The sequence below is a fragment of the Barbus barbus genome (assembly GCF_936440315.1).
Source record: "Barbus barbus genome assembly, chromosome: 43".
Taxonomy (NCBI): Eukaryota; Metazoa; Chordata; class Actinopteri; order Cypriniformes; family Cyprinidae; genus Barbus; species Barbus barbus.
Window position 1 is genome coordinate 78,910 of NC_136721.1, and position 102,642 is coordinate 181,551.

Below are 102,642 nucleotides of genomic sequence, written 5' to 3' on the forward strand. Positions count from 1 at the left end.
GACAATGCATTAATAGGTCATATTTTATTAATAAGAATATTTTTTGCATAAAATCTAAAGTACAGTGCTCAGTAAACACCGTACAACAGTTTCATATACATTGTGGCTATTAAAATGGTTTAATTTGCATAAAAATGCAACGCAGCACATGTGCTGCAAATGGACCAATATTCAACCTAAATATGACCAAAACTCAACATATATTTTGTTCATAATCCTGGAAATTTTTATGCTATCATTAAATGCTTAACATTAATAAAAAGCTCATATTTTGTAATACCAGATATGCAATAAAATAATAAAATATGACTTATTAATGCATTCCAACATAAGAAAGTGACACCTGTAACTTATTTGACGGGGCCTCCACAGGCTTTCCGTGGACAATGCATTAATAGGTCATATTTTATTAATAAGAATATTTTTTGCATAAAATCTAAAGTACAGTGCTCAGTAAACACCGTACAACAGTTTCATATACATTGTGGCTATTAAAATGGTTTAATTTGCATAAAAATGCAACGCAGCACATGTGCTGCAAATGGACCAATATTCAACCTAAATATGACCAAAACTCAACATAAATTTTGTTCATAATCCTGGAAATTTTTATGCTATCATTAAATGCTTAACATTAATAAAAAGCTCATATTTTGTAATACCAGATATGCAATAAAATAATAAAATATGACTTATTAATGCATTCCAACATAAGAAAGTGACACCTGTAACTTATTTGACGGGGCCTCCACAGGCTTTCCGTGGACAATGCATTAATAGGTCATATTTTATTAATAAGATTATTTTTTTGCATAAAATCTAAAGTACAGTGCTCAGTAAACACCGTACAACAGTTTCATATACATTGTGGCTATTAAAATGGCTTAATTTGCATAAAAATGCAACGCAGCACATGTGCTGCAAATGGACCAATATTCAACCTAAATATGACCAAATCGCAACATATATTTTGTTCATAATCCTGGAAATTTTTATGCTATCATTAAATGATTAACATTAATAAAAAGCTCATATTTTTTTAATACCAGATATGCAATAAAATAATAAAATATGACTTATTAATGCATTCCAACATAAGAAAGTGACACCTGTAACTTATTTGACGGGGCCTCCACAGGCTTTCCGTGGACAATGCATTAATAGGTCATATTTTATTAATAAGATAATTTTTTTGCATAAAATCTAAAGTACAGTGCTCAGTAAACACCGTACAACAGTTTCATATACATTGTGGCTATTAAAATGGCTTAATTTGCATAAAAATGCAACGCAGCACATGTGCTGCAAATGGACCAATATTCAACCTAAATATGACCAAATCGCAACATAAATTTTGTTCATAATCCTGGAAATTTTTATGCTATCATTAAATGCTTAACATTAATAAAAAGCTCATATTTTGTAATACCAGATATGCAATAAAATAATAAAATATGACTTATTAATGCATTCCAACATAAGAAAGTGACACCTGTAACTTATTTGACGGGGCCTCCACAGGCTTTCCGTGGACAATGCATTAATAGGTCATATTTTATTAATAAGATAATTTTTTTGCATAAAATCTAAAGTACAGTGCTCAGTAAACACCGTACAACAGTTTCATATACATTGTGGCTATTAAAATGGCTTAATTTGCATAAAAATGCAACGCAGCACATGTGCTGCAAATGGACCAATATTCAACCTAAATATGACCAAATCGCAACATAAATTTTGTTCATAATCCTGGAAATTTTTATGCTATCATTAAATGCTTAACATTAATAAAAAGCTCATATTTTGTAATACCAGATATGCAATAAAATAATAAAATATGACTTATTAATGCATTCCAACATAAGAAAGTGACACCTGTAACTTATTTGACGGGGCCTCCACAGGCTTTCCGTGGACAATGCATTTATAGGTCATATTTTATTAATAAGATTATTTTTTGCATAAAATCTAAAGTACAGTGCTCAGTAAACACCGTACAACAGTTTCATATACATTGTGGCTATTAAAATATTTTAATTTGCATAAAAATGCAACGCAGCACATGTGCTGCAAATGGACCAATATTCAACCTAAATATGACCAAATCGCAACATATATTTTGTTCATAATCCTGGAAATTTTTATGCTATCATTAAATGCTTAACATTAATAAAAAGCTCATATTTTGTAATACCAGATATGCAATAAAATAATAAAATATGACTTATTAATGCATTCCAACATAAGAAAGTGACACCTGTAACTTCTTTGATGGGGCCTCCACAGGCTTTCCGTGGACAATGCATTAATAGGTCATATTTTATTAATAAGATTATTTTTTTGCATAAAATCTAAAGTACAGTGCTCAGTAAACACCGTACAACTGTTTCATGTACATTGTAGCTAATAAAATGGCTTAATTTGCATACAATTTGACCTGTGCTTTCTCCATTTCTAAACAGGCTATACCAACATATAATATATATTTGGAAAGCTTAGATAATGACCTTTACATTGATGGTAACCTTTTAAAAATACCATAAAGATTTCCTGAAATATTAACAAAAAGCTACTGTCAAATTTCAGCACTGCATTCAATAAAAACAGCTCTATTTGACCTGTGCTTTCTCCATTTCTAAATAGGCTATACACACATATCATATATTTTTGGAAAGCTTAGATAATGAGCTTTACATTGATGGTAACCTTTTAAAAATACCATAAAGATTTCCTGAAATATTAACAAAAAGCTACTGTCAAATTTCAGCACTGCATTCAATAAAAACAGCTCTATTTGACCTGTGCTTTCTCCATTTCTAAATAGGCTATACCAACATGTCATATATTTTTGGAAAGCTTAGATAATGACCTTTACATTGATGGTAACCTTTTAAAAATACCATAAAGATTTCCTGAAATATTAACAAAAAGCTACTGTCAAATTTCAGCACTGCATTCAATAAAAACAGCTCTATGTGACCTGTGCTTTCTCCATTTCTAAATAGGCTATACACACATATCATATATTTTTGGAAAGCTTAGATAATGACCTTTACATTGATGGTAACCTTTTAAAAATACCATAAAGATTTCCTGAAATATTAACAAAAAGCTACTGTCAAATTTCAGCACTGCATTCAATAAAAACAGCTCTATGTGACCTGTGCTTTCTCCATTTCTAAATAGGCTATACCAACATGTCATATATTTTTGGAAAGCTTAGATAATGACCTTTACATTGATGGTAACCTTTTAAAAATACCATAAAGATTTCCTGAAATATTAACAAAAAGCTACTGTTAAATTTCAGCACTGCATTCAATAAAAACAGCTCTATTTGACCTGTGCTTTCTCCATTTCTAAATAGGCTATACCAACATGTCATATATTTTTGGAAAGCTTAGATAATGACCTTTACATTGATGGTAACCTTTTAAAAATACCATAAAGATTTCCTGAAATATTAACAAAAAGCTACTGTCAAATTTCAGCACTGCATTCAATAAAAACAGCTCTATTTGACCTGTGCTTTCTCCATTTCTAAATAGGCTATACCAACATGTCATATATTTTTGGAAAGCTTAGATAATGACCTTTACATTGATGGTAACCTTTTAAAAATACCATAAAGATTTCCTGAAATATTAACAAAAAGCTACTGTCAAATTTCAGCACTGCATTCAATAAAAACAGCTCTATGTGACCTGTGCTTTCTCCATTTCTAAATAGGCTATACCAACATGTCATATATTTTTGGAAAGCTTAGATAATGACCTTTACATTGATGGTAACCTTTTAAAAATACCATAAAGATTTCCTGAAATATTAACAAAAAGCTACTGTCAAATTTCAGCACTGCATTCAATAAAAACAGCTCTATTTGACCTGTGCTTTCTCCATTTCTAAATAGGCTATACCAACATGTCATATATATTTGGAAAGCTTAGATAATGACCTTTACATTGATGGTAACCTTTTAAAATTACCATAAAGATTTGCTGAAATATTAACAAAAAGCTACTGTCAAATTTCAGCACTGCATTCAATAAAAACAGCTCTATGTGACCTGTGCTTTCTCCATTTCTAAATAGGCTATACCAACATGTCATATATTTTTGGAAAGCTTAGATAATGACCTTTACATTGATGGTAACCTTTTAAAAATACCATAAAGATTTGCTGAAATATTAACAAAAAGCTACTGTCAAATTTCAGCACTGCATTCAATAAAAACAGCTCTATGTGACCTGTGCTTTCTCCATTTCTAAATAGGCTATACCAACATGTCATATATTTTTGGAAAGCTTAGATAATGACCTTTACATTGATGGTAACCTTTTAAAAATACCATAAAGATTTCCTGAAATATTAACAAAAAGCTACTGTCAAATTTCAGCACTGCATTCAATAAAAACAGCTCTATTTGACCTGTGCTTTCTCCATTTCTAAATAGGCTATACCAACATGTCATATATTTTTGGAAAGCTTAGATAATGACCTTTACATTGATGGTAACCTTTGAAAAATACCATAAAGATTTCCTGAAATATTAACAAAAAGCTACTGTCAAATTTCAGCACTGCATTCAATAAAAACAGCTCTATTTGACCTGTGCTTTCTCCATTTCTAAATAGGCTATACACACATATCATATATTTTTGGAAAGCTTAGATAATGAGCTTTACATTGATGGTAACCTTTTAAAAATACCATAAAGATTTCCTGAAATATTAACAAAAAGCTACTGTCAAATTTCAGCACTGCATTCAATAAAAACAGCTCTATTTGACCTGTGCCTTCTCCATTTCTAAATAGGCTATACACATATATCATATATTTTTGGAAAGCTTAGATAATGACCTTTACATTGATGGTAACCTTTTAAAAATACCATAAAGATTTCCTGAAATATTAACAAAAAGCTACTGTCAAATTTCAGCACTGCATTCAATAAAAACAGCTCTATTTGACCTGTGCTTTCTCCATTTCTAAATAGGCTATACCAACATGTCATATATTTATGGAAAGCTTAGATAATGACCTTTACATTGATGGTAACCTTTTAAAAATACCATAAAGATTTCCTGAAATATTAACAAAAAGCTACTGTTAAATTTAAGCACTGCATTCAATAAAAACAGCTCTATGTGACCTGTGCTTTCTCCATTTCTAAATAGGCTATACCAACATGTCATTTATTTTTGGAAAGCTTAGATAATGTGCTTTACATTGATGGTAACCTTTTAAAAATACCATAAAGATTTCCTGAAATATTAACAAAAAGCTACTGTCAAATTTCAGCACTGCATTCAATAAAAACAGCTCTATGTGACCTGTGCTTTCTCCATTTCTAAATAGGCTATACACACATATCATATATTTTTGGAAAGCTTAGATAATGACCTTTACATTGATGGTAACCTTTTAAAAATACCATAAAGATTTCCTGAAATATTAACAAAAAGCTACTGTCAAATTTCAGCACTGCATTCAATAAAAACAGCTCTATGTGACCTGTGCTTTCTCCATTTCTAAATAGGCTATACCAACATGTCATATATTTTTGGAAAGCTTAGATAATGACCTTTACATTGATGGTAACCTTTTAAAAATACCATAAAGATTTCCTGAAATATTAACAAAAAGCTACTGTTAAATTTAAGCACTGCATACAATAAAAAAAGCTCTATGTGACCTGTGCTTTCTCCATTTCTAAATAGGCTATACCAACATGTCATATGTTTTTGGAAAGCTTAGATAATGACCTTTACATTGATGGTAACCTTTTAAAAATACCATAAAGATTTCCTGAAATATTAACAAAAAGCTACTGTCAAATTTCAGCACTGCATTCAATAAAAACAGCTCTATTTGACCTGTGCTTTCTCCATTTCTAAATAGGCTATACCAACATGTCATATATATTTGGAAAGCTTAGATAATGACCTTTACATTGATGGTAACCTTTTAAAAATACCATAAAGATTTCCTGAAATATTAACAAAAAGCTACTGTCAAATTTCAGCACTGCATTCAATAAAAACAGCTCTATTTGACCTGTGCTTTCTCCATTTCTAAATAGGCTATACCAACATGTCATATATTTTTGGAAAGCTTAGATAATGACCTTTACATTGATGGTAACCTTTGAAAAATACCATAAAGATTTCCTGAAATATTAACAAAAAGCTACTGTCAAATTTCAGCACTGCATTCAATAAAAACAGCTCTATTTGACCTGTGCTTTCTCCATTTCTAAATAGGCTATACACACATATCATATATTTTTGGAAAGCTTAGATAATGAGCTTTACATTGATGGTAACCTTTTAAAAATACCATAAAGATTTCCTGAAATATTAAAAAAAAGCTACTGTCAAATTTCAGCACTGCATTCAATAAAAACAGCTCTATTTGACCTGTGCCTTCTCCATTTCTAAATAGGCTATACACATATATCATATATTTTTGGAAAGCTTAGATAATGACCTTTACATTGATGGTAACCTTTTAAAAATACCATAAAGATTTCCTGAAATATTAACAAAAAGCTACTGTCAAATTTCAGCACTGCATTCAATAAAAACAGCTCTATTTGACCTGTGCTTTCTCCATTTCTAAATAGGCTATACCAACATGTCATATATTTATGGAAAGCTTAGATAATGACCTTTACATTGATGGTAACCTTTTAAAAATACCATAAAGATTTCCTGAAATATTAACAAAAAGCTACTGTTAAATTTAAGCACTGCATTCAATAAAAACAGCTCTATGTGACCTGTGCTTTCTCCATTTCTAAATAGGCTATACCAACATGTCATTTATTTTTGGAAAGCTTAGATAATGTGCTTTACATTGATGGTAACCTTTTAAAATTACCATAAAGATGTCCTGAAATATTAACAAAAAGCTGTTGTCAAATTTAAGCACTGCATTCAATAAAAACAGCTCTATGTGACCTGTGCTTTCTCCATTTCTAAATAGGCTATACCAACATGTCATTTATTTTTGGAAAGCTTAGATAATGAGCTTTACATTGATGGTAACCTTTTAAAAATACCATAAAGATTTCCTGAAATATTAACAAAAAGCTGCTGTCAAATTTAAGCACGGCATTCAATAAAAACAGCACTATGTGACCTGTGCTTTCTCCATTTCTAAATAGGCTATACCAACATGTCATATATTTTTGGAAAGCTTAGATAATGAGCTTTACATTGATGGTAACCTTTTAAAAATACCATAAAGATTTCCTGAAATATTAACAAGAAGCTACTGTCAAATTTCAGCACTGCATTCAATAAAAACAGCTCTATGTGACCTGTGCTTTCTCCATTTCTAAATAAGCTATACCAACATGTCATATATTTTTGGAAAGCTTAGATAATGTGCTTTACATTGATGGTAACCTTTTAAAATTACCATAAAGATGTCCTGAAATATTAACAAAAAGCTGTTGTCAAATTTAAGCACTGCATTCAATAAAAACAGCTCTATGTGACCTGTGCTTTCTCCATTTCTAAATAGGCTATACCAACATGTCATTTATTTTTGGAAAGCTTAGATAATGAGCTTTACATTGATGGTAACCTTTTAAAAATACCATAAAGATTTCCTGAAATATTAACAAAAAGCTGCTGTCAAATTTAAGCACGGCATTCAATAAAAACAGCACTATGTGACCTGTGCTTTCTCCATTTCTAAATAGGCTATACCAACATGTCATATATTTTTGGAAAGCTTAGATAATGAGCTTTACATTGATGGTAACCTTTTAAAAATACCATAAAGATTTCCTGAAATATTAACAAGAAGCTACTGTCAAATTTCAGCACTGCATTCAATAAAAACAGCTCTATGTGACCTGTGCTTTCTCCATTTCTAAATAAGCTATACCAACATGTCATATATTTTTGGAAAGCTTAGATAATGAGCTTTACATTGATGGTAACCTTTTAAAAATACCATAAAGATTTCCTGAAATATTAACAAGAAGCTACTGTCAAATTTCAGCACTGCATTCAATAAAAACAGCTCTATGTGACCTGTGCTTTCTCCATTTCTAAATAGGCTATACACACATATCATATATTTTTGGAAAGCTTAGATAATGTGCTTTCCATTGATGGTAACCTTTTAAAAATACCATAAAGATTTCCTGAAATATTAACAAAAAGCTACTGTTAAATTTAAGCACTGCATTCAATAAAAACAGCTCTATGTGACCTGTGCTTTCTCCATTTCTAAATAGGCTATACACACATATCATATATTTTTGGAAAGCTTAGATAATGTGCTTTCCATTGATGGTAACCTTTTAAAAATACCATAAAGATTTCCTGAAATATTAACAAAAAGCTACTGTTAAATTTAAGCACTGCATTCAATAAAAACAGCTCTATTTGACCTGTGCTTTCTCCATTTCTAAATAGGCTATACCAACATGTCATATATTTTTGGAAAGCTTAGATAATGTGCTTTACATTGATGGTAACCTTTTAAAATTACCATAAAGATGTCCTGAAATATTAACAAAAAGCTGTTGTCAAATTTAAGCACTGCATTCAATAAAAACAGCTCTATGTGACCTGTGCTTTCTCCATTTCTAAATAGGCTATACCAACATGTCATTTATTTTTGGAAAGCTTAGATAATGATCTTTACATTGATGGTAACCTTTTAAAATTACCATAAAGATTTCCTGAAATATTAACAAAAAGCTACTGTCAAATTTAAGCACTGCATACAATAAAAAAAGCTCTATTTGACCTGTGCTTTCTCCATTTCTAAATAGGCTATACCAACATGTCATTTATTTTTGGAAAGCTTAGATAATGAGCTTTACATTGATGGTAACCTTTTAAAAATACCATAAAGATTTCCTGAAATATTAACAAGAAGCTACTGTCAAATTTCAGCACTGCATTCAATAAAAACAGCTCTATGTGACCTGTGCTTTCTCCATTTCTAAATAGGCTATACCAACATGTCATATATTTTTGGAAAGCTTAGATAATGAGCTTTACATTGATGGTAACCTTTTAAAAATACCATAAAGATTTCCTGAAATATTAACAAGAAGCTACTGTCAAATTTCAGCACTGCATTCAATAAAAACAGCTCTATGTGACCTGTGCTTTCTCCATTTCTAAATAAGCTATACCAACATGTCATATATTTTTGGAAAGCTTAGATAATGAGCTTTACATTGATGGTAACCTTTTAAAAATACCATAAAGATTTCCTGAAATATTAACAAGAAGCTACTGTCAAATTTCAGCACTGCATTCAATAAAAACAGCTCTATGTGACCTGTGCTTTCTCCATTTCTAAATAGGCTATACCAACATGTCATATATTTTTGGAAAGCTTAGATAATGACCTTTACATTGATGGTAACCTTTTAAAAATACCATAAAGATTTCCTGAAATATTAACAAAAAGCTACTGTTAAATTTAAGCACTGCATTCAATAAAAACAGCTATATGTGACCTGTGCTTTCTCCATTTCTAAATAGGCTATACCAACATGTCATATATTTTTGGAAAGCTTAGATAATGAGCTTTACATTGATGGTAACCTTTTAAAAATACCATAAAGATTTCCTGAAATATTAACAAAAAGCTACTGTCAAATTTCAGCACTGCATTCAATAAAAACAGCTCTATGTGACCTGTGCTTTCTCCATTTCTAAATAGGCTATACACACATATCATCTATTTTTGGAAAGCTTAGATAATGACCTTTACATTGATGGTAACCTTTTAAAAATACCATAAAGATTTCCTGAAATATTAACAAAAAGCTACTGTTAAATTTAAGCACTGCATTCAATAAAAACAGCTATATGTGACCTGTGCTTTCTCCATTTCTAAATAGGCTATACACACATATCATATATTTTTGGAAAGCTTAGATAATGACCTTTACATTGATGGTAACCTTTTAAAAATACCATAAAGATTTCCTGACATATTAACAAAAAGCTACTGTCAAATTTCAGCACTGCATTCAATAAAAACAGCTCTATGTGACCTGTGCTTTCTCCATTTCTAAATAGGCTATACCAACATATCATATATTTTTGGAAAGCTTAGATAATGAGCTTTACATTGATGGTAACCTTTTAAAAATACCATAAAGATTTCCTGAAATATTAACAAAAAGCTACTGTCAAATTTCAGCACTGCATTCAATAAAAACAGCTATATGTGACCTGTGCTTTCTCCATGTCTAAATAGGCTATACCAACATGTCATTTATTTTTGGAAAGCTTAGATAATGAGCTTTACATTGATGGTAACCTTTTAAAATTACCATAAAGATTTCCTGAAATATTAACAAAAAGCTACTGTTAAATTTAAGCACTGCATTCAATAAAAACAGCTCTATGTGACCTGTGCTTTCTCCATTTCTAAATAGGCTATACCAACATGTCATTTATTTTTGGAAAGCTTAGATAATGAGCTTTACATTGATGGTAACCTTTTAAAATTACCATAAAGATTTCCTGAAATATTAACAAAAAGCTGCTGTCAAATTTCAGCACTGCATTCAATAAAAACAGCTATATGTGACCTGTGCTTTCTCCATGTCTAAATAGGCTATACCAACATGTCATTTATTTTTGGAAAGCTTAGATAATGAGCTTTACATTGATGGTAACCTTTTAAAATTACCATAAAGATTTCCTGAAATATTAACAAAAAGCTACTGTTAAATTTAAGCACTGCATTCAATAAAAACAGCTCTATGTGACCTGTGCTTTCTCCATTTCTAAATAGGCTATACCAACATGTCATTTATTTTTGGAAAGCTTAGATAATGAGCTTTACATTGATGGTAACCTTTTAAAATTACCATAAAGATTTCCTGAAATATTAACAAAAAGCTGCTGTCAAATTTCAGCACTGCATTCAATAAAAACAGCTCTATGTGACCTGTGCTTTCTCCATTTCTAAATAAGCTTTACCAACATGTCATATATTTTTGGAAAGCTTAGATAATGAGCTTTACATTGATGGTAACCTTTTAAAATTACCATAAAGATTTCCTGAAATATTAACAAAAAGCTACTGTTAAATTTAAGCACTGCATTCAATAAAAACAGCTCTATGTGACCTGTGCTTTCTCCATTTCTAAATAGGCTATACCAACATGTCATTTATTTTTGGAAAGCTTAGATAATGAGCTTTACATTGATGGTAACCTTTTAAAATTACCATAAAGATTTCCTGAAATATTAACAAAAAGCTGCTGTCAAATTTCAGCACTGCATTCAATAAAAACAGCTCTATGTGACCTGTGCTTTCTCCATTTCTAAATAGGCTATACCAACATGTCATATATTTTTGGAAAGCTTAGATAATGAGCTTTACATTGATGGTAACCTTTTAAAATTACCATAAAGATTTCCTGAAATATTAACAAAAAGCTGCTGTCAAATTTAAGCACGGCATTCAATAAAAACAGCTCTATGTGACCTGTGCTTTCTCCATTTCTAAATAAGCTATACCAACATGTCATATATTTTTGGAAAGCTTAGATAATGAGCTTTACATTGATGGTAACCTTTTAAAAATACCATAAAGATTTCCTGAAATATTAACAAGAAGCTACTGTCAAATTTCAGCACTGCATTCAATAAAAACAGCTCTATGTGACCTGTGCTTTCTCCATTTCTAAATAAGCTATACCAACATGTCATATATTTTTGGAAAGCTTAGATAATGAGCTTTACATTGATGGTAACCTTTTAAAATTACCATAAAGATTTCCTGAAATATTAACAAAAAGCTGCTGTCAAATTTAAGCACGGCATTCAATAAAAACAGCTCTATGTGACCTGTGCTTTCTCCATTTCTAAATAGGCTATACCAACATGTCATATATTTTTGGAAAGCTTAGATAATGAGCTTTACATTGATGGTAACCTTTTAAAAATACCATAAAGATTTCCTGAAATATTAACAAAAAGCTGCTGTCAAATTTCAGCACTGCATTCAATAAAAACAGCTCTATGTGACCTGTGCTTTCTCCATTTCTAAATAAGCTATACCAACATGTCATATATTTTTGGAAAGCTTAGATAATGACCTTTCCATTGATGGTAACCTTTTAAAAATACCATAAAGATTTCCTGAAATATTAACAAAAAGCTGCTGTCAAATTTCAGCACTGCATTCAATAAAAACAGCTCTATGTGACCTGTGCTTTCTCCATTTCTAAATAGGCTATACCAACATATCATATATCTTTGGAAAGCTTAGATAATGAGCTTTACATTGATGGTAACCTTTTAAAAATACCATAAAGATTTCTTGAAATATTAACAAAAAGCTACTGTCAAATTTAAGCACTGCATTCAATAAAAACAGCTCTATTTGACCTGTGCTTTCTCCATTTCTAAATAGGCTATACCAACATATCATATATCTCTGGAAAGCTTAGATAATGAGCTTTACATTGATGGTAACCAATAAAATAATAAAATATGACTTATTAATGCATTCCAACATAAGAAAGTGACACCTGTAACTTATTTGACGGGGCCTCCACAAGCTTTCCGTGGACAATGCATTAATAGGTCATGTTTTATAAATAAGATTATTTTTTTGCATAAAATCTAAAGTACAGTGCTCAGTAAACACCGTACAACAGTTTCATATACATTGTGACTATAAAAATGGCTTAATTTGCATAAAAATGCAACGCAGCACATGTGCTGCAAATGGACCAATATTCAACCTAAATATGACCAAATCGCAACATAAATTTTGTTCATAATGCTGGAAATTTTTATGCTATCATTAAATGCTTAACATTAATAAAAAGCTCATATTTTTTAATACCAGATATGCAATAAAATAATAAAATATGACTTTTTAATGCATTCCAACATAAGAAAGTGACACCTGTAACTTATTTGACGGGGCCTCCACAGGCTTTCCGTGGACAATGCATTAATAGGTAATATTTTATTAATAAGATAATTTTTTTGCATAAAATCTAAAGTACTGTGCTCAGTAAACACTGTACAACTGTTTCGTGTACATTGTAAGTATTAAAATGGCTTAATTTGCATAAAAATGCAACGCAGCACATGTGCTGCAAATGGACCAATATTCAACCTAAATATGACCAAATCACAACATATATTTTGTTCATAATCCTGGAAATTTTTATGCTATCATTAAATGCTTAACATTAATAAAAAGCTCATATTTTTTTTAATACCAGATATGCAATAAAATAATTTTATTAATAAAATATGACTTATTAATGCATTCCAATATAAGAAAGTGACACCTGTAACTTATTTGGCGGGGCCTCCACAGGCTTTCCGTGGACAATGCATTAATAGGTCATATTTTATTAATAAGATAAATTACATGTCCATTGACGTACATGTCCATTTCGGGGCGATCTGACCCGAGTCGGGGGCCCCTAAGCTACCACCGTACCGAATTTCGAGGTCCTGTGACCTTTTGACCCCTGTATACCCAACATCCCACTTGCAACTTATTTCAATGGAAACTTCATAGGTGGTTTGCGGTCAAGGGGGTCTTTTTCGGCCGATCGAGGCAGATACGGACACGGAACTCCGGACACTGTCCCGGGGGACCGTGACGTGACACACATGTAAATTTCGGGGCGATCTGACCTTCCTGTCTCTCTGTCCACAAAACACCTAAGAAAATGAATGGAATAAGTTCCCTGCGTCAATGGCTCCCGTTCGGCCCCTGGGGGTCCTAGGGGCCCCAAACTTCATGTGCTGGTAGCCTAGGGGCCCCTGAATACCATATTGAGTGGACGAGCGTCTACCCGAACGCCAAGTTGTTTGTGCACATTTTGGAAAAAATCTCTCACACAGGCCTTTTCCTCACATAGGGCCTAAAACCCTTTTGATTTAACTGAAGTGAGCTGACATGAAAAGATTTATGAACTGCAGAAACACATGCTTAGAAGTGATCTATACTTCCGAAACTCTGGCCCCCGAGTCGGGGGCCCCTAGGCTACCACCGTACCGAATTTCGAGGTCCTGTGACCTTTTGACCCCTGTATACCCAAGATCCCACTTGCAACTTATTTCAATGGAAACTTCATAGGTGGTTTGCGGTCAAGGGGTCTTTTTTGGCCGATCGAGGCAGATACGGACACGGAACTCCGGACACTGTCCCGGGGGACCGTGACGTGACACACATGTAAATTTCGGGGCGATCTGACCTTCCTGTCTCTCTGTCCACAAAACACCTAAGAAAATGAATGGAATAAGTTGCCCGTGTCAATGGCTCCCGTTCGGCCCCTGGGGGTCCTAGGGGCCTCAAACTTCACGTGCTGGTAGCCTAGGGGCCCCCGAATACCATATTGAGTGGACGAGCGTCTACCCGAACGCCAAGTTGTTTGTGCACATTTTGGAAAAAATCTCTCACACAGGCCTGTTGCTCACATAGGGCATAAAACCCTTTTGATTTAACTGAAGTGACCTGACGTGAAAAGATTTATGAACTGCAGAAACACATGCTTAGAAGTGATCTATACTTCCGAAACTCTGGCCCCCGAGTCGGGGGCCCCTAGGCTACCACCGTACCGAATTTCGAGGTCCTGTGACCTTTTGACCCCTGTATACCCAACATACCACTTGCAACTTATTTCAATGGAAACTTCACAGGTGGTTTGTGGTCAAGGGTTTTTTTTCGGCCAATTAAGTAGATACGGACACGGAACTCCACACGCTGTCCCAGGGGACCGTGACGTGACATATATATCAATTTCGGGCCGATCGGACACTGTCACATTTTTTGGAACAACGTAGAAACTCGAAACTTTGGATCTCACATCGGGGCCCCCTCGGCTACCCTTGTATAGAATCTCGAGGTTTTATGACCTTTTGAAGCCAAGATATAGATACATCCTGCTTTGACAAAAAAAAAAGTTGTTACGGGTCAAAAAAGGTGTTCCGTGGCACTACGGCGAAGTTTGGGTGGACAGTGGTCAAAATATGCACTTTGCGGTCATTTAGGTGGTTATTGGTCAAAAAAGGCGTTCCGTGTCAATACGGCGAAGTTTAGGTGGACAGTGGTCAAAATAGGCCCTTTGCGGTCATTTAGGTGGTTAGTGGTCAAAATAGGCGTTCCGTGGCACTGAGGAAGACTATGGTGAAGTTTAGGTGGACAGTGGTCAAAATAGGCACTTTGCGGTCATTTAGGTGGTTATTGGTCAAAATAGGCGTTCCGTGGCACTGAGGAAGACTATGATGAAGTTTAGGTGGACAGTGGTCAAAATAGGCCCTTTGCGGTCATTTAGGTGGTTATTGGTCAAAATAGGCGTTCCGTGGCACTGAGGAAGACTATGGTGAAGTTTAGGTGGACAGTGGTCAAAATAGGCACTTTGCGGTCATTTAGGTGGTTATTGGTCAAAATAGGCGTTCCGTGGCACTGAGGAAGACTATGATGAAGTTTAGGTGGACAGTGGTCAAAATAGGCACTTTGCGGTCATTTAGGTGGTTATTGGTCAAAATAGGCGTTCCGTGGCACTGAGGAAGACTATGGTGAAGTTTAGGTGGACAGTGGTCAAAATAGGCACTTTGCGGTCATTTAGGTGGTTATTGGTCAAAATAGGCGTTCCGTGGCACTGAGGAAGACTATGGTGAAGTTTAGGTGGACAGTGGTCAAAATAGGCACTTTTCGGTCATTTAGGTGGTTATTGGTCAAAATAGGCGTTCCGTGGCACTGAGGAAGACTATGGTGAAGTTTAGGTGGACAGTGGTCAAAATAGGCACTTTGTGGTCATTTAGGTGGTTAGTGGTCAAAATAGGCTTTCCGTGTCACTGAGGAAGACTATGGTGAAGATATTAGGTGGTTATTGGTCAAAAAAAGGCTTTCCGTGGCACTGAGGAAGACTACGGTGAAGTTTAGGTGGTGAGTGGTCAAAATAGGCACTTTGCGGTCATTTAGGTGGTTATTGGTCAAAATAGGCGTTCCGTGGCACTGAGGAAGACTATGGTGAAGTTTAGGTGGACAGTGGTCAAAATAGGCACTTTGCGGTCATTTAGGTGGTTATTGGTCAAAATAGGCGTTCCGTGGCACTGAGGAAGACTATGGTGAAGTTTAGGTGGACAGTGGTCAAAATAGGCACTTTTCGGTCATTTAGGTGGTTATTGGTCAAAATAGGCGTTCCGTGGCACTGAGGAAGACTATGGTGAAGTTTAGGTGGACAGTGGTCAAAATAGGCACTTTGTGGTCATTTAGGTGGTTAGTGGTCAAAATAGGCTTTCCGTGTCACTGAGGAAGACTATGGTGAAGATATTAGGTGGTTATTGGTCAAAAAAAGGCTTTCCGTGGCACCGAGGAAGACTATGGTGAAGTTTAGGTGGTGAGTGGTCAAAATAGGCGTTCCGTGTCACTGAGGAAGACTACGATGAAGAATAAGGTGCCACGCAGCGCGAGGGCGCCCCCGGAGGCGTCCGTACAGAGCCTTTTGGTGATTTGGCGGCCTTATCAGCGTTTTCGTAAAACGTCCACGCCACCATTAGAATAAGCAGCGAGTGTCGTCCAAATAGTGAGCGCGAGCCCATGTCCAGCCTATGCGTCCGTTGGCAACTAGTTTGCATTGAAAAATTCCCACAAACAGCCTGTATGGCCTTACCCTGTTTCAGATGGACATTTTCATAAATCGTTGTCATAAACCATATATTTCAGATGGAAATTGTTTTCAAAAATCATGTGTTTCAGATGGACATTTTCATGAATCATGTATTTCAGATGGAATTTTTTTTTTTAATCATATATTTTAGATGGACATTTTCATAAATCATGTATTGCAGATGGATTTTTTTTTTTAAATCATGTGTTTCAGATGGACATTTTCATAAATCATGTACTGGAGCAAAACCCAGACCGGATTCTGAGGATGACCGGATTCTGCTGTCTCCTGGATTGGAGCAAAACCCGGAGCAGATTCCGAGGACGACCGGATTCTGCGCTTCCTGGATTGGTGCAAAACCCAGACCGGATTCTGAGGACGACCGGAATTGGACTTTGTTTTAAAAAAAATTTAAGCCCTAACCCTTTTTCAGATGGACATTTTCATAAATCGTTGTCATAAACCATATATTTCAGATGGAAATTGTTTTCAAAAATCATGTGTTTCAGATGGACATTTTCATGAATCATGTATTTCAGATGGAATTTATTTTTTAAATCATAAATTTTAGATGGACATTTTCATAAATCATGTATTTCACATTGGAAATTGTTTTAAAAAATCATGTATTTCAGAAGGAAATAATTTTCAAAAATCATGTATTTCAAATTGAAATTGTTTTAAAAAATCATGCGTTTCAAATGGACATTTTCATAAATCATGTATTGGAGCAAAACCTGGACCGGATTCTCAGGACGACCGGATTCTTTGGTCTCCTGGATTGGAGCAAAACCCGGACCGGATTCTGAGGACGACTGGATTCTGAGGTCTCCTGGATTGGAGCATAACCTGGACTGGATTCTGAGGACAACTGGATTCTGCGGTCTCCTGGATTGGAGCAAAACCTGGAACGGATTCTGAGGATGACTGGATTCTGAGGGCTCCTGGATTGGAGCAAAACCTCGACCGGATTCTGAGGACGATTGGATTCTGCGGTCTCCTGGATTGGAGGAAAACCTGGAAAGGATTCTGAGGACGACTGGATTCTGCGGTCTCCTGGATTGGAGGAAAACCTGGAAAGGATTCTGAGGATGACTGGATTCTGCGGTCTCCTGGATTGGACCAAATCATGGACCGGATTCTAAGGACGACTGGATTCAGCAGTCTCCTGGATTGGAGCAAATCCTGGACTGGATTCTTAGGGCTCATGGATCGAAGTAAAAACCTGGACCGGATTCTGATGACGACTGGATTCTTAAGTCTCCTGGATTGGATCAAATCCTGGACCGGATTCTGAGGACGACTGGATTCTAAGGTCTCCTCAATTGGAGCAAATCCTGGAGTTGATTCTGAAAGCTCCTGGATCGGATCAAATCCTGAACTGGAATATGAGGGCTAATCCATGATTCTTTGTTCTCAATGAAAAGTAATTACAAAGCATATCTTAAAATTTAACTCTTTGAAGAATACCCCTCATAAAAAGACCCTCAGAAACATAGTAGATTCTTAAATACAATTCATAAAACACACTTTGTAAATCTATTTTAGACACAATACATTAATGTCAGTATGGGTAGTTGAAATAGAGATTCTACACAGTACAAATGAGGCCTTCATACATTTATGATAAGATCATGTATACATGCTTCAAGCAAAGAAATGATTAAAGAGGAGAATGTGTGAATTTAACCAGAAATAATTCAATTTGCTGAATTGCTGAAGTCAAGGAACTCGGATGGATGGTGGGCCCTGGGCGTGGGACCAGGCCCGAGTGGGACTGGAGAGTGGCCAGAAGGAGTGGAAGGAGAGTGCACAACCGAAATTGGACTTTGTTTCAATGTATGTATGACAATTTTTTTAAAGGTTTTCTGGCGCCGAGACTCAACTAATTTCTGCAATTCTCCAGCTGTGGTCCTTGGAGAGTCTTTAGCCACTCAAACTCTCCTTCTCACCGAGCATTAGGACGATATAGACACACGTCCTCTTCCAGGCAGTTTCATAACATTTTATGTTGATAGGATATTCTAAATTATTGCCCTGATGGTGGAAATGGTCATTTTCACTGCTCTAGCTCTTTTCTTAAAACCATTTCACTAATTTGTGAAGCTCAATTATCTTTTGCTGCACATCAGAAATATATTCTTTGGTTTTTCTCATTGTGATGGATGATTAAGGGAATGTGGGCTTTGTTTTCCCTCCTATTTATATTTCTGTGAAACGGTAAGCCATGGCTGGATAATTTCATGTGCATAATTACCCTGGAGTGCTCAGAATTGTGAAAATGAATGGGAATATACAGAGATATTTTACTGATAAGAATTTCTAGGGGTGCCAATAATTGTGTCCAACATGTATTTGAGAAAACATTTATTTCATAATGAGATTTCCCCCCATTTTAAATTCTTATTATCCAATGAAAGGTTAGATTTTTTTTTTTTTTTTTTTATAAAAGATAAAAAAGATTAAGAATGCAGATTCATTTTCACAGCCTTCTTTGATTATATTTACTAAGGGTTCCAATATTTTTGGCCATTACTGTATATACATATATATATATACACTCACCTAAAGGATTATTAGGAACACCTGTTCAATTTCTCATTAATGCAATTATCTAATCAACCAATCACATGGCAGTTGCTTCAATGCATTTAGGGGTGTGGTCCTGGTCAAGACAATCTCCTGAACTCCAAACTGAATGTCAGAATGGGAAAGAAAGGTGATTTAAGCAATTTTGAGCGTGGCATGGTTGTTGGTGCCAGACGGGCCGGTCTGAGTATTTCACAATCTGCTCAGTTACTGGGATTTTCACGCACAACCATTTCTAGGGTTTACAAAGAATGGTGTGAAAAGGGAAAAACATCCAGTATGCGGCAGTCCTGTGGGCGAAAATGCCTTGTTGATGCTAGAGGTCAGAGGAGAATGGGCCGACTGATTCAAGCTGATAGAAGAGCAACATTGACTGAAATAACCACTCGTTACAACCGAGGTATGCAGCAAAGCATTTGTGAAGCCACAACATGCACAACCTTGAGGTGGATGGGCTACAACAGCAGAAGACCCCACCGTGTACCACTCATCTCCACTACAAATAGGAAAAAGAGGCTACAATTTGCACAAGCTCACCAAAATTGGACAGTTGAAGACTGGAAAAATGTTGCCTGGTCTGATGAGTCTCGATTTCTGTTGAGACATTCAGATGGTAGAGTCAGAATTTGGCGTAAACAGAATGAGAACATGGATCCATCATGCCTTGTTACCACTGTGCAGGCTGGTGGTGGTGGTGGTGTAATGGTGTGGGGGATGTTTTCTTGGCACACTTTAGGCCCCTTAGTGCCAATTGGGCATCGTTTAAATGCCACGGCCTACCTGAGCATTGTTTCTGACCATGTCCATCCCTTTATGACCACCATGTACCCATCCTCTGATGGCTACTTCCAGCAGGATAATGCACCATGTCACAAAGCTCGAATCATTTCAAATTGGTTTCTTGAACATGACAATGAGTTCACTGTACTAAAATGGCCCCCACAGTCACCAGATCTCAACCCAATAGAGCATCTTTGGGATGTGGTGGAACGGGAGCTTCGTGCCCTGGATGTGCATCCCACAAATCTCCATCAACTGCAAGATGCTATCCTATCAATATGGGCCAACATTTCTAAAGAATGCTTTCAGCACCTTGTTGAATCAATGCCACGTAGAATTAAGGCAGTTCTGAAGGCGAAAGGGGGTCAAACACAGTATTAGTATGGTGTTCCTAATAATCCTTTAGGTGAGTGTATATATATATATATATAATGCATTTATAAGACATATTAAAGTTAAATTTTCCTTTAATATTCTGTGAAGGAGATCCCCCCAGATTCTGGAACAATCAGAAGCTTCCAGAGTGCCCTTCATATTTCATCTTGTGTTCAGGGGGGTTATTTTTGCTGGATTGTCATAACAAAATGGGTCTAAGAGTGAATTGTTAATTTGATACATTTTAATTTGAATTTATGCAAGATTGTCATGACAAAATGGGCTTAAGAGTGAATTCTTAATTTAATAAACTTCTATTTAATTACTGTGTACATTTTGATTGTTACTTTTAAAATTATGCTGCTCTTTGTGTGTGTGTGAGCGTGAGCGTGTGTGTGTGTGTGTGTGTGTGTGTGTGTGTGTTACTGAAATGTTTTAGTTTTCATATAGAAAAATGCATGATGCACCTGTTTTTGACTTTGAAGTTAACATTTTAATTAGAATATTGTGATTAAAGTATATTTCATATAAAATGCCCAGAAGTTTCAAACATTATTTTTAATATCACAAACAGGAAATAACTCATATAATACAATGAAACGAATAACTATATACAATTATATTACACAAGATTAATGTTTTTAAAATGCTTAATGTATCATAATGCATACATAAAGTATGACATATCGTGTGTAATAAAAGCAAATTACCCCTTACAATCCATAGGTGGCGCTACTCTGTTAAGAACGTAAGCTCCGCCCCCCACTTCTGGTTCTGTGGCTGCGGTTCTGAAACTGCTGGTGCTGTGGGTCTGCAGATGGATATACTGTATCTCCATTTAACTGGGGCACGTTCAAGCTCAAACCGGTGTGCGACGTTTTGCTATGACATGTTTCCTGGAAACGGGGTGCAATGGGGTTTGAGATATGTTTTCTCTTGTTTGGTGGGTGTGTCAAAAATGTCAGCCCAACATGTGTATAAACCATGCGGCATTAAAGATACAGATCGCACAATGGGTCCAAGTGAAGGTGTTTAATATGTGTTCACTGCAGCCATACACAACAATTGAAGGTATTAGAAGACAATGTTTTTGTTAGAGTTTTATAGTTACAACATAGCATATCAATATGATGATGTAGTTGTTTATGTTTTTAGCTTCAATGCAAGGTAAGTTTATTTATATACCAAATTTCATAAACAATAAATTCACAAGAGCAAGTATATTGTTTGCACAGGTTTATTTACATTAAAGGCAAAATAATTGAAATAATAAGAGCACAAGTATAGATCTGGAACTTCTTTAAGTCTGTTTAAATATCATGTAGTAATTGCAATGTCTTCTGGTCCATATCCTTTCCTTAGGAAGGTGTGCTAGACACTGATTAATGTAACATAAAAATACTATACATATATACACTCACCTAAAGGATTATTAGGAACACCTGTTCAATTTCTCATTAATGCAATTATCTAATCAACCAATCACATGGCAGTTGCTTCAATGCATTTAGGGGTGTGGTCCTGGTCAAGACAATCTCCTGAACTCCAAACTGAATGTCAGAATGGGAAAGAAAGGTGATTTAAGCAATTTTGAGCGTGGCATGGTTGTTGGTGCCAGACGGGCTGGTCTGAGTATTTCACAATCTGCTCAGTTACTGGGATTTTCACACACAACCATTTCTAGGGTTTACAAAGAATGGTGTGAAAAGGGAAAAACATCCAGTATGCGGCAGTCCTGTGGGCGAAAATGCCTTGTTGATGCTAGAGGTCAGAGGAGAATGGGCCGACTGATTCAAGCTGATAGAAGAGCAACTTTGACTGAAATAACCACTCGTTACAACCGAGGTATGCAGCAAAGAATTTGTGAAGCCACAACACGCACAACCTTGAGGCGGATGGGCTACAACAGCAGAAGACCCCACCGGGTACCACTCATCTCCACTACAAATAGGAAAAAGAGGCTACAATTTGCACGAGCTCACCAAAACTGGACGGTTGAAGACTGGAAAAATGTTGCCTGGTCTGATGAGTCTCGATTTCTGTTGAGACATTCAGATGGTAGAGTCAGAATTTGGCGTAAACAGAATGAGAACATGGATCCATCATGCCTTGTTACCATTGTGCAGGCTGGTGGTGGTGGTGTAATGGTGTGGGGGATGTTTTCTTGGCACACTTTAGGCCCCTTAGAATGCCACGTAGAATTAAGGCAGTTCTGAAGGCGAAAGGGGGTCAAACACAGTATTAGTATGGTGTTCCTAATAATCCTTTAGGTGAGTATATTTTGCTATTGTATTGTGGAGTGACACTTTAATAAACTTTTCTATACTCCTCTGATTATATAATGGTAAATATTACAATATCATAGCACAACAACACTGATCAGCAATAATGATAAGCCTAATACTCACAATAAAAATAATAAGGTCATATAGATAATAACACAGTCTGGGAGGAAAGAAGTGGATTATCCTTCACCTAAAATTTTTACAAATTTTAAAATTTACAAATTGTTGGATCAGAATAATTAGGAACCACAGTTTCCACAAATCCCTTCACTCAATTGGGATGTTGTCTTTTATTCTGGACTGCAAGAGCAGTGACTGTAACATTGATCGTATTGTGTTGTATTAAACACGTATGTATACTGATTTCATCAGGCTCCGAAAATTCTTCAAAAACAACACAAAGAATGGCCTTCTCAGCTGCTGTAGTTGCAACTCTTGCGTCATCAGAACAGGGTGTTCAACACACCTGTTACGAATCCTGGCCATGCACTTCCGTTTACTCACCACCAGAGGTCACCCGCTCACCACATGGACTTTCACACTACACAGCACATTGGACTCCATTTCCCACCATCCATTGCACTCACTAATCACTCACAGCTGTTCACACTGATCACGCCCACACCTGAGTACCATCTCACAATCACAATCTCACACACACACACACTATTTAAGCTTGGGACTTCCTCTTGCTCATCGCCGAGTATTGCTAGCCCCGCTACTTTACCAAGCATTCTTAGTTTTCATAGTCTTGCCTTGCCTAGTTTATCTTGCCGTGTTTCCTGGATTTACCCTTCGCCTTGCCGTTTGGACAATGTTTACCTCTCGTTGGATTTTTCCTTGTTCTCCTGGATTATCTCTCTGCCTCGCCCTTGTTGGATATTGTCTGCCGATCGTCGACCCACGCTTGCTCCACGGATTGCTGCGTCTTGCCCTTGCCATACCTGTTTGCCACTGTCTGACCCTGCCTGTTTTCTGACCATGTTTTATAATAAAGCTTTGCATATGGATCCGCACGTCTCACGTCTCGTCAGCCCCGTAACAACACCACCATTTCCGTTTAATAAACGTTTTGCACCATTTTGTCGGGGCTGAACGCAGCCCTGCTCACATTCCGAGTCCCGCCTCCAACAGCGCTCATTAATAAAAATAAATCCTGATTGGCTCATGACATTCAAACTCAATATGAACTTTCTACTGGTTAGATGTTTCAGTACAGTTAAAAAAAGCAGATGTAGAGTCTGGGTAAATAATTACAACAAAACAAAAAAAAACTCACTCAATAATTCCAATCTTCTGGAACTTTCTCTGTATGTTGTTAAAATGACAAATGTTGATCTGCCTCAGATGTAACAGTGTTCAGTAACATCAAAATGATCAAAATAACCCATTAAATAAAAAAACGTTTTACTGTTCCAAGAAGCCAAACATACGGTAAATAACCAGCATGACACTTCAGTTTTAACAGTCAAATAGTGTGTGATTGTCACACACGAGGAGGACACAGGAGCACGCAGACTAGGATGTAAACTCAAATAACAGTCTTTACTTCAAACAAGGCAGGGCAAGACAAGGCAAGGCTGACACAGACAGGAACACCGGGGAGTAACAAGTAGACCAGACGACACGAAACTGAACAGGCAGGAACTTAAATACACAAACACAGCTGGAACAGAATTAACTAATAATCACATTAAACAAAGACAGGAAACAAACCAAATACGGACGCAAGAGGCGGGAACACATGATACACACTACAGAGGACTGACAGTGATATGATGTTATTTAAATATTTAATATCTGAAAACTGTTTTTAGAATAGAGATGTTAAACAACCAACAATATCCATGGATGAAAGCTGCTCAGTTTTCGTCAAATTTTGTAATTATCAATGTAATTAAAAAAAATAAATAAATCAGCATTTTAGGTGTAAGATTGAGAATATATTTATGCAAATTTGGAATAAATTCAATAAACTTAATAAACCTGAATTTCTTGATGGCTTTTCAATAAGTGTATTTATTATAAGAAAATGTATTATAAGTGGAAATGTTATTATCTTCAGACAAACCTGAGCATGGTAAAACCTTTTCCTTATATTGTGATGAGAACAGAAGCATTTATTAAAAAACAAAAACAAAAAAACTTTGCAATAAATTCTACTTTATTTTTATATATCTCTCTATATCTCGGCTAATTTCATATCATTTTGTTCCACTCAATAACAGCTCATTCCTGAGAGAGAGAGACAGAGAGAGAGAGAGAGAATATTTGACAGGTGCCAAAAGCCCAAATTTATTACATACTGTACATGGTCCTTGTGCTAAATAAACTTTATCAAGTTTTACATTAAAAAAGTTATCACAAAATATATTAAAATGTGAGCCTTTGTTACATTGAGAACCAAAAAGAACCATTACATTGTAATGTAACCCCCAAATGGCAAGACCTGCCTTGGTGTGAAGGGTTAAATCTTTCATACTTATTCTCTCTATAGTCCATTACAAGTCGTCAGACTCATGCTCCTCTTCACATTTTCTGTCAGTTGGTCTGTAATGTCTTTTTCTGAACCTGAAAAAAATATATAACAATTTACAGTTTACAATAAAAGTGTTATCACCACTCAATATTTGTATTATTTCTAATTTGGCAAGTAGATTATTTTCTTCAGATCTTCAGACCTGGCACATCAATGGAAATCAGTTACTGTTACACTTCAAAAGACACTGCATAACATCAACTTTATATCCAAGAAACAAAAAAACTTGCTCCTCTTTCTGTCAGTAACGTTCGACATTATGTCAAATGACATTAGGGGTCTTACTTGGGAGCTCAGCTCCTTTCTGAGTAGTACAATAAAGGAAAATGAGAATTAGTGAGTGGAATTTGCATGCTGAGCCACTCCCCGGGACATATGGATATACAAGATGGCCGGCATGCTCCACTCATTCAGATTTTTACTTCGGAGAATAATGGTTGCCTGTGTTTGAGCGATCTCTCTTCCAAAAGCAGAAACACTCTTGCTGCTGGTGATTCTGATGGTGCATTCAGCAGTGTTTCACCACAGTTTTGCACAGATAAGTGCAGCCATTCCACCCGGGGGGCTTCAGCAGCTATGGCTGCTAATGCTTTCAGAGCCACTGGACAGACCGCCTCCACCCTGCATGTGATGGCCATCCTGCAAGTACACATAGGCCAAAGCATTGAAAGAACTGCACGAGGGTAGTTTTGAGGGAGGTTTGAAGCAGGAACTGCACACGACAACCAGCTTCACCCTCCGGGTGACTAAGCTCACACCGTAGGCCATCGGCCAGGCGATGTCAACTCTAGTGGTCCACGAGTGGCATCTTTGGCTGAACCTTGCAGAGATGCGGGATACAGACAAAGTGTGCTTTCTTGACGATCCTATCTCCCAAGCTGTCCTTTTCAGCAACACTTTTGAGGACTTTGCCCAGCACTTCTCAGCAGTCCAAAAGCTGACAGAGGCCAGAACACATCCTGGCCCATCATGATGCCACCATGCCACCGAGGGCTGGCCCCAATTCTGCTCGTCACTGAATGCATCCATCTACATCTGCTCTGCCGCATCCAGATCTAAGGCCTTAGCTACAGTGTCAAGTCACCCACAGGAAGGACTACCACAGTAAATGCATTATCCTGACAGTGATGCACGAATGTGGGAGTATGGGGGAATAATATATAACATTAGTTATATATTACCAGAAGAGACGGACGACAGCTCGCATAAGTGTTTTGAATAACTTGGTCGCAGTTCTGTTGTTTAAATAATTTACTTGCTACTAGGAAGGAATAGTTTGTTTCCTACCTATTTCTACTCTGCATTTTCGTTGTTTTTTCTGTTTGATTGCACTTACTGGTAATTAGAATAATTTGCGCCTCAGCTGAGAACGAGCCTGTGTGATTGTGCAAAGTGTTAGTTTCGTCTTGAGCTATTAGCAGTCCTACCTTATTGGCTGGGCTGATCAGAAGCCGGCAACAGCTGTTTTCACTCTAGTTTCTTAGACTGTATTTATTTGATGTCAGAGCGCTGACGCTTCCTCGTGTGAAGACCAACGAGTGTAAAGACAGACGACTTTCTCCTGCGCGACTTTGACCGAGCAACGACACCGAGCACACACTTAAGTATCCTTTTTATCTTCCCTCACGCTTTCCTATTCTCTATCCTCTATCATGTGTTTCCAAACCATTCCGGTTCTCTCTCTACCTCGCTCTAAAAATACACGCAGAAGGTTACGTAACCCTGCTAACCTGCGCACTCTACATCTCTACATCTTCCACTGCACCTCTTTCTTTCTCTGTAGGTCTTTGGAATTGGCAGTCAGCTGTCAACAAAGCCGACTTCATTTCTGCATTTTCCTTGCATTCCACACTCAGCATGCTGGGCTTGACTGAGACCTGGATTCGTCCAGAAGAACCACTACAAGCACGCACAAATCAGGTAACCAACTCAACTTAATTTACACACGCAATTGTTCTACAGATAACATTCTGGTACAATCACTACATATTACTGACCATTTCTTCATTACATTTACTTTACATTTTGCTACCCAGGTGCCACCATCTCCCTTACCGGTTACTTTCAGACGCAACCTACGCTCCCTTTCCCCCTCCCTTCTTACCTCTGTAGTATCCTCCTCTCTTCCCTCGCCTACCCATTTCTCTTCTCTGGATGTAAATGCAGCCACTGACACTTTATGCTCTACCTTAACCTCTTGTCTAGACGACATCTGTCCTCTCTCCTCCAGGCCAGCACGGGCTGCTCCTTCTAACCCCTGGTTATCCGATGTTCTTCGTGAGAATCAGACCAAACTCAGAGCGGCAGAGAGAAAATGGCGCAAATCAAACGATCCGTCGGACCTGAGTAGGTATCAGTCTTTGCTTTCATCTTTCTCTACTGAAGTCCACACTGCCAAATCCTCACATTTCCACAACAAGATCACCAGCGCTCCAGACATGCGTAATCTCTTCAGAACATTTAATTCTCTCCTCTGTCCCCCTCCTCCACCTCCCACCACTTTGATAACCGCTGATGACTTTGCCTCTTTTTTCACAGACAAAACTAGAACAATCAGTTACCAGTTCTCAACTCCACAGGACCTCCAATCAACCACATCCACTGCTCTAACTCCCATCTTCTCCTTCTGTCCCCTCACCGAGGCAGAAGTATCCAAACTTCTCCACTCCAGCCATCCTGCAACATGTCCTCTCGACCCGATCCCCTCACACCTTCTCCAAACAATCTCTTCCACACTCTTACTGGCACTCACACACATTATCAACACATCTCTCCTCACAGGCATCTTCCCCACAGCATTCAAGCAGACTCAGGTAACCCCACTGATCAAAAAACCTACATTAAACTCTTCTCTTTTAGATAACTACAGACCTGTCTCTCTCCTTCCATTCATAGGGAAAACACTCGAACGAGTTGTCTTCAACCAGCTCTCGCGGTTTCTTTCACAGTACAACAAACTGGATGCTAAACAGTCAGGTTTCAGGAGTGGCCATTCAACAGAGACTGCGCTACTCTCAGTCACTGAAGCCCTGCGAACTGCAAAGGTTGATTCCAAATCGTCAGTCCTCATTCTGCTGGATCTTTCTGCTGCTTTTGACACTGTCAATCATCAGATTCTCCTGTCTACACTCTCATCACTGGGCATCACTGGGATTCCACTTCGCTGATTTGAATCCTATCTCACCGGTAGATCCTTCAGGGTGGCCTGGGGAGGGGAGGTATCCAAACCACATCAACTGGTCACTGGAGTTCCTCAGGGATCGGTTCTTGGACCCCTCCTCTTCTCCACATACACTACATCGCTGGGTCCCATCATACATGCACATGGCTTCTCCTATCACTGCTATGCAGATGACACACAGCTCTATCTCTCTTTTCAACCAGATGACCCAACGGTAGCTGCACGGATCTCAGGCTGCCTGGTGGACATCTCGGCATGGATGAAAGAACATCACCTACAGCTCAACCTGGCAAAGACGGAACTTCTGGTCTTCCCTGCCACTCCGACTCTACAGCATGACTTCACGATTCAGTTAGGCTCATCAATGATTACCCCATCAACTTCAGGCAAAAATCTTGGTGTAATCTTTGATGATCAGCTGACCTTCAAAGAGCACATTCCAAAGACTGCTTGATCCTGCAGGTTTGCACTACACAACATCAGAAAGATCAGGCCCTTTCTGACAGAGCATGCTGCACAACTTCTTGTCCAGGCCTTTGTCGGTTCTAGACTGGACTACTGCAATGCTCTTCTGGCTGGTCTGCCATCAAACACAAACAAACCTCTACAAATGATTCAGAATGCAGCGGCACGACTGATCTTCAACGAGCCCAAAAGAGCGCATGTTACACCTCTCTTCATCTCCTTGCACTGGCTACCAGTGGCAGCTCGCATCCAGTTCAAGACACTGATGCTTGCATACAGAACTACCACAGACTCAGCACCCTCCTACTTCCACTCACTATTACGAACCTACATCCCCTCCAGAAGTTTGAGATCTGCTAGTGAGCGACGCCTTGTGGTACCATCACAGAGAGGCTCAAAATCACTCTCCAGAACATTCTCGTTCACCATTCCTGGCTGGTGGAATAATCTTCCCACCCCTATCCGGAACGCCGGATCCCTGGCAAGATTCAAGCAACAACTGAAAACTCATCTCTTTCGGCAGTACTTGACTTCATCCTAAATTCAAAAAAAAAAAAAAAAAAAAAAAACCTTTCCCTCTATCTTTCTCTCCGCTTACTAGCTTGTACTTATTTGAACAATAACTGAGACTTGGTGTTAAGAGCACTTCCTCTGTCTGATTGCCTCTTCAAGATTAATCGCTTTTTGTATTCCCCAATTGTAAGTCGCTTTGGATAAAAGCGTCTGCCAAATGACTAAATGTAAATGTAAACATTTAACGGTAAATAACAATGTTGGGGAGATGACAATTATAGATGGCACCTTGATATAATAATCTTAATTCAAAGGGAAAACAGGATAATTTCTCTTACCTCATTGCTAGATTTTTTTCTTGCTTTAAGGAAATATTACCAAACTTTTGATGCATTTTTCAGAAAACAAAACTTAATATCTTAAGTCATTTATGTATCTTGATTTAAGAATGTTTAGATAATTGTACTAGAAAACAAGACAAAAAATACTAAGAAATTTTTTTTTTGCAGTGTACCAACTGTCAGAGCTATTAAACAATCAAATGATCATGATTACTGAGAAAACAACACAGATTCTGCTAATAATGTTCATACGGAGCCAATATTCTTTGGACCTGATTTACTAAGATCCCATATAAAGAGTATTAATTTCCTTACACAATCTAGCAAGTTAATGGGACTGTGGGTGATTTACTAAGGATAATTGCACAAAAGCCCACCCACATTAACCACATTTAACACCCACATTTTGTTTGCTGTAATTGTTCCAAATGTAACCAATGTAACCAAACGTTTAGTAAATCGGGGCCATTGCATAGAGTAATGCTAATGCTACAGAAAAACGGCAGAGGGTGCTGCTCTTACCCAGCTGTCTGCATGTGACTGATAGTCTCTGGTAATGGTGATCCAAGACTCTCTGGAAGCAGAAGACTGAGTAACCCGGAGAGGACATTCAGACTGCCAATTAAAATGTATGGCAAAGATCTGTAATAGCCTCCTGGAACAACAACAACAAAAACACTTGAAAAAATTGTTTTGATAGGCATGTTTAAGAAATGATGATACTTAAAACATTATATTGTTTGATCTATGTCGATAAGCATTGGTCACTGTGTAGTCTAATTTGATAGATTTTTTATAAAATGCTTCTTGGTCTGAACAGCTGGAGAAACTATGGAAATTTCACAATTTACTGTTGAGACATGACATGACCAAACTAGTGCACAAATCAGGGATGGACTGGAACTGTCACGAATCCTGGCCATGAACCTCCATTTGTTCACCACCAGAGGTCACCCGCTCACCACATGGACTTTCACACTACACAGCACATTGCACTCCATTTCCCATCATCCATTGCACTGACGACACACACAGCTGATTACACTAATCACACTCACAGCTGAGAACTATCACTCAATCACACACGCTTTATAAGCCTTGGACTTCTTCTCTGTCACTGCGGAGTATTGTTTAGCATTTGTCACAGTCTCTGTCGATAGCTACTCTACCAAGCCATTCCAAGTCTTGCCTAGCCTGTTTTTCTGTTTTTATTCCTGCCCACGCCTGGATTAACCCCTTTGCCTTGCCGTTTGGACTCTGTTTGCCCTTCGTTTGGATCTTTGCTTGTATCTGGATTATCTCTCTGCCTCGCCCTATTGGATAATGTTCACCGATCGTCGACTCACGCTTGCCCTAGGATTACTCTGTGTCTTGCCCATGCCATACCTGTCTGCCATCATTTGATCCTGCCTGTGAATTGACTATGTTTATAAGTAAAAGTTTGCATATGGATCCGCACGTCTCACGTCTTGTTCGCCCCGTAACATGAACTAAAAAGAGAGCTCATATTTTTATGGTCTTGTGTTTGAGATGATTTCTTATAACTACAGCTGAAAGAGGACATTCAAAATATGAAGTGTTACAATTTTACCTCTGCCACATTTTTTTATATGTCCAGGCAGAGAGGAACTTAAGTGAAAACTGCCGAATTCTCACCTTGTTTACAATTTTGAATATCAGTTATGTTGACAACTATCTTCATTTTAAGCGGCTCATGTTGTTGTGAAAATATTCTTATATTAGGATACTTTAATAAGATCACGTAACATTAGAACTGTCACGAATCTGGTCCATGCTCTCCCGGTTAACCACCACTAGAGGTCACCCGTTCACCACAGTGACTATTTTCACTCACAACACATTGGACTCCATTTCCCACAATCCATTGCACTGACGACATGCACAGCTGTTCACTATCTCGCCCACACCTGATCATCATTTCACAATCACCACCACTCACTATTTAAGCTTGGGACTTGCTCTTGCTCACCGCCGAGTATTGTTAGCATTTATCACTCAGCTAGCGATAGCAACTTTACAGAGCCATAGTCATAGTCCTAGTCTTAGTCTTGCCTTGTTTTCCTGCCGTGTCTGACCCTGCCCGTGTTTACTGGATTTACCCTTAGCCTCTACCGTTTGGACTCTGTTCGCTCCCCGTTTGGACTTTTGCTCTCGCTTTTGGATTATCTCTCTGCCTTGCCCTTTGGATACTGTTCGCTGATCGTCGACCCACGCTTGTTCCACGGATTGCTTTGTCTTGCCCTTGCCATACCTGTTTGCCACTGTCTGACCCTGCCTGTTTACTGACCATGTTTTATAATAAAGCTTTGCATATAGATCCGCACGTCTCACATCTCGTCAGCCCCGTAACAAGAACAGCCTTCTATCTGTGCCGCCTTTATTTATTTGCTCGTTTTCATCACTTTCCTATAATTCGTGGGCACTGAATTGTTTGCTAAACTGAACATCCAGTCATAGTTCTCACTTGCTCCGATGACCCCAACTTTAATATAACATGTTGAATGAGCAAACTGCCACTGATGTGAGCCCAACGAGAGCTAACATGTGGAACACACCAAACAAACTAGCCCTACAGAAGCTCACCGACGCCCGATGGCTTAGTGTGTCTTAACTGCTCTCCCCTCTGCTTTGCACAGTTTTGTTACTGCCTGCTGCTCCACTGGAACTCTCTGGCTGCTTCCCCACTTTGGTCCCAGATGCCCTCAGCCTTTTACCTTTTCCTCTGTACAGGACTGCTTTATTACCCATATCCCTAGATCCCTATCCATGTTCACATACTCACCCCTCCAAAAGTATTGGGACAGTGAGGCCAATTCATTTATTTTTGCTGTAGACTGAAAACATTTGGCTTTGACATCAAAAGATGAATATCAGACAAGATATTTACATGCCGGCTTTTATTTCCAGGTATTTACATCTGGATCTGACACACAACTTAGAAGATATTACCTTTTGTTTGAAACCACACATTTTTCATGTGAGCAAAAGTATTGGAACATGTGACTGACAGGTGTATTTTGTTGCCCAGGTGTGTCATATCACAATGATTATTCAAACAATAATTAGCACTGAATGTCTACGCTCAGTTTCAGATTTGGGTTTTGCCTGTTCAAGCTGCATTTATAGTTAAGAGGTGTAACCAACATGAAAACCAGAGAGCTGTCTATGGGTGAAAAACAAGCAATTGTGCATTGCACACACATTGGCCATAGCCATTTCAACCAATTGGAATGTCCTGAAGAAGAAAGAAGCCACTGGTGGTGTACTAAGTAACAGACATCGAACAGGTAGACCAAGGAAAAGAACTGCAGTTGATGACAGGAACATTGTGAGAGCTGTCAGGAAAGACCCTAAAATAACTGTAAGTGAGATCAGCAACAACCTCCAGAGGGCAGGAGTAAAGGTATCACAATCTACTGTTCCCAGAACACTTCATGATCACAAGTACAGAGGCTACACCAGAAGATGCAAACCACTCATTAGCAAGAAGAATAGGAAGGACAGGCTGGAATTTGCCAAAACGTACAGCGATGAGCCTCACAAATTCTGGGACAAAGTTTTATGGACTGATGAGATAAAGATTAACCTTTACCAAAGGCTAAAGTTTGGAGAAAAGGATCATGATCCCAAACACACAAGCTCATCTGAGAAACACAGTGGAGGTAATGTCATGGCTTGGGCTTGCATGGCTTCTTCTGGGACAGGCTCATTAATCTTCATTGATGATGTAACACATGATGGCAGCAGCAAAATGAACTCAGAAGTCTACAGAAACATTTTGTCTGCCAATTTAAAGAAAGATGTAACCAAACTTAATGGGAGATTCTTCATCATGCAGCAAGATAATGACCCAAAACACACTGCCAAAACAACAAAGGAGTTCATCAGGGGCAAGAAGTGGAAGGTTTTAGACTGGCCAAGTCAATCTCCAGACTTAAACCCTATAGAGCATGCCTTTTACCTGCTAAAGAGGAGACTGAAGGGGTAACCCCCCAAAACAAACAACAACTGAAAGAGTCTGCGCTGAAAGCCTGAAAAGCATCACAAAAGAAGAACGCAAAAGTTTGGTGATGTCAATGGGTCACAGGTTTGATGCAGTTATTGAAAGCAAAGGATTTGCAACTAAATATTAAGTCTTTTTCACTTTAATCTATGTTAATTCTATCTGTTCCAATACTTTTGCTCACATGAAAAATGAGTGGGTTCAAACAAAAGATGATATCTTCTAAGTTGTGTGTCAGATCCAGATGTAAATACCAGGAAATAAAAGCCGGCATGTAAATCTCTTGTCTGATATTCATCTTTTGATGTCAAACCCAAATATTTTCACTCTACAACAAAAATAAAGGAATTGGCCTCACTGTCCTAATACTTTTGGAGGGGAGTGTGTGTGTGTGTGTGTGTGTGTGTATATATATATATATTAGTGCTGTCAATCAATTAAAAAATGTAATCACGTTAATCACAGTCATGGTCTGTGATTAATCACGATTAATCACAAATTTAAAGTACTATGATTTACCTGTAAATGTGCTGAAATAAAGAAATGCATGACAAACCAGTTTAAGGAAACAGAACCTTTCAAACCTCTGCCAGATATGAGACATAATTCTTATTATTCTTTTATCATTATTCTTTAGTTTTTATTCAGCCATCATACTGGCAATAAAACGTTTACCAAGCCAAATCGCTTCAATCCCAGTATACATTTACACCCAACTATTATCAAAAGTATTTCTAAATAAATACAACAAAACATTTTCCTGCGACCTTACGTGAATTATTATGACAAAATGGATTATCAAGAAGAATTGGACCTCTGCAGGTGCATTAGAGCTAACATTATGCTACATAAGACAATTTATTAGATTAATAGTACACTTTTACTAAAAACTCACTTTAAACCACCATTGAGTGTTTGTAATAACCTCCTTTTGCGATCACATGTGGAATTTGGTCATTTACTGTTGTTAAAACATGCTATTTATGGCCTATTTTTATTGCTGTAAAAATGAGCATTTCAGATGAACATTCATTGTTATGAAACTATCCAAATCTCAAGTAAATCACATACAAACCATATCCTACCATAATCGTGTGTTTATTATTTTATATAATCTATAGTGGCTGTTGTCATGTTTATTTCTGCTGTGTAAAAGCCTTAATGCTCTGGCTGAAACTCACGTTGTTTGTTATGTTACAACCGCCTCTCTGTTCTTAAGTTGCCAGGTATACATTACAAGTATAATGCACATTAGTAAAAGGATCTATTTTCATTTTTATTTGTCTATATACATTTTGGGCGGCTGCGGTACATTATAAAAGTAACCCAAAAAACCGCAACCCACGTCTCTGTAATTTTTCCCGCAATTGCATTTTCAAAATAGTCCAATTACGCAAACCGCGACCCTGGCAACACTGCCATCCTTATCACATAATCAATGATTTGTGCTGCGATGACGGCAAGAAGTCGGGGTCAAATCTTATCAAACGATTAATTTGCGTTAAAAAAATATTAATGCATTAAGATTTTTAGATTAATCGCATGCGTTAACACGTTGACATTGACAGCCCTAAATATATATATATATATATATATATATATATATATATATTAGTGCTGTCAATCGATTAAAAAATAACTATTTAACTATTTTTATTTAATGATTAATGGCAATTAATCCCGCCGAACATTAAAGTTAAAAAAAATACTTTTACATTGCAATAATTTCACATTCAATCTTCAAATTAATGTAGAAACAACATAAAGACAGTATTTTTTAAATATTTGTATAATGGCATCTTTTTTTATGACTGAAAGACAGTATCACTGACACCATACTGCTGATGTCTCTAGGAAATTGTTTTTTGCCCCTAATATTTAACCACTGACTATAGCCATTCAACATCACAAGAGCTATCAATTTTAACATTTATTAGACTACTTTAAATAGCTTCTAATTTAAGAGATCTTAAAACAGATAATATTTAAAGCTACAAAAGTTATTGATTTCCTCTTTTTCCTTCTTCATTTTCAGGTGAAATAAACCTTCACTTCTGGAATATTTTACACAGTTCTGAAGCAAACAGCAGTGCTGGAATTATAGCTTATATATGTATAGGAGAGATCAGTTATGTTTTAAATTTTTCCCATGTTATGACAATCTGTTGGCGCACAGATTGACCAGAAAAGGTTCAGACGCTCCCTATGGCCAGTCCATCCCTGGTACAAAATAAATCCCTGGAAACTGTGTGAATAAAATTTGAAGAAGGTATGATGTAGATGAAAATTCCTAAAACTTGCTTCTGTGAATGGGATTCTGTGGGACAAAGGATTTTTCAAATTTTTCCTTACTTGAGGAACTAGACAGTGCAGTTCTAATGCAGAATTTGGGAGATTAGAAAGATTGTACAGACTAGAGTTTAATGACCTAAGTAGTTGAAATATGGTGCCGATATGCTGCCGACTCTGGACGCCATTGAGCAGGCTCCTAAAGCTGTGTTCCTCAGTACAGTGGGGTAAAGCTCCGCAGTAGCAGGGTACACGATTGCGAATGCTGCAGACAGACCAAACTTCCCCAGCATCACCAGTGAAATGGCAACAGAACTCATATCTGTAATTTAATAGAGACAAAACATTCCATTCTAAGTTGAGCAAAATCATTAGACAGATGAATCCTTATGATCACATTGTTGGACATGTCAAAGTTCTTCAGAAAACCAAGAAATGGTGAATCATGATCAAAAGTGAACAATTAAATCTGAATGAATCATTGGTTTTGAACAAATCCACCGTCAATAATTCAGTGAGCCATTCATACAGAGAGTAATTTGCTTTGTTTTTGAATGAATCAGCCATTTGAATGCATTATTTGAATGAATGACTGACTGAATGACTCATTCATTAACACAGTGACTTACTGCCACCTGCTGCCACTTTCAATTTCATATTTAAATAGTTTTATTTCAAATTTAAAAAATAAAATAAAATAACAATATATATATATATATATATATATATATATTTATATATATATAATAAAGAAAACAATTTTTAAAAAATCTTTAATGCTCATTCAAAACCCAAAGTCTTTAATTCTACGGTGAATCAAAATATTTCTGTAAAGCTACTTTTTTGATACTTTTCTCATTTAACACAATAATGACTTCAAATGATCTTTTAGATTAATTTCTCAGCCCAAATCAATGCAATGTGATTAACCTGCTTAATTAACTGGCAAATCGTAAAACTATAGATCATTTAGATATAAATATTTTAATCCCAAATATTTTAATATTATTAATTTTAATATATTTGTTAGTACATTTTAATAAATGTTGCCATACAATATTGCAGTTAAAGAAAAGGCTATTTCTCACGTTGTGGAATGAGGTGTATGAAGAGAAGAACCAGTCCTCCTAATGACAGGGTGGAAGACAAGCTGAGACGCCTTGGCCAGTAGCGGAGCATCAGCCAAGCCATGATGAGAGCAGGCACTTCCACAACTGCTGATAGGAAGCAGTTCAGGTAGATGTTCCCATGCAGATTGGACGTGTTCAGAGACAAGGCACAGTATCCAATTGAAACAGCTGACCTAAAAGAAGAAATAAGAGAGTGAGAGGCAGGTTTAGTATACGGGTATTATGCTGAAATTAAAAATATTATTGTTGCCCTTAGGTATTTGCTTCCTGAATTACTAAAAACAATAACCATCTCTTATCGCAAGAAAAAATATTGTCTGTTACACTAAATATTCTTTTACAAATAAAAAACACATTAAAGAGTCTGAGACCACATAAAAAATCTGGGATTCAAAATATAAACCTATTTGAACCCAGTAATAGAAAAGTTTCAGGATAAAGGTTTTAAAATTTTTAAACAATGAATTGTAATGATTTAACTTTCTACCTTGTTTATAATCAAAACTACAATGACATTAAAACTGACTTTTTGGACCATCTCATATCATGCTGGAGAACATTAATATGGAGCTTATAATATGACAAAACTATTTGAATTTGAATTGTGTAAATTTGAATTATTGACAAGTGTCATTTAACAAAACCGAATATTATGTGGCATTTAACATAGTCCTGAATTTGAATTTTTTTCAACTTGAATAATGAACAATTGAAATTTAACACAATTTTTTATGGCAGTTTTTTTTAATAGACACGTATTTTCAAACAGCATCTTTTTTGTTCTGAATTCTTTGACTGCAAATATCTAGTTTTAAAAAATACAGCTTCAAGTTTTCAAGATGAAGAAGAAATTTGGAACATCAAATTAAATATTTAAAATTCAAAGCGCAGAAATTCAGATCGTAAAGACAGTAGGTCAGAGGTCATCCACAGGGAAGAGTAGATGATCTCCGAAAAGTCGAACGAAGCTTTTACTGTGACCGGGAGGGGATATGTTCGGTTCACTTAGGCTAGTTTTGTCCTGGCCACAGCATATTAACCCGTGGAAGTGTGGTAATACGTCGTGGCCACCATATATATATATATGTATATATATGTATATGTAAGTGTAAATGTATGTATATGGAGGGAACAACCATAGATATACTAGATGCCTCAGTAGCGACTGTTTCTATGGGCCGCTATAAGTAAACTGTCCGCCATATTGTAGCGATATACTTAACGTCATTCTCCATAGTAATCACTGAATATTCGAAAGATGCCACAATCATACATAGAACGGCTCAACGGCTCTGTGCGAACCTACAGTAGTGAAAGACGTCAAAAATACCGTTCCAAGATGGCAGCATCATCTACGTGCCTGGAGCGGTCGAATAGGGCGTTTATCTATGTCTATGGGAACAACATCCATTTCTCGTGGCCACGAGTTTAATGTGTATAATGTGGTCAGAAGTTACCGTGTTAATTTCTTTCTGCTGTAACAAAATGATCGAAATGACAGAATCTATAATTTTCCTGTCAGATTTTCATTCTAAAGACAGCAATCTTGAACATACTGTATTATTGCTTTGTCTTCTGTCTTCTGCACGTTCATAAAGCCAGAACTATAAATTGTAAACCTAACTTTAGAATGTTTTCATCTGATGTAAAATCTCTTTTTACTTCTTTTAAGAATGTGTCCAAACCTTTGAATTCAAAGGTTTCTAAAACATTTAACATTCTTGAATCTGTTGTAAGGTATCTGTAAAGGGTTTTTTTCTGGGGGGGGGGGGGGGGGGGTGATGTTATATTATGCTGATTTGTTTAGCCCTTATATCTACATGTGATGTTGTCCATTTGCCCCATGTTAATTCTCAAATATTGTAATGGTTTGATTTGCAATAAAACAATAAAAAAAATTAAAAAGTTTAATGTGTAAGCAAACCTGCGTGACCATAGCAACCTGGGATTATCAGAGATGGATAAAAAAAAAAAAATCTTCATCCCACAGTCTTTTAAATCCGTTAACTGATCGTGTCTTTTTATTTAATATTTGTATATTATTATTATAAAACTGTAGGCTAATAATAATATTATAATTATATTATTATATTAACTGGTTAGGGTTATATTTTTATATTTATTGTTATATATGCTTATTTCCCTTTCAATTCGTGTAGAGTTTTACCTAAATAACGTTCTGTATAATTATGCTAGTATTATTAATATGCCAGCAGGGCCTGGCGCTCTCCCTGGCAGTGGCAGGTCGTAGTGCCACTTCCGGTGGCATCGCCAAATGCCACCGGCAGCTGCCAGAGTTCGTGGCATCTGCCAGATTTCTCGTGGCAGATGCCATGGTATTTCTCGCTGTTTTTGCTGTTTGCTCGGTAAAAACTACACTGTTCTCAGTGGCGTGCGGTGGTGTTTTTTGTTGTAGTTGTTGTATTATTACTATTATACATTTTTATGGATCAGCTGCCAGAGTTAGTGCCAAGAGTCACGATCGTTTGTCGCCGTTTATTTTTAAATGAAAGATTTGATTATGCATATTATATACCAGCAAGCAGATGCGATCAGAATATGAACCCAATAAGCTAAACAGCATTTTCCCATAAAGAACACATAAGGAGTGCTTAGCTGTATAGACAGTATATATGCACATGTATACTATACACAGGTGCGTAGCCAACATTTCAGAAGTGAGTGGGACAAAAATGTTATTTTATATATATATATATATATATATATATATATATATATATATATATATATATAGGATACTGTTTATAAGAATATATGAAACTTTATTTTTTTCTCTTATGTCTTTTAATTGGCTTAGAAATCAGATACACTGTTGGACAATAACCAATAAATGATTTGTTAATGTACTACAAACACTTTTTTTTATTCATTTTTATCAAATATAAGACAATAGTTTTTGTACTGTAATAAATGCTATGTCAGGTAGCACTGAATTATTCATAAACTTACCTGGTAATTTACCATAAAATCACCTGGAGATGATTGAAAAAAAGTACAAATAAACCATATATGGTCGCAATCGTGTGTTTAATGCCTTCATGTTTCCAAAGGTTTCTGCCTTTTATTCGATCATACAGTGATAGCTGGATGCTTTTGTCCATATTAGGGATTTCCTGGTACTTTGTAAGTTATTACTTCAATATGAGTCTGTCTTGCACTTTCTAAGCCCTCCGGCTTCGTGTATGTGTATATGTTGTCACATTTCCCTTAAATAAACATTACACTAAAAAGGCCAAATACAATTATATTTTGTATTTTTACACTGTGTAATATTCTGTTTATCAAAACCAATAAATATCATCAAGTTAGCGTTTTTACGTATTTTACATTTATTCCAAAATAATAACAAAAGTAGTAACAATACAAACATTTTTTTTGTCAACTGATGTTCAGCTGTTCTTTTTAACTTTACCAGCGGGTGTCGCTGTTGGACAATTACTTTATACATACTAGTGACTTTTACCATTTTAATGTCATATTTTGTAATACTTGCATTGATTGTTTTGTAATATCGATAGTTTTCTCATCCATTTTTTTTTTCTCTAAAGAGTCTCTGCCTCCCTTGCCTTGACTGATGGCAGGCAACGACTGATGACAGAAGCCGTACAACACACAAACATCAGAAATTCAGTATCTTAAATTATGATCCTTGCGGCTTTGAGGTTATGTACATTTTTGCAGGTTATTTTACATTGATTTCATGCATGCAAATTAATAAAGTGATGAATGGAAATTGGGCAGTTCAATTAAGTATAGAATTTTTGAAAAGCTAAAAATTAAAATGGGCAAATGTGGGATCACCGTGAAATGAAATGTTTTGTATTACAATTTGTAGGCTATAGCCACAGTTTTACTACAAATAGCATGCTTAAACTATGGTGAGTGTAGAAAAACGTTTTATTTGTTGCAAAACAATGTGTAATTTTCATAAGTTTTGTTGCAAATAATTTTTACTGTTATTGTACAAAGAAAAACTGTAGTAATGTATTTATAATATTTATAGAAAACATTCATTGTTAGAAAAGATCTTTTATGTCATGTACTGTAAATGCTTTAGGCCTACAAGTTTGAGGCATTAATTGTAACATTTGTATATACACCAAATATTTTGACCATACTTTCTTCTTTCACAGCAAGAAAACATTTTGTGAGAGACACTAGGACTGCAGCTGACTGGTGTGGTAACAGAAATTGGAATGGACTTTTATTTTTATAAAAAAAATTGATGATGCATACTACAAACCCGATTCCAAAAAAGTTGGGACACTGTACAAATTGTGAATAAAAACAGAATGCAATGATGTGGAAGTTTCAAATTTCAATATTTTATGTTTAAACTGAGAAAATGTATCATTTTAAGGGAAAAATAAGTTTATTTTAAATTTCATGGCATCAACACATCTCAAAAAAGTTGGGACAAGGCCATGTTTACCACTGTGTGGCATCCCCTCTTCTTTTTATAACAGTCTGCAAACGTCTGGGGACTGAGGAGACAAGTTGCTCAAGTTTAGGAATAGGAATGTTGTCCCATTCTTGTCTAATACAGGCTTCTAGGTGCTCAACTGTCTTAGGTCTTCTTTGTCGCATCTTCCTCTTTATGATGCGCCAAATGTTTTCTATGGGTGAAAGATCTGGACTGCAGGCTGGCCATTTCAGTACCCGGATCCTCCTTCTACGCAGCCATGATGTTGTAATTGATGCAGTATCTCGCCTGGCATTGTCATGTTGGAAAATGCAAGGTCTTCCCTGAAAGAGACAACGTCTGGATGGGAGCATATGTTGTTCTAGAACTTGGATATACCTTTCAGCATTGATGGTGCCTTTCCAGATGTGTAAGCTGCCCATGCCACACGCACTCATGCAACCCCATACCATCAGAGATGCAGGCTTCTGAACTGAGCGCTGATAACAACTTGGGTTGTCCTTGTCCTCTTTAGTCCAGATGACATAGCGTCCCAATTTTCATTGATCTATGCTAGATTCATGATCTCTTCATGATTCATGAATGAAATAACATTTTTGTAATATAAAATATCTGGCAAATATCTGTTGGATTCCTGATAAATGATGCATAACAGTTAAATTAATTAATTCTGAAGGAACATGATTTGATTAAGATCCATTAAGGTCATAAATGACACAAGAACTGATAGACAGCATTAAATTATAAGAAAAGATTTATTTCTTAATGTTGTAAGAGCTTTATGTCGTCTACATGTTTGAAGAATTTGCATACATGAAATACTTTGAGCATATTTGTTATTTATTGCAGGATATCCTTCTGAGAGATGCCAGGACTGCAGCTGACTGGTGCAGAAATAGAAATTGGGATGGAGAAATACAATTTCCCAGTGTCCTTTTACTGGAAAAGGAGGAACAAATTGCATGCCAAAGCAAATTGCAGAGCTGGATGGGTGACTATGATGAAAGTTCTCCGGTGGAATTTTTCACTTTTGTATTTTTGAAAAAAAAAGATTATGAGGTGTTCTGCACAGAAATGATTGATAAATCAAAGTTCAAAATCTTCGCCAGATTTGAGGAAGAATAAGTCATCATAAGTCATAAAAAATCAATCAATGATCAATAAAAAAATCTATAAAAACTTGAGTGTCTCAATTACAATGGTCTCATGATTATTTCTATATATAACAATATTTACACACTTCCTATATATTTGTCTCCATTTCTCACTATTAACTAACTAATGACTTTTGCCTCAAACTCCTAATTAGCCTACTGTTCAGGTATAGGGTAAGATGTAGAATATGGTCACGTATAATACGGCATTAGTATGTACTTTATGAGTACTAATAAACAGCTTATATAGTAATATGCAAGCTACTAGTTAATAACTAGTGTTACATTAAATACATAAAAAAATATGTTTGTGTGTGCGAGCGCGTGTGCATATACAGTATTGGCTACTGCAGCTGGGCACTCCTTATCTGTGTGTATGTTCTTTATGGTAAAATACTTAAGCAATTTAGCTTATTGGGTTCATATTCTGATCGCATCTGCTTGCTGGTATATAATATGCATAATCAAATATTTCATTTAAAAATAAACGGCGACAAACGATCGTGACTCTTGGCACTAACTCTGGCAGCTGATCCATAAAAATGTATAATAATAATAATAATAATACAACAACTACAACAAAAAACACCACCGCACGCCACTGAGAACAGTGTAGTTTTTACCGAGCAAACAGCAAAAACAGCGAGAAAAACCATGGCATCTGCCACGAGAAATCTGGCAGCTGCCAGAAAAAACCAACACGTGACAGACCTCTGACCTACTTTCTTTACGATCTGAATTTCTGCGCTTTGAATTTTAAATATTGAATTTGATGATCCGAATTTCTTCTTCATCTTGAAAACTTGAAGCTATATTTTTATAACTGTATATTTAGTCAGTCAAAGTATTCAGTCAAAGAATTCAGAACAAAAAATCAGCTGTTTGAAAATACATGTCTATTAAAAAAACTGCCATAAAAAAATCAATTGTGTTCAATTTCAAATGTTCATTATTCAAGTTTTAAAAAATTCTAATTCAGAACTATGTTAAATGCCACATAATACTTGGTTTTGTTAAATGACACTTGTCAATAATTAAAATTTACACAATTCAAATTCAAATAGTTTTGTCATATTATAAGCTCCATACATGAACATCAGCAGCTGATGTATTAATGTATTAATGCTTGGATATTCATATGTTGTCACGGTTGCTGTCCAGGGAGACAGGAGAACGAGGAGTATAAAACAAAATATAACTTTATTAAATGAAACAGAAGCTGACGCAAGGTTAACAGCATAAAACGTAACTTTAAGACTAGACGAAGACTTAAGAGAAACTGAGGACTTATAAAGGGGCTGGAACAAACGAGGAAACAAGGTAATTGAATCAAACACAGGTGATGAATATAACTAATTAACAAAACTAGGTCAGAACCAAAACAGGAAAAACCAAATAAGGGCAGAAAGGAAACTAAACAGAAACAGATATGTTACAGTATCTCCCCCTCCCGGAAGGTGCGTCCCGCACCGTAACAGTAACATCGGGGAGGGGGGGCGGGCGTCCTGGAGGCTGGAGCAGGACCAGGATATGACAGGGAAGCCTCCAGGACGGATCAGGAGCCTTGGGATGCCATGGCAGGACTGGAGATTTGGGAGACCAGGGTGGATCCGGAGCCTTGGGAGGCCATGGCAGGACTGGAGATTCGGGAGACCATGGCGGATCCGGGGCCTTGGGAGGCCACGGCAGGACTGGAGATTCGGGAGGCCATGGCGGATCTGGAGCCTTGGGAGACCATGGCGGATCAGGAGCCTCGGGCGACCATGGCGGATCTGGATCCTCGGGCGGCCTTGGCGGATCGGGGTCCTTGGGCGGCCTTGGCGGATCGGGGTCCTCGGGCGGCCTTGGCGGATCGGGGTCCTCGGGCGGCCTTGGCGGATCGGGGTCCTCGGGCGGCCTTGGCGGATCGGGGTCCTTGGGCGGCCTTGGCGGATCGGGGTGCTCCGTGGCCTTGGCCCTTGGCCTGGCCACACAGACTGAGACTATATGGCCCCCCCCCAAAATTTCTTTGGGAAAGTTCCCCTCTGGGGGCCACATTGGAGGAGCGGACTCTTGGGGGCGCTCTGGAGGAGCGGACTCTTGGGGGCGCTCTGGAGGAGCGGACTCTTGGGGGCGCTCTGGAGGAGCGGACTCTTGGGGGCGCTCTGGAGGAGCGGACGCTTGGGGGAGCTCTGGAGGAGCGGACGCTTGGGGGCGCTCTGGAGGAGCGGGCACTTGGGGGCGCTCTGGAAGCGCGAAGCTGGATAGACCCAGCGGAGACGAAGGAGAGCTGGACGGGACCAGCGGAGACGCAGGAGGGCGTTCTTGCAGCGCAGACACTTGAGGGCGCTCTTGCAGCGCAGACACTTGAGGGCGCTCTTGCAGCGCAGACACTTGAGGGCGCTCTTGCAGCGCAGACACTTGAGGGCGCTCTTGCAGCGCAGACACTTGAGGGCGCACGGGAGGCGCAGGGCTGGACGGGACCAGCGGGAACTCAGGTGGGCTGGACGGGACCAGCGGGACTTCAGGACGGCTGGACGGGACCAGCGGGAACTCAGGTGGGCTGGACGGGACCAGCGGGAACTCAGGTGGGCTGGACGGGACCAGCGGGAACTCAGGTGGGCTGGACGGGACCAGCGGGAACTCAGGTGGGCTGGACGGGACCAGCGGGACTTCAGGACGGCTGGACGGGACCAGCGGTAACTCAGGTGGGCTGGACGGGACCAGCGGGAACTCAGGTGGGCTGGACGGGACCAGCGGGAACTCAGGTGGGCTGGACGGGACCAGCGGGAACTCAGGTGGGCTGGACGGGACCAGCGGGAACTCAGGTGGACTGGACGGGACCAGCGGGAACTCAGGTGGGCTGGACAGGACCAGCGGGAACTCAGGTGGGCTGGACGGGACCAGCGGGAACTCAGGAGGGCTATTACGAGGAGCCGGCACTGGAGGGCACTTGCGAGGAGCAGGCACTGGAGGGAACTTGCGAGGAGCAGGCACTGGAGGGCACTTGCGAGGAGCAGGCACGGGAGGGCACTGTGGGTGAGCGTGTACTGGGGAGAGGACGGGAGCCGAGAATTCCCGGGGAAGTGCCTCATCCAATAAACCCCCATTCAGTGTTGGGGAAACCCACTTAGTGGGTGGCGAAACCATCTTAGCCGCGGGGAGCGGAACCACTTTCGCCGCGGGCGGAACGTTCATCGCCTCGCACGGCGGTATCTTCATCGCCGTGGACGGAACATTCGACGCCAAGGTCGGCGGTTTCCTCTTCGCCGCAGATGATTTAAAATTCCCCTGGGACGCGGGTCTAGTGAAGCGGCGTATTGCGACCCGTTCTCCCCAGAACGGCAGACTAGCGGACGCCGCGAACGGTGACCCATTCTCCCAGGTACGAGGGGCAGGGGCGAGCCGTGAACGGCGGCGCGATCCCCCGCAGACGACGGGAACAAGCTCAAGCATTATGAGCGTCGATGTCGTCTTCGGTTATTGGTCTAGTCTTCTGTCACGGTTGCTGTCCAGGGAGACAGGAGAACGAGGAGTATAAAACAAAATATAACTTTATTAAATGAAACAGAAGCTGACGCAAGGTTAACAGCATAAAACGTAACTTTAAGACTAGACGAAGACTTAAGAGAAACTGAGGACTTATAAAGGGGCTGGAACAAACGAGGAAACAAGGTAATTGAATCAAACACAGGTGATGAATATAACTAATTAACAAAACTAGGTCAGAACCAAAACAGGAAAAACCAAATAAGGGCAGAAAGGAAACTAAACAGAAACAGATATGTTACATATGTTCAGTTCTACTGAATGGCTAAATGTCATTTACTGTACATATATGTGCTGTAATGATGCAGAAATCTGTACGGCTATAGTATGAAGATATAATGGGCTACTTACAGTCATGGCCAAAAATATCGGCACCCTTGATAAATATGATCAAAGAAAGCTGTGAAAATTAATCTGTATTGTTAATCCTTTTGAACTTTTATTTAGAAAATTCACAAAAATCTAACCTTTCAGTGGATAATAAGAATTTAAAATGGGGGGAAATATCATTATGAAATAAATGTTTTTCTCTAATACACGTTGGACACAATTATTGGCACCCCTAGAAATTCTTATGAGTAAAATATTTCTAAAGTATATTCCCATTCAGCACTCCAGGGTGATTATGAACATAAAAGTTTCCAGGCATGGCTTCCTGTTTCACATAAATATAAATAGGAGGGAAAACACAGCCCAGATTCCATCACAATGAGAAAAACCAAAGAATATATTTCTGATGTGCAGCAAAATATAATTGAGCTTCAGTGAATTATATTTTAGTGAAGTGGCTTTAAGAAAAGAGCTAGAGCAGTGAAAAGTCACATTTCCACCATCAGGGCAATAATTAAAGTGCCCCTATTATGCCTTTTCGAATATTACCTTTCATGCAGTGTGTTATGTAGCAATACGTGAACATAAACTTTCTGCAAAGTTGTGAAGCCAAAAGTGAATGATATATAAAGTTATTGTCGATCAATAAAAGAGTCAACTCGCAATCGCCTAAACGAGTCGTTAGGAATTTGAATCTTATTCTGTTATGGCTATATGTCACAAAGTAACACATTTGCATTATTTCCGCCCATGGCCAATCACAGCAGCGAGTGCTCACGGAAAGGAGGGGCTTAGAGAGACTGATTCTTTGAAGTGCTTTGCACGAGTTGTTTAGGAATCATTTAAAAATGAGGTCAAATTAAAGCTATTTTTTTGAGAAAACTAAACTGTTTTTTGACCTTGGATGCATGTAAACCTGTTTTAGGAGACTCATAAAACAATATTAGCAACCTTAAAAATGGCATAATAGGGGCACTTTAAGAATTTCTAATCAATATAAAAAGCTGCCTGGAAGAGGACATGTGTCTATATCGTCCTAATGCATGGTGAGGAGGAAAGTTTGAGTGGCTAAACAGATATCAAAAAAATCAATAAGTGACTAACTCTATTAGAAATCTTATAATGGGCCATGTTTGGATCTTCCAACCGGACAATAATCCAAACACAAACCTCAAAAACATCACAAAAATGGGTCACTGAGACCAAAACCAAGCTTCTGCTGGCCATTCCAGTCCTCTGACCTGAACCCTGTAGAAAATGAGTGAGGTGAACTGAAGAGAAGAAGCACCATCATGGAGCTGGGAATCTAAAAGATCTGGAGTGATTCTGGATGAAGGAATGGTCTCTGATCTCTTGTCAGGTGTTTTCTAACCTCATCAAGCATTATAGAAGAAAATTTAGGGCTGTTAAACTGGCAAATGGAGGTTTCAAAATGTATTGAATAAAAGTGTGCGGTTAATTGTGGCTAATGTGTATTTGAGAAAACATTTATTTCATAATGATATTTCCCCCCATTTGAAATTCTTATTATCCAATGAAAGGTTAGATTTTTGTGAATATTTTTAAATAAAAGATCAAAAGGATTAACAATGCAGATTAATTTTCAGAGCCTTCTTTGATCATATTTACCAAAGGAGCCAATAGTTTTGGCCATAACTGTATTATATGCAGTGATCCATGTCTTGAACTGGATAATGTCTAGCCAATATCTTGAGTACATGAAGGTTCTCTCACCAGACCAGGAACAGCAGGACGGTTATGCAGCGGATGTTAGTGGACTTCAGCAGGTCACAGAGACTGTAGTTCCGCAACCTTCCAGCATTTTCTCTCGACTGTAGAGCACGTGTCACAACAAACATGTTTTATTACACAGCACTGGAAACTCCAAAAATCAAAACACTGCACAGCAGTGTAAGCAAAAACCATCTGATCTCCACAGCTAAAAAAATATGCGTAGTCATAAAAACACTCAAATAAAATTATTTACCTGATATCTGCAAATTCAATGGAATTGCAAATTAGAAGTGCAAACACAGTTCCATTTTCCAGTATATTACCTATCAAGTACTGTATAAAACTGATTTCAATAGATTGGCAGAACCATTACACCCCTAATATGAATGTGTTTTTCATAAAACTATATATTGCACAAATCTGTGCTGATGAGCAGACATGTAGTTCATTTGTGACATGCAGTAAAAATATTGTAGGTTCAGCGCCAAAACTCTACTTGCAGCTACATTTCTGCTATGCCATACAGCAGAGTAATGAAACTTGTTAACATCGTTGCCTACATACGGTATACATCGCACATGTGCGTCAGGTGTGAGATGGATGAAACAAGCCTAAATAACAGGATGTTTTCATAGCGCATTAAACTCTTTTAACTAAAAACATCAAGCAGATTTGGTAAATCTATTGGTAAATCAAGTTTAGACTGAATTTATTAATCAGAAAATAAGAAATGTTCAAGAGTTTTTGTCTCTGACAACCATGTGAGGAGCTAAATGAGACTATTCAAAGGAGCGTGTGTCAATTTGAGAAGTACAGACAGATGTGGATTTCACCTGAATTAGGGGGAACATGACGTCCGGGGCCTTAACCCCATTCATCTGGGCAGCCTTTCTCAGAATGACCTCAGCCTCGTCCACTCTGCCCTGAGACAGCAGCCATCGCGGAGACTCTGGAATAAACCTACCAACAACAACTACTCATAAATTATTCATTTCAATGATGAAAATGAGCTGTTAAAATGGAATCATTCAATATGACTTTGAATGCTATTCATGTTGCGTCTAATAATACATTTCTTATGATGTTACTCATTTGTAAGTCCCTAAATGAATATATTTCAGCTAAATGAATAATGTAATTATTGCCTCTTTATTTTACAGAAATAGTGGAGTTCAAAATAAAATTACTGAGAGAGGAGAGGAAAAGAATTGGCAAAGTCAAAAACTCAAACCTGCAACACCCATATAGAGGCTTTTATGAGAATGCTAGCCATAGAATGCCAGAAAAATTTTTTGTCTTTGAAAGCACAATATCAAGCAATGCCAGAACAAAATATCTTTTGAATAGAAGGGTCAACAGTGGGTCAATTTTTTTGGAACATACCCAATGTCATTTACTTCATTTAAAACTTCTGTGCATTTCAAAGGTATTACAACACCCCTGTCTTACTCAAATGTACATTTGTGCTAATGTTCATTATAGGTACATGATTGCCTCAAAATAGCTCTTCTCGTGTCTGGTGTATTATTAAATAATATCTGGCCCATAGCAAACACCCACCACCAGAGGGGTACATAGAAGAAGCCAGGGATGGTGAGGGCCAGCAGCAGCATTCTCCAGTCTCGCAAGAAGTAGGCAGCCAGTGGAAGCAACATGTACCCGATAGAAAAGAAAAGACACACGCCAAGAGTGGAGAAGATGTCACGAATGGAGGGGCTCAGTATTTCCATTCCTAGGGGAAGGTTTTTTTTTTATTATTATATTATGAGAATACTTTTAATGTAGATTCTGAGACAAAAACATGCATTTGTTATGCAATTTTTAAGCATAACCTAAAAATGTGTTAGTAAATGTGCTGGCATTCAACAGGCTTGATTTTAATAATATTCTGTATTTTTCTCTGGAAGCTCATTTGTCACAGAATAGAAAAAATAAAAGAAGGTAATTCTGACTTTTTATGTTACAATTCTGACTTTTTTCTCGCAATTCTGAGAAAACTGACATATAAATAAATAGAATTGCTAGATATAAATTCACAATTCTGAGATTTTTTTTTTTTTATTCCATGCCAGAAAAAAAAATAAATAAATAAAATGGTCAAATATAAACTGAGGGGAGAAAAAGTTGAGATGTAAACTAGAATATAGCAAGCAAGAAAGTCTGAATTTTAAGATTAAATACCTTTTTAATTTTTTATCTCATGACAGAAACAAGCTTCCATAATTTTTTATAATAAACTGTTTATGACTGAAGCCATAATACAATAGTGTATAGATTAGTTGTGATAATTCAGTGCTTATGTGAAATACACACTAAAAATGAGAGCACATCAAAAATCTTACCTAACACAAACGCTGCCACGTAGTTTGAGATTTGGCCCATTCCAACAATGAAAAACAACAAACAAAAAATCAACCAAGATGGGGAGAAGACTTGGATTAAAGTGAATACTGTCTGAATCGCCATGGTAACAAACAGCACTATTCTCCTGCCAAACCTAAAAATCAAGAAGAAACAAGTATATTTCAAATAGACATCTAGAGTTGTGTGGGTGTGTGTATACACTGCTCAAAAAAAGTAAAGGGAAAAATTCATCATCACAGTATAACACTAAGTCAGTGAAACGTCAGGGATATCAGTATGTCCAGTCAGGAATCAGAAGTAATTAATCTGTGACATTTACATAGCGCTTTTCTAGTGACTCAAAGCACTTTACATTGAGAGGGGATCTCCTCAACCACTGCCGGTGTGCAGCATCCACCTGGCAGTGATTGTGGATCTCTTTTTCCTGCTTTGGTCTGTGCATCTGTATATTCACTCCCCCCACCTACAATCCCTGCCTGCCCGAGACTCGAACCCGCAACCTTTGGATTACAAGTCTGACTCTCTAACTATTAGGCCACGACTTCCCCACAAGTAACCTTAACTAAGTAGTAAAAGCTACACAAAGGCAATCTTGGATAAATGGTTATCGGAGAGTGAAACTATAAGTGCATGACTTCAAGTTCTGAATGGATAATAGTCTAGAAAGTTTGCATAGACCACGTTTATCACTAAAAAAACTGTCACTCATTTTAGTTCATCTTAATCTCATGAAATTTCTTTACACTGAATGTCTTATTTACATTGTGTCTACATTTCATAATAATGAGAGTATTGACGAGCTCACAGAACTCGGAACTGAGCAAAAACTGCGGTAAGAGGATTCTGACTAACTGAAAACTGCCTGTGATTGGCTACATCGCTCAACGCTGCAAAAAACAAGTCAATCAAAACCTGTGAGCAGATATGAAAAGTCTTGCTCTATGCACTGATGGGATTGTTTGAATTTGTTTTAAAGTCAGATCTCTGTCTATGGATTACTCAGTGCTTCTGGAATTATTTTCTTTGGTAGGTAAAAAAAAACAACAACTAAATGGTCAATTTTGTTTGTGACTTGTTTATTAAACAGCTGAATAAAAGCAATATTACTCTCGCAATCATACTGTAATATTGAATATCAGCATCCCTGAAGTTAAGGGACAAACAGAACAACCACACTCTTTCACATGTCATACTGCCCAGTGATTAGGGCTACAACAAACAATTATTTTGATAAACAGTTAATCTAATGATTATTAGAGTGATTAATAAACTAATTGTCAAATATTTCACAGATTAATCAGTAGGCTTTAATCAATTAATCATCTTTCACAATTAGTTAAAATATTGAGTTACAGTGCATTCAGGAAGTATTCAGACCCCCTTAACTTTTTTCAATTTTGTTATGTTGCAGCCTGATACTACAATCGTTTAAATATTTTTTTTTTCTCAGTAATCTACACTTTGTACCTCATAATGACAAAGTGAAAGAATTTTAGAAATGGCTGTAAATTTAAAAAAAAAAAAAAGAAACTGAAATAAATTACATTTACATAAGTATTCAGACCCTTTACTCCGTACTTAGTTGAAGCACCTTCGGCAGCAATTACAGCCTCAAGTCTTTTTGAGTATGACAAGCTTTGCAAACCCGGATTGGGGGATTTTCTGCCATTCTTTGCAAATCCTTTCAAGCTCAGTCAGGTTGGATGGGGACCGTTGGTGGACAGCCATTTTCAGGTCTCTCCAGAGATGTTCGATAGGGTTCAAGTCAGGGCTCTGGCTGGGTCACTCTAGGACATTCACAGAGTGGTCCCTAAGCCACTCCTGTGTTGCCTTGGCTGTGTGCTTAGGGTCATTGTCATGTTGGAATGTGATCCTTCGGCCCAGTCTGAGGTCCTGAGCACAGTGGAACAGGTTTTCATTGAGGATATCTCTGTACTTTGCTCCATACAGTTTTCCCTCAACCCAGTCCCTGCTGCTGAAAAAAGAAGCTCCACAGCATGAGGCTGATACCAGCACAATTAACTTTTGGGATGGTACCCTGCAGGTGATGAGCAGAGCTGGATTCCTTCAAACATGCTGCTTGGAATTGAGGTTCATCAGACGAGAGAATCTTGTTTCTCAGAGTCTGAGGGTCCTTTAGGTACTGTTTTGTAAATTCCAAGTGTGTTTTCATGCGTCTTCACTGAGGAGAGGATTAAGTTTGGCCACACCGCCATAAAGCCCAGATTGGTGGAGTGTTGCAGTGATGTTTGTCCTTCTGTAGGTTTCTCCCACCTGCATATATGGTCATGGAGCTCAACTAGAGTGACCATCAGCTTCTTGGTCACCAGTCTAGACATGGCCCTTCTTCATCAATTGCTCAGTTTGGCTGGGCGACCAGCTCTTGGAAGAGTCCTGGTTGTGCCAAACTTCTTCCACTTGAGAATTATGGAAGCCACTGTGCTCTCTGTAGCCTTCCCCAGATCTGGGTATCGATACAATCCTGTCTCTGAGCTCTGAAGGCAGTTCCTTTGACCTCATGGCTTGCTTTTCGCTCTAATATGCATTGTCCGCTGTGAGGCCTTTTATAGAAAGGTATGTGTCTCTCCAAATCATGTCCAATCAATTTAATTTACCACAGGTGGACTCCAATCAAGCTGTAGAAACATCTCATCAATGATCAAGAGAAATGGGAGGCACCTGAGCTAAATTTCAAGTGTTGTTGCATACTTATGTTGGAATACTTATGTAAATATGATATTTCAGTTTTTTTTATTTTTAATAAATTTACAGACATTTCTAAAATTCTGTTTTCAATTTGTTATTATGAGGTACGGAGTGTAGATTAATGAGAATATATATTTTTTTCAATTGTAGTATCAGGCTGCAACATAAAAAAAATAAAAAAAAATGCTGGACTACAGTAAGTATTGGGTTTCAACTTCCTGAATTCTATGTCCTTTGAAAGATGCAGCCTTTGAATTTGGACACAGTATTCTGCTGGATTGCTGCAGGGCTGAATTATAGTCTTGCACTACAGCACGTTGTGTTACGTTTTTAATTTCATTACATCATATGAGATTAAACTTCTATTAGACTTCAAAAATATTTGTCGCAAATTTGTTTTTATGATCAGTGTTGTTGATAACTGTTTGTTTCAGCTCTACCAGTGATATAAAAACACAATCAGCATGTAATTATAATATTCAAATGTGGGGGAAAAATGTGATGTTTTTAACCTGTCAGACATCTGTCCAGAGATCACAGAGCCAGTCAAAACACCACTGAAGAAGATGGAGGAGGTCAGCGGAGCCCTCCAGTCATCTGAACACACCAGATCCCACTGTGATTGAACAAACAATGCACATTTAAAATTATTATATTAATTTGCAGAAGGAAATGTTATTTATTTATTTGTTTATTTTTTGTGAAAGTCAATCTCTACAGGATTTCACAATTTTTTTGACAATCAAAATTTGTAATTTCCTGTTGTTGTTGTTTTTTTTATTATTATTCTAGAGATTTTTTTTAAATAATTGTGATGGCACATTTACCTATATTATGTTAAATGCAAAATAGTCATACATTTACATTCAGTCATTTAGCAGACGCTTTTATCCAAAGCGACTTACAAATGAGGACAATGAAAGCAATCAAAAGAGCAATGATATGCAAGTGCTATGACAAGTCTCAATTAGCCTAACGCAGTAAGGTTAGCAAGTGTTTTTATTATTATTATACACAGAGTGAGGAGTTTAGGTCTGTGAGTTTAGAAGCCAGCCTAATGGGGACTATAGTGTTGAAAGCTGAGCTATAGTCAATGAATAGCAGCCTTACATAATTCCCATTGTTGCTGTCCAAGTGTGTGAGGGAAGAGTGGAAGACGTGAGAGATGGCATCGTCCGTAGATCTGTTTGGGTGATAGGCAAACTGAAGAGGGTCCAAAGTGTCAGGGATGGAGAAGCAGATGTGGCTCTTTACAAGTCTCTCAAAAACCTTCATGACTATAGATGTGAGGGCAACTGGGCGATAGTCATTCAGGCAAGAGGGTTTATTGTTCTTAGGCACAGGGATTATTATGGATTTTTTAAATGAGGTGGGATCTTATGAATTTGTAGTGGGATCTTTGTTGGTTGTTGTAACTATCATAATTTGTAACTGTTTACGATGTGATGTTAATTTATACTCCTAATGAGCTTAATTGTTTACAGATGGAGCTTTGTTAAGTGGTCATGTGTTCATCTTAAAAGAGATGAATTTGAACATTTGTATACTCCTGATGAAGGTCGTGTGACCGAAACGTTGTGTTAATAAATATTACTTTTTTGCAAGTTACGATAGTGTGCGGGAATTGCTTGTCTGTTGAGGCGATCCACCTGGTTGGTCCTTTGTCCTACGCACCTATTACTAGCAGGTGTGCGATGGAGTTTGATCACTAATTAAATGAGGTGGGAACCATGGAGGTAGCAAGGGACTCATTAAAGATGGAAGTGAACAAACCAGCGAGCTGATCAGTGCAGGACCTCAGAACACGGCCAGTTATCCCATCCCATCAGCTGCTTTCCTGACGTTCACTTTCTTTAGCGCCCTCCGAAGCTCGTCCTCTGACACGGTGATTACAGGATCATCGCTACTCTGCCTGCTGCTTCCTGATGCACTGGTCGGCAAAGACGCGCCGCCGCCGTTGCAATCGAAGCGGCCGAAGAAGGTGTTTAACTCGTCGGCCAGCAACGGATCTGCTCTCACCTCCGCGGAGGATTCGTTTCCGAAGGCAGGAATGGTCCTCAGTCCCTGCCACATCCGTCGAGAGTCATTGAGCTGGAAATGAGACTCAATTCTCTCTCTGTGTCTGTGTTTAGCGGCTCTTACTGCACGTCGGAGACCATAGCACGATGCTTTGTACTCCTCATATTCCCGGTCAGAAGAGCCTCATTGTAAGCCACAGTGCGTGTGTTAACCGCGGCACGGATTGTTCTGTCCACCCACGGTTTCTGATTGGAGAATGTCCTTATCATTATTGTTTCTGTAGCTTGCTCGGTTAGCGTATTTACAAAGCTTAATGCTACATCCGTGAACTCGCTGACGTCAGAAGAACTCGCCCGGAACATGTCCCAGTCGACGTCATCAAGAGCCGCCTGCAGCATAGCCTCTGAGTGGGAGGACCAGCGCGTCACTACTCTCTGCACCAGAGGATCCTGAACGAGCCTTTGTTTGTATTCCGGTGTGAGAAAAATGGCGGCATGGTCCGATTTGCCAAAAGCCGTAAGTGAGCGGGCTTTGTAGGCATTCTTGAACTGAGTGTAGCAATGATCCAGTGTGGTTGGTCCTCTAGTTGGACAGGATACATGTTGGTGAAAGTTCGGCATGACCCGTCTGAGGTTAGCTTTGTTAAAGTCTCCCGCGATGATGTTTGTTAATGTAGCCACTGAGCACATCGTGAAGTTTAGACAAAGCCAAGCCAGTGTCCGTCTGTGGTGGAATGTACACAGCAGTAACAATGATCGATGAAAACTCCCGGGGCAGATAAAATGGGCGGCAAATAATGGAAAGATGTTCCAGATGAGGCGAGCAGGAACGCGACAGAATGGAGATATTCCTGGGATCACACCATTTCTTGTTAATCATGAAACACACTCCTCCACCCCTGGATTTACCGGCCTCTGCTGTTCTGTCCGTCCGAAAAACCGAGAAGTTATCACTTGGCATTACAGCAGTGTCCGGGACCATGGACGAAAGCCACGTTTCTGACAAACAAAGGATGTTACAGTCCCTTATGTCCCATTGGAAACTAATCCTGGCTGTAAAATCGTCCATCTTATTCTCCAAGGATTGGACATTTGCGAGCAGAATGCTCGGAAGGGGAGGACTGTGAGCCCTTTTCCTGAGTCTATCTCGAATCCCAGTGCGTTTCCCGCGGTGTTTCTTGATTCTTCGCCTCGTTATTGTTCATCTCTGCGTTCCGAAGAATCTCCAGAGGCCATGCTGGATTCCTGGATAAAGTGTCCTGAAACAGGTTGGTGTAGCGGTTTCCAATGTCCAAAAGTGTTTCTTTGTTATATCTTAGCGGAGCGAACAAAGCGGCGCCATCTTGTAAGAAGCTAGGTAGGTATCCTTAATGTTCAGCGGCACGGCTGGTATAAACACAAGCATTGACTAAAACGGCCGCGATCAGCGCCAGTGGCCGTGTTGGAGCTGTAATGTGCCACAGATGTGTGCAGTGTAAATTATACATGCATTAATGGCAAGGCCCCTTATACTTGAGAACAGCCATATATGAGGTGTGTCTTGGAGGTTATAGTGCATTAAAGAATGATCATGTGACTTATGTACGCCAGGTGACCTGTAAATGCAAAAAAATTCCATTGCAGTTTTGCAACTTATTCCTTTATTAAATTGCCTGAAAAACCACCTCATCCAAACGTTAAAACGTTTTTGCCGTATATGGGAGTTTTTGCGAAATGATGTCTTTCCATTGGGCATATTTCAAATTTGCGATTTCAATTTGCATCACATGCACAATATCTGTATCCTTGTGAAAATAATGCATTACAACTTTAATAAGGATAATTCAGTTAGATAATTACAATTTAGTTTTTGAGAGACCTTATTTATTTATTTTTTATTTTTTTTCTTGCAGTGAAATTGTTGCGTGACTTGTCAGTGAATTATGGCTCTGTGTATTAAATGCCACTCCATCTGAAAGCAGGGGATGGAGATTTACTGCTGGTTACAGAACCGACTTTACTGACAAGATGCGTATGGAAATTGCATTTGATTAATCAAGCAGCCCTACTTTTTACCCTGTCAAAATCAGCTCTTTTCACAGCAAGCCATTTCAGCCCGCCCATCTCTTCTGTGGAGTGACGAACCATTCTCATGAGACTGTAAACTTTAGCCGCATTTAGCCACGGAACCTGCTAACTAGCACATTATTGGGGAAGGCGATTTGCAAACATTCATAAAAAAAGAAAAGCTTATACTCATTTTTTGTAGGTGAAGCTGGATCTCGAATGATTTCATAGACATAGATGAACATAGATGCATTTAGGTAGATTGGGGGCGCATTCCCTTCAAAAACAAATGTAATCCACTGCATCTTTGGGAGTAAATGATGACTGCTATGTTCATTATTACATCCAACAACAAAAAAACTCAATTGCTTTGGATACATTCTTGTCTACATCTGCTCCAGTGGCGAAACAATGGCGGACTGATGACAGCTCACTCAGTGCGGGTCTGTGATAAAACACCAGTGTCAATCAACAATCATGGGAGGGACCTTGGCCTGTGTGATGTACATCAAACCAGAATCTGTGAATGGCTTGATCTGAGAAAGGGGTTATTATTTTGGGGGATTTAAAAAAAAAAGCACTGGGTGGATTTTTATCATTATAGGGTGGTTGTGTGCACACACTGCCAACACACATTTATGTTCAAACACCATGTAAAAGTGAATTTTGCATCTGATTTAAAAGAAAAGAAGTATCATATTTTTGCAAAGTGACCCACATTTGGTTTTTGACCACTGAAAATGTTTTTATTTAAACATTTAATGATTTACTCCTGAAGCCAATATCTAAAAGAGCATCAAGATATCTTTAATCCTTATTGAGTTACAGGCCAGCAAACTTTGGGAAAAAAGAAAGTGCTCTTTCCCTATTTTTGAACGGTCACCACTGGCATATAACACAACAAAGATCACTAAAGTCAACCGATCTTACTAACAGACCCACCAATCCCTGTGTAAAAATAACATAATGATGCTGCCATTTTTCTGAAGTCATTTGAACCCCCTGTAATTTGGCTCTGAATCTCAGGTGAAAATTGCCATTTTAACCCCCTGTACAAAATAGTGGATTATTCAGTAACTATTCATCCATGACATTTAATATTTTAGCTTTCATCACTATACATGGTTATCTTTCTTCAGAAAAAAATATGAGCAAAATCAAAAATTTAAGACAGGGAAGTTTCTGAAATTTGTCTGAATTACGGATTACGGACACGGATTGACCCTAATGCAAGTTACTAGTCTTTATTGTGAGGGATTTGTCCATGGAAATATTTTGGACCTCCTAATCTTGAAAAAAAATGTCATAATTTGCTTTTCCTGTGATATGAATCACTTCTCTCTGCAGACGTATGCAAATCTGTGCTGTAATCACAATGTATTTCAATCCAAATGTACTTTTTTTCACCCAATTTATACCTCTGTTTTTCCTCCTCAATAAACCACTTCAAGTTAAACTGCATTAGAAAACTCTTTGGAAATTCATGTCCGTATTCATATATGTACAAAAATGTCATATACTGATTAACAAGTAAACACATAATATATAATGAAGCCTTTTTTCAGTACAAGAGTATTGCTCATAAATGTCAGGTTGGAGCTAGCAGTCACATTGATACTGATTATAATTAAAATATGTATTTTCATTTATTCTTAATATAGGCTATATATATATATATATACTGTATGTGTGTGTGTGTGTGTGTGTGTGAATTGTTTTGTTCAATGATTGTCTTACTGTTTAAATATTTCTGTAAAATCCATATCCTATAACGGATTTTAAATGCATGCATTTGAATAAATAAGCAGGTCCCCATTGTGACAACATGCCCCGCAGCAGGGTAGACTATATTTTTCCAGGAAAATAACAATGGAAATAGTCAACACCTGAAGGCATGCGTCTATACAGAAACTGACTTTCAAAAAACATTCTCGAACAAATATTGACCGGAAAAACATCTCCCTTACTAGCTACATCCGAATCCGAATTTCCGCTTCGCGCAGAATATAAAAGCATGGACGGACTGTGCGCTCGATGAAAGAGACGTACCTCTGAAACAATCGTGGAGATGTATGTCCCTTTATCATACTCCCAGCCGTCCACGCAGCCTTCTCGGGGAATAGCCGAGACATTCACATCCACCCACGGGAGCAAACCTCGGTCCGAATAGTTTTTCACGATGTCCATTCGGTATCTTGAACATTTACTGAATCGAGAATCTTCGTTCTCATCCTCCTCATCTAGAGGAATAGACACGTTTCTCCAGTCATCCGTGATATTCAGAGCTGCGGGAACCAGACAGTGATGAGCGGGTGTATCGCCCATGAAAACCATGGATAAACCAGTGAAGCCATTCGGAATAATGCTCAAACACAAAAGAATAAACACTTTCCTTTGAAAAGGTCCCCAGTCTCCCAGGAACGCGGTGTTTTCATCGTAGTCTGGGAAGTTCATGGCAGTCGCAGCACTCGTGCGATAAAAGCTTGAGAGTAAAGTGCGCTGTGAGTGTCTTAAGTCCGGCTTTCAGACACAGATGGGAGGAGGCAAACTCAGCTCAATAAAGCTCTAGCGTCGCTGCATTCGGAGCATTTATTAGTGTAGCGACATTTCTCAGTAGCGAGGTGACAGACCTGTTTGTTTTTCATCTTGCAGCTTCTCAGTAACAAAGCAGTTCGTTGATAGTGTTGTATTAGGCTTTTTGTCAAAGCTCTTGGGACCCCCCTCGGATTAAATGATAAAAAACACCATTTTTCTTTATTTTTACTTAACGCTGTAATGTTGTTGGCTTGGCAGTCACAAATTCCACATTTGTTTTTCTTTGATTAAATTTAGGGAATTATATGATACTAAATATTTATGATCCATTTATTTCCTATCAATCATTTCTTTAGCATAAACATGAAAATAACATTTCCAACTTAATCTGACCTGAATCTTTGGAGTGTAAATTATTATTATTATTATGATTTTTATTTTTTTTACTTTATAAAGAAGACAACTGGCAGATTATTGCTGATATGAAAAAAAAAATTAAACTTAAAAGTTATAGGAATTTATTTTTATTTTGAAAAATTTTACATTATATATTGGTTAATTATACAGATCCACATTTTTTGTCCATTTATTTAGGCTTATTAAATGTAAATGTTTTATGTCAAATTATTACATTTAATCAATGCATTTGATTAGAATAATAAGATACTAAAGAGTAATTATTTACACAAACTGTTTAACGCACCTTAGAGGTTGTATATATGCATTTGCACTGCAAGTACAAATGCATAAATAATGGTATGAAATTAATGTTTTAAAGGGCATCTATTATGCAAAATTCACTTACATGTTGTTTGGACATAAATGTTGGCAGTGTGTGTACACAACAACCCTATAATTATAAAAATCCACCCAATCCCAAACCCAATTTTTTTTTTTAATCCCCATAAATCATATCCCATCAGCATTCAAGTAAGAACTGTCTTCTTATTAGAGCTACATAAATTATTAATTCAAGAGTAGTGAGTGATTTTCTGTTTTTATTTGATTTTTGAAGGCATATTAACAGTGTGGACAGCAGTATAGGTACTGTATATTACGCTGCTGTCACTGAACACACCAATCTAATATAAACATGTGATTTCTTTCCCAGCTGTTTATCTTCACAGACATGTGTTTTTGTAACTTATGTGTGTTTTTATCCTAAACCTGTTTGTGAAAGAGAACTTAGTTTAATACACACATGCCATGTGACAGCCGCTTTCTGTGCATTTGCTTCGGATGTGTGCGCTGAGAAAAACATATATCAGAAGTTTAAACTGATATGGCTTTAAAACGCATGATTTCAATGCGATAGATATGATAATCAAAACCAAACAGATGTTTTTTGGCAGAGTATCTGAGGTATGAGCTGTAAAGGTACAGTCCTGTTCTGGAAAAGTGGGCGGGGAGCAGCAGCTCATTTTCATTTAAAGAGACATACACACAGCGCGTTTCTGCTTCTACTCAAAATAGGCATTTTCAAAATGATATAATAAATGATCTGTGGGGTATTTTGAGCTGAAATTTCACAGACATATTCTGGGGACACCTGAAACTTATATTACATCTTGTAAAAAGGGGCATAATATGTTTCCCTTTAAATAAAAAATTACTTTTTAGTACAGAAATATAAAATCCAAGTATTAAATATGAAACTAAAACCGCCAATGGGTGGCGGCAAGTCATATAACTTTACACTAAACTTTTTAAACATCAACAGGCAGGAATGACTAATTCAAAAACATCCTGTTAGAACTAGCAACGCCGGATAAGTCCATTACCTGACTGTGTTAGAGCTTTTGTTCTTCAGCTCCAGTCACATATGCATGAAGAACATTTTGCCAGTTAATGAAAGGAATTTCACATGATGGTCATTAGTGCTGACCAATAAATTCATCTTCAGCTTCAGTGTTACCCCTGTGCTGTGCTACATTTTGGTTGAGGCTTATAAGGTTTTATTCAAAGTTCAAATAATTTCAACACTTTGTTTCTTTCTTGAATCAGCATGTCTAAGTAAACTGGTTGGATGAATGGTTTACTGACTCACTCATAAAGCTAGCGTAACAATGTAACCTGAAGTCACTGCAAATTAACCACTTATACACAGATTGACAGCCTGTGCAGTGGTGAAAAGCTCAATGTCACCTTTATTTTATATAGCGCTTTTAACAATGTAAATTGTGTCAAAGCAACTGCACAATATCAAAAAAGGAAAATAGTGTGTCATTAATGAAAAATGAAAAGATTAAAAAAGATTTTCAGTTAAAGGTATTTCATTTTTGAATTCAGTGATGTCATCAATGCTCTGCAATGCATTGCTGGACTGCATCTGTGTGTGGTGTGAATGCTCCAACCTGTTAACATGGGCCCTGGAAAAAAAAAGTACTGCATATACAGGTCCTTCTCAAAAAATTAGCATATTGTGATAAAGTTCATTATTTTCTGTAATGTACTGATAAACATTAGACTTTCATATATTTTAGATTCATTACAACACAACTGAAGTAGTTCAAGCCTTTTATTGTTTTAATATTGATGATTTTGGCATACAGCTCATGAAAACCCAAAATTCTTATCTCAAAAAATTAGCATATCATGAAAAGGTTCTCTAAACGAGCTATTAACCTAATCATCTGAATCAACTAATGAACTCTAAACACCTGCAAAAGATTCCTGAGGCTTTTAAAAACTCCCAGCCTGGTTCATTACTCAAAACCGCAATCATGGGTAAGACTGCCGACCTGACTGCTGTCCAGAAGGCCATCATTGACACCCTCAAGCAAGAGGGTAAGACACAGAAAGAAATTTCTGAACGAATAGGCTGTTCCCAGAGTGCTGTATCAAGGCACCTCAGTGGGAAGTCTGTGGGAAGGAAAAAGTGTGGCAGAAAACGCAGCACAACGAGAAGAGGTGACCGGACCCTGAGGAAGATTGTGGAGAAGGACCGATTCCAGACCTTGGGGGACCTGCGGAAGCAGTGGACTGAGTCTGGAGTAGAAACATCCAGAGCCACCGTGTACAGGCGTGTGCAGGAAATGGGCTACAGGTGCCGCATTCCCCAGGTCAAGCCACTTTTGAACCAGAAACAGCGGCAGAAGCGCCTGACCTGGGCTACAGAGAAGCAGCACTGGACTGTTGCTCAGTGGTCCAAAGTACTTTTTTCGGATGAAAGCAAATTTTGCATGCCATTCGGAAATCAAGGTGCCAGAGTCTGGAGGAAGACTGGGGAGAGGGAAATGCCAAAATGCCTGAAGTCCAGTGTCAAGTACCCACAGTCAGTGATGCTGGTGTTGGTCCACTGTGTTTTATCAAGGGCAGGGTCAATGCAGCTAGCTATCAGGAGATTTTAGAGCACTTCATGCTTCCATCTGCTGAAAAGCTTTATGGAGATGAAGATTTCATTTTTCAGCACGACCTGGCACCTGCTCACAGTGCCAAAACCACTGGTAAATGGTTTACTGACCATGGTATTACTGTGCTCAATTGGCCTGCCAACTCTCCTGACCTGAACCCCATAGAGAATCTGTGGGATATTGTGAAGAGAAAGTTGAGAGACGCAAGACCCAACACTCTGGATGAGCTTAAGGCCGCTATCGAAGCATCCTGGGCCTCCATAACACCTCAGCAGTGCCACAGGCTGATTGCCTCCATGCCACGCCGCATTGAAGCAGTCATTTCTGCAAAAGGATTCCCGAGTGCATAAATGAACATAATGGCCATTCTTTTATTGGTCGGATGAAATATGCAAATTTTTTTAGATAGGAATTTTGGGTTTTCATGAGCTGTATGCCAAAATCATCAATATTAAAACAATAAAAGGCTTGAACTACTTCAGTTGTGTTGTAATGAATCTAAAATATATGAAAGTCTAATGTTTATCAGTACATTACAGAAAATAATTAACTTTATCACAATATGCTAATTTTTTGAGAAGGACCTGTATACTACAAACTGATCGTGTGAAACGGCATTGATTTAATTATTAGAAGGTGTGTGATGACCTACTACGGCCTCTCAGCCAGAATCCAATACAGTTGTGCTGACATTTAGAACATGTGCTGCTCCTGGAAGACTTCTGCTCCAACACACCTGCCTTTTATCTTCAAGGAATCCTGAAGACTCTGATTAGCTGATTCAGGTGTGTTTAACTGGGTTTGGAGCTGAATCCTGCAGGATGGTACAGTAGTTGTCCAGGAGCATGGTTGGAGATCCATGATTTAGAACAGCAGCATTTCTTTCTACCGCATCGCTATCTTTAGTCTAAGGTTTAGTCAGTCTTTGTCAGTCATAGTCTTTGCAAAGTTGTGGTGTGTTGTTTCTTCTGCCTGATTCTCCCTGTGTTATGTTCACCGTTTCTTGATCTGGATTACCTTTTATTTAAAATCAGCATGAAAGTTGCGACTGTCTTTTCTTCTCTACTGAAATGAGAGTGCGGGACTTGATTTCGTCCTTCGAGAATTGATTGGATCATTGGAAGTTGGGGCGTTACTAACAAAATGGAGGCAGATCTGAAATGCCAGTTTGCAGTTAGTGGTGGGGGATTTCTCGCCACTGGATTCACCACCGACACCCAAGCATGAATAAATGATTTATTTATTAGGGATGACGACTACGATCAACAGCACAAAACATGCCTAAACAGCGCGCGCAAGAAAGAAAGAGAGAGAGAGAGAGACTTTCATATATTTTATGAGAGACTGCCTGAATGACTGAGCGTGTCCTCCATCAGGTTAAGTCATATTCATGAAACAAATTAGTTTTTGATGTCCTAAGACTAATGTTGTCATAATATCCTTATGTCTTTTCAGTGTTTAAGGGTAACGTACTCCCTCATGACTGGTGTCAGTGCTATCAAGTGAAGTTTCAGCTTCAGCTTTTCCCCTGTTGTTCATCCCAGTTTCAACTAGCAGTCATTAGAGTATTAGTAGACTGTCTGCTTAATATCTTCTAACACTTTATTTTGATGGGTCCACAATATACAGCATACTGACTATGAGAAACTTTGCAAGTATAAGTCAACTTATTCTACTAACCCTAAACCTACCCTAACAGTCTACTCTGAGAGTTAGTAGACATGTAGTTGCAAATTAATGAGAATTAGTTGACATGTAGATGACATGTAGTTACAAAGTCACTTATAGTTAGTAGAATTTATAAAGTGGACTATCAAAATGAAGTGTAACCAAATTTTCCATTGCTTGCATTTGGATCCTACTTCTGCTCTTCCTTGCATTGACATGTTACTAGAGATGGAACGTTTGACACTGAGGCTCTGAAGCCTGTTTTACTCTGTTGAAGCAGACTGGTTCGAAAGACTGTGTCGAGGCTTGTATCAAATCTCAGTGATCACGTGATCAATGTCCTTAGAGGCTTCATACGTCACAATGAAACACCTGAAGCGAGGTGACTGATTCAAATTTTTGGCACAGCTTCATTCATTATAAGGAGACGTGAAATGCTTGGTGTTCCCTCCCTGCTTCATAGTAACACTTTCATGTGTGGATTGTGATTCTCAGAATGAAGACAGCTGCTAATGCGGAGTATTGCTTTTGTGTTGAAACTGGAATCAACAAGATGTGTGAATCATTTGAAAGTGGCTGCTATAATTGCATCTGACCTCTAGATGTCAGTGGTAGGGTCTGTCTTTGAGGCTTTGAAGCTTTTTAGGTACAATCAGGAAAAGCTTCACAAGGCTTCATCTGCCCATCTCTACATGTCACAGAAAAAGGTAATCCAGATCAAGAAACGGCAAACAACATGAGGAGAACCAGGCAAAAGAAACAACACGCCACAACTTCACAAAGACAACAACTAACTAAAACACTGGACTACTTATATACAAACACAATAACAAGATGCCAAGGTAACTAAACTAAAGGACTCTAGACAGGAAGAAACACAAAAGTCCAAACACAAGACAGGGGAACACGGGCAACATCATGACAGACACAGTCAGTCTACAATTTTGCAATAGAATTCAATCTGACCTCTTAAAATTTAAATCAATATTGTAGATGTCTGCTGAAGTCAAGTAGAGATTGAACCCAAATACAGTTTATTTCAAAGCAAAGTTAAAAACAAATTCAAACAAACAAACAGAAGCAAACAATGACCTGACAGAAACTATAACAGAAGAAACTCACTGACAGCGTCTTACCCTGAAACATGACGGCTAGAAATACATATGCAGTAATGAGTGAACAAGAAACACATAAAAAAAAATAAAGGATGGAAAATAGTGATCAAGACTATAATAATAGACAAGACATGATAAACGATAAAACAAACTCAGATCATGAATCACTAACAAAATCTTTGCAGATGTGACAGTAGGGTAATTTTTTACTCAATCAATTAAGGTACTTTGTTCATTTTGAAACAAAACATGTTGTGCAACCATTTGTACTTTACAAAAACAAAAATATGATAAAACGTAAAAGCCCTAATAAAAAAAGCAAACAGCTCACAGAGAAGTAAAGCATATTCACATATTATAAATACATAGATGTAGGTTTGAAGGTTGATTAACTTGTCATGTACATTACTTCTAGCAGGTTAAGACATTTTCCATAAGCAGATCACTTTCCTATTTCTATGGTACAGACATAGAGCAACTGAAGAGAAAGAGTAAGGCAAGCCATTTTGACTTTGATATGGATTTTTGATATCAACAATTAAATTTTTACTAGTTAAAATGCTAATTCTTGATATCAGGAATTATAAAAGTCAAAACGGCTTGCCATAGAAAGAGGCAGCAAAGTAAAGCACAAAAGTTACCTGCAAGGTCACAACTTATATTGGATAAGAGAGGACTGAAGAGTAACGGTTAATGTGGAGCTCACTCTGAGAATCACTGAGAATCACACGTTGCCCCATGCGCTTTTCCCTTTTCAGCAGTTATTTACAGACCTATTTATGTTAATAAAATGGATATTTGTTCATGATAAACATGGTAAAACACATGGAAATTATCTAAAAGATCTCTTTGGTCAGATATGGCTAGGAGGCATAAGCTGGCTTGGTCGTGGCTTTGCCATGTAGCTTGAGATGCCATTATGGCAGACATTATAACAGATCAACGGCAGTAAAACTCCTCATTTATTTATCCAAATTTATGTCATGATGTCATCTCGTAATCATTTAGGGTTAGGATCATTAATTTGATTAACAGGAAAACATTATCTGATTTCACTGTCCAGTTACAGTTTCACTTCTTTGAAGACTTTACTTTTGTCTGCTGTCCACATCATTGCATCCTGTTTTTTAGAGCTTCTCAGTCTAAGTGAGATAAAAGAAATGAAATGGTATATTTGAACTAAATTAGACTTTAAGCACATGTATTGTATCTAAAAACCACAAATCTTGAACTGAATAAAGAGTTCATGTTAGAACTATGGTAAGAATATGGGGCAATAATGCACTTACCCTTTTATTCGCTGCATCTGAGCAATGGTGTCAGGGAGAACTTTTCCTTTAGTTTCTGGCAACAGTAAAGTAATTAAGCCAGAAAACACAGCCAGGCTTCCAATGACAATATAAGGAATGTATCTGTAATAGTTACCTTTACAGAGAAAATGAATCAATTATCAAAATGCACATGCAATGTTCAGATTTACTAGTGGCTATATTTAAAGTAATAAAAACAAGAAAAAAAGTGAAATGTGACTGTACCCAAGTATATGATGAAGGGAGAAATGATACTGCCTATGCGAGCGGTCATGGAGCACGTTCCCATGGCCATGTTTCTCACCACAGTAGGAAAGAGTTCTGAAGTCACTGCATAAATGACACAGAATGCAGAGGTGACACCAAGTTTCCCCAGCATCTCCAGTGAGGTTGCCAACTCCATCAGGTCTGCACACACACAAACATATAACTAATGTAAGCATAAACAACCACAACAGGGCTTGTTCTTCATGCATGGATTACGCAGCTAGCTAGATTTTATTATTGGCTATTTGACTTGATCCAGGATTGTTAAATTCTTTAGAAGCCCATCCGGAGTTGCTGTCACAGCAACAGGTCCGTAGCTCAAACAGGATTAGACTATCATATTAAGTGAAGGTGATACTAAAAGTCTGTCCCAGCCACTGCTACTTTCTTACAAGTGCACCTTCTTAAAACCGGAACATTATTGTAAAAAAAATAAAAAAAATAAAAAATAATAATAATTCATTTTACTCATTGAGAGATTTATTCAATTTACTCATTAATTTACTCATTGAGAGATTTATTCATGAAGGACATTTATTCATAATTTTATTGCAGTCATACACACACTCCGTACAATTTGTCTGAGCCGTGCATTAATGTGAACAGTAACAGCTTTTATGCAGGTGGCTTTGATGCATCGCAGGAGATGCGGATTAATTCTCAAATTCTCGAAATGCGTTTATGATGCACGATTCTTTTAAGCACAGTCAATAATGGATTAAGAAACTTTAATTAATGCCATCATATATAACAAATCCTCTTCAAAACTGAACTGCTAATTACATTACTCTTCACATTGAAAAATGCAAAGTCTGTACAAATACTAGAAATGGTGAAAAATAATTGAATCATTTAAAAAACAGTTACATATTTTATCTATTAGATCTTTTATGTAATTTTTCTCGCTAGTTCTTGATCTTAACTATATGATGTCATTACGTTGCTGTCTCACCACCAGCCAATCGCTGCATTGCAGATCATGGTTTAGAGTTTTGACATATCTGACCTTTCCAATTAGTTTCTGTAAAAATTTCTCAACCATTGTGAGTCCCCTTACTTCATTGCTTAGTCCATCTAAATCTTATGAGTGGTCAGCTGAGAGTCAACATGCTTTTGATTCAATCAAAACTCCGATGTGCAATGCACCTGTTTTAATGACACCTGACTGTGCTCAAAATTTTAAACTGGAGGTTGATGCAAGTGCCGTGGGTGCTGGGGCTGTTCTTATTCAAGAGGATGCAAATGGAATAGAACATCCTATTAGTTATTATTCTCGTAACTTTAACAAACATCAGCTGAATTATTCAACTATTGAAAAAGAAGCTCTTGCTTTATTACTCGCATTACAACACTTTGAAGTCTACCTTGGTTCCAGTAGTCTTCCGATTGTGGTATATACAGATCACAATCCTCTCGTGTTTTTAACTCGAATGTATAATCACAATCAGCGTTTAATGCGTTGGGCTCTTATTGTCCAGAACTATAACCTAGATATCAGACATAAGAAGGGTTTGGAGAATGTCTTGGCTGATGCTCTCTCGAGAGTCTAGTTGTTTGTTTTTTTTGTTTTTGTTTTTGCAAACGAGTTTGTTCTTAAGGGTGGGAGTGTTACGTTCATAAATGTCTTTGTGGGAGTGCCTGTGTTTTCTTTTTTTCTTCTCCTGCCTGCTCTCTCTCCTTTCCCTGTCGATCTCTTAGGCCGCCTCCTTTGACTGCTGATTGGCTCACGAGGCTATCAGTCATCATTAAGCGATGTGACGCCGACCTATTCGCTGCCAGTAAAGTTTCCTCTGGCAGATAAAAGGATACTGAAAAGAGTGAATGGAGATCTCTTTTGCTCCCTGTTTTTGCTGTCATTTACTTGGTTTTTGACTTGCTTTATTTGTTATCCGTTTATGCCAAAATCCTTTGTGTTTTGTTCTGACATTTTTGATCTCTATAAACCTTTTGATTTGTCATTTCGTTTGGTTATTTTGTTACTGTGTTACTTGGATGGCGTTGCTTTTTGATTTTTGATGAGCTTACGCTCTATGACGTTTACTCTGTACTCAAGAGGAAGGTGGATAGGGAAGATGTCGTGTGACTTCCATTGTGCAACATTTAGGCAACTCTGTGTATAGAAACCCCAGGTAAGAGGTGAACGCCACCCACTGTATGTTTTGTTTTATTAGTTGAGAGTAGGGAAGTATACAGCACTTGGCACTGAAGATTTATTTTCTTTTTCTTCCTTTAGTTAGGTTAGGTTAGAGGTTTAAATAAGGTAGAATTGGTTTTTGTTTCTTTCTTTCTTTTGGCGTCACTAGTGTCCCCTTTCTCTTGGGTTGATTTGCTTAGTTTTTTTTGTTGTTCATTTTTCATTTTTTTTGAATTGTAAATATTGGTTGTCTCTTTAATAACTTATACTTTTGTAAATATACTTTATAGTTAAATGGATTCTTTTCCGTTTGTATAATAAATCACTTTCGTTGGCAGTTCATGTCCTGGCATTGTTTCTTTTACAGATTTTGCCATAATCTAAATGTTACTCCTTTTTCCCCTAGACTAATCTTAAAGGGGTCGTAACACAATGAACATGTCAACATGGACTAATCTCAGACAACTTAATCCAGATATTTTAATCAAATCCGCTAATTGTTTGAAGAATCAAATTAGCCAGAGATCAGTTTTGATGACTAAAAGATCTGGCATCTGGCAAATCATCACAGATGTATTAAGGAAGATATGAAGAACGGACCCCAGGAGCAGCTAGGATCAAGTCAAGTCAAGTCACTTTTATTTATATAGCGCTTTTAACAATGCAGATTGTGTCAAAGCAGCTTTACAGTATCAAATAGGAAAATAGTGTGTCAATAATGCAAAAGGACAATAGTAAACACTCAATTTTCAGTTAAAGGCAGTTCATCATTGAATTCAGGGATGTTATCATCCAGCTTAGTTCAGTTGAAATAGTTTCTGTGCAATCAAGTCAACGATATCAGTTGACAATCAGAAATCCTGATGTGTGGGGGGAGCAAACCACACACCATAGGAGCAAAAAGGTTAAATCTAGGATTTCTTTCCCTCATGTTTGTGGTCTCTCACATTTTAAAGATCTTATAAGATTTTTAAAAATCTTTTAGTGTGTACCCAGCATAAGCAAGCCAGAGGCGACAGCGGCAAGGAACCAAAACTCAATCGGTGACAGAATGGAGAAGAAACCTTGGGAGAAACCAGGCTCAGTCGGGGGCCAGTTCTCCTCTGACCAGACGAAACATTTCAATTCCAACTGCAGCAAAGTCAGATTGTGCAGAGGAATCTTCTGGTTCCTGTGGTCTTGTCCCGATGGCCGTCTAGGAGACAAGGTCTTCACTAGACTAGTATGTGTCATATCTGCCACTGTGGTTCAGACCCATGGGCGTAAATTTCATTTAACAGTAGGGGGGGATAATAAATATAAAATTTCTCATGAGCAATTTTTGAAGGGGACACAAATAATACAGTCAAATTGTACTTATAAAGATATGTCCCCACAGTGAAAAATGTTGCTTCTATCATTATTATTGTAGCATGGAGACTGCGTCATTATGGTTATTTTCAAAGTTTTTCTCAGGTTCAATGACAAAGCAGATTTTTCTTCAAAACTATTTATTGCATTGTTTATGTTGTTTACAGTCAAGCCATCAACATACAATAAAATTTAAACACGACTGTAGCCAGTTGTAGTGGAAAACTGTAGGTCCGAAAAAGAGCAGAACCGAACCGAACCGAGCTGGTACCAGTCAGTGGAAAACCCCCATAAGTTGCAGTGCACTATGCAACAAGCTATTGTAAACAAGCTAACGTTAACTAGATAAGTTATATTTTAATCGCTAAAATAGCATCGGTAATCAGCATTTTTGCCGCAACTAATTTATGAATGAGTCTGCATCAACTACATTAAAGAGAATCGCTTTATTTAAAGTGAATAAAGTACCCTACTTACTGGAGTTCAACATTAACTGAGCGGCAGCCACACACCTGACTCGAGTGTGGAGTAGGTGAGATGAACTGGGAAAGCAGGCAGTGGGCCAAACCACTGTGAGGAAGGGGAGGGGGAACTCAACTGTTTCTAAATGCATTTTTTGCGTTTTTTTTTTTTCTACTTACACAATTATTTTAGGTATACATACATATATATTATTTTCACAATAGAGAGTGCGATTTTTTTAAATAATTTGTTTGGGGGGGACAACCCTCGGATGGGGGGGGGGGACATGTCCCCTCCGTACCCCCCGGAATTTACGCCCATGTTCAGACCTTATTTCGGCAAAAGCTTGGTCACACTCCCTGTTTGACTGTGGACACTCTTTACTGTAGCAACAGCATCAGCAATCTGTCAGTCAGCTTGCCACTTCTTAGAAGTGAACCGTCCTGGCTGAAGTTAATCAGTACCCTTCTGCTTCTGCACAATTTTAAACTGTCCTGCATACAGGAGGACAATTATTAGGACAGTGCTGGTCACTCTAATATGACTGGGTCAAGGAACAACTAATGAGCCTCTGATGTATGGCATATTGAATGGTTTGAGACAAAGAGGGGTGGCTGACCAAGAGAGAGACCCTATGACAAACTGACGTTCAGTGGAATGAGACCTTTGATCTCACGCTCTTCAGTTACTTATCTTTCTCAAAGTCCCTTTAAAGCAAGTCATGTCACTCGGCGGCCATCTTTGAATACCTCTCGGGCATGCAAGTGCAGCTCCTATCTCTTTGAATGGGAAAACATGAAATTCTCCAAAACTGTTCGCCAAGTTTACGATTAAATTTCATATTTGAAATCACCAATGAAATCTGACAACAACTGTATCATAAATGTTGTTTATTTCGCTCAAATAACGTTAAAAAACTTATTTTTCAGGTTAGATCAGCCAGTGGGCATGCACAGTCCAAAGTGCACGACTCAGAGCGCTGACTGTTTCTATAGCAACCGGGACTTCTAAAGGCAGCTGCAGTGACGCGCTGACTTTACAGATTAGGGATTGGCTCTTTTGTTCAGAAGGCAGGGCTTCGTTCAATAGAGGGACCATATTGAGCGTTGCATTTTTCCCCAATCAAAACTATGAGTGACACGTTGTGGGTATTCTATAGTCTTTCCATCAGATCACTCCACATGGTGCTTTCATAATTCCTGCCTATGTTCCCCTGTCTTGTGTTTTGGACTCTTATTTTGAAATGTATTCTCCCGTTATTTCTGTGCCTTCTTGTGTTCACTGTCCCTGTTTGCCTGGCTGTCCTGTTTGTTACCATGCCTACTAATCACCCACACCTGTCCTTCATCAGCCCCTGGTTAACGTGTATATATACCCCTCTGTTTTAATTGTGTGTTTTGTCGGTCATTGTTTTTCCTGTATGTGTTTCTAAGCGATTGCTCTCTTGGTTCCTGTCTGTGGTTTGTACACTTGTTCCAAATTTGGATTATCTGTGTTGTTGTTTCCAACTGAACTTGTGCTTGCGTGTGGATTCTCACTCTGTTTCATCCCAGTGTTCACTACAGATCCAAATGATTTACTCAAAGAATTGACTTGCAATTAGTGATGGTTAAATGAAGCTTTGCGAAGCATCGAGGCTTTCCCCTCAACTGTATCATAAAAAGGTTAATTTCTCAAAGCTTTTCAACATGGTGCACACTAACGACATCTTGTGGTCAAAAGGCTGAAAAAGCTGCCTTTGTGTCCCAGATGACCCAGCCATTTTTGGATTGTTTCAGAAAAAACCTGTATAAAGTAAAGAAATATCAAGTCCATATAAATAAGTCTTTCACATGTCAGTCATTGTATTACACAATATATTAATAATTGAGTCTGAATAAATTTGTGGAAGAAATAGGCAAGGCTGTAGGCATATATGATAAAAATGAAAGAAGATTATCATAGATTTGTCAGGTTAGGTGTCTGTGAACACATGCAAATGTTTATTCGTATTATCATTTATTCTAATCAATGAAGTGAGTGACACTTCAAACTGTGTAAGCGGTTCGCATTATTTGAATCAGAATATGAAGCAGTCATGTGGTTGTGTGTGAAAACAAAGCTTCGGACATCATAGATCACATGGTTTTGGCAAAAATAATCAAGCTCCGGTACAGTGCTTCACTGTGAGATTTTTTTTTTTGATACAAGCTTCGAAGTTTTGGTGTCGAACATCACATCACTACATGCAATCATTTCTAATCTCCTATACTGTGGAAGTAGTTTCTGTGTAAAAGTGTTATTGCTGTCCAGAAAATTATCTACAAACTTCTGTAAACCTCATGTCCTATGCAGACTTAGAACTTCTTACCCGACTTAAATGATACATAAACTTTTGTAATTGCATTTACCTTTCACACTATCAGTTGTGTGATGCAGAATATGATCAGTAAATGTCTTACCTTTGGGAATGAGCTGTATGAGGAAAATCATCGCTCCGCCCATGAGAAGAGTGGAAGACTGACAGAATCTCCTACTGCAGTATTTGAGCAACAACATGGCTATAATGAAAGCTGGCACCTCCACCACTGCAGACAGGAAAAAATTCAGGTACGGGTTGCCATGAAGGTTTGTGGTGTTTAGAATGAGAGCATAGTAAGACATGGTGATGACCATCCTAAACGACAAAAACAGCCCTTGTAAATCAGTTGCTTTTATCAGTCTCTCAGTCCTGCTAATAAAGCTTTCTTCCAGTACTACACATGTTGGCTGCTTCTCAAACGGAAGGCTGCAGCTCTCGGCTGCCACGTCATCAAATGTCGCTGAAGGTCGTCTCAATCAGAAGGATCATTGGAAGGCAGCTTTTGTTTTGCGTCCTTCATTCAGCTGAATTTACTAAACTAAACTGCCAATAATTTAAGCCACTGGGGGACTGCAGATGGCTGTGATTCACTGTATTGCATTCATAGAAAGCCAGATAATATAAAGATTTGTAAAACAAAGAATTTTTCCCAAATAAGTTTTATTCGTTTTTTTCATGCCGTGACGCTGAAGGCAGGAAAATATATATGATGCAGTCACGCGCACTAGACCGTCTCATTCTAGCGTTTAATGGCGAGGAGGAAGCCTCTGAAGGGCTGAACTAGGAAGGGCGCGCTCTCAGTAGGATGCAGCCTTCTGTTTGAGAAGCACCTGTTATATGTCTCACTAATCTGACACATCCAATTCAGACTCCTGTCTCCGCTAACTAACTGATCAGGTGTTTTAGATAAGGCACGCATCCATCTGACACAGGGCTGGGCAACTTCAGTTCTGGAGGGCCAGTGTCCTGCAGAGTTTAGCTCCAACCCTAACCAAACACACCTAAACAAGCTAATCAATGTCTTCAAGATCACTAGAAATAGTTTTAGACAACTTTTAATTGTTGATCTATGTGCACTTGCAGACTGATGTCTCCTCACTCGTGTGTTTTGTCTGCCCATCATCTGATGAGGTGTGATTCATCTAGTAGTTGCTGGGCTGTGCTGACTACAAACTCACACAAACATTCAAGCTTGAATGTCCATGTTACAAAATGTACCAGTTTGAGTGCGTGTACATTTTTATGATTAATCACACTAAACTACTGCATTAAACCAGTGGTTCTCAACATGTTCCTGGAGCCCCAGCACTGCACATTTGGCATGTCTGCTTTGTCGGACACCCATTTGAGTTCTTGGAGTCTTTATTAATGAGCTGATGATCTGAATTAAGTTGTGTTTGTTTAAGGACAAATGAAAAATTTGCAGTGTTGAGCTCCAGGAACAGGGTTGAGAATCACTGTTATAGACCTCTGTGTGCTGTCCCAAGAAGCAGAATTGAAAAACTTTAACTTACACGCAATTTAGAGCAAGTATTTATTTTGTTTTAACATGATGTAGGTTAGGTCAGCTCGAACTCTAATCAAACACACCTGCCTTTAATTTTCACGCGATCCTGAAGACCTTAATTAGTTGCTTCAGGTGTGTTTGATTAGAGTTGGAGCTAAACTTTGCAGGACAGTCGATCGCCAGGAACAGGGTTGGGCACCCCTGATGTAGGTAATATAGTTAATGACTGTGACCAAGTAGAAATTGAATTCTGGATAAACAAGCTCTATGAATAAAGCAAGAAGATTTTCAGGTCCCATTAAGTAAAGCAGAAGCTAAAGTACTCATAAGAACATATGCACAATCAGTATGGCAGGTATATTGGGATGATAATGAAATGGGTAGACATTTATACAAAATACAAAAACAGGTTGGTTCAGGGAGAAGGGAGAGCAGGAATCGAAGAGAAGGAAGTATCATAACTCGGATGAGAATAGGTCATACTGGACTTAACGGTACACTATATTAAATTGGAAAACACCCAACTGGGGAATGCATACACTGTAGCCAACAAGAAACAGTTGAGCATGTACTACTTCATTGTAGGAAATATAACAATGAGAGATGTCACCTTATTCAATCATTGAAGAAAGTAAAACATCATGAATTTACTTTATTAGGTCTATTAAGGGAAACAGCTAGTAAGGTGTATGATGATATTATTAAATTAGTGAAAGTAAATTATATAACAGAATATAGGGTTTTGATTGGTTTTTAGTTTATTATGTTTATTTTCTAGTTTGTTTATTTGTTTTGCTTGGTTTTAATATTGATTTATATTTTGTATACAAGCAAATATCTTGATCCATACTCCATTCCAGTTGGTAACAGTAATGCACCAATAAGCTAGGTTGCCAGCCGCCAATAAACACCAAAGAAGAAGTAGTAGAAGAAGAAATTGAAAAAAAGGGGAAAAATTAAAACATAGCAACAGCATACCACAGAAGTGAACAAATCATGATGGTTAAAACAGCATTAGAGTTCCTTAAAATGTCCAGAATATTATGTTTTTTCTCCCTCATCTTTGCTGATTCCTCAATCTAAGGAAAAATAAAAAGCATCAATGAAACTGGAGCATTGAAAAGTGAGTCTGGGTTTATTTAAGGCCTGTTTGACTAAATTTCATGTCCATGTTTTATAGATCCTAAGTGCAATGAAGTGTTACCTCAGAGGAAGTGAAGATGACTTCAGGTGCGGTGACCTTATTCTTTTTAGCTGCGTGTCTCAGTATGGCTTCAGCCTCTGCTATTCTCCCCTGAGAGAGCAGCCATCTAGGAGACTCTGGAATAAACCTGGTTCAACAAAAACAAAAAGAGTTTTCTTACTGGTTTAGTTTCACAGGACCTGAGGCTTCTACCATGAAGCTGGGTGGCTAACCAGATAGGTTTTAAATTAGCCAGCCCTGGGTTTTAGGTACCACCAAAGTGGGTCAGCTTTAGCTGGTATTCTTCACCATAGTAGCTTGCATTCCATGGGTAAGGGGAGAAAATAAGAGGAGAAAATAAAAGGCTAAACTAAACTACTGACTATCCTGAAACAAAAGAAATATGCCCACACACTCTTTACAGCTCAGATGACTGGATTGCTTTCTCCAGGTATTATAGCCCTCCTGTCTTTTCTTAGTTTATATCCATTTTATTTTCTTATGAAATTTTCTTACTTCATGTGTTATCTTGATTATTCCCATTTCTTTGTCAAATTTACAGTATTCATCTGCTGTTTCAAAGAAGTGACTTTATAATTCTCTGCGGCTCTAACTTTGTCTCTCCTAAACTTACCACCACAATGGCACATACAGGAGCCCAGTGAGAGCGTTGGTAAGCACCAGCCATCGCCAGCTACGGATGAAATAAGCTGCTAATGGAAGGAACATCTGACCGATTCCAGACCCCATGAAGATACCCAGAGAACCAAACACCACCCGACTCGCTGGACTGAGAATTTCACTGCCTGTTGATCAGGAGGAATGTGTTATTCATGTGACAGATGATTTTTGAAATCGTGTTAATTATTGGAAGGAAATTAATCATTTTACCTAGGACATATGCTACAACATAATTAGAAAAACCACTAAATCCCACAAAGAAGAAGATGGCAGTGAAGATTTCCCAGCTTGGAGAAAACATCTGGATAAGGATAGTTACTGTCTGCATCGCCATCATGGCAAAAAGTACAGGCCTTCTGCCATACCTGCATACATCAAATATATCATGTTTAATAATTTATTATGAAAATATTTCAGTCATATTTAATTTCCACATATTTAAAATCAGAGGTTTAGCTAAGCTGCCTGCTCTGCTAGCTGATAGCATGACATAGTTTGTGGGATGCTTCATTTAGGAGGCGCTGACCTGTCCGACATCTGTCCTGAAAGGAAGGTCCCCACCAACACGCCAAAGAAATATATCGATGAGGTCAGTGGCCCTTTATACTCATTCTCACATATCAGGTCCCACTGAAAAACACAGACAGAGTAAAGTAACTTTTAAAAAGTTAATTCTGCTTACGTTCATAGTGTACCTTATAAGCTGGTCTGTGTCAGAGTTCCCAGGTTTGTCTACTGAGCACATTTGACCTAAAACAATATTACTATAAAACATGCTGTATAAAATCCCATGAAGGTTCTTGTCATTTCTTGATTTCTTGGCCCACAGTGAGCCAGAGAGAGCCCATGATACTGTTCTCTTCATATGTCCCTAAACCAACTTCTTCTAGAGAAAGAAAGACATCAACTACCACTTACCAAAGAAGGGACATTTTGCTTGTTTTGCAGATGACATTATCTACATAAGTATGAAAGCCTTTTCTTTTTTTAAACTTCACATCAAACCAAACCAAAAATTACTCATTATCAAATTAAATGTAACCTGTTAAAATACACTACATTGCAATCTGACAAAAGAGAAAAATATAATGCAGTATATTAAATAATACATTTCCAAATATGTATTTTAGGCAATTTCTTATGTATTTTTCAATATATTGCAATATACAAGGTTGAGAAATGTATTTCACTACAGATTACAAAATGCATGCTTTAAACGCCATTTGTAATGCATTTATTGAGATTAGGGTTAGTTTTGTAGCTTACTCTAAATACTTTAGAATACTTTGGTATATTAATAAGCTATCTAACACAAAAGGTCCTCTAGAGAAAAGTGACATCCACCAAACAGGACTTGGTTTTCCTCTGCATATTATTTTTAACAACACCAGTTTTCAACAATATTTATTGAAGGAAAAGATGTAGACAATCTAATGCTCAGATGTTCAAGAAGGCAACACAATGCATTAAGAGCTGGGGTGAGTACACTTTTTGAATATGATGAATAGGGTAAATTGAACAAAATGGAAAAAAAAAAGATCTTTTAACAAAATAATAAAAATGTACACATCATCCTGTTCAAAAGTTTGGAGGTGGGGTCGGGGGGTTACCAGATGTTTGGAGGGAGTAAATACTGAAAGAAATGGGGAAAGTTTAGAATTTTGAGTTTTTGTCATTGACGGGCCGTTTGCCAACAATTTGCTTAGCCGTAGCACTGCTTGTAAGAAGGGCCTTGTCCAGAGGGTGGATGAAATACAGACCAAGATGTTGTCTATGGAGACATTGGTTTGCTTAAATGTGAAACAGTGAAAACTGAGCTAAAGTCAGATTCTTCCCCTTATAGTCTGTCCACCCCAGAATTGCCTTTCCTCTGCTGCCTAAGGTTGAACAGGGGCTCAAATGCATGCAGTCCTTCGGGATCATTTCTGAAGATAATTTCATAACCCCAGTAGGACAGTTCTGTTTTAATAGATTACCATTCGGGGTCACCTCAGCACCCAAAATGTTTTAAAAGAGAAATGAGTAAACTTCTAATTCGGCACAAAGGTAGAGTAGTTGTCACGGATTACATACTTGTCTATGGCAAAGACTAAAATGAGCATGACGAGAATCTTGAGGCCATCAGAGTGTCAGGTCTGAAGCTGAACCAGGTCCTGCTCTTGCATATTATGATCCTGAGAAACCCACTAAAGTTAGCACTGATGCGAGCAGTTTTGGGTTAGGAGCTGCTTTGCTTTCAGTCCATGGTGATATAACATGTGCAACTGCATTCTGTTCCAGAACTTTGACTGAAGCAGAGTGCAGGTATTCCCAAATTGAAAAGGAGTGTTTGGCAGGAGTTTATATTATCACTATATATTTTCCCCAGTGTCTTCATTTATTCCACAGCCAGGGTTGATCACCCAGCAGCCGCATCACATTATTGGTGTAAACATTATTGGTATTACTGCAGCTGACTTCAGTTGTTGTTTGTTTGTGGGTCTTTCTGCCTTTAGTTTTGTCTTCAGCAAGTGAAATGCTGCTCAATTGCGATGAAACCAGGAGATTGCCTGGGACTGAACAATCAAATTCTCATTAAGTTGGCCCAACTGCACCTTTACTGGACACTAAACCACCAGTTGTGACTTCCAATGGAAAAGTTGTGAAAACACCAAAACGTTACCTGGACTGAAATGGACTCTCTCAGTTTACAGAGGTGGATTTGAGTTTGAGTTAGTTTGTTATTGTTCCTACTGAAAAAAAAGAAAGAAACATAAGATATAAAAGAGAAAATGAACAGTACGTTTACATTATTTTACTTGATTTGTTTAATCTGTTTAGAAGGAACAAATGGGAGTGTTATGAGATTGTTAATTTGTTTTGTGTGAAAAATGTTCTTTTCAAAAGAGGGGAAATGTGTGAAACCAGCTTTATTATAAAAACAGAGCAGGACTACAAGGAGCACAGGAGTACAACCCCACGCACGAAAGATAATTTCGCACAGAGCTGAAAATCCAGGTTTTCAAACAGAGATGGCAACAAAGAGGCAAAACTTATGGACTGCAGCTTTAAGTCATATCAGATATGTATTTTTATAATAGAAATACATTGTAGAAAATGCCCATCCATGTGTGAGATGATAATATAAAATGTAATAAATATATATAATATAATAAATTAAACATTACCTCTTCATAACAGTGTTTTATCATTTATACCTATAACTGTTATATATGCCAATAAAATAAATGTAATAATCATATTAGAATAATATTACCTTATTTATTACTTATATTAGCCCTTTATAACTAACATATCATACAAATATATATATACATATATACAGGGGCGTCATGCACTCATTATTTTTGAGGGGGCACAGGTGGGTGGTGGGGGGGGGGTGTCACCATGCGACACACAGCAGCCACTAGCACTTATGTTCTTATGTTTTATTAATTTTTTTCCTTTTTATTCAAAACATTCCCAAACGCATTTACTATATCATGAAATATCTCGATTCTCACCTTTATAGACTATGTTAGTTGATAGTGGACGATGGTCAAAGTAGCCTAATAATGTAATCTATTAACTATGCATACAAACCTGTCTGTTTACTTAAGTAACAGATATGGGCGTCATGCCATAACATAATTTAATACTAATGACTTTATTTTTAATGTGAATTAACATGGAAAGTTAATATGAATAAAACCATTGTAAGATAGGCTACTTATCATAACACTTTCATTGTACAGAAAGAGAGCAAAGAACATTACATTATCAAAGAACATTTTCACTGACAATCTAGAGTTCAAGCACTCTCAAAAACTCCCATTAAAATCACTGAAGCTGTTTACACTGTGAAATGAATATCTTACAGATTCATACACACATCTGCACTTTGTTGTTTCTATCGAGAGAATTAGCCAGAAAGAGGTATTCAGTCAGCGAGCGAGAGAAGAAAACACCGGCATTTTAGCGATGACTCATCTGAACGCCTCTGGTCATTGCATTCATAAACTCAACAGCATCTCGTGTGATTGGTTATAATACAGTGCTGTACAAACGCATCTGTCTCAGTGCCAGCCAGCGAACGCAGATTTTAATTTAGCAGCTGATGATATAATGCATTGAACTATTTAATCCTGCTCCTGTGTTGTATCAAATATAGAAAATATTCTTCGGCTATTTTTTGTCTTTTGGAAACTGCATTAAAAATCCATTTGGCTCAAAAATCTGAGGGGGCATGTGCATCATATATATATAATAATAATAATAATAAACTTTATTTTCTATAGCGCCTTTAAATGAAGATCTCAAAGCACTTTACAACAACAGATAAAACCATACACAATAAAAAGATCAAAAACAAAAACACTACAAATAAAACAATAAAAAATACATTACTCTTTTGAGTAATACAAATGTTTAATTAAAAGCTACCCTAAAAAAAATGAGTTTTAAGGCGAGATTTAAAAGTGCTAAGAGTTTTAGCTTGCCTTATCTCAATAGGTAAAGAATTCCACAGTTTTGGAGCTAATGAAGAAAAACCCCTATCGCCCATCAATCTTAAACGGGTTAAAGGAACAGTTAGAAGACCAGTTTCAGATGAGCGAAGGTCACGTGTTGGAGTATAAGGAATTAAAAGCTCAGACAAATATTGTGGTGCCAACCCATGTAAAGCCTTGTAAGTAAGCATCAAAATTTTAAAATCAACCCTAAAACTAACAGGAAGCCAATGCAAAGACTCCAAGATCGGTGTAATATGATCTCTCATCCTAGTTCTAGTAAGGATTCTAGCAGCCGAGTTTTGCACTACCTAAAAAACAATTTGTTTAGGGTAGCTTTTGATGCCCCAGCCAACAAGGCATTACAATAATCAATCCGGGTAAACACGTGTGTTAATCAACCTCTCAGCAACAGGAAAGGACAACATTGGACGTAGTCTGGCAATATTTCTAAGATTAAAAAAAGATGTTTTAACAGTGCTTTGAACATGTGGTTCAAAAGTTAGATTAAAAAAGTTAAAAGTTTAATTTTGTGACATCCATTCTTTTATCTTAGAAATACATGTGGAAAGAAAATCAACAGACACGGTATCATTAGGTTTAGTATGTATGTAAATCTGAGTATCATCTGCATAAAGGTGAAATTTTAGACCAAGAGATCTCAAAAGCTGACCAAGTGTAAAAATATAGATGTTAAAAAGCAAGGGGCCCAAAATTGATCCCTGAGGGACTCCAGATTGCACAACACCAATTTTAGACCTAAATCCACCCATGGAAACAAATTGCTTACGATCAGAGAAGTAGGACTTAAACCAATTAAGTGCAATATCAGAGACCCCAAAAACAGTTTCTAGACAAGTAATTAAAACCGAATGATCTACAGTGTCAAAAGCGGCACTGAGATCAAGAAGGATCAAGATTGAAAGATAACCAGAATCTGAAGCAATTAACAAATCATTAGTAACCTTGACCAGTGCTGTTTCAGTACTATAGAATTTGCGGAAGCCAGATTGCAAAGGTTCAAAAAGATTGTTTTCAGTCAAATGAGGAATTAACTGAGAAGCAACCACTCGCTCCAAAATTTTAACAAGAAAGGGAAGATTGGATATGGGACGAAAATTTGAAAGTTTTCATAATCAATATTTGTCTTCTTTGGTACTGGGGTAACTGTAACAATTTTAAACGTTGGCGGGACAACCCCAGTAGACAAATGCTCAAAACAACAGGAAACAAGGAAGCAAAACATGACTGAAACAGACTAGTAGGTATAGGATCAAGTAAAGAAGTGACTGGCTTCATTTGAGAAACCTCCTTTTGAAGAGAGTATGAATCAAGTGCAGAGGTGGGTAGTAACGAGTTACATTTACTTCGCTACATTTACTTGAGTACATTTTTTGGGTAACTAATACTTTTAGAGTATATTTTAAAATGGGTACTTTTACTCTTACTCAAGTATATTTTTAGAGAAAAAAACGGTACTTTTACTTCGTTACTGTGGGCGACTCTCCTCTCGTTACTGTATCTTAATGCAATACAAGTTAAAAATGCTTCGGTTTATTCCAAACGCGCCGTCTACTTTTCTCTGGGCAATGAACGATGCCCATTCGCGAATGATTCATTTTTTTGAGTCGATTCTGTTTAAAGGCTTTATCAAACCTGTTGGCAAACCAGTGAATCGGTTCGCGAATCAGTTTGAATGATTCGTTCAGTTCCCTGCCGCACGCGCTGAGTCTCTGAAGCGGTTCTCACTCAGATAACAGAGAGTTTAAGAACATCAAGAGCGCTGAAGACGTGGCTTTGGATCTACAGTTCAGGTGAAAGCAAATCTGCAAAGGCTTGCTTGCTAGAGCTATATGAAGATCTTTTATTAGATGAACACCGCGTGTGCTATCTACTGTTCCACAGGTATAGGCCACGATACCACTATGACATTACCAGTTTGTACCTTACATTAAATACAATGTATAATTTATACATTAAATAAGCTGTCACAGAGTATGAAATGAACACCCGCGGAGCCCGCGTTAGCTCTGCGCAGCGGCGCGCGGCCTGTTCTAGACACAATTAATATTCATATTTTTACAATATTTACGCTTGCAAAAATATAGGCTACATTTGTTTACATTTTGCAGAACAGAAGATCCGTCACTATGCATTTGTTTCGTTATGTTCAGAGCAGTCATGTGATTTCAGAGGTTTCAGTGTCAGAGGTTATAGCATAATACATAATTAATTTACTTTAAAATATAATTTAATTCAGTGATGCAAATCAGAATTTTCATCAGCTGTTTCTCCAGTTTTCGGAGTCATATGATCCTTCAGAAATCATTATAATATATCGATTTATTACCAGTGTTGGAAACAGTTTCCCTGCTTAATATTTTTTGGAACCTGTGAAATTTTGTTCAGGATTCTTTGATGAATAGAAAGCTAAAAAGAGCAGCACTGATAATAAATCAACATGATTTCTGAAGGATTATGTGACTCTGAAAACTGGGGTAAAGGCTGATGAAAATTCTGATTTGCATCACTGAAATAAATTACATTAAAATATATATATATTTTTTTTTTATTTTTTTTGAACGGCTGTGTGTGTGTGTGTATGCACATACACATTACATAAATGTAATCTATATATCTAAATAAAAATAGACTATATTCAGTACCTATATGATCCAAAGTAACTAGTAACTAACTACTTGAGTAGTTTTTTTATCCGATACTTTTTTACTCTTACTCAAGTAACTATTCAGACTATTACTTTTACTTTTACTTGAGTAAATATTTCTAGAAGTACTTTTACTTTTACTTGAGTACAGTTTTTGGCTACTCTACCCACCTCTGATCAAGTGTACAAAAATTTGAGAAAACAGTACCAGCATAAGAAACATTAACAGAAGAGGACGACGATGAAGTAGAAGCACAAATACCCTTGCGTACATTATCAATCTTGGTAGCAAAAAAGTCGAGAAACTTATTACAAAGATGAGTTGAAGCAGTAACATGTAAAGAACTATTACACTTCAGCAATTTGTTAATAGAGTTAAACAGTTGTCTCGGATTTCTTTGGTTGTCATCAATCATCTTAGAAAAATAATTCGATCTAACAGAAACAATTCTAGCCTTATACTCTTGTAAACAATCTTTCCAAGCTTCATAATTAACAGTCAAACCAGAAAGACGCCACTTCCGCTCCATCTTACGACAAGATGTCTTCATCATACGCAAATCGTCATTATACCAAGGAGCAGGACGTACAAATGAAACAGAACGTGACTTTTGAGGAGCAAAAGTATCCAGGCCAGACAGGAGAACAGAATTAAACATGAAAACCTTTGTCTCTAATGGATCAGATGAAGAGAAACTACTTAATGAGGAATCAATGAAAACAGAAAAATCAGAAACCTCAATTGATCTCCATTTCCGACATGTCACAATACGAGAAGAGGAGATATTGGCACCAGGTAAGTACAGATCAAAAAAGATTGCCAGATGGTCAGACAATCCTAAATCAACAGTAGACAACTGAGACACAAGAGATCCACTTGAAATCACCAGGTCTAAAATATGTCCTTTGTTATGTGTAAAACAGTCAACAAACTGATTCAAGTCAAAGCACTCCAGTAAAGACAAAAAGTCTTTTGTTAATGCAGAATATTTTTTGTCCATGTGGATGTTAAAATCCCCCTGAATAAGAGTTTTCTCAAATTTGAGGCACAAATAGGACAACAGCTCTGCAAATTCAGGTAAAAAGTCTCTGTTTGCCTTAGGAGGCCGATAGACTGTAACTATAGCAGTGGAGAGGGACTCAGATGTAGTCAGAACGAGGCATTCAAATGAATTGAACAAAGGAGCAACTACAGGACTTAAACTGTATCGTTGATTATACAGCACAATGATACCCCGACCTCTACCAGAGGATCGCGGGAGATCAAATAACCCGTAGCCAGCAGGAGTAAGTTCATTAAAAAGAAGACCATCCAACTGCTTATGCCATGTTTCAACCAGACATAGAATGTCCAGTTTTTTTTCCACAATGATGTCAGATAAAGTCACAGCTTTGTTGTTAACGGAACGAGCATTAAAAAACGCCGATTTCAACAGGCACGGGGACTCAGAAAATGCCCGAGAGGTCTCTTTATATATAGGCACAGACAAGTTGTTATAGTTAATCCCAGCAGGTCTGTACAGCAGCCTTTGAGGTTTACGAAAAAATGTTGGATAGGAGACAACATCAGATGATAGATGTGCAAACCTGCGCCTTGAAGAGCGATGGATGTAGCGTTTACGCTGGAGAATTCCAACATCTCCGCAGATTGTGTAAATGTCATGTGTCAAATAATAGTTACGCTTTAGTTTCAACAGCTGACAAACAGTGTACCTTAAAGCCATGCAGGAGGAATCCACACTAACAGCAGCCTCGCAGCAGTGTAAATCCAGAGCAGGGCAACAGGAAAGTTGGTTCCAGTAACTCAGAAATAGGAGCAATAATCCAACGCGTGAAGCGTAGTTCCACATCGCCATAAAGCAAGACGACACAACGGTCTTCTAAGCTCCAAAACCGTTATCACACAAAATCATCAGCAGTAGTAGCAAATAATAAAACAAACAAAACGGGAGAAAGGAGCGGCAGCCAAACGCGCCAGCGTACCCCTTCAACCTATATATATATACTGATACAATACTGATATATATATACATACTGATAAAAAAAAATGGAAAGCCTGAATGCACTGTAAGTTGCTTTGGATAAAAGTATCTGATAAATGAGTTAATGTAAATGTATATATATTTTTGGCCTAATAACATCTGGCAAAGGGACTACCAATTAAAACTAGCCTTTGGGCTAATTTGGGTACATTTACATTCATGAATGTTGATTAATGTACACTGTCCCTTTTTGTGAAATCAATAAATAAACATATATATATATATATTAGTAGGCTATATTAGGGAAAGGGAAAGGGAAGTGGTGTGTGGCCAAGTATGGTGACCCATACTCAGAATTTGTGCTCTGCATTTAACCTTAAATTTAAGTGTACACACAGTTAACACACACCCGGAGCAGTGGGCAGCTAATGCTGCGGCGCCCGGGGAGCAGTTGGGGGTTCGGTGTCTTGCTCAAGGGTCTCACCTCAGTCGTGGTATTGAGGGGGGAGAGAGTGTTGGTTATTCACTCCCCCACCTACAATCCCTGCCGGACCTGAGACTCGAACCCACGACTTTTGGGTTACAAGTCCAACTCTCTATCCATTGAAGATGGATCTAATGAAGATCTTCTGCAGCATGTGATAATTACGGATGATTGTCTGGGGTCAGGGCTGGAACTGAAGTCTGCAGGTAAATCTCCAAGAGCGGGATTGGGCAGCCTGGGCTGCTTTAGATAATCTCTGTTTTATGTAATATTTAATAAAGCTGGAGGTATAAAGTTAAATATTATCTGACTCCCAGTAAACGCATTACAGCAGTTGAAAAGTGTTCTTCATGTGGCGGATTCAGTTAAGCTGACATCTGCAGTTAATTTTATATCTTTATGCTCTCACCAGTAATTGTATCTTTGTTAGCTCTCCTTCTTGTGCTCTTTATGAACTGATCCATCCATGTTTTAAATCGCTTGTCCTTTGTTCATCAGAAATTTGCACTTATGTTTCCCCCCAAAAGGTGAAAGGTGCCAGTTACTCAAACTGATATTCGAAGGAAGATGTGTATATATATATATATATATATATATAAAGGTTTTAAATAGGCATTGAATATTTAAAAGAAATAACACTTCTGCTTATTTAATATAAGTTGTCGGACTGATGTTTTTACACAAAGTATTTAAAAGAAAACAGTGCACACACGTTCTGAATGATCATCTGCAAACCTCTCCGTAGCTTTATCTCAAGAAGCCTTTGGGCAGTTGGACATTAGACTGCAGAGCGACAGTACATCAGCATGCAAACAACCCACAACTCACCTCTGTCACTATTGTAGACTCGTAAATCTCTTTACTGTAGTTCCAGCCGTCCACACAGGACTCAACCTCTATCTTGCTGACATTGACATCCACATTTGGGGTGTAATTAAGCACAGAAAAAATTCTCACTGTTTCCATTTTGTATCTGGAGCAGGAACTGCGTTTTAAAACACCATCTTGCATCACCATCGGGATTGCAACTTCTCTCCACATCGCACTAATATTGTGCTCCTCAGGAATCAGACACTCGTGAGATGGTACGTCACCCACAAAAACGATGTAGATGCCCACAAAACCATTTGGAAGGATACTTATAGCTAATGCTAAGAAAACAGTCAGCTGGAATGGACCCCATGTTCCCAGAAAAGCAGTGATATCATCATAGTCCCTCATTTTTTAGGTTTCTGCACTGTTTGCAATGACCTCTTAGCTCTTATCATTCAGTTTGGCTGATGATTGTAACCCCTCCCAAACATACAAATCTGGAATATAATGTTTATGATACACTCTGACAAGGTTCACCTCATTGGCTGTTTAAAGTTCAGGTGGATCCTTTATCAAACATTACATCAGTTACTGATCTTTGAGTTGTAAGGGATTCAAGAAATGAGCAACTCAGAGACCTTTGTACAGTCATGAGTGAAATTTTAGAGCAGGGGTCATCAAACTTGATCCTGGAGGGCCGGTGCCCTGCAGAGTTTAGCTCCAACTTGCCTCAACACACCTGCCTGTATACCTAGTAAGAGCTTGATTAGCTGCTTCAGGTGTGTTTGATTAGGGTTGGAGCTAAACTCTGCAGGACATCGGCCCTCCAGGACCGAACTTGGTGACCCCTGTTTTAGAGAAAACAAATCTAAGTGTTCCTTTATGTGTCTGGAGATCAATTTAAACGTGACATAAAGAGTCAACTAAAATATGAGAACTTACTAAACAGAATTGTCTCTCCCCATGGTCCCATGAGGTATAAGATAAGATGTCAAACATTTTGAACACATGTACATTCTTAAAAATAAAGCTGCTTCACGATGCCATAGAATAAACTTTTTGTCTAAATGGTTCCATAAAGAACCTTTAACATCTGAAGAATCTCTCTGTTTCACAAAAGCTTCTTTGTGGCGAAAGAAGGTTCTTCAGATTATAAAAAGGTAAGAAAGGGATGGTTCTTTAAAGAACCTTTGACTGAATGGTTCTTTGTGGAACCAAAATCTCCTTTATTTTTAAGAGTGTAAATCATCTATTCTAGCAAATATAATAATAATTATGTTTGTATGAGGGAATAATGTAAGAGGGAAAATAACATTTTTATTTGATCTTATTCCTGTTTTGCAGGAGTGGTGTCAGCAACAGAGTGTTGCACTGAATATACAGTTTCCACATGTTGAGGATGAAAATAACTAGTCAAACTATTAATAAACATTATACCTTAAATTATAACAATATTAATTCAGTTACTTCATTCATCCAGGTGGATGCTGCACACTGGTGGTGGATGAGGAGATACCCCCCTTACTATGTAAAAGCGCTTTGAGTGCTTGGAAAAGCACTATATAAATGTAACCAATTTTTATGATTATTATTACTTGCCATTCCACTCAGAAGAACCTGTAAAAAAAAAATGTATATGCCAGTAGAAAAAACTACACCATCTACTGTGGGAAATGGGAAACGCATTAAGTCTGACCAGAAGTTGTGATAAAACATGTTTCCTCTGAGGATGAAGAATGACCAGACAGGATATCACACGCTCATCTGCCCATCTGTACGTCTAATCAATCACCTGCAAGTATGACATGGAATACAATGGACTTTTGATCTGAAAAATATGCATAGCCAAACAATCATGCTAAATGTGACTCTCCTCTAACTCTCTCTTCTTTGTCCTTTATACTTAGAGTCCTACTCTCTCTCTGCCTGAGTATACTGATTCCTACAGGTTAGGAAGGAAATTATAGTAATGTAACTGAGAAAATACCCTGATCTGTGTCACACCCAACCCTTTGGAAAAGACTGGACAGTCCCAAAAAAAGGTTTCAGTTTCTCAACAAGATAAACATCAATACAATCTACTGACTATTTTAACCTTAACATGAACACAGGCTCAACCACAGGTGTTGATTGAAGATGCCAGCAAGTTTAGAAATCTGTGGTTTATATTGCTGGCTGTTTCTAGTGCACTGTATTTGACTTACATATGTGAGCATATGGACCTGACGTGTGCAAATGCAAGTCCACCAGATGTAGTAAGGCCACAGTTTACCATCCGACACGTTTGCTGTGTTCACCTGCAACAGAAAAACAAAACCATGTGTGTATGCAGGCAATGATGAAGTAAGATGATCTTAAAGTTGTGAAGAAATGTACATTCATGTATATATATTAAAACACGTTACCATGTACATTGAATGTTTTAATTTTTAAATAATGTTTCAGAAATACTACAGACCATCTTGAAAACACAACATAGCGAAAGAGGCTGCTTGACAGAAAAGTGTTTGTTTTTAATAAATGGCACATTTAAGTGTCACTATTAGTATTATTATGAGTTTTGACTTCAGCCAATGAAAGTCACGTGTGAAGAATTAAAGGTCAGAGGAAAGTAATGTGTAAATGGCAAGAATGAACTCAAATGTAAAAATGACCACAATTGGCATCATAAATGTCCCCATGTGCCAATAAACAGATATGACCCTAGAAAATGTAGATTCTGAAAAGATTTCATGTGTGCAGGTTCTCACATCTCAAATACTGATCAGATCTCAATCATTTTACAGTCAGTGTACTGTGCGGCTGTGTTCAGTGGACAGGTCATTAACTAAAGCAATTTTAATACAGTTTTCTAACAGAAACTCTTGCGGACATTATTCTATCATCCCACATTATTCTTGAATATACCAACTCAACAGCACGATAGAGTTTAGACCGGAGGATGAGAGTCGATGGGTTAAACACAGTGCTCAGCGAGTTCACCAAGATTCATCAAACCTGCTTTCTTGCAGTCTGTGTTCTTCCGACTTTATTTTGTAGTAGGTAACAAACATGCCTTGGGGAAATGTATCGGAGTAAAGGTATACATTTTAATTGGAGTAAAAGTTGGCAGAAATATAAAAACTCAAGAAAAGTACAGATGATTCAATTCAGTTTTCTGATATCAAAAATGATGTATTCCCAAGAGTGATTTCACAATTTTTGATATCAAGAATTATCAGTTTTGCTAGTGATGTAATTACTGATATCGAACACTGTAGTAGTAGTTTCTGAAATCAAGAACTAGCATTTCATGTAAAATAATAAATAAAGAAATTATATGATCAGTAAATCATGGCAACTTAAGTTTTTACATTGCTTTAACTCATCAAAATAAGATGAGCAATTTTATAAAGTTATATGAAATTCAGCTACATTTTTAAGTAGGTTTAATGTAAACAAACGGGGCTTAGCTTTAAGCCAGGACTAGGCTTTAGTTCAATTAAGATATAAGCAACTTTTACAAAAATGCCTTAAAAGAAAACATTAAGGTGTGCATATTGACTCAGAACAATGACACTGACATGTTTTAAGATATGTCAGAGCAAGATATTTTCAGATTAGACCGCTCAAAAATGCATTTTAGTCTGGGACTAGCTTAAACCTCATCTGTGAAACCAGGAGTAAAAAAAGTTTTAAAAGAGTCGTGACGTATTGTCAAGTATGGTGACCCATACTCGAAATTGGTGCTCTGCGTTTAACCCATCCAAGTGCACACACACAGCAGTGAGTAGTGAACAAATCCACACACACACACACACACACCGTGAACACACACCCGGAGCAGTGGGCAGCCATGCTGCAGTGCCCGGGGAGCAATTGGGGGTTCGGTGCCTTGCTCAAGGGCACCTCAGTCGTGGTATTGAGGGTGGAGAGAGCGCTGGACATTCCCTCCCCCCACCTACAATTCCTGCCGGCCGGGGGCTCGAACTCGCAACCTTTCGATTACGAGTCCGACTCTCTAACCATTAGGCCACGACTTCCCCTCAGTAGGAGTTAACATGATTTGTTCCTTTATTACTTTATCTGAATGTCGACCAAACGACGAACTTCCTGGAAAGTCTCTTGATTGCAGAAATTCTTCTATTATTTTGCACACTTTGCTCTCCTCATCTCCTCATAACAGTTTATTTCCTCCAGATTCACAGATATTCTTAACCTCTCAACTGAACACAGACGTGAAATACAAATCTGAACTTAAATGGATGTGATTCATTAACACTTTGGTTCGTCTCTTTTTAAAGAGGTCTAAGGATGTTTACTATACTTAAAATAGCTTATTACAAAATAGTTTGGAATCTATATTTGCTATATACTCAAAGCCATATGTACAACTAAGCTATATTCCAAATTTGAAGTTGAAATCACAAAAACAGAGGTTCCCGTGAGATTTTATTTAGCCGCTATACCAAAAATAGCCACCAGACAAACTCCATTGAACTTTTTAAAATGTCACAAATGTATACATTTCTGTCACAATATTACTTCCATCACAAAATAACCAGCAAATATTGAATCTAGAGACTCACAGACCTTTCTTATAGATGTGTGTTTTGTCAAGATTAGTAAAAGTTGATTATAAAACATTGTGGTAAATTTTGTAATATGACACTTGAACCCGCCCACTGGGGGAGGAGCCTGATGAAAGTATTTCCAGCAGGACTTCCATGGTGTCCGGTTTCAAAAGTGTTTTCACAGTGTTTAAACTTTTGAATGATGTCTAATTTAGGATGACTACTAAAATATATGATAGTGCTCTTTTATTTAGTGCTTTTTTTCTCTAAGCGAACATTTAACCCGAAGTTTCTCCGCTTCTGTGGATTTTAGACACATGGATCAGTCAGAAGGTCACACTGATGATTTTATTGTTTTAGCAGTAGCTTCTCCCTCTGACCGGTATGTAATCAAATATATTTTTACAACCATTAGAGTTCATACCTCATCTCATATTACTGAGAAAAACAAAAACACCATCATACATTAGATATCAGTGTTACAGTATTATGTAAACATGATCAGAAACAACTCTACTGGAGGATCAATTACAAACCATAAAGTTAATCTCCCGTCCAAAATGGCAGAACATAACCCCATTTACATTAACTTACATAGAAATCAATAGATCACAGATCATGCAGATCATAAATAATGTGTGGTAAACTCAAGTTTGAGCAGCTCTATAACACTAACGTCTCTAAACACAAGAGCAGTGTGAAACAAAAACACTCACAACATCAGCTCACGATGAAGAACGACTGCAGAGCCGATCAGAACCACAGCAGGGAAAGAAGAGAATCTGGGGTCCCCTTAGTGATCAACTCAAGACTTTGTTAACAAATCTAGTGAGATTAGGCTGGTTTTGTTGAGTCACGGTTGGACAAACAACAAAAGAGCAAAGCTCATGAAACCTACATCATATTCCACTCCAACATTAAAGAAATGAGAAGATGGACGAGGGTGAACTGGATCATGTCATGATGGGAAACAACTGGAAGGAATAATTCAGATAAAAATGAAAATGTGCTCACCTTCAGTTCATCTAAGATCAGGATGAGTGTGTTTCTTCATCAGGTTTGTAGAAATGTGTCTCTGCATCAGTGTCTCAGCAATGGATGCTCTGCAGTGAATGGGTGCCGTCAGAATGAGAGTCCAAACAGCTGATAAAAACATCACAATAATCCACACCACTCCAGTCCAGCAGTTAACATCTGGAGAAGACAAAAGCTCAAACTAATCCAGCATTAAGACGCTTTTAACTCAAATAGCACAGAGTTCATAATAACGCTTCCTCCAGTGAAAAAGTGTTCTGGTCTGAATCAGGGGAGAAATGCACAGATCAAACAGTATTTACAAGCCAAAACAGCTCTAAACAAATATGTGGCTGGATTACTTGTGGATTATTGTGATGTTTTTATCAGCTGTTTGGACTCTCATTCTGACGGCACCCATTCACTGCAGAGCATCCATTGCTGAGACACTGATGCAGAGACACATTTCTACAAACCTGACGAAGAAACAAACTCATCTTGATCTTGAATGGTCTGACGGTGAACATGTTTTCAGATAATGTTAATTTTCAGATGAATTTATTCTTTAAATGGAAAAAAAACAGGCTTGATTTTCTTTGTGTTTTAGTGTGAAATAAGATGCAGACATGAGTTTCGCCTGATATTAGTGCATCAGGGCTCTCTGCTCGGACCCTCACTAGTTTCACAGCGGTCAACATGAACATCTCTAACTGATGAACGCTACATGAAATAAGATTGGAGGAGGATGTTAAAATGAGGAATCGTATGCGGCTGAGATGCAGGAGCTGCGCATGGCCTGATGGGTAACAGAAGAAGAATAGCGCAGGATCCTCAGGACGCGTCGCAGCCGAAGAGCAGCAGCAGCTCGTGACACGTGATGAAGCTGAAGAAGTAGACGCAGAGGTCAGAGAAGACGTCGCTCATCTTCCTGTAGGTGTCCATGGAGCGGCTGATGACTTCAGCGGGGATCCCTGACAGCAGGAGCGCAGCGGTCAGCATCGTCGTCTTGCTCTTCTTCTTCACCTGAGGAGCAGACCACACACACAACACTGAGTCTACAGAGAAGCACTGAGAAACACACTCTGATTCTCCAGGCCATCAGTACTTCACAAGACTTCTGTTCTGATCTTCACAGCCCAGAGCAGTTTTGTGTTGTTCTGGAGAGGAAATCCACCGATAATCATAATGTTCTCGTGTAATCAGTGCCAGTGAGAGCACAATTACCTCTACATATCTTTGATTCATCTCTGAAATTGAGATCCTGACAGAAATACTCTGAAATAATAAGAATACTCAGAATTCTGCTTCACTGAGCAAACAGAATCTCCTGATTATAGACTGTACATGTTTTAAATAGTGCTGTCAAAAGATTAATAGCGATTAATCGCATCTAAAATAAAAGTTTTTGTTTACATATGTATGTGTACTGTGTATATTTATGTATATATAAATACATATGTACATATTTTCAGAAAATTTTTATTTTTACGTTAAATATATTTATGTATAATAAATTATATGAACATAAATATAGACATGTAAATATTTATATATATATATATATATATATATACACTGTATGTGTGTGTATTTATATATACATAAATATACACAGAACACACATTTTATGCAAAACAAAACTTTTATTTTGGATGCGATTAATCATGATTAATTGATTGACAGCACTAGGTTTAAATTATTATATCATGTTTTAATTATATCAGTCTACTGTTATAATATTGTTTTAGCATTTTTTATTTTATTTTTTTGTGATGTAATCAACTCATTATTTTAAAACAAATGCATACAGATAAATAATGTATTTATTTAAATTTAATTTACTGGTAAAGTCAGGCATTATAAGGCAGTATTTTAGTATCATTGAGATATTGTTATAGTTTTTATTCATTTTTGTTTTTATTACTTTCCGTTTTAATTGTAAAGTTTTAGTAATTAAAAAAATGTTTATTTAGTTTTTATTTCATTTGTAGTGATTTTTAAATACTTTATTTTGGCTAGTTGCCTTGGAAACATCTCTTATTTTTATTTAGTTTAACAAAGTAATTTTAACTTTTTTTAAATATTTAAATTTATTTTACTTAATGTTTACCTTATTTCAAAGGTGTGCTTGTTACAGTGTAATTATACATTTCAGTACTGAGTAATATTAATTAATTACATGTACTTGGGTCAAAGACGAAAAAGGGTTTAAGCATAAAAACAATAAGTGTAATACTGCTTTAAATTGTTGTTTTTTCCCCCCAAAATTAAAAAGTTTTCTGTTTAATTTAATTGCAATTTTGTTTTTGTTTTTCTGAGCAAAAAATAAATATCATACATTTCTCCTTGATTTACAGAAGACACTAAAGTAATTAAGTGTAACGATCTTATCAGGCACATTTACTACAAAAATCCATTTATGACATATTAAAAGACTAATTACCTTTACCCCAAATACTAATTACATTTTTAAAATTCTCCACTATACTAGGTTTTGCCTATTTGTCAGTAATAATTTTTTACTAATTTAAAACAATAAAATTTAATATGTTCCCTTATTTTTTTTAAATATATTTGAATATTAGTTTTCATTGTTATGCTGATGATACTCAACTATATATCTCAACAAAACCAGGTGAAACTTCTAAACTATCTAAACTAATAGATTGTGTAAAAAATTTAAAAGATTGGATGACCAATAATTTCCTCCTATTAAATTCAGATAAGACAGAGATATTACTTATTGGACCAAAAAACAGTACACAGAATCTCTTGGATTATAATTTGCAACTAGACGGATGCACTGTCACGTCCTCTAAAGTCAAAAATCTGGGTGTTATATTAGACAGCAACTTGTCCTTTAAAAATCATATTTCCCATGTTGCAAAAACAGCATTCTTCCATCTTAGAAACATTGCCAAGCTTCGAAGCATGCTCCCTGTTTCTGATGCAGAAAAGCTAGTTCATGCATTCATGAGCTCTAGACTGGACTATTGTAATGCACTGCTAGCTGCTTGTCCTGCATCTTCAATAAACAAGCTACAGATAGTCCAAAATGCAGCGGCTAGAGTTCTTACCAGGTCAAGAAATATGATCATATTACCCCAATTTTACAGTCTCTGCACTGGCTACCTATTCAGTTCCGTATCATTTACAAAATATTATTACTTGCCTATAAGGCCCTAAATGGTTTAGCTCCTGCGTACCTAACTTGTCTTCTACCACACTACAATCCAACCCGCTCCCTAAGGTCCCAAAACTGTGGACTTTTGGTAGTACCTAGGATAGCAAAGTCCACTAAAGGAGGTAGAGCTTTTTCACATTTGGCTCCCAAACTCTGGAATAGCCTTCCTGATAACGTTCGGGGTTCAGATACACTCTCTCTGTTTAAATCTAGATTAAAGACACATCTCTTTAGCCAAGCATTCACATAATGCATCTTATAATCTTGTACTGTAGTATATCTGATCAAATGTACATTATTATTATTCTTTAGCTTGGGATGAACAAATCATTTTTTTTTTTTTTTTTTTTTTGCTTAGATGGAACAGCAGCTACGCTAATTATGTCTCTATTTGTTTCTCTGTTGATTAACATCCCGTGGTAACTAGGAATTACAGAAGCTTCAGTCTGGATCCAACCCTTAAATGATCTGAGATGACCGAACACCTGAGAAAAGATGATGCCAACCCCTCAGAGGACCTCAGAGGATGCCAACGCTCAGACAACATACAGAATTAGCAAATGACCACTGGAACTAGTTGAGACCTTACAATCTGACTTTGCTGCAGTTAAATTGAACTGCTGGTTTGTTGGCCAGAGGATTTTGATTTTGATATTGTGCAGTTGCATTGACACAATTTACATTGTTAAAAGCGCTATATAAATAAAGGTGACTTGACTTGACTTGACTTGAATATGTACAAGTCAGAATAAGCATGTTGTTTGAATTTAATAAATATTGCGTTACACTGAATGACAATGTAACATTTCAACCAAATTTTGACATTTTATTCTCCAAACACTTATTTGAAACCTTAAAAGTAGACACTTTACTTACATTTAATTGTGCTTTCTATGGACATAAAATCACTTTTGTACATTTATTTTGATGCGGACATCTTAAAGTCTTTGACCCACTTACTACATGATTAGGGTTACTTGTATGTAATTATGCATAATTTATTGTTATTATCATAAATACATGTAACGTGCAACAAGGACACCTTAAAATAAAGTGTTATGAAAAACATTTTTACTTGTAACTTACCCAAAACACATTACATACAGTAGTTTAATAGCATCATTAACCTCTAGAAACTTTCACTTTGTCCCTCACACGAGAATAAAAAGCGTTGTATCTCTGGCGCAGCTGCATCTCTCGTGTAGTTTGGACACAAACCGCCCTGCTCACTTTACTCTAACATTCGCTGGAATACAGCAGAAGCAGACCTGCCAACCTTTCCAATTTCTTTGGAGTACCACTTGTGTGATGGCAACGGTGGGGGGGTATATGGCCCCAACTGCTGTGGGGCATGGACTCTTTTTGGTTGCTTTTTAGGTCTGCTGCTCTCTCTCTCCCTGTCAGTGTCCTCATCTGATGTCATGTTTTTTTGTTTTTGTTTTTAGCTGCAAGGCATGAAAACACACACACTTTTCTGTCACCGAGCACATAACTTTACACTACTTTGAATAGGCAAACTAGCTTGAAAGTTATAGTGCTAGGATAATGTTATTCATGTTAGATATTTCCCAAAGGTCTGCATTCAGTCACATACGACAGCTGCACCATTCTGGATAAATTGAGATCACGATTCTCCCACGAAACAAAATAATGTGTGACAAAATACCATTGCTGCAGTCTATTTAAAAGTGTTCAATTTGAACGAATCATTAAACATTTAAATTAATATGCATTTATAATAATTTAGTTCATATTAAAATGATGAAAAAGTGGTTTGAATGAATGATTTAATGTCTCCCTCATAAATACTTCACTTGTTTCTTTACTGGATGAACCAGTGTTTTTAAACGAATCTCTTGATTCAATCACAAATACAGTTTTTAAGTCACTTTTCTGCACAGAGTGGCCAAACAATGCAATCAACACAAACGTTATTTGAAGCGCCAGTTAACTTTCAAAAGGTCTATTTTGATCGCTACCATAAACATCAGTGTTTATATCTGAACTATTAACTTATGAATGACTGTAATACAGGAAGAACACTGTGCAGTTGAAAAGACGTTTGTGAAGCTGTTACTCAAACACGGTAACTCTCTGCTCTGTCAGCAGCTGAACACAGAAGTGAATGTTCAGGTAAGACTTTATTAAAGGTTTATTAGACACGGGCGAAGCTCTAGTGCAAATATAGCAGTATTTATCCAAGTACGTGCACTTTTTTGGACTAAAAAGTCCTAATATTAGGACGCTGTTCAGTGAGTGCAGCTAATAAACCGCAGCAGATCTGACTGAATATGAATGAGTGCTTTTATTCTGTTCACAGTTCGTCTAGAATATCAATGCGATCACGTCGACTCCAGAGGATTAAGTTAACTCAACTCAACATTGTAACTTTCCACATCCACCCCAACCCGTATACATTAGTTGTAAGTACCGTGTGTACTGTCCTCTTTTAAGAAATCAGACCACCAGGTTTTTGCGTAGTTTAAAGTGAAAAATCGTACCTGGCTGCGTACTTTGAGGTCAAAATGCGTACAGCTTGGCAGGTCTGCTGAAGCAGGATTTATGGAGATCTAATAGATAATATTGCTTTGCCCAGCTGAGTTTCTGAGATTGTAAATGTGTGAAATCTTTGCAGGAAAGTTGTTTTTAATCAAAATCACATATTCATCCTATGATCAGTTCATCATGAAAAAACTGGACAAATATAGCACTGCACTACATCTGTGGAAAGTGTTTTACAGCTTCACTTACTTTATCAGAGCCAAAACTGAGACAAACCTTTGGGAAGTATTTGTGCAATCCCATGAAGCCCAGCTCCAGAGTGAGGAACGGTGCGAAGATGGACTGCAGAAACACAAGAGACGGAGTTAAGATGAGCAGAATCATACGTCTGCGTCTGCGTCTGCGTCTGCGCAGCACTCACCAGATACTGGCAGACGAAGATGCGCACGAAGATGGCCAGAGCCACGCTGCAGACGAGCCGGAAGAGACGGAACGAGTCCAGCTCCTCCTCCTCGCCGCCATCGTCCTGAGCCGTCTTCTCAGCGGACAGCTGTCCTCGCAGCTTCATGGCGTCGTTGAAGCGGGACAGGTACTTCTGCAGACCCCTGCGAGGAGATGCCGAGCGCTCGTCTGCCGCCAGCCTCTCAGCCGCCGCTTCATCCGGCACGCTCCCCAGAGACTCCGACAGCCTCTTCGAGGAGCAGACCTCCATCCCGTCCAGATCCAGCGCCAGCCGCGGCTCCAGGACTCTGGCTGCTGTCAGACACGAGCAGAGAGACACGCGTCTGTCAGACTTACAGGAACAGCTACACTTACATTCAGTCCTTTAGCAGACGCTTTTATCCAAAGACACTTACATTGAGGACAACAGAAGCAATCAAAACCAACAAAAGATTACCGATATACAAGTGCTATAACACATCTCAGTTAGCTTAACGCAGTAAACTTAGTAAGGTTTTTTATTTTAAAATATATACAAAAGAAAAAACATACTATGGAAGTCAATGGGTACCATCAACTGTTTGATTACTAGCATTCTTCAAAATATCTTCTTTTATGTTCAACATCATGAACTCATACAGGTTTGGAATGACATGAGGATGAAGAAATGATGACAAAATTCTCATTTTTGGGTGAACTATCCATCAGTGTCTCAGCAATATAGTGTTATGATGTTAATCCATAATAACTCTTCCTCCAGTGAGAATATCTCCTGGTGTCTCTCACATCAAAATCCAGCCATATATTTGTTTAGATCTGTTTTGTCTTGTAAACAATTATCTGTGCAGATTTCTCTCCTGATTCAGACCAGAACACTTTTTCACTGGAGGAAGAGTTATCATGAACTCTATGGTATTGGAGTTAAAAACATCTTAATGCTGGATGTGTTTGAGCTTTAGTCTTCTCCAGATGTTAACTGATGGACTGGAGTGGTGTGGATTATTGTGATGTTTTTATCAGCTGTTTGGACTCTCATTCTGACGGCACCCATTCACTGCAGAGCATCCATTGCTGAGACACTGATGCAGAGACACATTTATACAAACCTGATGAAGAAACACACTAATTTTACCCTGGAGTGAAACAGTTTATAACACTGTTATAGGTACAGTACGAAACATTAGATCAGAACACAGATGCAGTATTTCTGTAACTAATCTAATGTAAGTGGATGGTGATCGATCACGTGGTTCTGGACTATCAGGTGTAGTCGGTTTTGGGGCCACTATGAGTCTGAATCAGCCGAAGATGAACAGATCGTGTGATGAAGCCTCACCGCTGTCCGCGTCGCTCTTACTGAAGCCCACGATCTTCTTCATGCGCTCCTCAGAGTTCAGCAGTAACTTCCTCCTGCGGAGCTCCGCGCGTCTCTGCGCTGCGCTCTCCGCCTCCATTACTCCGATCACTGAAGAATATCAGGATATCTGTCAGAAGCTGCGGTTTCTGGCTCAATCTGTTATTATTGATGGGGCGGGGCCTCACACGATGTGTCCCCTATGGATGACGATACCGCTTCAAAATAAGAGTCCGAGCTCGTCGTCGTGACGTTTGCAAATGTGTGTGTGTGTGTGTGCGTGCGTGCGCGTGCGTCTGTCTGTCTAGTGCTGGGCAGATTACTTAAAAGCCGTAGTCCGTTACTAATTACATGACAAAAATGGTAGTAGTAACGTAATCCATTACATAATCAGACTACTTGTTGTCTCATTTATCACATTAATTTAAATAGGATACTCTTGTACCATATTGATATAAAAATACAGAGAGAATGAAAATATATAAATATACTGCATTTGTTGCTATTGAAGTGCATTAAATATTACATCATGTCAAAGTTTACCAAACTGGAGTTCATGAAGAAATTGCTGGGGGGTTGTGTGTTTAATTAAAAGCTAATAATTAAATCATAAAAATTCAAATTAAAAACATCTTTTTAAAATGACAACAATCAAACAAAGATATCAAAAATATCGTCTAATTATCTTTATCGATAAAATCACAGAAAATGTTGAGATTATTTTTGTTAGTATTGCACATCCCTAGTACTGACACAAAACGATTTGCAGCGGTCGCTTTGTCACTTCCAGTGTAGACAGCCTCAGGCTATTGGTTTATTTCTGTTGGGGGTTTTTTTTTTTTGGCTAGTAGAAGTTATGAATGGCCGGTAATTTACAAAATATATACATATATATACTGGGATTGAAATTAACTTTTTCACTCACCAGCCAATTTGGCTACTAAATTTTTAAGTCGCTTTGGATATAAGCGGTATATATATATATATATATATATATATATATATATATTGTGACAAACGTCCCGAGCGCCTATCAGCGTCGCCCTGGCAACAGAGGAGGAGCACCTGCACACAATCACCGCGGGCTGGTCGGCTACACCTGAAGCTCGTCACGAGAGAGCTTTATAAGCAGACCAGGCAACCACGATGGTGAGCAACGACTCCAATGGTGGAAACTCTAACCGTGTGTCTCTCTTGCTCTCTTAGACAGCAGTGGCTAACCGACCAGCCCGACACCTCACTCACCGAAGCGGCACGGATCACGGAGGAACGGGGCATAGGACACGGACCTCATCGGCCCTTCCACCCTTTCTTTGGCACCAATTCTTCAATAAAAACACCCTCCGGGGATTTTTCTTCAGCCCCCCTTGTCGTGTGATTCTTTAACCCGCCACAATATACAGTATCTCACAGAAGTCAGTACACCCCTCACATTTTTGTAAATATTTTATATCTTTTCATGTGACAACACTGAAGAAATGACACTTTGCTACAATGTAAAGTAGTGAGTGTACAGCTTATATAACAAGCCCCCTCAAAATAACTCAACACACAGCCATTAATGTCTAAACCGCTGGCCACAAAGGTCAGTACACACCTAAGCGAAAACGTCCAAATGGGGCCCAAAGTGTCAATAGTTTGTGTGGCCATTATTTTCCAGCACTGCCGTAACCCTCTTGGGCATGGAGTTCACCAGAGCTTCACAGGTTGCCACTGGAGTCCTCTTCCACTCCTCCATGACAACATCACGGAGCTGGTGGATGTTAGAGAC

At 37.9% G+C, this 102,642-nt stretch overlaps 3 protein-coding genes across 4 annotated transcripts; all 3 read right to left on the reverse strand.

Moving 5' to 3' along the window:
- Positions 1 to 30,234: 30,234 nt before the first annotated feature.
- On the reverse strand, positions 30,235 to 59,937 carry LOC306862244 (organic cation/carnitine transporter 2-like; the record flags this gene model as incomplete). Its single annotated transcript, XM_079404990.1, has 9 exons — positions 30,235 to 30,371; positions 36,169 to 36,351; positions 37,118 to 37,332; positions 48,350 to 48,447; positions 49,183 to 49,309; positions 49,910 to 50,081; positions 50,692 to 50,846; positions 53,932 to 54,035; positions 59,533 to 59,937. 9 exons carry the CDS (start codon positions 59,935 to 59,937, stop codon positions 30,235 to 30,237), a joined length of 1,596 nt encoding a protein of 531 aa, XP_079261116.1.
- Positions 59,938 to 67,439: 7,502 nt separating this feature from the next.
- Positions 67,440 to 88,231, reverse strand: slc22a4 (solute carrier family 22 member 4; the record flags this gene model as incomplete). Its single annotated transcript, XM_079404626.1, has 9 exons — positions 67,440 to 67,579; positions 67,690 to 67,872; positions 74,119 to 74,333; positions 76,504 to 76,604; positions 76,730 to 76,856; positions 77,343 to 77,514; positions 77,600 to 77,754; positions 77,916 to 78,019; positions 87,839 to 88,231. The coding sequence occupies 9 exons, from the start codon at positions 88,229 to 88,231 to the stop codon at positions 67,440 to 67,442; spliced, it is 1,590 nt and encodes a 529-aa protein (XP_079260752.1).
- Positions 88,232 to 92,237: 4,006 nt separating this feature from the next.
- On the reverse strand, positions 92,238 to 101,098 carry LOC306862048 (guided entry of tail-anchored proteins factor CAMLG-like). Of its 2 annotated transcripts, none has more exons than XM_079404640.1 (4): positions 100,854 to 101,098; positions 99,498 to 99,832; positions 99,353 to 99,418; positions 92,238 to 94,413 (listed from the first exon to the last, which is right to left on the reverse strand). In XM_079404640.1, exons 1-4 carry the CDS (start codon positions 100,969 to 100,971, stop codon positions 94,222 to 94,224), a joined length of 711 nt encoding a protein of 236 aa, XP_079260766.1. In that variant the 5' UTR covers positions 100,972 to 101,098; the 3' UTR covers positions 92,238 to 94,221. The 2 variants fall into 2 exon arrangements, with proteins under 2 accessions (XP_079260766.1, XP_079260767.1); XM_079404641.1 differs by having other exon boundaries at positions 92,706 to 94,413; positions 99,498 to 99,829.
- Positions 101,099 to 102,642: the final 1,544 nt, after the last annotated feature.

Excerpts from the sequence above, each read along its gene's own strand:
- LOC306862048 (XM_079404640.1), bottom strand. The coding sequence starts at position 100,971 with ATGGAGGCGGAGAGCGCAGCGCAGAGACGCGCGGAGCTCCGCAGGAGG. Across the intron at positions 99,833-100,853 it reads TAAGAGCGACGCGGACAGCG|CAGCCAGAGTCCTGGAGCCG; the intron begins GTGAGGCTTCAT and ends CGTGTCTGACAG. Across the intron at positions 99,419-99,497 it reads TCTTCGTCTGCCAGTATCTG|TCCATCTTCGCACCGTTCCT; the intron begins GTGAGTGCTGCG and ends GTGTTTCTGCAG.